Consider the following 139853-nt stretch of genomic DNA (forward strand, 5'->3'; position numbering starts at 1 on the left):
CCTCAATAAAACTACCAGAAGACACATGCATCTACCATGTAACATCATGTCTTGACCGTAGGCTTCCCAATCCCCAAGTCCCAGAGGGGGATCCCCCCATTTTACAGGCTTCCCCCCTCCCCCAGCCAGCTGGCCGGTGGGGGAAGCCCCGCCCCCAGAGCCATCATGCACCTCCATGAACAATTCCCATAGGGAATGATGGGGAATTGATCTGCGGGTATCGGGGGCTCTGGGGGGGCTGTTTTTTTGAGATAGAGGCACCAAATTTTCAGTATAGCATCTAGTGCCTCTCCCCGAAATACCTCCCAAGTTTCAAAAAGATTGGACCAGGGGGTCCAATTCTATGAGCCCCAAAAGAAGGTGCCCCTATCCTTCATTATTTCCTATGGAAGGAAGGCATTTAAACATTTGTGCAGTCCCCTTAAATGTGATGGCCAGAACTCCCTTGAAGTTCAATTATGCTTGTCACACCCTTGCTCTTGGCTCCGCCCCCAATGTCTCCTGGCTCCACCCCCCAAAGTCTCCTGGCTCCACCCCCAAAGTCCCCAGATATTTCTTAATTTGGACTTGGCAACCCTACTTGACTGCATGGTGGTGATTAATGACGAAATTAGTCTCAATATGGCTGCATCTTCAAATTAATTTCTTTCTCAGTGCTCCCATTCTTTGGTGGTGACCCGCTTTTCATTTTACACAATTTCTATTTTCAACGCAAGCAGCAGTTTGCGCTGTAGTAGCTGTTTATGAACCCGACAAGTTGACCGCAACCTCTCGGAAGCCTACTATCTGTAGTGTTCACTGTGCAGAGAAGCAAATTTCATCCTGCAGTTTGCGTGCATTTTGACGTGGCAAAACTCACCAAATGTAATTGATCACCAGCCCTCTGAGAGCATGCACATGCCCCATTGGGGAGTTTACACTGATTTAAGTCGCTCCACAGAGCATTTAGGAGGGGGCACACAACAAAGGTCAAGTAGTTCACCCCACATCTACTCACAATAAGCCAGTTCTTTGCTGGAATCTTGCAGCAGAACAAACAGTCCAAAATGCCGGTGTTTATCTCATAACTCCCTGCACCAGAAGGGTAGATCGTCCTTTTAGCACTCGATTTAACCGCTACAGCGTATTTCGTTAGATTATTGTTGTTTGCGTCACTTAGCTAAATAATGGCATTGAACTTTTATTTTTATTTATTTATTTTATTTTACAGGCAGGGGCTTTGCTGGAATTATACCTTTGGCTTGGTATACCAGTGCTTTCTGATGGAAGAACAAGCTACTCCGTGAGAACCAAAGTTCTTTTCTTTGAGCTGAAGAGCAGAGAAAAGCATGTGCCCTGCCCATGAATCCGTTTTTCTATTTTTGGGAAGGGTCCTATATCCCCTCTGGAAAATATAGAGAGCAGCCTTAAACAGGTCTACTCACAGGTCTATTAAACGGGGCTTATTTCCAGGAAAATGTTATTAGCACTGCACTGTTGGCCATCTGAAGGATAAAGATTCCGTAGACTTTTTGTTCTAGCTATCTTACTGTTAATTTAGAGCATCTCTCAGCAACATTTCACACTAGTAAAACAGAACAGGCTATCAAAAGACTAATCAGCTTTACTGATCACTGTAACTCATAGCTTCCTCGTTGCTCTTTCGCCTCCAGAGTTTAAATAAGGCCTCTGAATCTGTCTAGAGGTGGCCAAACTGTCGTTTAGGAGCCTGCGTGTAGCTCTTTCACACATATTATGGGGCTCTCAAAGGCCTCACCTCCCTGTCAGCCAACTTGGAGAAGGCATTTCTCTCTTTAAACTACTTCAAGCCAGACAGAAGCTTAGAGAATGCATTTAAACTGGCTTTCTTTCCACCTCTCCCTCCCCCATTTCTTTTCCTTCCTTCCTCTCTCTCTTAAACATCTGATGTAAGGTGTTTTCAGTCTACATGACTCATCATTGACTACTATTTTTAATTTGGCTTTTGGTTGGGTGGGGAGGGGGAGTAGCTGTAACATTTGCTGGGTTTCCCTACAGTGCCCACGGGATAGCGGAAATCTTCCCAAAGTGACACCTTTCTTTTTTAAATCCTACAAACGGCAGATTCAGCCTGGAGGATTAAAATTCAGTCTCATTGGCACATGCTGGACTTCTGAGTCATTTCAAGACGGCCCTTGACTTCTTACCATTTCAAGAGAACGGAAAACGGCTGCGATAGCAACTGAAGAGTGTTTGGTGAGAGCTAGGCCAATCTACTGCAGCATCACCCAACCAACAACAGCACAATGGCATAATGACATTACGGCAGGGTTCCATTATGAAGGCATCACAGATAAATAGGGCCCCTCACTAACATTTACATAGGGCACTTCCCCCCCCCCCTCCATGTGCTCCCTGCATTAGGAATACCCATGCACAGCCTATCTGATCCATATTTACTCAGAATTAATTTCTGCTGACTTCAGTAGGACTTACCCCCAAGAAACATATACAAGCAGCTGTTTAACTCTGTCCTATATCTCCTGATTTGGGAAGTCATCCCCCAGAGATTCAAGAAGACTTTCTTCCAAGTAACTGTACAGAGGATTGCAGTATGTGGTGGCAGCGGAATAGGAATTCCTAATCCCTACGGTCTGTTTTGTATTAACAAAAATCTGGTATCATACAAATTCCATACTCTTACAGAGTCGGTAAAGTTTATCATCATCCCCCCCCCCCCCGCCACGCTTATTGTTTGTTAATGAGTGTCGTGAAGACAGAAACTAAAGATCTGTCAAGTAACCTTGCTTTAGTTTCACAACAACCCTGCGAGGTAGATTAGGAACATAACCCGTAACTTGTTTTCAGGGCCATGAGAGTGGCGCGGAGTTCGTCGGCTTAGGATGCAAAGGGGGGGGGGGAGAAAGTAGGGTTGCCAATCCCCAGGTGGGGGCAGGGGCTCCCCCGGTTTGGAGGCCCTCCCCCTGCTTCAGGGTAATTAGAAAGTGGGGGGGTGGGGGGAGAAATGTCTGCTGGGAACTCATGATTCCCTATGGCGGCTTATTCCCATAGAAAATAATGGAGAAGTGATCCGCAGGTATCTGGGGGCCCTATTTTTTGAGATAGAGGCACCAGATTTTCAGCATAGCATCCAGTGGCTCTCCCCAATATACTCCCTAAGTTTCAAAAAGGTTGGACCAGGGAGTCCAATTCTATGAGCCCCAAAAAGAAGCTGCCCCTATCCTTCATTATTTCCTACGGAAGTAAGGCATTGAAAAGGTGCGCCGTCCCTTTAAATGTGCTGGCCAGCCCTCCCTTTGGCGTTCAATGATGCCTGTCACAGCCTTGACCTTGGCTCCAGCCCTAATGTCTCCTGGCTCCACCCCCCAAAGTCTCCTGGCTCCACCCCCAAAGTCCCCAGCTCTTTCTCGAATTGGGCTTGGCAACCCTCCTCCCCGCTGCTGAGCCTTTCCTCCCCCGCCGCTGCTGCTGCTGCTCGGAGGGCTGCTTCCAGCCCCGGGGCTCGGGAGGGCGCGAGTAAGCCAAGGCCGAGAGGTGGGCCGAGGTGGGCCCTCCCGCGGGACCGCCTGCCTGCCTGCCTGCCTGGCCGCCTGCCTCTAGGACCCAGCGGAGCCGGGGCGCTCCCCAGCCGCTCGCCCAGCAGCACCTGCCCGGCCGGCGGGCGCGCGGTTGGTCACTCGGTCAAGCGGCGCTGCCAGGATGGTGCGGCTGCAGCAGCTCGTCGCCAGCGGCTACTTGTGGCTCGGGCTGAGCTTGTGGGCGCCGCCGGCGCTGGGGCTGCCCGAGGTGCTGTTCCGTTGCCCGCCGTGCACCGCCGAGCGCCTGGCCGCTTGCTCGCCGCCGCCTCCCCCTTCGGCGGGACCGGGCTCCGCCGTGTGCCCGGAGCTGGTTCGGGAGCCGGGCTGCGGCTGCTGCCGGGTGTGCGCCCGCCTCGAGGCGGAGCCCTGCGGGGTCTACACGCCGCGCTGCGCCTCCGGGCTCCGCTGCTACCCGAGTCCCGGCGCCGAGCTGCCGCTCCAAGCGCTCGTGCAAGGGCAGGGCACCTGCGCCCGGCGGAGGGACGCCTCCGAGTACGGCGCCGCCGGCGTGGAGCACCCAGGGGCCGGTGAGTGGAGGGGGCAGCGCGGGGGGCCGTGGGCAGGTCTCTGGGCATGTGCAGAGAGCGGCTTGTCGTGCAACGTGCCGAACACGGCGGACTTCATTGGACCCGGGACTTTCCCGGGCTTTTGGAATCGCTTGCAGTAAAGGAAATAAACAGAATGCCTCGAAGCATGTGCAGAGTGCTTGGGAGGGCGGGTGGCCGTGGGCAGGTCTCTGGGCATGTGCAGAGAGGGGCTTCTTATGCTTTTGGAATCGCTTGCAGTAAAGGAAATAAACAGAATGCCTCGAAGCATGTGCAGAGTGCTTGGGAGGGCGGGTGGCCGTGGGCAGGTCTCTGGGCATGTGCAGAGAGGGGCTTCTTATGCTTTTGGAATCGCTTGCAGTAAAGGAAATAAACAGAATGCCTCGAAGCATGTGCAGAGTGCTTGGGAGGGCGGGTGGCCGTGGGCAGGTCTCTGGGCATGTGCGGAGAGGGGCTTCTTATGCTTTTGGAATCGCTTTCAGCAAAGGACTTTGGAAATAAACAGAATGCCTTGAAGCATGTGCAGAGTGCTTGGGAGGGCGGGTGGCCATGGGCAGGTCTCTGGGCATGTGCAGAGAGCGGCTTGTCCTGCAACGTACCGAACACGGCGGACTTCATTGGACCCGGGACTTTCCCGGGCTTCTTGTACTTTTGGAATCGCTTGCAGTAAAGGAAATAAACAGAATGCCTCGAAGCATGTGCAGAGTGCTTGGGAGTGCAAGTGGCCGTGGGCAGGTCTCTGGGCATGTGCGGAGAGGGGCTTCTTATGCTTTTGGAATCGCTTTCAGCAAAGGACTTTGGAAATAAACAGAATGCCTCGAAGCATGTGCAGAGTGCTTGGGAGGGCGGGTGGCCATGGGCAGGTCTCTGGGCATGTGCGGAGAGCGGCTTGTCCTGCAACGTGCCGAACACGGCGGACTTCATTGGACCCGGGACTTTGCCGGGCTTCTTGTACGTTTGGAATCGCTTGCAGTAAAGGAAATAAACAGAATGCCTCGAAGCATGTGCAGAGTGCTTGGGAGGGCGGGCGGCCGTGGGCAGGTCTCTGGGCATGTGCAGAGAGGGGCTTCTTATGCTTTTGGAATCGCTTTCAGCAAAGGACTTTGGAAATAAACAGAATGCCTTGAAGCATGTGCAGAGTGCTTGGGAGGGCGGGTGGCCGTGGGCAGGTCTCTGGGCATGTGCAGAGAGCGGCTTGTCCTGCAACGTGCCGAACACGGCGGACTTCATTGGACCCGGGACTTTCCCGGGCTTCTTGTACTTTTGGAATCGCTTGCAGTAAAGGAAATAAACAGAATGCCTCGAAGCATGTGCAGAGTGCTTGGGAGGGCGGGTGGCCGTGGGCAGGTCTCTGGGCATGTGCGGAGAGGGGCTTCTTATGCTTTTGGAATCGCTTTCAGCAAAGGACTTTGGAAATAAACAGAATGCCTTGAAGCATGTGCAGAGTGCTTGGGAGGGCGGGTGGCCGTGGGCAGGTCTCTGGGCATGTGCGGAGAGGGGCTTATGCTTTTGGAATCGCTTTCAGCAAAGGACTTTGGAAATAAACAGAATGCCTTGAAGCATGTGCAGAGTGCTTGGGAGGGCGGGTGGCCATGGGCAGGTCTCTGGGCATGTGCAGAGAGCGGCTTGTCCTGCAACGTACCGAACACGGCGGACTTCATTGGACCCGGGACTTTCCCGGGCTTCTTGTACTTTGGGAATCGCTTGCAGTAAAGGAAATAAACAGAATGCCTCGAAGCATGTGCAGAGTGCTTGGGAGGGCGGGTGGCCGTGGGCAGGTCTCTGGGCATGTGCGGAGAGGGGCTTCTTATGCTTTTGGAATCGCTTTCAGCAAAGGACTTTGGAAATAAACAGAATGCCTTGAAGCATGTGCAGAGTGCTTGGGAGGGCGGGTGGCCATGGGCAGGTCTCTGGGCATGTGCGGAGAGCGGCTTGTCGTGCAACGTACCGAACACGGCGGACTTCATTGGACCCGGGACTTTCCCGGGCTTCTTGTACTTTGGGAATCGCTTGCAGTAAAGGAAATAAACAGAATGCCTCGAAGCATGTGCAGAGTGCTTGGGAGGGCGGGTGGCCGTGGGCAGGTCTCTGGGCATGTGCAGAGAGCGGCTTGTCCTGCAACGTACCGAACACGGCGGATTTCATTGGACCCGGGACTTTCCCGGGCTTCTTGTACTTTTGGAATCGCTTGCAGTAAAGGAAATAAACAGAATGCCTCGAAGCATGTGCAGAGTGCTTGGGAGGGCGGGTGGCCGTGGGCAGGTCTCTGGGCATGTGCAGAGAGCGGCTTGTCCTGCAACGTGCCGAACACGGCGGACTTCATTGGACCCGGGACTTTCCCGGGCTTCTTGTACTTTTGGAATCGCTTGCAGTAAAGGAAATAAACAGAATGCCTTGAAGCATGTGCAGAGTGCTTGGGAGTGCGGGTGGCCGTGGGCAGGTCTCTGGGCATGTGCGGAGAGGGGCTTCTTATGCTTTTGGAATCGCTTTCAGCAAAGGACTTTGGAAATAAACAGAATGCCTTGAAGCATGTGCAGAGTGCTTGGGAGTGCGGGTGGCCATGGGCTGGTCTCTGGGCATGTGCGGAGAGGGGCTTCTTATGCTTTTGGAATCGCTTTCAGCAAAGGACTTTGGAAATAAACAGAATGCCTTGAAGCATGTGCAGAGTGCTTGGGAGGGCGGGTGGCCATGGGCAGGTCTCTGGGCATGTGCGGAGAGGGGCTTCTTATGCTTTTGGAATCGCTTTCAGCAAAGGACTTTGGAAATAAACAGAATGCCTTGAAGCATGTGCAGAGTGTTTGAGAGTGCGGGTGGCCATGGGCAGGTCTCTGGGCATGTGCGGAGAGTGTCTTTTTCGTGAAACGTACCGAACACGGCGGACTTCATTGGACCCGGGACTTTCCCGGGCTTCTTATGCTTTTGGAATCGCTTGCAGTAAAGGACTTGGAAATAAACAGAATGCCTTGAAGCATGTGCAGAGTGTTTGAGAGCGCGGGTGGCCATGGGGAGGTCTCTGGGCATGTGCGGAGAATTTCGCACTAAATCTTTAATCCTGGTTTAACTCTGTCCCCAAACTGACATTCTACATTAGAATCAGAGAAACCAACTCTGTGACTCTATGATTCTATGATTTTAGTGTAGAATGTCAGCTTGGGGACAGGGATAAACCAGGGTTAAAGGTCTAGTGCGAAATTGGCCACAGGCTTCTTATGCTTTTGGAATCGCTTTCAGTAAAGGATTTGGAAATAATCAGAATGCCTTGAAGCATGTGCAGAGTGTTTGGGAGAGCGGGTGGCCATGGGCAGGTCTCTGGGCATGTGCGGAGAGTGTCTTTTCGTGAAACGTACCGAACACGGCGGACTTCGTTGGACCCGGGACTTTCCCGGGCTTCTTATGCTTTTGGAATCGCTTGCAGTAAAGGACTTGGAAATAAACAGAATGCCTTGAAGCATGTGCAGAGTGTTTGAGAGCGCGGGTGGCCATGGGGAGGTCTCTGGGCATGTGTGGAGAATTTCGCACTAAATCTTTAATCCTGGTTTAACTCTGTCCCCAAACTGACATTCTACATTAGAATCAGAGAAACCAACTCTGTGACTTTATGATTCTATGATTTTAGTGTAGAATGTCAGCTTGGGGACAGGGATAAACCAGGGTTAAAGGTCTAGTGCGAAATTGGCCACGGGCTTCTTATGCTTTTGGAATCGCTTTCAGTAAAGGATTTGGAAATAATCAGAATGCCTTGAAGCATGTGCAGAGTGTTTGGGAGTGCGGGTGGCCATGGGCAGGTCTCTGGGCATGTGCGGAGAGTGTCTTTTCGTGAAACGTACCGAACACGGCGGACTTCGTTGGACCCGGGACTTTCCCGGGCTTCTTATGCTTTTGGAATCGCTTGCAGTAAAGGACTTGGAAATAAACAGAATGCCTTGAAGCATGTGCAGAGTGTTTGAGAGCGCGGGTGGCCATGGGGAGGTCTCTGGGCATGTGCGGAGAATTTCGCACTAAATCTTTAATCCTGGTTTAACTCTGTCCCCAAACTGACATTCTACATTAGAATCAGAGAAACCAACTCTGTGACTTTATGATTCTATGATTTTAGTGTAGAATGTCAGCTTGGGGACAGGGATAAACCAGGGTTAAAGGTCTAGTGCGAAATTGGCCACGGGCTTCTTATGCTTTTGGAATCGCTTTCAGTAAAGGATTTGGAAATAATCAGAATGCCTTGAAGCATGTGCAGAGTGTTTGGGAGTGTGGGTGGCCATGGGCAGGTCTCTGGGCATGTGCAGTCTTTTCCTGAAACGTACCAAACACGGCGGACTTCATTTGACCCGGGACTTTCCCGGGCTTCTTATGCTTTTTGGAATCGCTTTTAGTAAAGGATTTGGAAATAAACAGAATGCCTTTAAGCATGCGCAGAGTGTTTGGGTTACCGCACGGTCGCCCCCATGCACAAGGCTTTCAGGAAAGAGGCCATCATTTCCAAGTTAGTACTGAGTATGTGGGGGGGCTTCTTAGGAAAAGGATAGATGATTGTGAGGGCTTTGCTATTAAGTCCTTAAATCTGCCTCAGTTTTCTGGGTAGGTGAGATGATTCTCTGCATGTGTTCAGAGGCATTTTCTAGATTATATTGTAGCTGTTCAGATTCAGCTCTGGGATGGAAAGTGTGTTCTAGCACTCCCATTTGAACATGTGGAATTGAGGGGAGCCACCCAGATGTGTGGGGTTTATAGGAGGCACAGGAAGTATTTAAGAGGGATGAGTGTGTGTGTGTGGGGGGGGCACTGGTGTGTTAATGCTGAAAAACCAGCAGGGAGTTACCGGTAGTTGAACGGCTAAAATACCTGATATTTTTGAAAAGAGCAAGAATCCAGTAGCGCCTTAAAGACTAACAGCAGGTTCTGAGCATTTGTGAGTCCCTGCTCACTTTTCCAGCAATGACTGATGAAAGCTCTACCCTGTCACAAATGTTGGTAGTCTTTAAGGTGCCACTGGTCTCTTACTCGGTTCTGCCTCTACAGACAAACATCTTGATATTTTTGAAAAATGATGCATGTGGGGAATTCAGGGAAGCCATGGGCTGGAGATCTGGCCTCATCTCAAGTGCAGGTTTGAACCTGGCATAGGGGAGAAGGACATTCAAGAAAGGTTTGGAACAAAGTTGGCCCAGCAGTAATGGAACCAATGATATATTGTGGTGGTGGTGGATAGGAATAGATGTATGGGTTTACTAGGTTTCAGGTAGACACAACGCATAGATAGTCCCATTGGTCCAAAACCAAAGCCATATAATACTTTGCATTAAGAACACCTAAAACAGCGCAGCAAAATGTCCAAGTTCTTCAGAGCTCTTCATCAGGCTGGATGCCCCCCTGCCCCCGCAAAAAAAACTATGGAAGAAAAAAGAGGCCAGGATCTTAATGTCTAAGACATCCCCCCCCCCCGTCTTCATTTTTGGGGTGGCTTTTTAAATTTTTTATTTATTTATTTATTAAAGTGTTGTTTGTTAGTTTTTAACATCCAACCTGACAAAGAGATCTCTGGAATTCAAAAGTTTGCATGTTGTCTTGTGTCATTTTGATTGGTCTTCATAAAAAGTATTCCAAGGCTTTTGCTTCTTAAAGCATAAGTAGAAAGGGACGTGGGAGGTGAAGGATTTGGGCCCTAGGGGAACAGGAGGTGGGAAATGGATGAGGCAAGGGAGGGGCACAGATGTGAGAGGTAAAAAGAGATGCTGAGAAGGAGCAGGAGTTGGAAGATCTTGGTGTAGGAAGGGGAGGGTGAGTGGCACTATCTGGCAAGAGTATGGAGTTTCTGAGGGGGGTGAGTGAATGGCACTGGGTGAATGAGAACAATGGGTAATTGATGAACAATAGTATAGCAAAATGGTTCTCAAACTGTTTTGAAATGGGACTCCTTACTAATTTTACTACACTTTCGGGACCGCTTGCAAAAGAACTCTGTATTGCCCCCCCCCCCCAAAAAAACCATAAAATGTAAAAAAACTCTCCGTCACTTAAGACTAAATCAGTTTTTATATTTTATTTTTCATGTCTCAATATTGATGGATAGCATTACCAAACAACAGGTTGCATTTCATGGCTGTTTTAACCACTTTACAAAAGCAAACTCAGATTTGCCATTGAACTTTCCATGGCTTCCTCTTTCAACTCACCCCATTCCTTTCTCCTAGCCTTAGAACCCATTGGTGAGAGCACCATGACCCAGTCTGGATCCTCACCCACAGGTTGATTGGCATGGGAGAAAGACTTCTGCTGGGGATGGGAAGGGATCAGGGAGAGTTTGGTTATCAGCTATGGATATGTGGGGCTTGGGTTCTGAAATATAGCTCTGTAGTGGAAAAGACCAAGAACTGCTCTACAGATTATACAAAATTCAGGGTGGTACCACTTCGGATTGCAGTGCTCCTTGTACATGTGTAAAGGGAGCACAGTGGGAAATCGTTCACATAAATGCTACTGTCTCATTCTGAATAGAGTGCAGAATATGTGATAAAGAGCCATTCTCCCTCAGAGGTTGCCGGACATCTCTGTGGGTTATTCCTACTGTTCCTTCAGGGAGGCAGGAAACACTTTTTTCACCTTCCTGTTGGCACCTTCGGAATAACCCCGCCCTCAGTTTTGTTCCTGCCTCTACAGGGAGCAGCAGCACAAGTCTAGGCTAAGCCTTTTTTCTTCTCTTATTTTACCTTCCATTTCTCTTCCTCCTTTTTCTTTTCTCCCTCACTGGGCAAAAGCAGCAGGGAGGATCAACTTGGGCCGTTTCTAAATGGCCTGCAACAGAGACGGCTTCCTCTCTGACGAGGAGGGAGAGACGCACGGCGCGCCCCTCGCGGTGGCGAATTTCGTCGACTCGCCTTCGTGGCTTGTTTGCACCTTTTCCAATGCAGCCGCAGATGAATCGACTGCCGGCGCCAAGAAACGGCGCGTAATGGAAGCCCCTGCTACGTGCCTCGGGGCGGCAGAGAACAGTGGCGGCCATTTTGAAAGTGCGGGGCTCAGCTCTCAGACCTTCCGACCCCTAAGGGCAGGCACTCCGGAGGCTTGGGCTAACCTGCAGCCACAATTGGAAGGCTTCCAAGATGGGGGTGACATACCAACGAGCAACCCTCTGAATCCAGAGGCTATGCTCTTTATTAGGCGAACGATGCAGGAGGAGATGGGATCCTTTTGTGCCCGAATGGGGCTTCTCCCACAGGGATCGTCCTTTCCCTTAGATCCTCCCCGCTCCTTCCCCACTTTCACCTGGCCTACCAAGGCAGCACGAAAGGCCCCCTTACACCCTTCTCAGCCTCTGCCTGCTGAGCCGGAATCTATAGCGTCTGCCTCTAATCAGGAGGATAGGGAAGAGGAGGAATGTTTCTCAGAGGAGGAACAGGAAGAGGTTAAAATACCTGAGCAAGCTAGTCATTTCTTCCGTCAGGAAGATTACCAGTTTTTGCTAACCAAAACTCTTTCAGCATTAGAAATTGAGGAGGGGCCCATTGATGAGGAAGCCAAGGTGGCTAACTCAAAGAAGATTAAGTCCAGAACCAGTGGAAATACTGAGTTCTTGCCCCGGGGGGGGAAACTTCTGAGCAAGTATTCCCATTCCCAGAATATTTTGAAAAACAGGTTAGAGTTGAATGGGAAAAGCCAGCTTCTCTTAAGCAGTTCCCTCACTTAGTCAAAAAGTTGTACGCACTCCCTGCTTACACTAATGAGTTATTACAGGCCCCAACAGTGGACGGTCCAGTAGCGGCTCTACAATCCTCGGGCCTGGTATCTGAGGATGGCCAGGGTTCTCTTAGAGATCCCCTGGACAAAAAAGCTGAGGCAACCTTGAAAAGACTATATGAATCTGTTGCCATGATGGTGAAGGCATCCTCTACGGCCTCCCTGGTTTCCAGGGCGTCCATTGTTTGGGTACGTAAATTAATCCAGATGTTACCAGAGGACAGTAGGGGTCTGTTAGAGGGCACCTCATGCATCCTCAAGGCGGCATCTTTTACTGCTGACACGACCTTAGACATTCTGACGTTTGCTTCTAAGGCTATGGCATCTACTACGGTGGCTAAACGCCTTTTATGGCTTCGGGCTTTGCACGCTGACTTTTTCTCTAAGTCTACAGTGGCAGCATATCCTTTCCAATGGGATCGTCTCTTCGGGGATGCTTTGGATAAGATCCTCATAGAGACTCGCGACAAAAAGAAGGCCATGCCCAAATCCATTTGGAGAAATAATAGAAGGGGTCCTCAGTACTTTCAGACTCAGCATTCCCTGGCCAGATATCACACCCTTTCCAAAAAGTTCAATTGAGAGACATCAAAGAACTCCTTCAAGAGAAGTTCATTCAGCTCCAAATTCAATCGAACAATTTCTCCAAAATTGACAAGTCCGATTGAGAGTCCAAGCCTAAGCAGGCACGACTACGATCAGATACCGGTGGGAGCTCGACTACTCCACTTTGCAACAACCTGGGATGCTTCTCAGGCGGATCAATGTCTTTAGAAATTGTACAAGAGGGACATTCAATAGAGTTCCACCGCATTCCACCAGACAGATTTGTCAGATCACCTACCCCCCAAGCAAGGTCACAAACGTCTCATTACTACAAGAGCAATTCAGCATCTCCTTGACATTCGAGCAGTTGAACCGGTCCCGGGGTCGGAGAGGGGGAAAGGAGTGCACTCCATCCTCTTCACCGTCCCCAAGAAGAATGGCGACTGGAGGGCCATCTTGGACCTCAAGTTTTTGAACCACTACATCAAATTACGTCATTTCAGAATGGAAACATTGAGATTAATTATGGACTCGCTTTTGACAAGGGAGCATCTCACCTCCATAGATTTGACCAAAGCTTATCTTCATATACCTATCCATTCTTCCCATTGTCGTTTCCTGAAGTTTGTGGTACTGAATCAACATTACCAGTTCAGGGCATTGCCCTTTGGTCTATCAACAGCTCCCAGAGTCTTCTCCAAGAGCTTAATAAATCCAGTAGTCCAGCTGAGAAAGAAGGGGATCCATGTCCATCCCTATCTGGATGACCTTTTAGATCCAACAGCAAAGAGATGTCTCTTCGGGACACAGATCTGACCATTCAATGCCTTCAGTTGCGCGGCTTCATTGTGAACATAGCAAAGAGTTCACTGCAGCCGAGCCAGAGGTTGGAGCATCTAGGAGTGGTGATCGACTCCACTTGCAACTTGCTGTTTCCATCTCTGTCCAAAGCCAGGACCATCAGGGATCTGGCTGTCAGGGTCATCCAGAGCCAATCATCACAACTGATGTTGCTTGCCAAACTAATGGGACTATTGATTTCAACCGCAGACATGATACAATGGGCCAGATTCCACTCCAGACCTCTTCAAATGTTCCTACGGCCATTTCAGCGCCAAATCATGGCGAGAAAGGACATGAACTTGATAATTCCATTACCAATCAAGAAGAGTTTACCGTGGTGGACCGACTTGACTTATCTTTGCCAGGGCAAGATGTTTCATCCTCCCTCACCCCTAGAGCTGTTCACAGATGCCAACCTTGGGGGGTTGGGGGGCCATACTTCAGGACAAACCTGTCCAGGGCAGGTGGTTGCTATCCGAAGGACAGCTTCCCATCAATCTCCTAGAAATCAGACCCATACGTCTAGCTCTGGTTGCCTTCAGGACGCAATTGTTTCAGAAACACGTTCTTGTCAGAACGGACAACATAACGGCCAACCACCCCACCACCACCACCAGCGTACTCATATAATGGCAATCATAGATATTTTTGAACCTTGCCACTGTGTCATGCTACTTAAAATTTCATCTGTATGAAGGAAAACCTTTCAACATGAGCATCTAATTACACTAGCATCAGAATGGACTCTGCCTAAGAAGAAGAAGAAGAAGAAGATATTGGATTTATATCCCGCCCTCCACTCCGAAGAGTCTCAGAGCGGCTCACAATCTCCTTTACCTTCCTCCCCCACAACAGACACCCTGTGAGGTGGGTGGGGCTGGAGAGGGCTCTCACAGCAGCTGCCCTTTCAAGGACAACCTCTGCCAGAGCTATGGCTGACCCAAGGCCATTCCAGCAGGTCCAAGTGGAGGAGTGGGGAATCAAACCCGGTTCTCCTAGATAAGAGTCCGCACACTTAGCCACTACACCAAACTGGCTCTAGAAGGGAAACTAGAAGGGAAAGAGGATGTATGTTGCATTAGTACAGGGGTCCTCAAACTTTTTAAATAGGGGGCCAGTTCACTGTCCCTCAGACTGTTGGAGGGCCGGACTGCCGTTACTGTACAAGGCCGCGGGCCGTCAGTTCTCTGTCTTCTGCATCTCTCTCCCTTCCCCACACCACACACCCCGGCCTGGGAACTCACCTCACCTCGGTATCACCTCACACTCTGTCTCCGCCACCTCAGCCCAGTGCCGGAAGTGTGCGTTGCTAACGCGAGTTTAGGTCGAACGTCACTTCCGGTCTGATTTTGCCATAACCCGGCGGGCCGCATAAACGTCCTCAGCGGGCCGCATCTGGCCCGCGGGCCGTAGTTTGAGGACCCCTGCATTAGTATGTGTCACTGTGATGTTTGGAAAGGGGAAGGAACAGGCCTAAAAACGGGACAAAACGGTCCTGAAAATGCATGTGAAAGCCATTTTCACCAGACAGGCCATACATTTCCTTTAACTGAGCCCTTGCTCCATTCTTTCTCGATCTTAAGGCGGTGCCTTTATAATAGATCTTGATAGAAAGCCACAATTTAAAAAAAAATGTATTGATGCAAACTTGCTTAACCATACACACATTCAGACACTCAAACGCACACGAACCCCATAATATTTGGGTACGATATTCAGGAAATCAAGGACATTGTGGGATATAAGATGGTCCAGAAGATGTCAAATGAACCCAGATGTGCATTAAATTGTTTGTATACTGTGGTTGAATTTATTTTGGAAGTTCATTGAATCAAATATTATTTGATTTGAGTTTTGAAATCCTTTTATATAGCATATGCACCTGACTGAACAATCTCCCTGACAGCGCATTAACCCCTCCCCCCCACCTTCCTGCACATTTATCCGATTCGTCATATAACTCTGTAACATGCCAAAAAGCATCTGATAGAAATGTCGAACCTAATCAAATAGTGTACAATATGAAATGGTGGCTATTTAAAACCAAGTATGTTGGAAGAGAAAGCTGCTGAAGTGGGACACAACTAGGTTAGGCACATTGGTTGTAGTGATCGTTGGAAACAATTTGCTTAAATGGAACTCTGCAATAGCAAAAGGAAGACTCTCACCTCCACCTGATTCCCTTTGTTCAGTATTGTGTTCCAGCTGGATGCCTGCCCAATAGTTGAACAAAAGATGGAACTTTTTTCTGTTACCGGCAGAGATGGAGAATTCAGCCTTGCTGAATTTAAGCAGGACTAGAGGGAGGAGGTTTCATGTCATTTTCAAAACTGATGTGAAATCAGTTCGATATGTACTTTGGCAAGAACCGTTCTTCTCTGTGAGGAAGAGGCGGGTGCTGATTCGTTGTTCTGTGTGCAAATTCCATGAACTGCACTGACTTTTGCATAGGCCAGGTCTGGGGAAAAAAAAATCTTTTGATTGGAGATTGGAATGCAAAACTTGTATGCGGTTCCTAAATTAAGGGGTTGGCAAGCTTATTTTTGTCCTCGAAGGGAGTCAGGAAGGTTGCCCAAGTGAAACAAGGAATAAGACTGAGAATGCTCCTGCTGTGGGCTTTCGGCATTGTTTAATCTTTCGCTGAGGTCTGCGCTGCCAATCCAGAAAGGGCTGTAGGCAGAATGAAATACAAATAATCCACAGCGAGAAACGGATGCCGTTGCTGATTGCAAAAAAGGCTGTGTGAGTATTCTGGGGAACGCTGGAACAAAAGTATCACGTCTGTGGAAATCATACTGACTGGCCAAGTATAATTGTACCCTTTGGGGTCCAGTGTTAGAAAGTTTTGAATGTTCACTTCCCTCTTGAAGATAAAAGAAGAGTTTGCTCAGTGCAGATTATGTTTACTAAAGCCAACTCTTGATGCCGTTTGAGTGGATTTCCGTCTATTAATTCACGCTGCCTTCCATCTGTTCCACCTCTCCATGCTTGCAACCAAAGGTTGCTGCCTGCTGCTCACACCAAGTCCTTCTCAAGCCTATATATCTAACGAGTCTATGCATCTCATTCCAGACTTCTAAGCGATAAATGTCCACTCGGTAGTTGATCTCAGAGATCGGTACATTCCTGTAATGTGGAGCTTGCGGTGGGAGGATTGGTGCTGCAATCTGCAAACTAATTTTATACTAAAGACTGCTTATTCCTTTATGTATTGGCATAGAAGTGCTCTTAGAGGTGTATCCTGAAAACCCAAGAATGTGCGCCTCATTGAAAGAGGAGACTTGGGAATTGTAGGCTACGTTAGGCCTTCTTTTTAGTAAGCAGGTGTAATAGACCTTTACTGTGCACTGTGTGGGAATGAAAAGAAATAGAGGAAAAACTTGGTTACCTTGCCCTTGATTTCCTTGTTAGTCACCACACTGCTGCATTTTCAGACGTCTATACTCTCCAGCCGGCCAACTTGATGCCTCTGGACTTCTGTCAGCTGTCCTCTGGTGTCTCCTTCTCCTCAGTCTGCACTGAGCTGTTGGGAGCCGGCTGTGCCAGAGAGATCCAGGCAGCTGGTCTGCTTGTCTGCATGTTATGCGGGATGGCTTGGTGGAAAAGGGTCCTGGCTGAGTGTGGAGCTGGCGCTCTGGGGTTTCCCATGGTCTCTGCAGATTTCTCTGGGTAGGGGGCATGGCGGAGAAAGAAGCTTTTTATTTTATTAACTGACAACCCCACTTCCCCCATGAGTGCCAGGTAAAACTGTACTTTTGCTGTCATTCAGAGCTTGAATAGCGGATTAGCGATAAACCTTGAGAGAATTCATGTGCATACTGGAGCCAAATATGCATTCTTTTTTTTCTGGATCAGGTGTCCCATTTTCTAAAATGCACCTCCTTTTTTTGATGTCTTTACACTACTTTGTCTAAAATGACAACTTGAAAAAGAGTATCTGTGATAGTCTGCAGTAGTACAAAGACTGTTTTCTTCCTAGTAGGCCTAGGTGCCTACTTGTGGGTTTTCTGAAGGCATCTGATTGGCTCCTGTTGCCAGGCTCCAAAGAGCAGCCATATTGGCTCAGACTATGCCAAGTAGTCCTACATCCTTTCTCACATGATGTTCACTAGATGCCTCTGGAAGGGCTATAAGCAAGGGAGTGAGGCCAGATCCAACCCTTGTTGTTGCCTCTTTGTATCCAGAAGGCTACTGAGTATTGTTAACAAATAGCCATTGATGGATACACTTCAGTGAAATTGTCTAATCACCCTTTAAAGATAGCCTTCTAAACTAACTGCATTCACGACATCCTATATTCATGAATTTCACACGCAGATTACGCGCTGAATTCCACTCAAAAATTTTCCACGTTGACAGGCACTCATCCACTTCTGGAGTTCTTCACACCATCCGGAATAATTTGGTGTCATTTGCAAACTTGTCCACTTGACTGCTCACTCCCTCTTCCAGATCAGTTATGAATACATTGATCCCAGTATTGACCCCACTGCTTAGCTCCTTCTGCTGCGAAATCTGTTCGTCTGATGCTAAAATATTCTTGCTTGAGTTTTCCCATTCCATCCATGCTATCTTTAGCTGTAATCCCGTTAATTTACTTTATGGTTCGCAGCGTTTGTCCTTTCGGATGTGTTTCATGCATCTGATGCAATCCTTACCAAAGCTTGTATGCGATCAATCAGCTAGCCTCCAATACTCAGCATATTCACTTCGTAATCCAGAGCCTTTCCGTTGATTGGGTTTGCAGTAGCTTTTCGTTGGTAGGGTGTTTGGGGATTGCCATTCTGTTCCTTTCGTAAACCTCACAAACTGTGTAGCACTTGTCAGTCAGTTAAGACCGAGGTGGCCTTTTAGCATTGACTTACTGATGGAAGTGTCACTAAATTGCCCCTACACACCTTGGCTTTCACTTTTACTGGAGGTTATTCTGGTTTGATTAGCAATTAGTTAGACGTTCTAGCAATCTGTCTGATCTTCCCAAGGATTGGACATATGTGGACATATGAAGCTGCCTTATACTGAATCGGACCCTTGGCCCATCAAAGTCAGTATTGTCTACTCAGACTGGCAGCGGCTCTCCAGGGTCTCAAGCTGAGGTTTTTCACACCTATTTGCCTGGACCCTTTTAGTTGGAGATGCCGGGGATTGAACCTGGGACCTTCTGCTTCCCAAGCAGATGCTCTACCACTGAGCCACCGTCCCTCCCAAAGGATTTCAAAGGATCAAAGAGTAACTGGCTATTATGAAACTGCTAGCGTAAGTAATGGATATTGCACAAGCGACTAACTGAAATGCAAGGCTTTTTTTTTACTCCACGCGCTTGTCTTTGTGGGTGGTATTTATTTGTGGACCGCAGGGAGGCTTTTCAGAACATGTTTAACTTGATCGTTCTGGTTCCATCTTGTCTGTTAACAAGGTATTCTGTGTTGCCTTGCCTAGAGATGCTAGACTCTCGGTTTCAGAGTGAAGGGAATTAAGTTTGGTGTTTGCTAAAGGGCATTGTTGGGACTTCTGACTGTGAGAGACCACAAACAGTTTGTCTTATCCAAAGCCAGAGATTGAGTACAAATAAACAAGTTTGGGGGTATGGAGAGAGGGAAGGGAATGAATGAATGGTGCACATGGTTCATATAAGGGTGAAACCTACAGCCCGATCCTCACCCTTCCTAGGTTAGAACAGAGTCTGAAAAACATAACACTGCTTGCCAGTCCTGTCATGTGACATAACTGGCTATGCTGGATCAGACCAAAGCTCAGGGGACAAACGAATGTCCTTGGAGAACTCACAAAGGAAGGCACAATGGAAACCGTCTCCAGCAGCTGTTAAACAGAGAGTAACTCAGTGAATACGGCAGCTGCATTAAGTTGTTAATAGAGGCTGATAACCCAGCCTCTGGGAAGTGGTCTGCCCTTAAGTGATGTTCCAGTAGAACAGCTTAGAATTCTGTGGTGTTTATTTTATTGGTCGCGGTGATACTCCGATTTGCTTTTCCTATCAAGTACTTAATGGGGCAGTTTACTTGAAATAATTTATAGATGATCTTCTGCTTAAATCTGGCAATCGATGTTACGTACTTGTTTGATAAACTATTATGCCCCATCTTAATTCATCCGGATAGGTTGCCTAGATGTTATTAAAAACAATAAGCTTGCGGTAAATCCAAACAATTTTTAAAAAGCAGGGCCTCTTCCAGGTTTCAGAGGGTGGCAAAATGCCTTGAGAGCCAGTGTGGTATAGTGGTAAAGAGCAATATTCCCTCTAAGGTGTGGAGTCTTGTGAGCAAAAATTCTCCTTCATGAGCTAATGACATTAAAGTTGTGAGCTACTGCATAAATTAGTCTTATTTTTCCTGAACTAAGACAAAAATGGGTGAGCTGGCTCACACTAACTCAGTGTAGAGGGAACACTAGTGAAGAGTGGTGGGTTCTGATCTGGAGAATTGGGTTTAATTCTCCTCTCCTCTCCTCCACATGTAGCCTCCACATGGACCGGTCATAGTTCTCTCAGAATTCTCTCAGCCCTACCCATCTCAAAAGGTGCCTGTTGTGGGGAGAGGAAAGGAAGGGAGATTGTAAGCTGCTCCGAGACTCCTTGGTAGAGAAAAACAGGGTCTAAGGAACAAGTGTTCCTCTTCTTCTAGCAGGCCTCCCCACTAAGTGCCCCCTGTGCAATTCCCGCATTTGTCTTTGTCGCTCACATGCTCCCTTTCAACTCCCCCGGTGATGCCAATGACGGTGCTCAACACAAGCAACTGAGTGAGTGGCCTTCACACTCCCCTAAACAAGAGAGCCTTGGTACTGTCAGATGCTGTCGCCTTTCCTCCATCCCCAGAGTGCGGCTACTGCTGCCACCTACCCTAGGTGATATCCGGGGAGAAGGAGCCATGCAGGGGCTGAAGAAGGCAAGCCGACAGATAGGAACAGCAGCCAGTGCCACCCATCATCCCTTCACTGGTGATCCAAGAGGTAGGTAGTAGTGGCCTGGAGGGAGGTAGTAGTGGCAGCTTTTAGGGAATCAGCAGTGAGCCCTACCAGGGAGAGTGCAGTGGGAGACACCACTGAAAAGTCTCCCTTGTGTGTTCCCTATCACCCAGCCACACCTCTGATGGTGGGAGTCATAAGACCTCTGAAGATGACCTGACTGTATTCTAGGGGAAGTTCTAGGGTTGTCAATCCCTAAGTGAGGGCAGGGGATCTCCCGATTTGGAAGCCCTCCCCCTGCTTCAGGGTCATCAGAAAGCAAGGGGGGGGGGAATGTCTGCTGGCCACTCCTTTATTTCCTATGGAGACTGATTGCCATAGAGCAGGGGTGGCCAATGGTTGCTCGCCGGATGTTTTTTTTTTGCCTACAACTCCCATCAGCCCCAGCCATTGGCCATGCTGGCTGGGGCTGATGGGAGTTGTAGGCAAAAAACATCTGGAGAGCTACTGTTGGCTACCCCTGCCATAGAGTATAATGGAAAATTGATTCTCTGGGGTTCTGGGGAAGGGGGGCTGTTTTTTGGGGTAGAGGTGCCAGATTTGCAACATAGCATTTTATTTATTTATTTATTTTATTTGCCTCTCCTCAATGCCTTTGCCAATGCCTCTCCTCAAAACACCATCCAAGTTTCAAAAGGTCCAATTCTATGATGCCCAAAAGAAGGTGCCCCTGTCTTTTGTTATTTCCAGTGGAGGGAAGGCATTTGAAAGGTGTGCAGTCCCTTTAAATGTGACGGCCACAACTCCCTTTGGAGTTCAATTGTGCTTGTCACAACCTGGCTCCACCCCAAAGACTCCAGACTCCACCCCCAATGTCTCCTGGCTCCACCCCCAAAGTCCCCAGATATTTCTTGAAATGGACTTGGCAACCCTAGGAAGTTCTGATGCCTAAATGGTGCCAGATTTGGACAGCCCGTTGATTGTCAGGAATATTGTCTTACGTGCTGCAGTTGTGGGTGATCACTGCCCCACTGTTCCCTATCCTAAACGGCTAACTAAGGCAAGGATGAAAATGTAGTGTCAGAAGAGAAGTTGTTGTGGGCTGTGTGTGTAGAAGAGACTCACAACCAATGGGAGAAAACTGTCAAAAGCCCCTGACATGAAAGGAGAAAACAGCTTCAGAATGAAGTCTTATCCAAGGTGACCGTATGGGGTTTTAGACCCCCCAAGATCTTGGTGTTGTTGGAATATCTTAACTGGAGTGCTTTCCTTGAGGCGAGGCACCTTTTATAGAAAGCTCGTGAAACTGAGTTTATTTACAACCTTCCAGACCTCCAGTGGTATGAAGAGCAGCGAGAGACTTTGTGACCTCGCCTGGAATTTAGCCTTTGGCCTGATGCTACATTAGCTTTCAGCACAGAGGGTTTTACAACTTCTGCTATTGGAGGTTTCAGTAATTGCAGTAACCTTTTCTGTTGGATTCATGTTACACAAGCATGCTTGGGCTAGGAAAAAGATCGTCCTGTTTGAAACGAAGGTGATTTCTGAACCATTCCCAAAGTGAAGTCCCTTTTTTTTATTATTTTAAGTATAATATAATCATTGATGTTGAAATGTGTTTCTTTTTAATATATTGTCAATACCACTTCATCTGTGCAGTATGCTGGAAGGTTTCCATGTAGAAGAAGAAGAAGATGATATTGGATTTATATCCCGCCCTCCACTCCGAAGAGTCTCAGAGCGGCTCACAATCTCCTTTACCTTCCTCCCCCTGTGAGGTGGGTGGGGCTAAGAGAGCTCTTACAGCAGCTGCCCTTTCAAGGACAACCTCTGCCAGGGCTATGGCTGACCCAAGGCCATTCCAGCAGGTGCAAGTGGAGGAGTGGGGAATCAAACCCGGTTCTCCCAGATAAGGGCAGAAGAGCTGAGCACTTCCCAGAGATCAGTGCCTCTATAACGTATAGTACATTTGCAAAGCCTTTACAGCAAAAAGCATCAGTACTTTCCTTGCGCTGCAAAGCTGCGCAAGACATTTTGTGGCTGTCGCTTATACTGATTCTGTATTGTTTTTGGTTTTTTTGTAAATGTTTGAAATATTTTTTGCCATCATTTGTAGTTAATAAAACGATGACTTTACCAGGGGATTTTTTTTTTTTTAAAGAAAGAATGAATAACTTTCTGTCTCTTTCTGAGATTGCTGCATCGTCTGCGTATTTATTTCTGAGTTTAATTGAAGGTGGTGGTTCTTATTTGGGAAGCCCTTTGCAGCCTGGGGCCTTCACAGTCAAAGAACTCTCTCCCTGTGGGAACCAGTACAGGCAGCAATGCTTTGCTCAAGGTCTTTTTTCTAGGTTCTTTTCATTTGCCTCTCCTCCACTGTACTGTGTGCAGTTCTGGTCGCCGCACCTCAAAAAGGATATTATAGCATTGGAGAAAGTCCAGAAAAGGGCAACTAGAATGATTAATGGGCTGGAACACTTTCCCTAGGAAGAAAGGTTGAAACGCTTGGGGCTCTTTAGCTTGGAGAAACGTCGACTGCGGGGTGACATGATAGAGGTTCACAAGATTATGCATGGGATGGAGAAAGCAGAGAAAGAGGTACTTTTCTCCCTTTCTCACAATACAAGAACTCGTGGGTATTCGATGAAATTGCTGAGCAGACAGGTTAAAACGGATAAAAGGAAGTACTTCTTCACCCAAAGGGTGATTAACATGTGGAATTCACTGCCACAGGAGGTAGTGGCGGCCACAACCATGGCCACCTTCAAGAGGGGTTTAGATAAAAATATGGAGCAGAGGTCCATCAGTGGCTATTAGCCACAGTGTGTGTGTGTGTGTGTGTGTGTATATATAAAAATTTTTGCCACTGTGTGACACAGAGTGTTGGACTGGATGGGCTATTGGCCTGATCCAACATGGCTTCTCTTATGTTCTTATGTTCCATCTTGAGTCTTATCTGCAGGGGGCTCTGTCCTATGAAATGGTCTCCTTGAATATGAAATGGTCTCCTTGAGTATGTCAGGAAAGCGCCAACTCTTAAATTTTAGGTACAGTGTAAACATGAGCTAAAAATTACTCAAAAGAATTCTGTGTGTGAGCAAGCTGAGGACCGGTCCCAGATTGCACTTGCTTGGCCTTTTAAGTTTCATCCCATGCAAAATTTCCAGATGTTTGCAGGACTTTAGTGGCATTGTGGTTCTCCCCCCCCCCCCCTGCAATTTAACAGACTCTCTGCTCTAAACTTTCATTTTTTAAATACCAACTTTTAAAATGAATTGTTTTGCTTTTTATATAGCTGGTTAACACTGCACAACTTTGTATTTATTGTAGATCTGTTAACTACCTCCTTGCAAGTAGGGTTGCCAATCCCCAGATGGGGGCAGGGGATCCCTCGGTTTGGAGCCCCCCCCCCCGCTTTAGGGTCGTCAGAAAGCGGGGGGAGGGGAGGGAAATGTCTGCTGGGAACTCTATTATTCCCTATGGAGATTTATTCCCATAGAAAATAATGGAGAATTGATCCGCGGTTATCTGGGGCTCTGGGGGGACTGTTTTTTGAGGTAGAGGCACCATATTTTCAGTATAGCATCTAGTGCCTCTGCCCAAAATACCTCCCGAGTTTCAAGACGATTGGACCAGGGAATCCAATTCTATGAGTTCCAAAAGAAGGTGCCCCTATCCTTCATTATTTCCTACGGAAGGAAGGCATTGAAAAGGTGTGCCGTCCCTTTAAATGTGATGGCCAGAACTCCCTTTGGAGTTCAATTATGCTTGTCACAGCCTTGCTCCTGGCTCCACCCCCAAAGTCTCCTGGCTCCACCCCCAAAGTCCCCAGATATTTCTTAAATTGGACTTGGCAACCCTGCTTGCAAGTATGCTGCATATTTTAATCCATCAAGGTGTTAGTGGCAGGACAACACAATCCTGAATTATCTCAGATGAACATTGCAGCCCCTGGTTGGAAAATGTACTGTGCTAATGCTTCGTGTGTAAAAAAGAAATACTTGCAGCATCTAACCTATGATGTGACATAGCTGAGCAGCTCTAATTATATCCTTGCGTTTGAAGCAGCCCTTTGCAAACTCATACAAGTTTGTTCCTGCACCTTTGCATTGCTAAACTGATCTATAGTTCAGCTAGGCTTCTTCTGTAAAGTTACTGTTACAAACAATCTTATATTAGGAGATTGAAGGCCAGAGGTGACTTCCCAAGATTTTATCAAAATCTTGCACACCGCTCTTCTGTTTAAACTGAACGGTAATATCTGTAGATAGTTCTGTCCTTTGACTGACGCATTGAGGTACTTGGTTTTAATGTGCATAGGATTCATTTGTAGTCTGTATGCCGTACTATTCAGCACACGTCTACGCAGGGAGCGCAAGTTAGGACGGCGTTCTGTCTTGCAGTGTTGTAATTCAGTATACATAACTGGTTCTGTTAGCGCAACAGAGAAAGATTTAGTCACATATGCATGCTCACGTTACTTCCAAATGACCTTTTATGCAAAGTAAGAAAGCTGTTGATTCCCAGGCCATGTAGCTGTAAAGTTGAGTCGGCACACCTTAGTCGGAGCATATCTCGTTTAAGAGCACAGCCTGCATGTCTTTTTTAAAAAGGGGAAGAAGTGACTTTGCATTTATGAAACACATAGCAGACCTCCCACAGACCCCCTCCTCCCCAAAGGATGTATTCACACCTTACTCTGTTTAGTTGGCATTCCACAGTTCCTCTCCATCTGGTGCCTTTCTATTTCAGGTTTGGCACACAGCCATTTAAAAACCAAAAAAGGCAACCCATAGCAACAAAAAGAGAATGTGTAAAAAGGCAGCCTTAGCACCCAAAAGTGTCTTGGTGAAATCAAACTCTCCAGGCTGCTTTCATATCATCCCTTTTTTCACTTCCTCCTTGCTTTTCTGTCTTCAGTTAACTAGTCTTTGGGCTTTCATTCCTTGTTTCTAGTCTAGTTAATGAATTGTGTTCTACTTTACTTTTAGGGGACACAGATGTCCACACCAATGTGCTGAAATGTCATCCGGGAAGAGCAACGAGTGTCTAAGTGAGGACCACTTGTGCAGAACTTAATTCTGAGGACCCATGAACATATGAAGCTGCCTTATACTGAATCAGACCCTGGGTCCATCAAAGTCAGTATTGTCTTCTCAGACTGGCAGCGGCTCTCCAGGGTCTCAAGCTGAGGATTTTCACACCTATTTGCCGGGACCCTTTTTTGGAGATGCCAGGGATTGAACCTGGGATGGGACCTTCTGCTTCCCAAGCAGATGCTCTACCGCTGAGCCACCGTCCCTCCCATCAGGAAGTTAGATGTTTTACGTTAGAAATTCTCCTGGGTTCGCTTCTCCATTCTTGTTTTTCACTACTGTCTTTCATATGTATACTCCCAGTAATAGTATGTGGGAGTGTAAATGGCCAGTCGCCATTGCATTTACAGCTTTGGATGTAAGATGTAAGAGTGGGCATTCCATGGCATGTCCAAGTGTTTTTTTAAAAAAATGGATATGCTGTAACACCTTGCAAGCAGGGGCTACTGCAACTAACAGCTGCATCCTAAATTCCCCCCCTCCTCCAGCTCTGCTGGAGCTAGTTGTTGTGCTATGGCTATTCTGCAGAGGAGAAGTGAACATAACTCCCTGGCAAGGCTCTCTGGCCGCATAACGATCAGAATGAAGTGCCGTCCTGCTGACATTCAGCAGTCATGTGCTGTCAACACTCTTATGTGTGGAACCTGCTGATGTGGCCAGCCGCTGCACGCTGAAGTGGCCACAGCTCCTGATGCCATGTAGCTGCTGCTTACACATGGAGTACTGGAAGGGAGAGACAGAAGAGTAGCCAGCCCTCCCAAGGAATAAGTGCCAAAGATACTCAGATACAGTTTTCCGTCACCATCCTAAGCGCCTTCGGGCCAGGGCTTAGGATAAAGCTCCAAATGGGCCATTGAGGTTCTGCCTTGGAGAACTTTTCTGCAGATGAGTTCTTTATTAATTCTAAAAAGCCCAGTGCTACGTAGGGGCTACAGTGATAGGCTTCATCAAGGAAGGTCCTGATTCAGCTTTCTCCTCAGCCATGAAACTTACTTGGTGGCTTTGGGCCACTCACTGTCTCTCAGCCTAACCTCCTTCACAGGGTTTTTGGTTTTGTTAGGGTAAACTGGAGTGGGGAGAACTATATATGCCAACGCAATTACCTTGGATAGGGCTGGGAAGTGCCTGGTGGTAGGGCCAGAGAAGGGCAGAGTCGTGGCACTCTGGGGAAGGAAATATCTCTCCCGGCCTTTGACGGTGCGCCGCTGAAGACGGCGCAGCGGGTAAAGAGCCTGGGTGTTTTACTGGAGCCTTCATTATCAATGGAGGCCCAGATAACAGCCACTGCCAAGTCAGCATTTTTCCATCTGAGGCGGGCGAGGCAGTTGGCTCCTTTCCTAGAGCGTCAGGACCTAGCAATGGTGATCCATGCGATGGTCACCTCAAGACTGGACTACTGTAACGCTCTCTACATGGGGCTGCCTCTGTGCCGGACCCGGAAGTTACAGCTAGTGCAGAATGCGGCGGCCAGGCTGCTACTTGGTCTCCCAAGATGGGAGCATATACGGCCGGGGCTGCACGGACTGCACTGGCTGCCGATTGTATACCGGATCCAGTACAAAGTGCTGGTCATTACCTTTAAAGCCCTATATGGCCAAGGACCGACTTACCTGAGGGACCGTCTCTCCCCATATGAGCCCCAGAGAGCACTGAGGTCAGTAGGAAAAAACAGATTGACTATCCCTGGGCCAAAAGAAGTTAAACTTCAAAACATCCGCACTCGGGGCTTTTCCGCCGCGGCCCCACACCTCTGGAATCAGCTCCCAGAGGAAGTGCGGGCCCTGCGGAACTTAGACCAGTTCCGCAGGGCCTGCAAGACCACCCTCTTTAAACAGGCGTTTATCAATGACTGAATTACAGGTGCACAACAAAGGAAACGCCAAAATGGTCTGGTCTAGGGATCCACCACCACTACACCATCTGACAGACATAGCGTCAAACAATAATGTTTACTGCCAGACTTAATAGTGTTAGATTTAGAAATGTTTTAATTAATTATAGATTGGTTTTAATGTGGTTTTAATGTCTTATTATTGTATTGTTCACTTTTAAATGTTGTTAGCCACCCTGAGCCTGCTTCGGCGGGGGAGGGCGGGATACAAATAAAATTTTACTTACTTACTTACTTACAGAGTTTGGGGAAGGGAGGGACTTCGGGGGGTATAATGCCACAGTGCCATAATGCCACCTTCCAAAGTGGCCATTTTCTTCAGGTGAACTGATCTCTGACACCTGGAGATCAATTGTGATCACAGTAGATCCCCAGCCACCACCTTGATCTTAAGCAAGCATTCGAACTGCGGCACTTGAGTTTTGTGAGGTGCCTTGAAGTGTTCTTGCCTTCTTCTGAAATGCGAAGCACTAAGCTGGAAAAAGCATTTGTGAAACGGAGAATTGGAGTACTGCCCTGTTGCGCAAGGATCAATCATGCATAACCGTGCGTCTGAAAATTGGACATTTTCTACACATCTAAAGAATATGCACTTTATGAAGACTTTCTAAGACTGTGTTGCATTTCTTCCGTCGGATGTGCTCCAACGGGGAATCCTTCTTTTGGCTTTCTTTCTTTCTCCCCCCCCCCCACAAAAAGGATTTTATTTACAACATCAAAAGACAAAAAACAAATAAACAGTTAAACAACAAATCAACAACAACAACAACAACAACAAAAAGAAAAAGCATTATTGGTAAACCTATATACATTTGTCTAATGGAGCGAAATTACTAAGACTAATACAAATAATGTTATTCTATCCAATCAAATCCCAATTGTTTTGACTTTCTTTAAAATGTTTTGCGACTTTCCTTAAAACGTTTCGTGACTTTCTTTAGAATATTTTTTGGATCGCTATTGCATATTGTTACAGTGCATTGGTACTGTTCAAATAGCCCTGCTTGGATAAATTCTAACTGAAGCGTTATCTATATATGAAAATTTTTTGAGGCTTGTTACCGCGGAGCTTCAGTTCTCCGCTGCTTCACCACCTGGAGATTGGCAGTCCTAACGGATGGGCAGGAAACAAATGAGGAAGCATGATGAATTAGAGCAAGGTAAAACAAATACCGAAAGACTGCAATTGCACATCTGTTTGATGGAAATAAAAGGGAGTGTATGCGTGCACGCATGTGTGTTTTTGCATGTATGTACTACAAGTCCAGCATGCCACTACTGATTTAGGGTTGGCAATCCCCAGTTGGGCGGAGGGGATCCCCTGGTTTGGAGGCCCTCCCCCCGGCTTCGGGGGTGGGGAATGTCCGCTTGGCACTCCATTATATCCTCTGAAGATCAGGCCCTGTAGGGTATAATGGAGAATCAATAGGTATCCGGAGCTTGGAGAGGGGGGGTTGGTGAAGGCACCAAGTTTTCAGCATAGTAATGCGGTGCCTCTTATCAACACCCCTCCCCCCACCTAAGCTTTCAAAAAGATTGGACAAGTTCTTTTAAATGTGATGACCAAAATTCCCTTTGGAGTTCAGTCATGCTTGCCACAACCTTTCTCCACCCCCAAACTCCCCAGATATTTCCTGAGTCTGACCTGGTAACCCTATATTGATTTAAGAGGTAAGCTTGCTTTTGCTTGTATGTGTGTGTGCATGGATTCAGGATATGGGTAGGATCTGGTGCAGAGTTTCCATAAGTGCAAGGACTTTGCTGTTCCCGTGAAATCCTGTTCACGGAGCTCTCAAAAAGAAGACCATGGATTTATGTAGGAGGGGGGGTGGTAAAAGTCAAGTTCTTTGAACATAAGTCCTTACACCCATTGAAACACTGCACTAGGAGAGCCAGTTTGGTGTAGTGGTTAACTGTGTGGACTCTTACCTGGGAGAACCGGGTTTGATTCCCCACTCCTCCACTTGCACCTGCTGGAATGGCCTTGGGTCAGCCATAGCCCTGGCAGAGGTTGTCCTTCAAAGGGCAGCTGCTGTGAGAGCCCTCTCCAGCCCCACCCACCTCACAGGGTGTCTGTTGTGGGGGAGGAAGGTAAAGGAGATTGTGAGCCGCTCTGAGACTCTTCGGAGTGGAGGGCGGGATATAAATCCAATATCATCATCATCATCACTAGATCCAATCCTCTGTGTACGTTTACTCTTGCTGGGTTTCAGAAGCACAGGAACCATGACTCTTGTGTGAAACATTAGTCCAGTTTTAGGAATACTTAGGTGTTCCTCACTGGGTTTTAACCTTAAAAAAATGTGCAGTGGGTTACACCTTCAGTCACTTAATAATCTCTGGCTCTGCTGGTCATAGCATTTCCATTCTTCAAAGCAATTCTCAATGACTGGATTTTTAATACAGCCGGAGGTGATTCTCCTTGCACCTCTCAAGATTGCAGTACTAGAAAAAGTAAGGAGAATTAAGATGTTTGAATAAAATCTTCTACTTCGTAATATACCTGATAAAGCCTAAAACAGAACAAGAGAACACCCCCCCCCCCGCACGCGCGGGGTAAAATGTGGATTATTGCTAACAAATGCTCCACATATATTCCGGTTTTATTTACTTTATTTGTAGCTTACCTTCCTCATTGAGTCTGAAGGCAGATTACAGAGTGGAAGGCATTGCCAAAAAAAGGCATGAGATAACCCAACAAAATGCAACGGCGCTAGGAAAAGAAGAAGAAGAAGAAGAAGAAGAAGAAGAAGAAGAAGAAGAAGAAGAAGAAGAAGAAGAAGAAGAAGATATTGGATTTATATCCCGCCCTCCACTCCGAAGAGTCTCAGAGCGGCTCAGAATCTCCTTTACCTTCCTCCCCCACAACAGACACCCTGTGAGGTGGGTGGGGCTGGAGAGAGCTCTCACAGCAGCTGCCCTTTCAAGGACAACCTTTGCCAGAGCTATGGCTGACCCAAGGCCATGCTAGCAGGTGCAAGTGGAGGAGTGGGGAATCAAACCCGGTTCTCCCAGATAAGAGTCCGCACACTTAACCACTACACCAAACTGAGAAACAATACAAAAGTATCAGATACGAATTTAGGGTTGCTAACTTTGGGTTGGGAAATTTGGGATTGGAGTGTTTGATGAGGGAGGGCCTTCAGTGGAGAATAATGCCATAGAGTCCACCCTCCAAAGCAGCTGTTTCCTCCAGGGGAACTGTAGTCTGGAGATAAGTTGTGATTCCAGGGGATCTCCAGGCCCCACTTGGAGATTGGCAACCACACAGCACAGAAAGTGGAATTACAGAAGTTGAAGAGAAGTAAGAGCAAAGTACATATATTGTGTTCCCTTTCTAAAAGCACTAGCCTTCCATATTGCTGAAGTCTTATTGTAGGAATGTCATTATGAGACAGCCTTATTCTTTTATTGAAATGCCCTCCTGGATAATTCTGTTTTCTACAGTTTGCAGGCCATTCAATAAAGCGGGGGGCCACAGTGGAGAACGCATGTTTACGGGCAGCTGTTGATCCTTCCCATTTGCAAGGGTGGCACTGTCAGAAGGGTTTGCTCACGTGAGTGTAGCCGTTGTACTGGAAGAGAGTGGGAGAGGCAATTGATTGTTTTTGCCTTTTAGCATTTGGTATTCTGATGCTAAATGTTTCCATGAGAATTCCACTGAGATTTTTACTGCTAGTTATTCAGTAGTTCAGTGCTAGTTATTTACATGCTGGGATGTAAAGCAGATCACATAGGACTTTTATATGCAGCGGTTTTATCCCAGTGCCCTGACCACTGTCCCAATCTTCCATCATCCTCTGGTGAGACCAAAGAACCCCGGATGTGACTTTTATAGGGGCACTGGTAGATGGAAGATAACGATTCTGCATTCCTCTGCCGATTATTTATTTCGCCCTGCAAGTTTAAAGCTAGTTCAGCAAGGAGGGAGATGGACTAGTACTGTTCTCCCTGATATGCTAGTATCCAGCAGCTGCAAGTGGAGGAGTGGGGAATCAAACCCAGTTCTCCCAGATAAGAGTCTGCACGCTTAACTACTACTACCAAACTGGCTCAAACTGGAAGACCTCTGCCTCTGTGCCCTGTTGTTGGCCCTCCAGAGAAACCAGCGGCGTCACTAGGGCGGGGCCAAGGGGGCCATCGGCCCTCCCCCAGAGCATTCTCATTGGCCCCAGGCACTGACCCATGACCCCCCCCCCAACAGGAAGGGGCTGGCCCTGGGACTAGAACGCTGCTGCTGTGTGTGGGCTGGCCGGGATTCTGAAACCGGGGCCGTGCTGCCGCCGGCTCAGCTAAAAGCGTGTGGGTGAGTGGGGGAAACTGAAATGCTGCAAAACTGGTATCTTGGATTACGGGGGCTGGTCATGTGACCAGAGGGTGGATGAGGGAGGGGCCATGTGAAGTGGGCGGGGTTGTGTGCGGAGGGGGTGACGCAGCCCTCCAAAAGGGGCGATGCCCAATGGGGGGGGTGACTTGAATCAGTTACACCCCAGGGTGCAACCCACCCTAGTGACGCCTCTGAAAGAAACGGTTGGTTCCTGTGTGATATAGAATGCTGGACTAAAAGACCACATTGATCTGATCCAGCATGATGTTCTCTTCCAGAAGTAGGGTTGCTGGCTCTGGGTTGGGAGATTCCTAGAGATTTGAGAGGTTGGAGCATGAGGACTGCGGAGTTGGGGGAGGAAGGTCTTCAGTGGAGTATAATCCCATAGAATCCACCTTCAAAAGTGGCCATTTGAGCTGTTGCCTGGATACCAGTTGTAATAACAGGAAATCTCCAATGACCACCTAGAAGCTGGCAATCCTATCAGAGAGCAGCTTAGCAAATCACAGACAAGGCCCCCAATTCTTTTTCTAGCAATTTGTGCGGACTCCTCAGTCTTCTCCATCTTGCCCTCTACTATCTTGAGAGCCAGTTTGGTGTAGTGGTGAAGTGTGCAGACTCTTATCTGGAAGAACCGGGTTTGATTTCCCACTCCTCCATTTGCAGCTGCTGGAATGGCCTTGGGTCAGCCATAGTTCTTGCAGGCGTTGTCCTTGAAAGGGCAGCTGCTGTAAGAGATCTTTCAGCCCCATCTATCTCACAGGGTGTCTGCTGTGTGTGTGTGTGTGGTGGTGGTGGGGAGAAGGTAAAGGAGATTGTGACTTCTCTGAGATTCAGATATAGGGCGGGATATAAATCCAATAACCTCCTCCTCCTTCTTCGGCAGCTGCTTTAGGGCCTCTATTGTGGCAAACTACAATTCCCAGGATTCTTTTGTTCCTCTTTGCCTGTATTAGTTTTGTCCTTTTTTTTAACCTCTCCTGAAGAACCACCTTTAAACAAGACTCCTCTCCCATGACCAGACTTCTGGAAGGCTCAGTTCAAGCCTGCATCTTCACATTCAGATAAGGCCTTATTTTAGGCTTGCCATTTCCCAGGACCTGTTGAGAGATTCCCTGGTTTTTCAGACTCCTCCCCACCACCAGTCAGCTGGCTGGAGGGGGAAACTCCTTCCCCAGAAGCCAGGATGTGTCTTTAAATCTGCACAGGCTTAAAAGAAGCTTGCAAACTGCTTGTGTTTTTGACTGTATGCATGCAGACAGAAACATGTGGCTCTTCCCAGTGAGTAAGTAAAGCATGTAAAAAAAGGAAGAGAAGTGAACACAGTCCCTCTGTTTTGCATTCATTTCAGAAGTAGTGTGTATAGTAAAATAGATAGCAAAAAGTTAACTAGAACTTAATTATGGGATGGAGAAAAACTCCACCCCTCTCTTTTCATTTTCCTGTTAGTCTGAAGAAATTGGTGGAAATATAGCAGATAGTTACATTTAGCAACTCCTGTGAATAAATTGCCAGTGAGATCACAAAAGTGTGTGCTTGCAAACTGTTTATTTTGGTTGGTGTGTTTGTGTGTATGTATGGGTGTTTGTGTGTTTATTTTCATTTAGAGGAAATGTAGTTGCTAGGGAACCCTTTGAAGGCAGAAAAAGAGGATGGGAAAATGAAGACTATATTCAGGTGAACTGCACTGCTGTATTTTAATTTTTTATTTTATTTTAGGGAATGGGAAAATCTCCTGGCTTCAGCCCCAAAGTCTCCTGGCTCCACCCCCAAAGTCCCTAGATATTTTCTGAGTTGTATCTGGCAATCCGACAGACTGCAAGGTTTGACAGCCTAAATTATTTAGGCAAAGAGGGACAAGGCCTCCAGACAAATAGCCAGACATATTGATATTAAGTTTGTGTCATGATGAACTTCAATCCAGATGTTGTTAGTAATACATAAATTCCTTACTATAAGCCATTTTGTGAATAACCCCAACTAGCCTCGTACGTCATAAAAAGAAACAGAGATTTTGACACATTTTACAAGGGCAATAAACCGTTTTGTCACAAAAAACAGATCTGGTCACTTGAATTGTAATAGGGAGGGTGAACCCCTCAGTTTTTTTTGAGGGAAGGAAGTCTCAGTACTAAATATAGGAAAGAGAATATGGTGAGGGAAGCAACTGTCTCCTCATTCCCCATTCATTTCAAGGCATCTCCGTTTTCCCTTGATCCTTTTTTTTTCCTTCTCATTTTCCCAACCTTCCTGTCTATTCTTTCCTTTATTTTCCCTTCCTGCTTGCCTGCCTGCTTCTCTGTTCATTCTCATTTTCCCTTCCTTCTTTATTTTCTTTCAGTTTCAAAAAGTTGGGAGGGGGCAGGCACCTTGCCATCTTACTGCTTGTGCTATAGGGGTGTGGGGAATAACTTAGAACAAGCTATGCCTGGGGCAAATGGGGGCATGCCTAGGAAGTGGGCAAAACTTGGCTATCTGAATTGTATAGCAGCTCTGCCTCCTGACATTTTTCTTTTGGTAAAAAGAGACACTGTTGTATACTTTGAGAACTGCTAATTCTATGCATATTTGTTCAGAAGCGAGTGCTGCTTTAATCAGTGGGACTTGCTCTCTCAAGTAATTGTGCATGCAGCAGCGGACTTCAGCAAGTCCAGCAGGAGGAATTGCTTTTACCTGTTATGCATTATGCCAAAAGTGAATGAAGTGCTTAGTCTGGCTATCTGCCGACAGTCTGCAGCTCATTTTTGAGCAGCTACAAGAAGCTGGGTTGGGAAGTGGGGGGCTCTTACAATCAATAGCATACCTTTATTGGCATAACCAAAGAGTTATACAGAGACTTGTCAACCAAACAACAATCCAAAAACAATTTTTAACAATTTCAGCCAAGAATTTGGCAACAGCTCTTGTGACATCGGTTATATTGTCATTTAGTAGGAAATGGCAATCAATCCTATTTTCTTCTTTTCAGACAATTTTATTAGTAACATATGGCAATATATTCAGTTTCTTATATCATTAATAACTTTTTTCCCCTCTATCCCATATATTACTTTCTACCTACCCCTCCCCCCATTACTTGACCCCCGCCAGTTACTATATTCAAAACATTATTATAAAAGGTACCCCTAATTAATAAGAACCAACGTTCATATCCTCTTCTCACTTATACTTAATCATTATCAAAAATTGTCCAATGTCCTTTTATTTTCTATTCTTTTTCTACATATCTTCTGAACTTCTTCCACTCTATCTTAAATACTTCTAAATCATAGTCTCTTAAAATTCTTGTTAACTTATCCATTTCACTCCATGTCATAACTTTAACAACCCAATCCCATTTCTCTGGTATTTTTTGCTTCCACAACTGTGCATACAGTGTCCTAGCAGCTGAAAGCAAGTACCAGATTAAAGTTCTATCTTCTTTTGGAAATTTTTCCATTTGTAATCCCAAAAGAAAAGTCTCTGCAACTTTATTAAATTCATATCCCAAGATCTTAGAAATCTCTTGTTGAATCATCTGCCAAAACATTTTAGCTTTTACAAGTCCACCACATATGGTAGAAAGAACCTTCATGCTTTTTACATTTCCAGCATCTGTCTGGCATCTTATTATTCATCTTTGCCAATTTTTAGGAGTCATGTACCATCTATACATCATCTTAAAACAGTTTTCTTTAATACTCTGACATGTTGAGAGTTTCATAGAGTTCTTCCACAAATATTCCCAAGTTTCCATCTGTATTTCTTTATTTACATTAATTGCCCATTTAATCATTTGAGAGTTCACTACTTCATCTTCTATAGAAGTAATTTATATACTTTTGAAATTATCATTGTCTCCAAGCAGAACTTTTTCTATTTCTGTTTGTTCTTTTCTTATTCCTTCAGTTTTGATGTCATTCTCCACCAAGCTCTTTATTTGTTGCATTTGAAGCCAATCATATTTATTATTCAACTCTTCAGCAGTTTTCAGTTCTATTTTGCCACTTTGTATTTTTAATAGTTGATTATATGACAGCCGCAGGCGATCAATCCTATTTTCTTGATTATAAGATGATAAGGTAAGACTATCTAACAGAACCTTCCAGAGATAAGTATACAGTTGGCAGTTCAATAAAATATGCTGGATGGAATCAGATGAGCTTGACCCGCATAGACAATGTCTCTCGCTATAAGGGACTTGAAGAAATCTCTGATAGAAAAAACTGAAGGGAAATGCATTCATCCTAGCCAGCATAAAAACTCTCCGATGTTGTGGGTTATCAAGTTCAGATAAATATTTGGCCATTTTCCTTGGCGTCTGATCAAATCCAAGTGAGGCAGGAGAGCAAGTAGAAAACTGGACAGGACGCAATATATAAGAGTCTCTGTTTAATAAATCTAAAATTATAAGATTCATCAGATGTATTTTAACTGTTATCAGAAACTTCCTCAAGCGGGACCAGTATGCCCTCACTTTTTGGGTAAGCGCTTTCACATAATGTCATGATCTTTCTGAGAATTATTCATAGGTCTCCTGGGGCTTTCTCCTTTCAGCTGGAGCAAAGAAAACAGTGCAGAAGCTGCGAGCACAGCCGCCGCACAGCCGCCGCATGCTCATAGTCAATCCATGGAGGGGGTTAAACTTAGCACCACCTTTAAAATGGCGGCCCTTAGCCGTTCAACTGGGCTTTTTGCCACTTTAACAACTGAGCTGTAGCTTAGCTGTGTGTCATAGCTCAGCTGCTGCGGGCAGGGGTAGTTGTGGGGTCAGGGGATGAATAGGAGGAAGGGGGTGCAAAGGAGTGGTGCCAGCAGCAAGTGGTGCAGGAATTGGACGTGTGGATGCCATTCCTGGGCACCTTCATCCTGCTTGCCGTTGCTTGCACAGAAGGGGCTGGAAAAGCCAGTGGAACTGACCAATGCTGGAATCCATTTGTTAGCTTTATCATTTTAATTACTTTGAGTACAGGGAGAAGGGGAACATAGATAATTTAAGTGCAATTCTGTTGATGTACTGTGTTTGTTAGAGATGTTCAGCCCTTGATTATTACCCTTCATTTATTGGATGGGTGACCAAGAAAGTGGATTTAGATGAAACTTCTCTCATTACAGCCTTGCCTCCAGCCTCTATTACCTGTGTTTGTTGGTTTGGCTTTTTTTTTTAAATCACACATACCCCTTTCCAGACAATTTAAAATTAGACTCCCCTTAAAGTCATTTACTTCTGCTGTTACATTTTAGGGAGTCTTTCCAGATGTTTCTGACCCTGGCTGTGGACCAGTTAAGAAAAAATCTGCCCTCCACCAAGCCTTTTCTCTTTTAATATTCTCTGAACATGGTGGAACAGGATTCAGAATTTTGTCAGTGCTGTGTGACTGCCCAAGCAATTCAAAAATATGATCAGTAAACTCTTAGATATCTGTGCTTGATTTATAGCAGGGAAGAACAGCTTTTCCTACTAAGAACATAAGAGAAGCCATGTTGGATCAGGCCAATGGCCCATCCAGTCCAACACTCTGTGTCACATAAAAACATCAGAGAAGCCATGTTGGATCAGGCCAATGGCCCATCCAGTCCAACACTCTGTGTCACATAGAAACATCAGAGAAGACATGTTGGATCAGGCCAATGGCCCATCCAGTCCAACACTCTGTGTCACACAGTGGCCACAAAAAACCCCCACCAAGTGCCATCAGGAGGTCCACAAGTGAGGCTAGAAGCCTTCCACTGTGCCCCCCCCCAGCACCAACAATACAGAGCCTCACTGCCCCAGACAGAGAGTTCCAACAATACGCCGTGCCTAATAGCTATAAGCCAAAATGCCTTCAAAACGAGGATGGGGAATTGTCAGGTGGGCATCTGGCTTAATAAGGATCTTTTACCTGTGTATACAGGATTCCACGTCCAGAAATTAATGCTTAAAAATATTAGGAACTCTAGTTAAGTGAAACAATTAAAATTTATTCCAGAAAAATATAGGCTTACATACAAGATAAAATACTCATAAAATCATTCATACAGTCCTAAGAAAAATAGAGAGAGATATCGAGACAACACATGGGTAGACAAACAGGGCGATAATTACCAACCGTAGTCTTCAAGGAAGGCTCCAATGGCGATGAAAGAAGGCGGGGGAAATAGGACCCTCAACTGGCCAAGAATCGGGGATGGATCTAGACAGCGGAGATAGGGTACTGCTGGATTCACGCCTGAGTGGAGCTGGGTCAGAAGTTAAATAGACTCCCTTGGACCCTCAGGGGGTGGGAGATGCAGGGGAGGAAAAAGGGGAGGCTCTGCAGTGACCATAAGGGCTGGACTTCTGCAGTAGCCAATAGCAGGTTAATTGGTGGCACCTAATTGGGTACCAATAACTGACCAATGAACAAGCTTGGGCCCAGGTTACCTGATTGGCTGTACAGGTAACCATGGGTCAAGGGGGAGGCTCCAGACTGATAGTTGGGGAGAAGAATGGGAGAAATTACTGGGTGGAGGGGTGTTTAAGATTATTAAACTTATCTAAAAAGGTGACGATAGATGGCCAGATTATTGCCTAGGTGACACCCGGTTTACACAAAGGAACTTGGCTCTGGCTGAAGATGGTCTTCCTCTTCTTCTGTGTTCTTCTTGCCACCAGTCTTTGTCTTGAGTTCCGTTAGACAAAGGCTTAGGCGGTCTGGCAGTGTCCACGCCTGGATAAGCTTGATGGCTCCATGGGTGGATAACATCTGTTGCGTACATGTGCTTCCCGCTGCGCTGAAACGGAGTCTTGGCATTGCTGGAAGACAGCAGGTATTAGCCTCCCAAAGTGGATTCTACGGTCAAGGCTGAAAAACTCATGGCCTGGATAGCTCCTAACGGCGCACTTTCTTCCGCTCCAAAACCGAGATGGCGTTCGCCCGAAGCGACTGGAAACCATCTGTCCTCCTTGCTGGCGCTCTTCCAGAGACATGGAGCGCTGCTTTAGCGTTGTGGCTGTTAGTACTCATAAGTCCTTTCCAGTCTGGTAGGCGAACCCACGTCCTTCTGGCAGATGTGTGAGAGCTGTGTCTCCAGGCGCTCTGGCAACCAGACGGGCGACTACGATGTTCTGGAAATTAGGGGCATTTCCTTACATAGCCACTGATGGGCCTCTGCTCCATATGTTTATCCAAACCCCTTTTGAAGCTGGCTATGCTTGTAGCCGCCGCCACCTCTTGTGGCAGTGAATTCCACACGTTAATCACCCTTTGGGTGAAGAAGTGCCTCCTTTTATCCGTTCTACTGTTTGGGCCTTGTCTCACCTTGACATACAATAGCAAGATGAATCCATTGTGAACCTGGATTCCACATCATGATTCATTATATAATTATGCCTCTCATAACATGATTGTCTCTCATATGTGATGCCATTGTAGATGACAGAATGTGCATTGGTCACCACAAGCAGGCTGTTTCTGGCAGCATCCTTTTGGCAACACTCAAAGATGCATTAATACAAAGTATGGTGTTCCCACATAAATGTTTACACAGTGCTTCTGATCCAGGGGGTTTTTTTATGAGTTTTCATAGAGTTAACTGCAATACTTTGCAAAGCTTGTTAACCTTGGATATAACCTTGATGCGTTGGTATTGTTCATGCTGGCGTAATGGTCCTTCTGCTGTGGTTATGCTGTGATGAGATTGCCAAGTGAACTGGAACTGGAACGCCCTCACTTTGTTGTATGAAATGTCAGGCTAGCGCAAATGCATACTGGACCGTCCGTATGAAAGCAAACGCCCCGTGGTGTTCTCCACTTAGCTCTGTTTTTACAGAAAATAGAGTATTGAATTTTAAGAATTGTAGGTGCCATTTCAAATGCCTACTGTTCTCTTCCGTCGTCTCGTGTGCACTCACGGCTGCGGCAAGCATTGATAGGATTAGCTTTAGCCCTGTCTGGTGGACCTGGTTTCTCTATTGTTGATATTTTGAATGGTCCATTTGAAGAGGGGGTGTGTGTTTAGTATTTAAACGGAGGGGTTCCTTCCCCCTGCCCCTTGGACAGCAACAGCTTATCTTTGTATAGCAAAAAAATGTTCCCGCTGACTTCAAAACAGCTCAGAACTAGAAAGAAAGAGTAAATGTTTAACTTATATTTTCGGAATAACTTGTGCTTTATGGGCAGGACTGTGACTGAGAGAAGTGATGTTGACCCATAGTACAGACAGCTGTTATCTCAAACAGCAACTTACAATGCTGCTTTATAGTGAGACTTTAAAAAAAAAAAACCACAGGGATGCCAGAAGTATCTTTAAGAGTGTCCTGTTCAGAGACTGGTGTCTCTAGAAAGCACATCATAGCCTTTGAAGTCCATTAAAGCAGGCTAAATAATAATAAGAACATAAGAGAAGCCATGTTGGATCAGGCCAACGGCCCATCCAGTCCAACACTCTGTATCACACAGTGGCCAATAATTTATATATATATATATATATATATATATATATATATATATACACACACACACACTATGGCTAATAGCCACTGATGGACCTCTGCTACATATTTTTTATCTAACCCCCTCTTGAAGCTGGCTATGCCTGTAGCCGCCACCACCTCCTGTGGCAGTGAATTCCACATATTAATCACCCTTTGGGTGAAGAAGTACCTCCTTTTATCCGTTCTAACCCGACTGCTCAGCAATTTCATTGAATGCCCGCGAGTTCTTGAATTGTGAGAAAGGGAGAAAAGTACTTCTTTCTCTACCTTCTCCATCCCATGCATAATCTTGTATGCCTCTATCATGTCACCCCGCAGTCGACGTTTCTCCAAGCTAAAGAGCCCCAAGCGTTTTAACCTTTCTTCATAGGGAAAGTGTTCCAAGCCTGTAATCATTCTAGTTGCCCTTTTCTGCACTTTTTCCAATGCTATAATATCCTTTTTGAGGTGCGGTGACCAGAATTGCACACAGTATTCCAAATGAGACCGCACCATCGATTTATACAGGGGCATTATGATACTGGCTGATTTGTTTTCAATTCCCTTCCTAATACTACCTAGCGTGGCATTGGCCTTTTTTATTGCAATCGCACACTGTCTTGACATTTCCAGTGAGTTATCTACCACGACCCCAAGATCTCTCTCTTGGTCAGTCTCTGCCAGTTCACACCCCATCAACTTGTATTTGTAGCTGGGATTCTTGGCCCCAATGTGCATTACTTTGCACTTGGCCACATTGAACCTCATCTGCCACATTGACGCCCACTCACGCAGCCTAATAAATACCTAAATACTAATAGTTCCTCTTGTTAGTTATGGCTGTGGATCTGGCTACAGTCTATGGATGATGGCATCACAGGTACACATTGCTCTTAAGTGTGATGGCTATAATACAGAACTGTCAAAAGTTAATTGCCAAGGAGTGGTGGAGAAAATGGCAGGAACAGGAGGTATATTCTTGGCTAGAAGCTACAGATACTGTTGCAATTCAAAGCATTACTTATTGTTTCCCTAACTGCGCTAAGTGAAATAGTACGTAGATGTTAAGAACCGTAGGTGTGCTTAATTGGAAGCACACTCTGTTGAGATCATTTGGACTTCAGGCCATGTCAGAAAGGTCTTAGGAGGCTAATTTGGTACTTGCTCTCAGCTGCTAGGACACTGTATGCGCAGTTGTGGAAGCAAGAAAAAATACCCGAGAAATGGGATTGGATCGTGAAAGTTTTATCGTGGAGTGAGATGGACAAATTAACAAGAATTTTAAGAGACTATGATTTGGAAGTGTTTAAAAGGGAGTGGAAGAAATTTAGAGGATATATAGAGAAAGGGTGGAATGTAAAAGGACACTGGACAATTTTTTAATAATGAGTATGAGAAAAGGGAGAAATTGAACTTTGATTGGTTAAGGGTACCTTTATAAGTGAACTCAAGTATATAACTTCGGCGGGAGTCTAGTAACGGAGGGAGGGGGGATTGGAAAATATCATATGGGTTAGGGATAGTAATGATATGAACAGACATTGTTACCATATGTTATTAATAAAATTGTTTAAACAACAAAAAAAAAGGTCTTTTTGGCTAGTATGTGATATTCCCCTGATTTAAACCTGTGTAGGTTATAGAAATTGCACTATCATCCGTCTGTCTGTCTGTCTCTCTATCTATCATCTGTCTGTCCATCCCTTTTAAAGTCCCATACTCTGACCAATTGAATAAAAAAGACTGGGAAAATAAAAGGATTTTTTATTACTATCATTGCATTGAAATTATTACTATTAATTATTGCATTAAATCAATGGCCTTAGACTGGTATAGCTTTTCTTAAGATTGCACTGCAAGATATGTAGAAATAGTTTGATCTTCGTAACCACGGCATCGAGTATGTGCTACAGCTTCACACATTACTGATTGTGTTGGGTTGGATGGACCTCGCATACTCATTCCACTAACTGTAGCACCTTGCTGTAATGCACAAGGGTCTTCCACTCAGATTCAGCCTATTCTTGTCTCTCAAACGAGTTCAGAGGGCGGCAGCATAAAGGCGGAAGCATAGGCTTCAAGCAACTTGGGTCTGCTGTCTCTCCTTTCTCTTCCCAGTAACATGTAGTTCAACTTGTCCTGATGTCACTTATGTGTGCAGTTCCTTGTCTCTCATGCTTAGGGTTGCCAAGTCCAATTCAAGAAATATCTGGGGACTTTGGGGGTGGAGCCAAGATCAAGGCTGTGACAAGCATCATTGAACTCCAAAGGGAGTGCTGGCCGTCACATTTAAAGGGACAGCACACCTTTTCAATTCCTTCCTTCCATAGGAAACAATGAAAGATGGGGCACCTTCTTTTGGGGCTCATAGATTTGGACCCCCTGGTCCAGTCTTTCTGAAACTTGGGGGGTATTTTGGGGAGAGGCACTAGATGCTATACTGAAAATTTGGTGCCTCTACCCCAAAAAACAGCCCCCCCAGAGCCCCAGATACCCGCAGATCAATTCTCCATGATTTTCTATGGGAATAAATCTCCATAGGGAATAATAGAGTTCCCAGCAGATATTTCCCTCCCCTCCCCTCGCTTTCTGATGACCCTGAAACGGAGGAGGGTCTCCAAACCGGGGGATCCCCTGCCCCCACCTGGGGATTGGCAACCCTACTCATGCTATGTATCATGGACTAACCCTGGCAGAGAAGAGGAAGGCGCAGAACAATAATGCAAGAACACGGAGTTATCTGTGTGCTATGGAGGGGAAGAATGCAGAATGGAACAGTGACCCTTAGAATATATAGTCCCACCCTAAGGTATTCATATTCATTAAATTTATTTATTTATTTAATGCAATTTTTAGCCCGCCCTTCCCATAGAACAGTCTCAGGGCAGGTTACATCATAAAAACGATCAACAGTCAAAAACCAATTTAAAATATATAACATCTAAAATGACATAGTAACAGCAGAGACTAAAATGGCCAATTCTGCCTCACAAACATGGCCTATAGTCCAGGTCCTACAGCACTGGGATGGAATGAAGGGGGGTTGGTAGTAACAAGTGACGTCCACTGCCTCTGCTGAAAGCCTGGCAAAAGAGCTCTGTTTTACAGGCCCTGTGGAATTGAAGCAGATTCTGCAGGGTCTGGATCTCCAGGGGGAGCTCATTCTATCAGGAAGGGGCCAGGGCCGAAAAGGCCCTGGCCTTCATCAAGGCCAGATGGACGTCTCTGGGGCCAGGTATCACCAAAGGTGTTGGGTAGCTGATCGTAAAGACCTACGGGTATCATATAGGGGAAGGCGGTCCCAAAAGTATGCTGGTCCCTGGCCGTATAGGGCTTTAAAAGTAAGTACCAGCCCCTTGAACCAGATCTGGTACTCAATGGGTAGCCAGTACGTGACTTGGGAGTGGGATGAAACCAGAAATATGGTACACCTGCACATACTGGGACATCATAGTAGGCTGAAGCAGCTGGCAAAGGAAAAATGTTTCTGATTCTCTGCAAGAAGCCCTGTCTCTCAAGGGAGGAGGCTAATGGGGCTAGGAACAGCAGCCATAAAATGTACCAGCAGTTTTCCAGATTAAATAGACACAGGATACATCCCGAGTCTCCTGACTCATTTCTGTCTCTTTTCCCCTTGAAATTCAATGGGTTTTCGTGTTTCTCATATCTCTATCCAGTAATTTCCCTTTAAGGCGTATAAACTTAATCTTGTGTTCTCGGATTTAGCAGAAGAGTTTGACGGGCTCCCATACCTACCAGGTAAAAATCTGGTACACAGAGGAGATTTATGGAAGGTCCTGCTGCATCGACACTGAAAAGGATCATGCTCTCAGTTGCTACTGGTAATTTTTGAAGTAACCATCCTTGTTTAAACTGGTGTGAGTCTGTAGAAATTATCATTTTACTTGCCAGAGTACCATTGTTGGAATAGACAGTATGTTCAGTACCAAGAACAACACTGGAAATGTATCTTGAGCTGGAAATCCTGAACCTACACTTACACGATTTCAGTAAATGCTGTGATATAGTTTAGCCACACCCGAAAACTTTCTGCAGGTTTACTTTGAGTTCTGTCAAATACCAGATCTCATCCAGAGTGAATCTGTAAATCATAAACTCTTGAAGTTGCTACTAGGATCTTGATATTCCTGGAGAGGAGAGGAAGCCCAAGTAAGCTGAGCTTCCGGTTTCCATGTTGAGTTTAGCATATGGGTTAAACTTCTTGTAGAAGTACTCCATTGACAAAAATGGGCTCGTTATCATAGCTCTGAATACAGTGATTCCCCTTATTTGTAACAGACATCAATGTGGGAGGGGACAGTGGCTCAGTGGTAGAGCATCTGCTTGGGAAGCAGAAGGTCCCAGGTTCAATCCCTGGCATCTCCAAAAAAGGGTCCAGGCAAATAGGTGTGAAAAAAACCTCCGCTTGAGACCCTGGAGAGCCGCTGCCAGTCTGAGAAGACAATACTGACTTTGGACCAAGGGTCTGATTCAGTATAAGGCAGCTTCATATGCTCAATGGTATCCTAAGTTTGGCAGAATTTTGTTGTGGGATGGGATTTTTAATTGGAGTGTTACTTGAATGGGAAGGATGAATATGTACAGATCGAAAGGGAGGGTAGAGTGAAGGGGGTCAGGACTGTGTAAGGATTACCAGCGGCTGCCTGTATTCTGTAGGACACATTGAAGACTTTTATTTGTGGAGGGAAATTATGATCTGTCCCTTCTGAATGAAATGCCATCAGGGCTTCTCCTCCTGCCCATTGATAGGGTTATTTGTTTAGTGTTGACATATGCTGCTTTTCAGCCTTGGGAGGTCATCTGGGTGGCTAACGGTTTAGAAAAACAAAGTAGACAGCTCACCTCGCAGTCACAATCCTGTTCCCTCCGCAGCGTCCGGTCGGATTTCCCACCATCTGCGCCGACGTTACAGTTCTGCGTAGCAAACGTAAACCGCTAAAACCCGGTTGACGTTTGCGACGCAAAAGCCGCAGCACTTCCTGTAACTCCGGCGCAGATGGTGGGAAATCCGACAGACGCTGCGGAGGGAACGGGATTGTGACTGCGAGGTGAGCTGTGTGCGAGAACGGTAATAAAATCAAATTAAAATCCAGTATCAGTTAACGCCGGTACACAAAATGGGAGGTCCGACACAGCCTACAGGAACTCAGACCTCTTGGCTGATGTGTTTATTTACAAAAAACCCCCTGTTTTGGTTCAAGGGCAAAAACATTACTATAGAGATGCACAACAGTTCCTGGGATTGTGTGGTTTCCAGAGGACAGCTGTCTTACACAATCTTGCTAGTTGCTGTGTGAGTGACCTGTGGAGCGCTAATATTATTTTGCTGTTGCCCTTGGACCCAGTTAATATTTATTCATTCACTAATATGCCTTTCTTCGCAGGCTGCTGTACTCTGAAAAATATTGCGTGAAACAAGCAGACTGCTGCAAATGGACTACGCTTCTCTCCTCATTTGCGCATCGTAGGCCCAATCTAGTCTAGCCCTGTGTGTTTCTGGGAATTAAAGTCCCAGTGGGGAACTCCTGGTGCATGTCTGATTGAAATCCCTCATGTGTCTTAAGCGGCAGTCTTGAGGACTTTGTGATGCACAAATAGGTGTTTAGTTTGTGTATTCGTTGTATCCACGGTTTTCTCAGACTATGGGCTGGGAACCCCTGGGTGGTCATGGAGTTATTGCTCGGGGTCTGTGTACCCATGCGGCCTGTGGAGGTTTCAGCCTTCCCCCACCTGTGCTTTTCCCACAGGCTTGCCCCCCATGACAGCCGCTCCTGAACTCTGTGTAGGGCCACCTGCTAACTGTACTTAGGGACCCTAGAGGTCCCTTCCAACTCTGTGATTCTATGAACTTCCTTACCGTTAGAGCGGTTCCTCAGTGGAACAGGCTTCCTCGGGAGGTGGTGGGCTCTCCTTCTTTGGAGGTTTTCAAACAGAGGCTAGATGGCCATCTGACAGCAATGAGGATCCTGTGAATTTAGGGGGAGGTGTTTGTGAGTTTCCTGCATTGTGCAGGGGGTTGGACTCGATGACCCTAGAGGTCCCTTCCAACTCTAGGATTCTATGATTCTACTACTACTTCATCCACCAGCCAGCCAGCTTGCTGTTGTGCAGCCATGCCTGCTCCAAATCGCCATGCGAGCAGGAGGCATCGGACAGACCAGCCTGAGCCAGAGGCCCTCACGTGGGCACCAGCCTCGTTAGGACTGCTTGCCTACTCACAAGGAGAGCCGCTCCTCATTAAAGGTTTGGGTGGGGACATATTGCCTCCCACCGCCCACCCCTCCCATCTCTGGTGACAGCTGGGAATGTCTTCTCCTTGAATAGAGGTACGGGCTGTGTGACCCTTTAAGGAACTGTGATTTGGCCAGCAATTTCTTTGCGGGCCTGTCAGTAGGTTTCCCCAGATTGTCCTATATTTGGGAAGGCCCGGCAGCCATCAGGGACCAGGAACTTCACTGGGATGTGGGATCTGCCTCTCAAACTCCTCAGGGCAGCCTGGTAAGTGTGAGGGGGCACACCTCAGATGGGGGTGTATCCCATTTTTACAAAGAGCAGCCTCCTCATCCATTTCTCAAATGCCGGTTTAATGAAGGAAAATTAGTAATCAGTACATTATCCAGTTTGGTGTAGTGGTTAAGTGTGCGGACTCTTATCTGGGAGAACCGGATTTGATTCCCCACTCCTCCACTTGCACCTGCTAGCATGGCCTTGGGTCAGCCATAGCCCTGGCAGAGGTTGTCCTTGAAAGGGCAGCTGCTGTGAGAGCCCTCTCAGCCCCACCCACCTCACAGGGTGTCTGTTGTGGGGGAGAAAGGGAAAGGAGATTGTGAGCCGCTCTGAGACTCTTCGGAGTGGAGGGCGGGATATAAATCCAATATCTTCATCTTCCTCACAGGGGGTCTGTTGTGGGGGGGGGAAGGGAAAGGAGATTGTGAGCCGCTCTGAGACTCTTCGGAGTGGAGGGCAGGATATAAATCCAATATCTTCATCTACCTCACAGGGTGTCTGTTGTGGGGGAGGAAGGTAAAGGAGATTGTGAGCCGCTCTGAGACTCTTCGGAGTGTAGGGTGGGATATAAATCCAATATCTTCATCTACCTCACAGGGTGTCTGTTGTGGGGGAGGAAGATAAAGGAGATTGTGAGCCGCTCTGAGACTCTTCGGAGTGGAGGGCGGGATACAAATCCAATATCATCATCATCATCATCATCACATATGATATTTCACTTTATTATTTGTGTCAGATTCTGTTACAGTCTCACAATTGTGACCCAGGCACCTTATTTTGTAGGGGGTTTTTTTGTAGTTCTGTAGCTACTTCTTTCTATATCCGCAGCACTAAGTACAGTTTGTGTTCAGTCATCACCATCCAAGCTAACTGCAAGCAAGACAAATAAATAAATTAAATAAACCTTCAGTGGCCGAGGAAAGAAATGCTGACCTATTTTGCACACTTATTTATATTCAAGGTGCTTCTTTCCCTCTGTTTAAGAAGCTGTTGTGACACCAGATATTTTGTGAGTTCTCTTCATTCTTTCAATTTGTTGGTTGGGGATGGGGGGTTCTTTTTATCAGAATGCATGCCTGAAAGCCAAAAAGATAAAATGATTTTTTTTTTGTAGAGTTACTATGAATATTGCTTGATTGAAATAATCATTTTAGGGAGCCTTATTCGGTCCATAGAAATCGACTTTTCTTCGAGTAATTTGTTAATGCTGTAAGAACCACCTTCATATATGTCTTATTAAAGAACTGCATGGAAAGTTAGCCTGGAAGTTGAAATTTATTATTGACTGACACGTTTGCTTCTAATGTGAGACGGTGAGCAAAAAACGTTGAGTGTTTCATGCAAAAGTGTCCCGCAAAGTCAGCTGTGTGGTACAATGGGATTGTCCTTTTCCCACATCTTGTCTAGTTTTTCAAGCAGGTAGAGGTTCCTTGGGGGACAACTATTGACAAGTGTGCAGTCTTACAAGAAAGTCTGGTAAAAGAAGTAGGCTTAGCACTTATTCAGTATTTCAAGGGGGTTGTTCTTATTTCGGAAGCACTCATGGAAAACAAGAGATTTATCATAACTTAAAAAAAAATACCTGTGTAATTTAATGTATTCCATTGAATCACTGATAATGTTCTGACAAATACAATATGTCTTTTTGGTCTCACTAGGGTTGCCAGGACTTTCCAAGCCACCAGTAGATGGGGGTAGGGTTGCCAAGTCCAATTAAAGAAAAATCTGGGGACTTTGGGGGCGGAGCCAGTAGACTTTGGGGGTGGAGCCAGGAACAAGGATGTGACAAGCATAATTGAACTCCAAGGGAGTTCTGGCCATCACATTTAAAGGAACAGCATGCCTTTTTAAATGCCTTTCTTCCATAGGAAATAATTAAGGATAGGGGCACCATCTTTTGGGGCTCATAGAATTGGACCCTCTGGTCCAATATTTTTGAAACTTGGGGGGTATTTTGGAGAGAGGCACTAGCTGCTATACAAAAAATCTGGTGCCTCTACCTCAAATAATAGCCCCCCCAGAGCCCCCAATACCCATGGATCAATTCCCTATTATTCTCTATGGGAATCGTTCTCCATAGGGAATAATAGAGTGCCTAGTAGACATTTCCCTCCCCCCCCCATGCTTTCTAAAGGTGGGGGGAGGGCCTCCATACCAGGGAATCCCCCCTCCCTGCCCCCTCCCTCTCTCTCTCACACACACACACACACACATTCTTACCGTACTTGGTCTTCTTCCAGCAGAATTTGCTCGCTGTGAAAACGAAAGTAAGGCTGCACAGGAAAAGAAAGGGAGCCTGTTGCCTGTTTCCTGTGCAGCCTTAAAGGGACACATTTTAAAAACGGATCCCAAGCTGTAAAACAACATGATGCCTACAGGTATGTTCTCTCTCCCCCCGCCCTCAGATTTTTTAAGAGCGGGGAATGCGGCTGAAAATTTGGGGGTCCCCCGCCAGGGCGGGAGGGTTGGGAAGCCTAGATGGAGGGAAGAGGATTGCCAAATCCAGGTTGGGAAACTCCTGGAGATTTGGGGATGGATCCTGGGGAAGACAAGGACCTCAGTGGACTACAATGCCAGACAGTCCATCCTCCAGAACCTCCCATTTTCTCCAGAGGAACTGATTTCTGTAGTCTGGAGATGAGCTTTCATTCCAGGGATTCCCAGTTCCCACTTTAAAGGCTGGAATCTTTAGGTCTCCAAAGAAGGAGATTCCAAAGTAATCATGGGGTAAAATTGTTGGTTTGAACATTTTATCCACACGATAACATATTTTGCCCTGAATAGTCTTTTGTTTTGCCCTCGTTGGTGATTGTGGGATTGTAGTCAAGGGAACACATTTCAGGATAAGATCACTGTTACTGTTCATTGGCATAATCATTGGGTAGGAGAGGGACGCAGAGAATGGATTTCTGAAAGTCAAGTCTGCTAGCTAAGTAATAGGAGTCCAGTGGTTCTTCAGAGGCTTACAAAATGTATTCCAGCATAAATTTTAGTGAATCAGTTTCCTTCATCAGATGCATGGAGTGTATATCTATAAGGCCAAAGACTTTATGTTAAAAAGAGAGGGAGCCAGTTTGGTGTAGTGGTTAAGTGTGCGGACTTTTATATGGGAGAACCAGGTTTTATTCCCCACTCCTCCACTTGCACCTGCTAGCATGGCCTTGGGTCAGCCATAGCTCTGGCAGAGGTTGTCCTTGAAAGGGCAGCTGCTGTGAGAGTCCTCTCAGCCCCACCCACCTCACAGGGTTTCTGTTGTGGGGAATGGAGATAAAGGAGATTGTGAGCCGCTCTGAGACTCTTGAGTGGAAGGCGGAATATAAATCCAATGTCGTCGTCTTGTCTTCTTCTTAAAGGCTGCAGCTAGACAGGTTTGTATTATGTGTGACTGACTGAGAGGTGCCACACACCCACAGTATCATGTATCAGTAATGCCCTTTACTTTCTATATTGGACAAACAGGTCAATCCCTACACAACTGCACTCTATTTCATTGTTATCATCTTTCTAAAAGGACAAGGTAAAGAGAAGATATTGGATTTATATCCCACCCTATACTCTCAAGAGTGTTAGAGCAGTCACAATCTCCTTTACCTTCCCCACCCACCCACCCACCACCACAACCAACACCCTGTGAGGTAGGTAGGGCTAAGAGAGCTCTTACAGCAGCTGCCTTTTCAAGGACAACTCCTACAAAAGCTATGGCTGACCCAAGGCCATTCCAGCAGCTGCAAGTAGAGGAGTGGGGAATCAAAACCCAGTTCTCCCAGATAAGAGTCCGTGCACTTCCCCACACCAGACTGGCTCTCTTCCTCCCCCACAACAGACACCCTGTGAGGTGGGTGGGGCTGGAGAGGGCTCTCACAGCAGCTGCCCTTTCAAGGACAACCTCTGCCAGAGCTATGGCTGACCCAAGGCCATGCTAGCAGGTGCAAGTGGAGGAGTGGGGAATCAAACCCAGTTCTCCCAGATAAGAGTCCGCGCACTTCCCCACACCAGACTGGCTCTCTTCCTCCCCCACAACAGACACCCTGTGAGGTGGGTGGGGCTGGAGAGGGCTCTCACAGCAGCTGCCCTTTCAAGGACAACCTCTGCCAGAGCTATGGCTGACCCAAGGCCATGCCAGCAGGTGCAAGTGGAGGAGTGGGGAATCAAAACCCGGTTCTCCCAGATAAGAGTCTGCACACTTCACCACTACACCAAACTGGCTCACCAAAAAAGCCCCGGTCACAGCCAGCTGCTTTCACCAGTTCCATATTCCACGAATAGTAAAATGTCTACTTGGGTGATGATTGTTCTGATACATGCCCTCTGTAAATAGCAAATGTTACATAATGATTACTGTTAGGGTGTGCTCCCTGGAAACATCTTGCTTGAGATTCTTTAATGATGTAATGCCAGAGAAATGGGAATGGACCATGAAAGTTTTATCGTGGTGTGAAATGGACAAATTAACCAGAACACTAAGAGACTATGATTTAGAGATATTCAAAAGGGAGTGGAGAAAATTTAAAGGATATATGGAGAAAACTTGGAAAGTAAAGAAATATTGGACAATTTTTTAGTTGTAAGAATATATATATGGAACTTTGAGCAGTCAGAAGTGCCTTTAGTATGGATTTGAACTTATAACCTCGGGGAAGTCAACATTGGAGGGAGGGGGGATGGAAATGTCATATGGGTTAATGTGAAAAAAGAGAAAAAATTAAGAAATAGATAAGCTTTGCAACCATATGCTACCAATAAATTGTTTAAAGACATGATGTAATTTCTTTGTCAAGGCAATAATATTGTGGGTCTTGGACCGCTTCATTTATTAGAGGGCAGGTGCCTACAAGCAAACTGTTCCTTTGTGAAATGCCTTGTATTAGAAATACCAAGTGTTATACTGTGATAGCCGCTTGCTGTGATATACAAGAGAAGGAAAGATCCACTTACTTCCGATGTGATTGCTGCTACCATTTTAGGAAACGTGAACATATGAAACTGCCCTACTATTGGCTTGTGTAGGTCTGTCTTGCTTCTCTGATTGGCAGCAGCCCTCCAATCTTTCTTAACCACCCTGCCAATGATGCCTTTACTTGCAGATGCCAGGGACTGAACTATATAAAGAGGATGGCCAAATTGATGAACTTCTAATAAGTCAATCTAGATTCCCTACATCATTTAAAAAAAATATCATTTTAGAGTGTGCTGCCTAACCAAAGTCGCAACCCACAATTTCAGAGTACATATGAACATATGAAGCTGCCTTCTACTGAATCAGACCCTGGGTCCATCAAAGTCAGTATTGTCTTCTCAGACTGGCAGCGGCTCTCCAGGGTCTCAAGCTGAGGTTTTTCACACCTATTTGCCTGGGCCCTTTTTTGGAGATGTCAGGGATTGAACCTGGGACCTTCTGCTTCCCAAGCAGATGCTCTACCACTGAGCCACCGTCCCTCCCCAACTTACATCATTAGAACTTACATCATTATGATTCCAGTCAATGCTAACTGAATTGCTACTTTGGAGATTAAAAGACAAACAAACCTTGGATCAGTGTATATGTATTTGTGGAAGTTTGATTGAGGACTTACCACACTATGTCTAAATTGCCCTTTATGCTTGGAACCAAGGGGGAAATTTCTTGCCACTATATTATCCAGTCTCCACCTTCTGTCCAATCCTGATAAATTAAGTTTCATGCTATCAGACATGGATGACACTCTACACCCTTGCTGCCAGGAAAATAAGAGCAAATAACGGTAACTAGGAAAATAAACAGCTGATATATATCATTGCCTGAGAGCTGGTTTGGTGTAGTGGTGAAGTGCGTGGACTCTTATCTGGGAGAACCGGGTTTGATTCCCCACTCCTCCACTTGCACCTGCTAGCATGGCCTTGGGTCAGCCATAGCCCTGGCAGAGGTTGTCCTTGAAAGGGCAGCTGCTGTGAGAGCCCTCTCCAGCCCCACCCACCTCACAGGGTGTCTGTCGTGGGGGAGGAAGGGAAAGGAGATTGTGAGCCGCTCTGAGACTCTTCAGAGTGGAGGGTGGGATATAAATCCAATATCTTCATCTACCTCACAGGGTGTCTGTTGTGGGGGAGGAAGGGAAAGGAGATTGTGAGCCGCTCTGAGACTCTTTGGAGTGGAGGACGGGATATAAATCCAATATCATCATCTTCTTCTTCTTTTTAGACATTGTCTTGTTTTAATGCTGATTAAATTTTAAACAAACGTGTTAAATATCCGTATTTGTATTGTGTGTGGGTTTTTTAAATCTTTTGAAAGGTTTATGACCAGATACAATATGACCATATAGAATAAATTCTATCTGTCTTAAGCCAGTTTGGTGTAGTGGTTAAGTGTGCGGACTCTTATCTGGGGGAACCAGGTTTGATTCCCCACTCCTCCACTTGCACCTGCTGGAATGGCCTTGGGTCAGCCGTAGCTCTGGCAGAGGTTGTCCTTGAAGGGGCAGTTGCTGTGAGAGCTCTCTCCAGCCCCACCCACCTCACAGGGTGTCTGTTGTGGGGGAGGAAGGGAAAGGAGATTGTGAGCCGCTCTGAGACTCTTCGGAGTGGAGGGCGGGATATAAATCCAATATCTTCTTCATCTTCTTCTTAACACTGTCTGACAATAGGAGTCACGAGGTGAGATGCGGATTCGCATTATAGAGGCAAAAGCCAGTGCTAAGACACCAGTGCATATGCATTTTGAAGTATATATATGTTATAGTAAATTCCCAAAACTTGGTGATTGTTTACATTCAGCTGGGAATACTGACCTAACTGTGATTGCCAGCATTCAGTGGCGTATGAGGAAATAAATACATATTTTGGGGGATACTGAAAAACAGAAGTTTCAGCAGTTGTTCACACAGATGGAGTTGTGATTATGCATTAATTTGTGACTCCCGTTTTGCACCGTTCATGAGAGTAGACCGCTTGTTTTGCCGTTTTGACTTTTTTAAATGTGTAAATTGGACGTGGCCTATTGTTGGTTGTATCGCAGAGAGAGAATGGTCGCATTGCGAAGAGAAGTAATAAGAAACAGAAAGAATGTGTTAAAGTACACTAAAGTCATATCCTCCAGTTAACAGATTGCATTTTAACTATAGATGAAACATTAATGCGACTAGAATTTCTGTGAACAACTCAAGTGGCTTTGCATGTTGTTTTGCCCTTTATCTCCTCAGTGTCATCGTGCTTTACGCCTACTCTGTTACCCTGAGGGAACCCTTCGTTGAATGGATTTGTTTTGACTCTTTTCAGCTATCAGATCTGCAGTGGGGCTCTTCTGTACACAGGACACTGTTATGATCCCATTAGAAATCACTGCAGCATTCCAGAATAGAGAAGTAGCAATTTTAGCAAGGTGACTTTGAAAATTAACCTTTTGTTTGCCATCAGAAAATAGTGTTTTGAGGCTTGATTCACTAAGGTGAATGTTCACTAAGGTGAACAAACGTATACCTTGAATAAAACTTTGTTGGTTATAAAGTTTGTGACAGAGAGCAGACATATATGCATGCTGAGAGGCAGTGCATATGAGTGACAGCTAATGGAACTCACTCTGATTGGTGAACTGCTTCTAACTGCCAAGAGAGGATGGTAGTTGGACAGTTGGAGAGAGCAGTTACTGAGTTGAAGGAGTTGAAGAGTGGCTGGAAAAGAGAGTGGTGGTCTTTGTGATGCTCTCTAGTGTGTGACAAGAAACACAAAGCAGAGTCTGATTCAGAGCCCATGTGAAGTGGCTTTGAATAGTGGAAACTCTGGTGGGAGGCTGTTCCTAGAAGATAAGAACAGTCTCTGTAAACACAGAATCACATATTAAGAAGGAAAACAGTTTCCTGTATTAAACTTACTGTCCAAGGAGGGAAAAGACTGTCTAGTAGATCAGGTTTTGGCAATAGATTTTGAGGTGGCAGTTAAAGGCCCTCAAAAGGTGCCAAAGCTGCAGATTGTTTATCTTAAAGGAAAGATAGTAACAATAGTGCCAGAGAAAGAGGTCTAGTGGAGAGACCTTAGTTTTATAACCCGAAGGACAAAGCAGGGTACACTCAAGATTGTGTGATTAGAAAGTGGGAAAGTGGGAAATCTAGAACAGCTGTAAAAAGATAGACTTTTAACATCAAGGATACCTTTGGTGAAAGTTAAACCAACTGAAGGGTCATACTGTATCTTGTGAAGTCAGTTACCTCAGTCATAGTTCTGTGTTCAGTTTTAACTGTCTGCCTACATCTTCTAAATCTCAAAAACCTATGTAAATATCCCATCCTCTCCCCTCCCTGCCAGTCTGTTTAAACCAAATTTAAATCGCTACCTGTGCCTACTGTGCCATTTTCTGGAAGGTAAATTTTGACACCTAAAGCAACAACAGGGTGATCATTCCAGTGGAGTGCTTAGTAGAACAGTCCCCTCTTCACAGGGTGCCACTGGACTCAAATTTTGTGTTGTTGCTTCTGATCAACATTGCTATCCACCTTAATTGAGCTTAAACAAATTAAGCCTACACATTGAAAAGTTGACTACAACTCTAATTAGGATCTGTCTCAGTAATCCTCCCCCTTCTTTGGTGACTGATGGGTCAGGTAAAAACCTGTACGATCTATTTCATCATTCATTCTGGCACATTATGTTCTCATCTAAGACAGAAAGCGCTGTGTAGAGTTCTGACTTGGGGTTTACAAGCGGACAGTACAGTCTTTAAGTTGGAGATGATCTGAGATGTCTACTCTAAACCACTGGCATGAAGGCAGAATTTTGTACATTTGCAGCACTTTCTGCTAGCCATTTGCCTTTCAGTGGAATCAAAATAGTTGATCTTTATGTTATGTCATTTTTTCCTTCAAAATGTTTAAAGCTTATACCTTCTAAAACTACTTAATTCCTTTCACCTTCAGTTACCACAGTAGCATCCTTCCTCAATGCTGAGGGCAACGTTCACTGAGCAACTCCATTACAACCTCAGAAGTTAGGTGAGATGTAGGGATTAACTAAGGAGGCTGCTTGTCTCTCCAACACTCCATCCCCTATACCAGAGGCTTATAGTTTTCTAAAAATGGCCAGCAGTACAACCAAACTGCTGTATCATTAAGAAGATAAAGGAAAACTGGATCTGACTGAAGCATGTCTAGTCTTATCATCCAGATTCCCATAGTGGCCAGCCATATGCTCCAGAGAAGCAAGGCTGGTCTTCCTAGGGACAAAAAGTAAGATATTTTTTCCTGTATGCTTCATTTCAAGAAAGATGTGGAAGTATATGAGAGATGTTGTGTCAATGTTTTGTCCTTTCCTGTGTGTCCTCAAAACATTTACAGTTTGTAAGTTGACTGTGTACCGTGTATGAAGAATTTAGATAAAAATATGGAGCAGAGGTCCATCAGTGGCTATTAACCACAGTGTGTGTGTGTGTGTGTGTGTGTGTATTTGCCACTGTGTGACACAGAGTGTTGGACTGGATGGGCCATTGGCCTCATCTAACATGGCTTCTCTTAGGTTCTTACGTTCCTGTCTGCAGGGATTCCTGGTATATGCTGATTACAGGGTACTACTGGTTGTACAAAGATAGGTTATGGGGCTGGGAGCATTTAGAGAAGAGAATGAGTGGTCTAAAGGGAAGTACTTAGCTCCTAGGCCATTTTGTCCTGTTTTTCCCAACCCCCCCCCCCCCATGGAGGGTTTGCAGTAATATCCCCATGTGACCTGCAGACTGTTCTTTTTCAATAGAAGGTGGCACTAGCTACAATCTAAACTGTTTCTGATAGTTCGCACAATGCGGGTACCTTCGTTCATCATCCTTGAAGGCTAAGTGCTGCTTCTAGTGATTGCCAAATATTGATTTGTATATAAACCACCCACTTTTTGGTGGTGCTTTGCTGCATGCATGTCTTTGAACAAACACTTTAGTCATTAAATGTATGAAAATAATCTCAGAAGATAGTTTGGCATGGGACAGTATAGGGTTCAACCTCAGACTAATTAGATTTGTAAATTAATTGCATGAGACAACCATTGATAAAAGAAAATACTTATACGGCCTTTTATTTGCCCCAAGGTACTCCTCTGTACCTATTTATTCCCAGTTTTGAACTTGGTATTTTTATGGTTTTGTCCTGAGATGTAATGTGTGTGCTGAATTTCATAGTTTCCAGGTCAGGGTACAGAGCGCTTACAGTATTCAGTCATTCACATGCCTCTGAATTAAAATGACTTTCCACTATTGCATCCTCCTTAAGTGGGGAAAAGGATAAAGTTTGAGAACGAGGTAGACAGAAGTAAAAGAAAAAAAATGCATAAAAATTGCTGCATGGAATTTGAAAGGTAAAAAAGTGAGGGTGTTTTTGTTTGGGTGTAGGAGAAACATGGCAGGGAGGTTCTAGAATTGTTGCTAAGATGTCTGCTGGGATGGAGGTGAGAAGAATATGGCTTATGAAAGATTGACCTGTAAGTAATGTTAATGTCTTCTTTTGGGATGAAGAAGATTGAACTATGAATTGTGCCAGCACTTTTTCCAGAATTTGTTCCTTCTTTCATTTGAAATGTTTTCTACAGTCTTAAGATTGAAAGAGATTGGATTTTTTTTCTTTTCAACACTTATTTGGCTAAATCTGTTACCTTTCACCCTTCTTGTTTCCTAAACTTGCCTTTGTGAATTTGCCATCTAAAGATGGTATGTTTTTTAACGGTTGGGTGTGACAGAAACAGCAGTGGCAGACTTCTAATGATAGTCTAAATCAGGGGTGTCAAACTCATTTGTTATGAGGGCCAGATCTGACATAAATGAGACCTTGTTGGGCCAGGCTATGTCGGGCTGGGCCATTTGTATACCTATTTAAGATTAGGTAGCAGAGATATAAACTTTAAAGGTCTTAAAGATGCTTTCTTTGTATTTCTCATAGGATCCAGGGGCAAAGGAAGCTGTGGTTCTTTCCTTCCTTCTGCAGGGCATTGGGGGGGAGCCTCAGCCAATAGAAGGAAGAGAGACTTGGCTCAGTAGCTCTGATATGTAATTGAGAAAGCCTGGGAAAACAAGCTCTGCCTTCCTCCCCAAGGGAGGAGCCCCAACCAATGGAGAAAATAAGAGGTTTTGCTCTGTAGCTCCTGTTTGATTGAGCAAGCCTTGCAAAGCAAACTGTTATGCAGAAGGAAGCAAGAGATACGGAGGAAGCAGATGACAGCCAGTTGCTGAGCGGCCTGATAGGAGCCCTCCAGGGGCCTGATTTGGCCCCTGGGCCACATGTTGGACACCCCTGGTCTAAATGCTGAAGGATATATTAGCTTCTGCAGCTAGATTGATAATGATGCAAGGTAAACTGCCCCATGTTACAGTTGGGTCTATTTAAGGAGAGGCAGTGAGCTCAAGGGTGGACTGGCCATTTGAACATATGAAGCTGCCTTCTACTGAATCAGACCCTTGGTCCATCAAAGTCAGTATTGTCTTCTCAGACTGGCAGCGGCTCTCCAGGGTCTCAAGCTGAGGTTTTTCACACCTATTTGCCTGGACCCTTTTTTGGAGATGCCGGGGATTGAACCTGGGACCTTCTGCTTCCCAAGCAGATGCTCTACCACTGAGCCACCGTCCCTCCCCATTTAACTTACAGGGAACTGTTCTAGTGCAAGGGTGGCCAATAGTAGCTCTCCAGATGTTTTTTTTTGCCTACAACTCCCATCAGCCCCAGCCAGCATGGCCAATGGCTGAGGCTGATGGGAGTTGTAGGCAAAAAAAAAATCTGGAGAGCTATCGTTGGCCACCCCTGTTCTAGTGGATCACTGCCCTAGAGGGGCCACTTGTGGCCAGAAGCAAGAATAACCAAGCTCTAGCAACTCTGTCAGAACTTCAGGGGCCACTTGGCTCAAGATCTTTCATCAGCAGTGGTAACTGCTGCTAGTTTTGGGGAGGAAGCAATGAGTAGACGGATATCCACTGTTTGCACCACTGAGCTGAGTGACCCCTGCAGCATTGGCTTGTAGCATCACAGGAACTTGCTCCAGGGTTATTTTCACTTCCCAGTGCACTCCTGAAAGAATTTCCCCATGCCCTGGCACTTAGCTTGTGCCCAGACAAGTGCAGATGCTCCATCTGTCATGGCACCAGTCACTGTGTCTGTCTTTGGCGCAGAGCACACAGGACGTTTCACATTTACACAGGACCTTTACATATCTGATGTGAAAGCCCCTCCGCTATATCTGCAGGCACAACTTAATTTCAACCTAATGGTGACCTGCTCTCACAGGATGGTGCAAATCTAAAGGAGTCAGTCTTGAGATAATTGAAGAACAGCACGTGTGCCTGTCTCAGGGTTTTACATAGTTGCAAGTTTTCAGTTTCTATAAACAGGTGGTTTGGTTGATACTCATGTGGAGGGCTTTTCTTTTTTTTTGAGTTGGAATGCACCAGAACTCTGTTCCAGCTGGCTTGGCCAGGGTTCCAGCTTGGAAAAAGCCTGACTTCTGGAGTGGTTCAGTCCACCATTAAACTGTTCTCCTGCAGCCTGCCTGGGAAGCTGGATAGTCAAGTCAAGTCAAGTCAAATTTATTTTTATATCCCGCCCTCCCCCACCAAAGGCGGGCTGAGGGCGGCTCACAGACATGGAAACCATGATTTAAATAAAATACAATACAATATAAACACAAATTTTAAAATACAGTTCAAATACACAAATTAGTTAATTTATTTATTTATTTATTTATTTATTTCATTTATATCCCGCCCTCCCCCACCTTGGCAGGCTCAGGGCGGCTAACAACATTCCATAAAAACATACAGTAATAAATAAAGCCTTAGATTTACAATATAGAACAATAAGACATTAAAACATTAAATTAAAACCAATCCAGTAAATACAGTTATACTGCGGTATAGATCTTTAGACCGCATTGGCGGATCCTTGATTACCGTTTTTCTTAGCAGTCCGAATATGTTAATTTAAAAAGGGTGGTCTTGCAGGCCCTGCGGAACTGTTCGAGGTTCCGCAGGGCCCGCACCTCCTCGGGGAGTCTGTTCCATAGGGTAGGGGCCGCGATCGAAAAGGCCCGTGCTCTGGTACTCTGATATTTAATTTCCTTCGGCCCAGGGATAGTCATTAGGTTTTTCCCCGTTGACCTCAGTGCTCTCTGGGGTTCATATGGGGAAAGACGGTCCCTCAGGTAGACAGGTCCTCGGCCATATAAGGCTTAAAATAAATAAAAACAGATGTTATAAGGTGCTATAAAATTACAATCAAACATAAGATGGCTAGATGGTTACAGGTCAATTCTAATTTCGATTTAGCCAGGTTCTATCTCAAAAGCCAGCTGGAAAAGATAGGTTTTGCAAGCCCCGCGGAATTGATTCAGGTCCCGCAGGGCTCGCATCGTTTCTGGAAGTTGATTCCACCATCGAGGGGCCATTGCTGAAAAAGCTTGCTCCCTGGTTGTCTTCAATCTAGCTTCTCTTGGCCCAGAGATTTGTAGAAGGTTTTGAGAACTAGATCTCAGTGCTCTCTGGGGGACATATGGGGAGAGGCGGTCCCTAAGGTAGGCAGGTCCTCGGCCATATAGGGCTTTAAAGGTAATAACCAGCACCTTATAGCGAACACGGTAGATAATCGGCAGCCAGTGCAGGTCCCGCAGCCCAGGCCGCACGTGGGCCATAAAGTGGACCCATGGGGCTGCCTGGGACCCTGTTGAATGAGAGCAAAAGGTTTGCAGTGGGAGGAGGGCCAGACTCTGCCTTAGCCAAATTCCGAGGCCGGGGCTGTGGGGTGAGCAAGATGGTGGCGAGGCAGGCTGCAGCCAAAGTGGAGCCTGAGGGGCATCAGGTGAGTGCCATGGAGGAGGCGGTGCTGGGGGAAGTGGCATCTTCTCTGGCCTGGTGCTGCCCTGCTCATGGCTGTCGAGCAGGCTGCCGTTGGGGCTGGAGCACTGGTTCCTGCGGCTGGAGGTGCTGGACGTGAGCGGGACAGGGCTGAGGATGCTGGGTACAGAGCTGCTCTCACTCAGCTGCCTCCATACGCTGCTGGCCAAGAACAACCAGCTGGGCACGGAGGGCTCTGTGCTGGGCCGCTTGCTGCACATCCTCAACCTCAGCGGCGATGGCTTTGCCCACCTGCCTGCCACCCTCCTCACTTGCAGAACCTCAGCCTGGGCGGCAACCACCTCCACAGCATCCCTGCTGCCACCCAGGAGCAGGTGAGGAGACACCCCCCACATCCCTTGCAGCAGGGCAAAAGGCCCCTGTTCCCTCAAGAGTCTAAAACCAGTTTGTTTCTGTAGCTTATATTGAGAATTCATTGTTGTAACATACCTAAAGTGTTTTGTACACCACAGTTTTGTCCCTAAGGCTATTTTTGTGCACAGAACTGAGGCTGATAGCGATTTGCTAGCCACTAGCCAGTGGACAAGAAGTGTGGCTTCCTTCCTCTCCATTAGAGGTGGTATTTCCTGGCTTTTGATTTAAAATTACACCTACTGCATGACTAAATGGTACTACTTCATTTTATTTTTTGTAAAGCTACCAGAGCTTTACATGAAATGCATCTCCTCTTAGAGACCTAGGGTGTTTTCGCACTGACCTTAATCGGCAGCGACGCCCCTCTTCACCGCGCAGGATCTGCGTGGATTTTGCACTAATTGCCGCGGAGCACCCGGAAGAGCCGGAAAGTCCCGCGGCTTTCGCGGCGCAAATGGAAACTGGGTTTTGGCGGTTTCCATTTGCGCCGCAGAAGCCGCGGGACTTTCTGGCTCTTCCGGGTGCTCCGCGGCAATTAGTGCGAAATCCTCACAGATCCTGCGCGCTGAAGAGGGGCTTCGCTGCCGATTAAGGTCAGTGCGAAAACGCCCCTAGTGTCTGTTCGGTGGTTTATGTAACTTATGCTCTTGTGTTGGTAAAGTGAGTTTCCTTTTTCTTTTTATTGGAGAGTTGATACACAGCAAAGAAGCCTTTGAAAATTGGAAGCCTGTTCATTGTAGGTCTGAGATTGCTGATATGCCACTGAACAGTCCATTGTCCTCAGTGGATGTGGACTTTTCCCCCATAGTGCTACTTCTCTTATTATGTGCATACTATGTGCAGAATTTGTTTGTTTATGCAGCCTACTGTACTGATCTACATGTCGGGCTGAGCTTGGCTAAATATTTCAAAAACTTTTTTTCCAATATGTAGTGACTTTAAACTATGTTAAACCCTGCTAACAGTGAGCCAATAGCCAGAGTTCATCAGGAGGGACGGTGGCTCAGTGGTAGAGCATCTGCTTGGGAAGCAGAAGGTCCCAGGTTCAATCCCTGGCATCTCCAAAAAAGAGTCCAGGCAAATAGTTGTGAAAAACCTCAGCTTGAGACCCTGGAGAGCCGCTGCCAGTCTGAGAAGACAATACTGACTTTGATGGACCAAGGGTCTGATTCAGTATAAGGCAGCTTCATATGTTCAAGATTTTCTTGTATCTTCAGTGCCATACTGCAAATACTGGTTAAACTGCCACAGTTTAAGTTTGGAGTATTGGAATATTAATAGTGTAAGCCTAAATAGCTATTCCAGTTTAAGGCCATCGAAATCAATTGGTTTAGTCTATTGGAATTCTCTGGAGGAGGACTGTACAGTACGAAACTGTCTGTGCGATATGGATGCTGATGTCCTGTGGTTAGACTTTCCTGTCTTTTTCAGGCATGATGAAATGGTACCTTCTGGCGTGATGACTGCAATTCTGGTGATGTCAGGGTGTGTGGCCTAATATGCTAATGAGTTCCTGCTGGGTTTTTTTCTACAATCCTTGCTAAGGATTGGAGTACCGTTATTCCATTAGTGCACAACAAAAAGGCTTTTTTCTACCCCCCCACCCCCCCCTAAAAAAAACCCCCTGCTCATTGTAGTATGTTTAGTGAGGAGAAAAGCAAATTTGGAGAGGGAGGTGCAAGCAGTAGCAGGAGAAATAATTAAGCAGCTGCTTTTCCTCTTCCCTCCCCCCCCATCCGGTTGCTCTTTCACTTAAATTGCAAACTTTCAAGGTTTTTTAAATTTCAGAATAAAACCAACGGAACGTAGTGTTTTTCATTTAAGAACAAAACATGTTGCCAGTGTCCAGCCGGGGCCTAGAGCTCTCCAGGATTTACAACTGATCCCTAGACTACAGAGATGAGTTCCTCTGAAGACAGTGACAGGTTTGGAAGGTGGATTCTGTGCATTTATACCTCACTGAGGTCCTTCCCAAAACTCCGCCATCTCCAGTCTCTAACTGCAAATCTTCTGGAATCCCGAGCTGGCAACCATACTAGAACTCCACATACAATCTCGCTCTAGAAAAAGAAAACCTGGAAGCTGATAATATTATACATTTCCACCTTCCTATTAGTTTAACTTTCCAGCCTTAAGGTCCCTGATCAGGTGCCTGAGTAACACAGCTTTAAGAGACCAATTTCAGTTTGGAAGAAAATTTATAGGGTAAGTAGGGGAGGAGCAGGACAGCGAAGGGGACAAAATTTGCCTGTGGCTCTAAGGTATCCTATTTATTAGGACTCTCCTCTCTACTACACTTTATGTTCTAGAATAATTTATATTAAGGGGGGGAAATTGTGCCATTTCCTCAGGGAGCTTACTTTTCTTCTCAGAAGGTTGGCTCGTTAAAGATAAGTAGGCGGTTTATCCTTTTGCAATGCGTTCCTCCACTGTGAGATCTTAACAGAGAGTTTGGAAGTACTGTATTTAAAACGTGTCTTAGGGCTCCTCTCTCCTAGTCGAGGTCTTCAGGATTTCAGCAAGCTGCAGCTCTTTTGCGGAAATCTCTTTAATGTGAAAAGAATTATTCATGCCATTATGCAATCCATGTTGAATGTTTAATTTGTCACAGTTTCCCCTTCCCTTTTGTTTGTCAGCTCCACTAGACTTCTACTGAGACACTTGCCCTGTTGACAGACTTTAGAAACCAGTGATGCTTGGACATGGTTCTTGTGTGTGAGTTTGATTGGGGCTTCTCCACGTGAGCAACAAATACAGTTGCAAAGCTGAGGTCTCCCAGAAAGCAAATGTTCGCCAAACTGAAATTGCTTTCCATCGTGAATTCTTGGCCTAGTTCATGTGGTCGCTTGGCGTCACAGCCTCCCTCTTTCTCTTTCTCCCAAGTCTCTGTGCAGACTCCACGAGCAGCATTGATGAGAAGTGGGTTTTGTTTCCTGCTTTGAAAAATGGGATTGAAAAGTGCCACATTTTTTGGGGTGGGGGGTGGGGATCTCAGCAGTCATTTCTTCTCATTGTAATTTGATTCCGCCTTCCCTCCCCTCCCCATTTTATACCTGCAATAGGGTTGCCAAATCCAATTCAAGAAATATCTGGGGACTCCGGGGGTGGAGCCAGGAGACATTAGGGGTGGAGCCAAGATCAAGGCTGTGACAAGCATCATTGAACTCCAAAGGGAGTTCTGGCCGTCACATTTAAAGGGACGGCACACCTTTTCAATTCCTTCCTTCCATAGGAAATCATGAAGGATAGGGGCACCTTCTTTCGAGGCTCATAGAATTGGACCCCCCTGGTCCAATCTTTTTGAAACTTGGGCGGGTATCTTGGGGAGAGGCACTAGATGCTATACTGAAAATTTGGTGCCTCTACCCTGAAAAACAGCCCCCCCCCCGAGCCCCAGATACCCGCAGATCAATTCTCCATGATTTTCTATGGGAATAAATCTCCATAGGGAATAACAGAGTTCCCAACAGACATTTCCCTCCCCTCCCCCCGCCTTCTGACGACCCTGAAGCGGGGGGAGGGCCTCCAAACCCGGGGATCCCCTGCCCCCACCTGGGGATTGGCAACCCTAACTTGCAACAACCTTGAGAGGTAGGCTAGGCTAGCTGGCAAGGGAGTGACTGGCCTGAGATCACCCAGGAAGCTTCAGGAGAAGAATGCAAACATGAGCTTTGCTCTCCCTAATCTCTAGCATTCTAGCTACTGCATCATACAAGCTGGACTGACATTGACTAAAACTGGAAAATAGAAATGCTGTAATCGATGTAAATATTCCTGTGACCAAAAAGCTTCAAGTGTTGGTTGATTTATTTATGTTATATGTAGACTCTTTCTGACTGAGATTCAAGGCAAATTGCACCGTGTAAATCAATGCAATAAATAGGATGACTCTGCTAACGAGCAATGTAACATAATAGGACTAGGAATCGCAGAAGTTTGAAATGGAGCTCTACTCTGAATAGAGCATTCAGGGGCGTAGACTTTTCAGTTTCCCAGCCAGAGACATTTGATCCAGTGACATCATAGGGAGAAGCCAGGCCTCCATTATTACTACCTATGAATTTATGGAGACGCTCCCTCCCCATAAATTTAGGGAGCACCCCCCCACCAAACAAAGCCCATGGACCAGGCCACACCCAGAAAAAGGTGGGAGTTGGCCAGTGGTTATGGTGGTATCTCAGAGGTCTCTTGCCGCGTCCTGTTTTTGAAATTCACTTTTAGAATAGTCACTTTAAGAGCTGCAAATATACATATCATGCGCAGAGGACAAACTAATGGTCACAAATTTGACAGTAAAAGGCAATACAAAAAAGCTTTAGGGGAACACTTCCCTCCCCCCCCGCTGTTTTCTGATGACCCGGAAGCACAATCTCCTTCCCCTCCCCTCCCCCAACAGACACCCTGTGAGGTAGGTTGGGCTAAGAGAGCTCTTACAGCAGCTGCCCTTTCAAGGACAACTCCTACAAAAGTGATAATTGGCCCAAGGCCATTCCAGCAGCTGCAAGTAGAGGAGTGGGGAATCAAACCCAGTTCTCCCAGATAAGAGTCTGCGAACTTAACTACTGCACCAAACTGGCTGTCACCAACTATATGTTGGGTTCAGTTAGGGTTGCCAAGTCCAATTCAAGAAATATCTGGGGACTTTGGGGGTGGAGCCAGGAGACATCGGGGTGGAGCCAGGAACAAGGGTGTGACAAGCATAATTGAACTCCAAGGGAGTTCTGGCCATCACATTTAAAGGGACCGCACACCTTTTTAAATGTCTTCCTTCCATAGGAAATAATGAAGGATAGGGGCACCTTCTTTTGGGGCTCATAGAATTGGACCCCATGGTCCAATCGTTTTGAAACTTGGGGAATACTTTAGAGAGAGTCACTAGATACTATACTGAAAATTTGGTGCCTCTACCTCAAAAAACAGCGCCCCCAGAGCCCCCGAAACCTCCAGATCAATTGCCCATTATACTCTATGAGAATCGATCTCCACATAGAGAATAATGAAGTACTCAGCAGACTCCCCCCCTTCCCCCCATTTCTGGCAACACTGAAGGGGGACTCACGAGTTGCTGCCAACTTCTTCAAAGTAACACAGACACCCCATCCCAAGAGGAAGCCTTTCAATCAGCGACTGAAGCCTCCGAAGGTAGAAACGTACATGGTCCTCTGGGGGCGGAGCTCCCCCCCCCCTCCGCCAGCCAGACTCCCCGAGGAGACACCTGTGGCAGCCGGAGAGGACACAAGGACTACGAGTCCCAGCATGCACCTCGCGAAGGGAGGCCGGACTGGAGCGAATAGCAGGCCGGCGGTGGGCAGGTCTTTGTTTCCCGGAGGAAGGGAGAAGGGAGGAAGGCAGGCAAGGAAAGAGACACCGTGCCGTTTCCCCACCCCCCCACCCTCCCCCTGCTTCCACATTTTTGGCTAGCGGGGGATTAGGCTGCTATTCCAGGGGTCCCCCGGCAGGGCGGGGTGGGGTTGGGAAGCCTAGGTTCAGTATATGCTACAGTTTACAGCTGCTGCTGATACTGGGGCTTGACACCTAAATCATTCAGTTTTCACATACTCAGAAATCAAACTTTCATTTCATTTCATGTATTCAGCATATCCTGCCCTACCCACAAAATGGGCTCAGGATGGCTCACATCATAAAACCAACAGCAGCAAAACAGTAAATAAGATCAATGATTAATAGCAAAATAAAGGCTCATGTCAGATAAAACAACTGTGTGTACAATCTAAATGAAACGGTGTACATGCGCACAAAAGCTGATGCCCAGAATAAAACTTGGTTGGTTCTTAAAGGTGCCGCTGGCCTCAGTTTTGTTCTGAAAGGCCTCTGATCTTCATGGCCACACTCAATCTCACTTTCCTCCAAAATGTATATTGGAACCAAGCAAGTATTTTGAATCCACCACGAAAAAGAGCCTGCGGTCTGACTGTTGGTGCATTAAAAGTGGAGGGGGAAGGAGTGTCACTATTATCGTGACAACTGCTGCCCTATCCAAGGCTGATCCAAAGCTGAACTAACCTATGTTAGTTCTTATGTGTTGTAAGCCGCCCTGAGCCACTTTGGTGGGAAGGGCAGGATATAAATTGAAATAAACTGAAACTGAAACTGATTGGTTCATCGTCTTTTCCACCTCATGAGACTTGCAAGGCGAGAGACAAGCAAAAGTGGTTTGCCACCGTCTTGCTCTGCACAGCAGCCTCAGCTTTCCTCCAAGCGCTAACCATGGCCATTCCTGTGTAGTTTCCAGACTCTGATGAGATCTGGCTAGTTTGGGATATGAGGGCTGTGACTTCTTTTTGTATTGAAGGACCTCTGGCGTGGGGGAAGCTCAATTAACCTTTCTAAGGAGCCGAGCTTGGGTTGTAAAGTCATTAAATCGTTCATAAAGTCATTCACTGGCTTTGAAGCTCAGAGGGAAAATCACACACAGCCTTTATCACACCATTCATGCCTTTGAAGCCCCTTTGAAACCCCAAGTCCTGTGTTGATTGCCCCGCGGGGGTTTAGCCCCGGGTGGGAAAATCCAGGGGGGGGGGGTGCTGCAGCCCCCCAGCCCGCCCCCCCCGTACTTTACGCCTATGAGAGTATTAGTATTAAACACAACATGTTGAACAGCAAAGAACATGTAGTACCTCAGTAGAAGTGCAGCACATTTTCCTGGCCCAGTCTATTATGATGTAGCCATATTTCCTTTCTAAAAGAAGCCCCCCTGAGCAGTTTTGTTTTATGGAGTTTGCAAAATGCCAGGAGCTTTGGAGACTTTCTGACCTCAGGCAGGCCATTCCACAGGGAGCCACTCTGGAGAAGGTACATGTATAGTTGTTGATCTTGCCCACCTACACGGTAGCACCTGCAGAAGGCCCTGCTCAAAGGAGTCAAGTTTTTGCAGTGGGACATGTGGAAAGGAGGTCTTTCAGATATGAGGGTCCACGGTAGGGTTGCCAATCCCCAGGTGGGGGCAGGGGATCCCCCGGTTTGAAGGCCCCCCCCCCGCTTCAGGGTCCTCAGAAAGTGAGGGGGGGAGGGGAGGGAAATGTCTGCTGGGAACTCTATTATTCCCTATGGAGATTTATTCCCATCGAAAATCATGGAGAATTGATCCGCGGGTATCTGGGGCTCTGGGGGGGGGGGTTGTTTTTTGGGGTAGAGGCACCAAATTTCAGGATACACACGCACACAAACGCTTTGAAAAGAGCAATGGCCAAGGATAATATGGTTGTATAGAGCTGTCATCTTTGATGGGTGTGCAGGCCTGATTGACATCAATACTTTATTATTTGGAGCTACACTATTTAATGGATTCACATATAACCTGCCTGGTCTGGAACAGATATTTGTTGCCATTACTTAGACTACTGAAGAAGGGCCTCTGGGCCAAAACACATTTGGTCTGGTGGTTATTTTGTGTAACTAATTTTTAGTCTTTCTTACTGTACATGCGCTTTACATGCGTTACTGTGCGCTATGCCAATATAATGTTATACCTGTTACCTTGTGGTTTTTATCTGTGTTTTAAATCTATACATACTGTGTGCTTTGTAAATATATAGATGTATCTTATTCTTTTGTTTAGCTGCTCAACCGTCTAGGTCCTGGGCTTTGTATGATAGGCAATACCTTGAACGGAGCTCAGCAACTGATGGGCAGCCAATGGCGTGAATGCAGAATGGGTGGGATATGCATATTCTGCCTAGCACCCAGTGATAAGCGAGCCGCAGCATTCTGCAGCAACTGTGGTCGCCAAATTGATTTTGAACAGAGACCTCTATGGAGCACCCCCACAACAGACACCCTGTGAGGTGGGGAGAGGGCTCTCCCAGCAGCTGCCCTTTCAAGGACAACCTCTGCCAGAGCTATGGCTGACCCAAGGCAGTTCCAGCAGCTGCAAGTGGAGGAGTGGGGAATCAAACCCGGTTCTCCCAGATAAGAGTCCGCACACTTCACCACTACACCAAACTGGCTGGAGGATCATCTTCTAGAATAAGCTATGTTGGAGGAAAGTGTTTTTTTTGCGCCTGCATTAACTTTCTTCTCTAGCAGCAAGGCTGGAGTCCAATATGACCTCTAGGCTGAGTCAGCAAGTGTCATCAAAAGTGGGAAACAAGACCATAGGCTTCCCACTTAGCACCACTTCCACATTATCTGGGTTCAGTTTCAGTTTGTTCACTTTCAGCCGTTTAATCGCAGCTGTCAGACAGTGGCTCAAGACCTCTGTCTCATTGCCAGGTGCTTGGATAGGCAGATACAGAACCGGATGTCATCTGCGTAGTGGTGACATCCAATTCCAAAATTACAAATGATTACTTCTAAAGACTTTACAGAAGGTCTTTTATAGAAAGGTTCAGTAGCAGAATAAGGTTACCCCCTATGGAGCGCCACAGAATATACCTCAGCTCAGAGGGAAAATTGATTTGTGCGGCTTGTATTTAGTCTCATCTGCTACTCCTGGGGAAAGGGCCGCAAGGGGATTTTGGAGGCTAAAGGATCTGGTTTATACTGCAGCTTGCATTGTTGCAAGCAGAGATTTCTCCACTTCCATATCTGTCAGGGTCCGCTGGAGCGGAGTCCAGAGCTGTTTCACTCTCCAGTGATGGTTTATGTTGGGTACGTGCCCTAGAATAGAGCCTCAGAATAGAGGAAGAGGAGGTTTCCTTTCACCCAATTCCCCCCGCTTTGCTCTGCCAAGTACCTACTCCCACCTGCCAGGGAATGGATCCAGGTCTTTTTTGGGCATACCTTTTACATGCTTCCCCAAGGGAGGGCCAAGCCCGGGCTCAGCCAGTCCAACTCAGTCCTGGGGAGTGACAGGCCTTGGATTAGTGAGCTCACTGGCTCTTCTCCCTGGACTTCTTTATAAAACTGGCTGCCCCATCCAACCCCCTAAGAAGGGCAGTGCTGCCTGCTGTCCCTGCCCCCTGTAGAGCTTCCCTGAGTCTCAGTGCCAAGGCCCCCTCTAGTAGAACCTTGGCTGGGTTGGCTTCTCTGCTGCTGAGCATGCTGTAGAGTGCTGGATGGGCTCCTTCAAGCCAGCCGACTCCCCAGTAGACTCATTCAAGGCGGTAGCCTGGCAGACAACTTCCCCAGCTTCAAGGCCTGCAGGTGTAGCATGCTTTCGGCGGGGTTTGCAGTCCCCTGGGCTAAGCGTGGGGACAGTGGTGCTGACCCCAGACCCTAACCAGCTGCCTTTAAAGATCTGCTAGGGCAGCCTGGGCCCATAAGGGGCTAGTCTCAGAATTCATTTGGTGTATGAATGAAAGTTTAATACAGTCAAAGACCAATCAATTAAATACAAATAACTTAATAAGATACAGTCAGGCAATACTATAAGGGGAATAAATCATACACAGTATAAAATATAATTAGGCAGTACTATAATGAGAATAAAACATAGACAGTATAAAATATAATTTCCTCCCCAAAAACACTGATTAAATTCCAGAACCAAGGCGTTCAGTTGGGTATTTCCCTTAGGAATTGCTTCCGGAGACTTATAGCTCGCGAAGCTATAAGATACAGTCAGGCAATACTATAAGGGGAATAAAACATACACAGTATAAAATATAATTAGGCAGTACTATAATGAGAATAAAACATAGACAGTATAAAATATAATTTCCTCCCCAAAACACTGATTAAATTCATTTAGTGTAATTCTTGTCTCTCGCAGTGAAAATAATCTACCTGCACAACCACTGACTAAAATTGATAGAATTGACACCAAACACATCATCATCTTACGTGTTTGGTTTAACTTTAGAGAGGGGAGTCACTGAGAATTTGTGAAAACTGGCTTTGATGGGGGAGAACCAAGCACCCACACCAGCCCTATGTTAAATTGTCAGTCACCTGAGAACTAGAAGGTAGAGCTCATTGCAGTACGTGATGTCTTCATACGGATTTAAACTATGTCCTTCTCAGTTCATTCTCTTTCTTTTTAAGAAAGAGAAGAGATTGGATTTATACCCCACTTTGAGTATCAATAGAGTGGCTTACAATTTCCTTTCTCTTCCTCTCCCCCACAGCAGACACCCTGCGAGGTAGGTGGGGCCGAGAGAGTGCTTTCGAGAACTGCTCTTGAGAAAACAGCTCTTTCAAGAACTGTGACTGACCCAAGGCCACCCAGCCACTGCATGTGGAGGAGTTGAGACTCAAACCCAGTTCTCCCAGATGAGAGTTTGGGCACTTAACCACTACACCAAACTGGCTCTCCAGTTTAAGTTTTAACTTTTCCCTCTCTTCAGAAGTGAACCTATATAATCTATACAGAGACCACATCATCAGGTAGGTGCTGTGGTTTCCAGATTCGTTTTCCCAATATAAATGTGACATATAGAACTTCTTTGACCCATCTAACTCGGTGTTCTCTGCTTAGACTGGCAGAAGGTTTCCAGGGCCTCCGGCCTAGGGTGAATGTTTCCCAGCATGCGCTTCCCGAGATCATTGAGCTAGAGATGTTGGGCACTGAGCCTTCGTCCTACAGGCAAGGCATGTGCTCTTCTTGCGCTTCATCCCCTCTGCCTTTCCATCAGTTAGTACTTCAAGTTAGTGTGAATTCTACAAATACACAAAGAAACAGGACAGGTGAAAAATTAGAAAATGAGAATGGAAGAAGAAATCATGAAAGAACCTATGGCTAAATGGGCCCAAAACTTGGACCGTAATATTGCGTTAGAACATTGGTTGCAATTGTGGAAAACAAATGTTAAAATTACAAAAAAAACCCTGTATCTTTTAAAGAAAACTCGTACGAAATGTTTTATCGATGGTGTATGTCTCCAGAAAAATTGGCAAAAGTATATACCGAGGTTTCCGATGAATGTCGGAAATGTGAAAAGCATGTGGGTAGTTTTTATCATATGTGGTGATTATCTAAAACAGTGCAGACGCTGGGCAAAAGTACATGAACTTTTACAGAAAGTTTTAAAGATGACTATACCCTTTAAAGCTGAATTATTTTTGTTAAATATGATGCCACAAATGACCAATAAGAATTGTGGACATTTGATAATACATATTGTAACTGAAACTAGAATAATTTTTGCCAAACACTGGAAAAAGAGAGAAATACCAACAATAGAAGAATAGACACAGAAAATATTAGAAACGGACATATTGAAATGGACATATTGACAGACATTTGAAATGATAAACCTAAGCAAGAAGTGTTAGAGAGATGGACTCCTTTCTATGAATGGATAAAGAAGTAATGAAAATGGGACTTTTAAAACAGAATTTAAAGGTGTTGAAATGTTATCCTTATACCTAGTTTAGAGGTTTACCACCTGTGGGTTGAAAGAGAGTGAAGACATTTACTGTTTCAAGAAGTATATCTTCTCATCCTCCTTCCCTTTCCCCCCTTTTTCCCTTCCCCCCACTGTATTCCTCCCTGATTACCGTATATCCACAATAACAATAAAATTCTCTGAAAGCTGAAAAATTAGAAAATGAGTTAATGTAGTGAGACCCAAAGTTGTAGACGGGTAGCCTACAAGTTCTCCTCAGCTGTGTCAAGTTGATCTTGGAGCTTTCGTTATCCAAATTTGGTTGCTGCTGCACACATACATAATGGAGAACACAAATGTGAAAAACTGGCCTGGGACGTGTAAAAAGCAGGCATGTGGAAATGGCTCTTGTGGAAGAACGTTTTAGAGGCTCATCATGATGTACACCTGTGGAATATTTGCAAAAACAGCCAGGGCACTCTTGATTTCTATATTCTTTAAGAATCCAAGGTTAATGTCATACTCAGATAAGTACGCTTTAAAATATTGTGAGTTAGTGGTTTGCTATGCAGGTAAGAGTTGGCATGGTTTGAATTTGAGCATTCTGGTGTGGGAAGAGGATGAGCAGCTGAGAAGGACAAACTCTTGACTTGCGAGACAAGCCCTGATTTAGAACCCGAATTATTGTCTGAATTGTGCCATTAGAGTTCGTTGTGCCTTGTCCTCCATGCTATGAGATTGGGCTGTCAAATATATCTGCCCCATAGAATGCTTTTTTTAATTCATAATTTTCTTAACCAACTTCCTCAGTGTCCTCTTCTTCAAAGAAAGTTTCCAAGGGTTTGAAGTCTTTGCCGCAAAGCATCCGTCAGGCGGTGTTGCAACCCCGTCTCCTCTCTGCATAAGAGCAGCTGACGTGCCTCGGCTTGCGTCTTTTGTGCTTTGTTCTCATCCTGATGCAGCCCTTTCTTCTCTTTCTAAGGGTTCAGGCTGGAGGCGTGACAGATTATAGGCCTGTCAACCTTGACAGTGTCTCTTGGAAATTTCCCCAGAAATAGAGTGGAAAACTTGTTGGAGTATTTGATTTGCCGACTGATTTGACAGCCTCCTGGGTATGTGACAAGGGCAAATATCGCTCCATCCAGAAACAGCCTGATTGGAGACGGCAGCTCCTTGCATGTGGAGATAGTCCCTGGATTACGTCATTCTGTCCAGGGCACCAAGCTGGGCCTCGTCAGCGCTCCCCTTTGAATTAGTTTTGTTTTTGTTTTTTAATGAAATCACATAGGTTATTCATGAGAAAACAGGATTGTTTCATTTCACATTACCTCTCCCAAGCCAACAGGACTTCTGGCCCCCCACTCCAGTCTGGGTAAAAGTAGAATTGGGAGGGGGGGGGAAGGAAAAGCTTTTTGAAAGAACTGTGCGTTGAGGAAAGCTGCAGCTTGGAGAACAATCCCAAGGGAACACATCTGTACACTTCCATTCTGTTACAGAATTTTTTTTTAGATAACTGAAAAACCTGAGGGAGCGGCGAATGATGAGCAGTTAATTCAGTCATCCCCAAAGGGTTTTGTCACAGCAGTATCAGGACCCACGGAGGAAGAAAAAGCTAGGGGAAATGCACAAACTCTCCCATGTTTCAAAATTCAATGAAAATGTATTTGAGTTCCTCTGAATGTTCTAATGAATACCATAAATCACCATATGTCACCATGAGACATAAGAACATAAGAACATAAGAGAAGCCATGTTGGATCAGGCCAACGGCCCATCAAGTCCAACACTCTGTGTCACACAGTGGCAAAAAATTTTACATACACACATACACTGTGGCTAATAGCCACTGATGGACCTGTGCTCCATATTTTTATCTAAACCCTTCTTGAAGGTGGCCATACTTGTGGCCGCCACCACCTCCTGTGGCAGTGAATTCCACATGTTAATCACCCTTTGGGTGAAGAAGTACTTCCTTTTATCCGTTTTAACCTGTCTGCTCAGCAATTTCATCGAATGCCCACGAGTTCTTGTATTGTGAGAAAGGGAGAAAAGTACATCATAATAAGAAATATACAAAAGGAAAGCCATGTCAGTTTAACGACGCATCTACTGTCCATATAAGGCAAAAATGCCAAAGTTACATTTGTATCCTTGCAGGCAGTCCAACGGCAGGCTGGTGCAATTATGGAAACCGTTTCGGATGGGAAATCCTTCTTCTTGGGACCATTTAAATTATTCGCAGAATTCCAAGTGGTCCAGTAGTGCCAAAATTCCATATAACGATCCTTTTCATTGCTCTAGGCTTCCTCCAATCTATACACAATGTACAAGATGCTGCTGTTAATTACCTTCCCTAATGTAGAAAGCTGCTGATTCAGTGGGCAGAGGCTTTCTACGTTGATATGGAAGATAATTGACAGCAGCATCTTGTAGATTGCGTATAGACTGGAGGAAGCCTAGAGCAATGAAAAGGATCATTATAATAAATTTTGGCACTACTGGACCACTTGGAATTCTGTGAATAATTTAAACGGTCCAGAGAAGAAGGATTTCCCATCCGAAACGGTTTCCACAATTGGACTGACCAGCCATTGGACTACCTGCAGGGATACAAATGTGACTTTGGCATTTTTGCCTTATATGAACAGTAGCTGTGACATTAAACTGACATGTCTTTCCTTTTGTATTTTTCCTATTGTTATGTTTCATGGTGATTTATGGTATTTATTAAGATATCCCCCCAAAAGAGTTGCCAGATCTTGGTTGGAATTTTTTGTTTTCGTTTTTTGCTGTCAAGTCACAGCTGGTTTATGGTGACCCTGTGAGGTTTTCAAGGCAAGACGTGTTTAGAGGTGGTTCATCATTGCCTGCTTCTGAATTACAACCCAGGTATTCCTTGATGGTCTCCCTTTGGGGAGGGACGGTGGCTCAGTGGTAGAGCATCTGCTTGGGAAGCAGAAGGTCCCAGGTTCAATCCCCGGCATCTCCAAAAAAGGGTCCAGGCAAATAGGTGTGAAAAACCTCCGCTTGAGACCCTGGAGAGCCATGAATGGGGCTGTGGCTCAGTGGTAGAGCATCTGCTTGGGAAGCAGAAGGTCCCAGGTTCAATCCCCGGCATCTCCAAAAAAGGGTCCAGGCAAATAGGTGTGAAAAACCTCCGCTTGAGACCCTGGAGAGCCATGAATGGGGCTGTGGCTCAGTGGTAGAGCATCTGCTTGGGAAGCAGAAGGTGCCAGGTTCAATCCCCGGCATCTCCAAAAAAGGGTCCAGGCAAATAGGTGTGAAAAACCTCCGCTTGAGACCCTGGAGAGCCATGAATGGGGCTGTGGCTCAGTAGCAGAGCATCTGCTTGGGAAGCAGAAGGTCCCAGGTTCAATCCCCGACATCTCCAAAAAAGGGTCCAGGCAAGTAGGCGTGAAAAACTTCAGCTTGAGACCCTGGAGAGCCGCTGCCAGTCTGAGTAGACAAGACTGACTTTGATGGACCCAGGGTCTGATTCAGTATAAGGCAGCTTCATATGTTCATGGGAAGGGATGGTGGCTCAGTAGCAGAGCATCTGCTTGGTAAGCAGAAGGTCCCAGGTTCAATCCTTGGCATCTCCAAAAAAGGGTCCAGGCAAGTAGGCGTGAAAAACTTCAGCTTGAGACCCTGGAGAGCCGCTGCCAGTCTGAGGAGACAAGACTGACTTTGATGGACCCAGGGTCTGATTCGGTACAAGGCAGCTTCATACGTTCCGAATACTGACCAGGGCTGGCCCTACTTGGCTTCCAAGATCAGATAAGATCAGGCTAGCCTGACCTATCCAGATTAGGGCAGATTGGGAAATACCAGGAGATTTTTGGTGAAGGACCTCAGCAGGGCATCATGTCATATAGCTCCTTCCAAAGCATCTATTTTCTCCGGAAGAACTGATCCCCGCTTGGAGACCAGTTGTAATTCTGATAGATGTCTAGCCACTGCTGGAGGTTTACAACCCTGGCTACATAATGCCTTGCCTTTCTTCACCATGCCCCTTAGAGGTAATAAATGATCTCTGGGTTCAATATGGCCTAGGTTTCCAGATTCTGCTTCTATGGCTTCTTCATGGATACCATCTCCTTTTATAGACCGCAGCAGCTGGGGTCATAGTTGCAGGAAGAGTCCCCACTGTGATTTTCACAAGAATGAACCACCAGCATCAATTGCTAACATGCTGCTTTAGGGTGCCCTAAGCCTCTAGGTTGTCCATTAATTCCCCATGAAGCATGTGGTGGTGATACATTCCTTTACCACCTTTTTCCTGATGTGACTTAGTAACTGTAAAAAGGGGGTTCTTTGTCTGTTTGGCATCACTCCTCTTCTCGCTTCTTCAAAGGCCCCGCTGGAAATTAATCTAGGCCTTGCCCCCTTTCCCACTGTCCTCTGCCATGCACAGAGGATATGTGCAAAGGACAAGGTGATTTATCGACTCTGGCAAAGGCCAGAAGCCGCGAGCGTCTCTCTTGCTGCTTCCTCGTTTTCTCCAAGTGCTTTTGGGAAACAGCAGAGACCTTCCCCCTCCAAGCACCTCCAGAACGCATAGAGTATTTCAGGCAAGCAACGTCCGCTATTAATGGCTTCTGTGAGGTTGAAACAAAACATATCATCAATAGATATCTCTTTCAGTTCCTAGTTACGAAGCATACAAGTGCAGCATGGGTGACAGATGCTGAACACTTCTGCTTCCTAATCTCCCTGAAAACATTTTGCAGATAGTTTTGTACTAGTTGAATGTCCGCTATTGAAACACAATGGAGAGAAAAGCATCGGGTGGTGGACTGAAGTAGGTAGCTCTGTTTATAATCAATTTTTGTAAGTCGTTTATTAAACATTTGATTCATTACAGAATTTGTATCTCTTCTCCCACTCCCAGGGTGACTGGGTGACAAAAAATTCAGTGCCCCTCATCTGCTGTCTTGTGATCTTATAATCAGGCATTGGGGCACTCTTTAGCCCTTGTTTGAGAGAGCCAGTTTGGTGTAGTGGCTAAGTGTGCGGACTCTTACCTGGGAGAACCGGGTTTGATTCCCCACTCCTCCACTTGCACCTGCTGGAATGGCCTTGGGTCAGCCATAGCTCTGGCAGAGGTTGTCCTTGAAAGGGCAGCTGCTGTGAGAGCCCTCTCCAGCCCCACCCACCTCACAGGGTGTCTGTTGTGGGGGAGGAAGGGAAAGGAGATTGTAGGCCGCTCGGAGCCTCTGTCCTTGAAAGGGCAGCTGCTGTGAGAGCCCTCTCCAGCCCCACCCACCTCACAGGGTGTCTGTTGTGGGGGAGGAAGGGAAAGGAGATTGTAGGCCGCTCTGAGCCTCTGTTCTTGAAAGGGCAGCTGCTGTGAGAGCCCTCTCCAGCCCCACCCACCTCACAGGGTGTCTGTTGTGGGGGAGGGAGGGAAAGGAGATTGTAGGCCGCTCTGAGCCTCTGTCCTTGAAAGGGCAGCTGCTGTGAGAGCCCTCTCCAGCCCCACCCTCCTCACAGGGTGTCTGTTGTGGGGGAGGAAGGGAAAGGAGATTGTGAGCCTCTCTGAGACTCTTCGGAGTGGAGGGCGGGATATCAATCCAATATCTTCTTCTTCTTCTTGTTGAGGAAGGCCTGCATGTGAAAGGTTTGCCTTCCTCCTAGTTGGGCTCTGAATATCTCCCTGACCACCCCCAAAGGGGAGCATGCAGCTGATGTGAACAGGGCTTTCTTTCATAAGCCCCAAGTCGTACTGGTTTGTGTGTAGCAGGAGAAGTTACAGCAGCCTGGGGCTTGTTCCATGTGTAACCTGTGCATGAACTCAGTTGTAGGCTTACCGCCTTCCTCTCTTGCCTTGTTCTTATAGGCCTTCGTTCATCATACGCAAAATTTTCAGTGTGGACAACAAGCAGGAAAAGCTTCTAAGGGCACAGTAAAGGGTCCGGAATGCAAGTCTTATGGCAGATAGCGAAAAGAAATGGGATTTAGCCTATGGAAAAGAAAGCAAAAAGTTTGGGAACCGTGATTATTCATTTATTCGTTCAATTTATATCCTGCCTTGCTCACCAAAGCAATCTCAAAGCGAGGCGTTTGATAATTTTTTCTTTTCTTTCTTAGCCCTTTTTAACATAGTCCCGTGTTGGAACTATTCAGATGTTTTGTTTACAAGGCGCCATTACTTGAGAAAATAAATGGGTCAAGAACACCTTCCATCTCTAATTTGAAATGTGTGCGCAGGTCCCCCTTAATTTTCCTTGCCTCAGCCACTGGCTGCTGGTGTTTCCTTCCCATGTCATCAAGGAGTTTTGTCAACAGCCTTAGGAACCCAGTATGGCTCTGTGGACACATCGCCTCCTCCCTGGCAGATGTGCTTCTTCCACTTCTTCCACCTCCTCAGACAGCACATGGCAGAAGCAAAGCGCGGAGCAATCCCAGACTCTTGCAAGCGCTCCAGACATAGCACGGCAATGCGAGGAAGCGATGGAAGCCACTTCTGGTATGTCCCCTTGTTGCGTCCTCACCCTGCTTGCGACTTCTAAGACAGCAGCTGCCTGTGAGCAATCCAGTGGGCTAGTGAGTCCACAGATCTAAGCTCCATGAGCTAGGAATGGGAGGAAGAAGTGGGGACGAAGGCCTGCAAGGCGACGAAAGGGAGGCATAGAAGAAGGAGAAAGAGGGCTGAGGAGGGGATTCTTATTGGCAATCGGGGTTTTCTGAGGAGAGCCTGCATGAGTATACAAAGTTGAATTTAACCAGTAAGCTTCAAAGAAACGATCGCAACGAAGGCCGGATGTTCCAACCCTAATTGCATTTTTGCGGAAATCCTTGCTGTGCTGCATGATGAAAATGTGGATTGCAGTTTGCAGCCCAAAGCGACAGAGTTACATTCACATGCACAACCAGTTCCACTTTGTTCAATAATGACTGCTGGCCCCATATTGCATCATCACCACAAACATTTGCTCTTCCTCATGCACCACCTCCCCCCCCCCCACACACACACAAGTGTTCAGAGCAGCTGAAACTTTGTATTGGGAGGTTAGCATTTTCCTTGCTTTACTGGTTATGATTTCTAAGGAAAAGAAAAGGAGAAGAAGATTGGATTTATACCTCGCCCTTCACTACCTGAAGGAGTCTCAGAGCGGTTTACAATCCCCTTTCCCTTCCCACAATAGACACCCTGTGAGGTAGGTGGAGCTGTGACAGAAACTGCTCTTGAGAGGAACAGCTCTGCAAAAACTTGTGACTGACTCAAGGTCACCAGGTGCATGTGGAGGAGTGGGAATCAAACCCGGTTCTCCCAGATAAGAGTCTGCGCATTTAACCACAACACCAAACCACTACATTCAAACTGAGACCGTAGACACTGTGCAGGTTTGCAGCCAAATGCACTGGACAGAAAAGGATGCAACTTAAACTGCCCAGCTGGTCAGTGACTCCAACTCAGAAAAGAAAGACGACAGAGGCAACTAGTGAAATCATAGGGAGAATGACCATTTATAGTGCTTGGTTGCATTTTTGTAGCCATTAAAATTGCCCCAGTATTAGGTATTGCCCCCCAAGGACGAAATAACGAGACAGACACCAAGTGTTGGAATAAAATTGGGCCACTTTATTAATTAACTTCATAAACAGCAAGGGTACCCCACCAGAGGCGGCCTGGCCAGGACTAGGGGTCACCGCGACCGCTCCCCTGCCATATCGGGCGAGAGACCCAGCCCCCCGGCCAGAGCTGAGGGCCTCAGCTCCCTCCGGGCAGGCCCAGCAGGGAGGCCCGCACCAGAGGGCCCAAACCCAGACGCACGTCTCGCCAGAAAGCACCCTCTAGCCGAGTCTCCCGGCAGTCTGCATTCTCCACCCGGGTCTTCAAACCCCAGGGTTGATCATGCCAGACCCCAAAGTCCCCAAAAGGGGGATGCTTCACAGTCCTCCCCGGGCCGCATAGTGCCCTAAACCCCAAAAACCTGCCACTAAAGTGACCGCCTATTTAACAGCACCTCCCAATAGCCAAATCCACAATCCACTGCAATGCTATGTAGGGTAGGCGAAAAACACAACCTGAGCAGTGCCAATCAGCCAGGGTGCGAAAAAATTCCTACCCGGCTTGATTGCATTTTTGTAGCCATTAAAATTGCCCCAGTATTAGGTAATCTGTTGAACCTCCCAATAATTATTCTAATTATTCTGCATCATACATTAGATTTTGTGAAAGCCAAACATGTTAGAAGGTGCTTGGTTTGGGTTACAGCCAATACCGCTTAGCGGGGTGTTTTTCTCTAATAGTGGTAGTGACAGAGAGATCCACTGGGCTGTGGCTGGTTGAGTAATAAAATCTGGGTTTGGATACTAGATTCAAGTTACATGCAGAGCATTTTGTACGGGGTTATTGAACACTTCCCATCTCTCACACCACCTTTTGTCTCAGACTGGTTTAACATCCAAGCCACTTTACCAGGCAAGCCGCAGATAGCTTCTGCTCTTCTCCCTGCGGTCTGGCACCCTTTCTGTGCCTGTCACCTCTGCCAGAGTCCTTCTGATGCTGAGTAAAGGGCAGAACACTTGGAAGAGTTCTTTGGATTCCCCCCCACACACACCCTTTAAAATGGAAGGAGTCTAGGCCCGGAGCCCAGGATTGAGTGTGTGGCTGTTTTCAGCAGCATGATGGAAAGGTGTGCGAAATCTGAAGATAAATAAATGAAGTCCAGCACTAAATCAAGTGGAACCATCTATTGCAAATTAGCACAGAAGGTTATTGATATATAGAGTGGGATTCACTGACCAGCTGGGCAGTTTAAGCGGCATCCTTTTCTGTGCAGTGCATTTGGCTGCAAATCTGCACACGGTGTTTGCTGTTTCGGTTTGTGTGAAACTGAATGCTGTACACGGTCAGTGATACAACGTGCAGACTTTTCCCATGGCTGTCCATGTATAACTGCCTAACTAGGCCCTGCAAATTGATGTGTTGATGGTGGATACATACAGCAGCTTCACCCTTTCCGGATGCAGTTCAGGCTAGCCAAAGTGAAAGTTGTCACAGGCTAGCATTTATCACACCACTCTGATCAACATTTGAAGGTTTTTTCCCAACTTTTGTAGCCCTTCTTCCAGTGGGTGCCAGGAGATTTGGGGATGGAGCCTGGGGAGGACAGAGATCTCAATGGGTTACAATGCCGTAGAGTTCACCCTTCAAAAGCATCCATTTTCTCCGGTAGAACTGATATCTGTAGTCTGGAGTTGAGCTGCAATTCTGAGGGATCTTCAGGTCCCACCTGGAGGCTGGCATCCCTAACTGGAGGATTGTGATATCTTTCTGCACCGCCTATCTGGACTGGGATTGGGAGGTACCATTCTGCAGTGGTTCAGGTCCTACATGGAGGGTAGCTTTCAGAAGGTGGTGCTGGGGGGGGGGCGGTCTACTATTTGGTCTCTTGGCCTTTGGCCTGGGGTCCTGCATGGTTTCATCTTGTCCCTTATGCTCTTTAACTTCTACATGAAAACACTGGGTAAGGTCATCTGGAGCGTTGAGCTGAGTTGTTTCCAATATCTGAATGACACTCAGCTGTATCTCACACTACCAGCTGATCCCAGGGAGGTTGTAGAAACTGAACCAGTACCTGGGGGCAGTTTTGGCATGTGGATTCAGGCTAATAAACTGAAGCTTAATTCTGACAAGATGGAAGTGCTACTGGTGGGTGAAAACTCTGATGCAGGGTTTAAGGCAGGGGTCCTCAAACTTTTTAAATAGGGGGCCAGTTCACTGTCCCTCAGACTGTTGGAGGGCCGGACTGCCGTAACTGTACAAGGCCGCGGGCCGTCAGTTCTCCGTCTTCGGCATCTCTCTCCCTTCCCCACACCACACACCCCGGCCTGGGAACTCACCTCACCTCGGTATCGCCTAACACTCTGTCTCTGCCGCCTCAGCCCAGTGCCGGAAGTGTGCGTTGCTAACGCGAGTTTAGGTCGAAAGTCACTTCCGGTCTGATTTTGCCATAACCCGGCGGGCCGCATAAACGTCCTCAGTGGGCCGCATCTGGCCCGCGGGCCGTAGTTTGAGGACCCCTGGTTTAAGGTGTCTGTAGTCGGGGGGGTACTCTTGGACCCAGGTCTTCTGCTGAATAAGCAGCTGTAGCCAAGTGTGCCTTTAATCAGTTTTGACTAGTTAGTCAGCTGCCATCTGATCAACCATTTCCTGGGCAGAAAAGATCTGGGCACTGAGGTACATGCTCTGGTTATATTTAGGTTAGATTACTGCAGTGTGTTGTACATGGAGCTGCCCTTGAAAAGCGTTCATAAACTTCTTTTGGGATAGGATGCTTCGGCTGGGATGTAGTCTGGAATGGGTCAGAGAGACCATATAACTCCAGTCTTGGCCCACCTACCCTGGCTTCCAGTTTGTTTCAGGCTGAATGCAAGGTTCTGGTCTTGACCTTTAGAACCCTATATGGTTTGGGAACACTATATCTTTTTTTTTTTTTGCAGGGAATAATACAGTTTATTTATTTTGCACAAAATAATTACAAAGTGTCAACAATTTTAGCAGACATCAAATCTGACATGAAAATCACAGTAAACAAGGACAAAACAGATGAAAAACAGACCAGCTTTTTGTAGAATGAATTGTTAGGTACAATGTCATATTCAGTTAAATACTTTACCAGGGGAAACCAGACAGCTGCCACACGATGTTCATATTGCTCAATCGAAAAATCAAAGAAAATGGCGTGCAATTTTATTCAGAACAAACAATTCCCACAGCCTATGAAACCACTGATCTAAGAAAGGCGGAGAAGAGTTTACCCAATTTGCAGCTATCGTCATTCTAGCTGCTGCAATCAAAATATTAATTAGGAAGAACGTATCTGAAAGATTCAGCTAATCCTTTATGAATCTGATCAACCATTACGGTCATCTTTAGAGACCCTTATTCGAGTGCCCCCACCTTCTGAAATTAGATGTGGCGATCTTTGGTCATCACACCAAAGCTGTGGAACTCTCTCCCCAGGGAGATTCATCTTCCCCCTTTTGTTGTCATATTCCAGCAGCAACATTGTTTGTCATTCCCTCAATGATCCCTCCTTCCTAAGCAATGTTTTATGTTTTGCATGTATTTTAATGTTTTATATGTATTTTAAACTCTTCTTAAAGTTGTCTTAATGAGATGTTGGGAGAAGGGTTTATTTTAATGGCTGTTATAGGGCCTGTTCAGACACACAGTTTAATCAGTTGTTGCTGCTGCTTCTCATCGAATTAGAAGTGGATGATCAGACAGCCATATCTGCCTCTTGGCAGTCAATCGGGTTAGGGTTAGGGTGGGCCCCCCTCAATCCTTCTCCAAACCGGATTATTTTGTTACTTGTTCCTTTGCGTTTTTTTCTTAGTTGTCTGGTTTCACCTCATAGTTTTCTCTGTCTGAATGGTTCTGGCACAATATAAACCAACTTCCGGATGTCTGAAGACTGTCCCGGAGCAAATGGAGACTCAGACATCCGGTTTATGGTCGCCATTTTTTTTTCTATTTAGTGATATGCACAAGCGCAAAACTGCATAAGCGCCATAGCATAGCAAGAAAGGCAAAGGGAGAGATTTTTCTGACCTGTGTGCAAGCGTGGAGGTAGCGTTTATGCACTTATGCGCATAATAGCAGGGAAAACAAACAAAAAACCTGCTTGGTATTGTGGAAGGTAGAGAACGATTTCACCCCGGAGTGATATGAATTGCAGTATGGCAGTCTGACAGTGTGCGTGGGAAGTTCTTCGGTTTGAGTACCCTGATAAGTGCAGCTGCAGCTGCTGTGCTAAAAAGACAAACTCCAGACAGCCGTTTAAACAGATATATTTGGGTAAAGGCGGTAGAGGCAGTTATAGGCAGTCCAAAGGTTCATACACAAATAGTCAGTCCAGTCAAGGCAACAGCACAGAATCAGTATCCAGTAGAGTAGTCAACATACCAGTCCATACATCAAATCCTTATCCAGTCTTATCCAATCCTTCAGAGTAACAGTCTGATATTGCTCCTCTCTCACACACCGTCCTCCTCTCCTCGTATCACCCACCGTGGCTGAGAGTTAGACCTCTGCTATTATAGTACAGCTAGCCAATCACAATCATTGATTAGTAAACTAGCTGCACATGCTACTCTCGTGACATGCATTATCCTGTATAGCTGGAGTTACATAACTATTACTCAGCATTTTTCTCTCTTAAAGAACCCAATGCTGACACAGTCTTATCGCTAATATCTAGAACAAAGATATTCAAGAAAGAACCGGGTCAGTTTAACATGGACTCAAAACACTGTGTGAACAAACCCATAATGTATTTTATCATGTATGCTTTAAATTGTTAGCCACCTTGGCAACCCTTGTAAGACGAGAAAGGTATAAGATAAAAGTATAAAGTTATAAATGTTGTAAGTATAAAAAAGAGTTATATATAAATGTGGATTAACCCTGTGCAAAACAGATGGATGCCGTGAAGAGGTGGAAATGGCTGGAATTCTCCCTCCTTTCTCTTGCATCATCGGAGCCTCTTCTGCTGGTGGAAGACTTCTTGCACTGGTGTAAACAGCATAAGACTCAAGTCTTTTACTTATACTTAACTTCAAGTCTTTACTTTACTGTAAGATTGTTTACTGCGCTGCTCCTGTTTTTGTAATGTTTGGTTTTATGATATTATTTTAACTCTGTTGTTTTACTGTTGTAAGCCACCCTGGGCCTGCTTGTGGGATACGGCAGGATATGAATCCCCAAAAATAAATTAAAATTAAATTATAACGGCATCACTCGTGGAAAGGGGAAAGCTGTTAATCCTCTTGACAACTGAGATGCTAGTTACAATTGTTTATGTATTTATCGCTGTTTATCTTTCCATGCTTCTGATGCTCTAAGGCACTTCATCTCATGTACATTTATTTGAAAGTGGATACGGATTAATTTGTGTCCATATTTTGCATTCAACATAGGGGATTCATTTGCAGTGTTTCTGAGGAAAATAGCCATGAAGCTATTATGCTGCCTCTCTAGAGAGCTGTTCCAGGTAGTGCTTGTAGGTAAAGAATACAATAAAAATTATTTCATACAGCATAAAAATAATGTTACGCCATAAAAACAACCCATATATAAATAGCATTAAAACAACATTCACCAGCCTAAAATGATATTCATAAAACAGCTTTCTGTCTGGAAACAGACCATGAAAATAAATGAAAAAGAGGAGATCACCTCAGTTAAAAGCATAGGTAAAAAACGGTGCCTAAAGAAGAGTAAGGAAGGCATCAGGTAAGCTTTAAGGGGTGCAGAGGACATTCCAGAGGTGAGCAGTGTTCCCTGTACTCTGAGTCAGTGTGAGCTAGCTCACAGTTCTTTAGCCTCCGGCTCACACAGTTTTGTCTTCGCTCAGGAAAAAATCGCCCCAAAGCAAACTGATTTATGCAGGAGCTCACAACTTTAATGCAAGTAGCTCACAAAATAGAATTTTTGCTTGCAAGACTCCACAGCTTACAGGGAGTATTGGAGGTGAGGTGCCAGTACTGGACAGCCCTGTCACCAGTTGCCCTCGGCCTCATCTTTGGAGCAACCAGTGTAGCACCTTCCAGTGACACTCACACACATTTAAAAAGGGACTCGTTGAATAGCGAATATATGCTAAGCTCTCTTGTTCTTATGCCTGTGACTGTAGCGTAACTCTTTTGAGTAGCTGTGCAGATCGGTGGAGAAAGGAGGATGGGGGAGGTATAACCTTTCAGGAATGGGAGCGGGAGCTGAGATGTGAAGGAAAACTCATTTTTTGCTATTGGTCAAAAGTCACTTTAAACCTTGTCATTTGTTTCCTCCATGGAGCTTGAGTCAGTTACCGTTTTCGCACACACCTTACCTCGCAGTCACAGTCCTGTTCTCTCCACAGCGTCTGTCGGATTTCCCACCATCTGCGCCGGAGTTACAGGAAGTGCCGCGGCTTTTGCGTCGCAAACGTAAACTGGGTTTTAGCGGTTTACGTTTGCTACGCAAAAGCCGCGGCACTTCCTGTAACTTCGGCGCAGATGGTGGGAAATCCGATCAGACGCTGCGGAGGGAACAGGATCGCGACTGCGAGGTGAGCTGTGTGCGAAAACGGTAAAAGTGTTTCTAATGCACTATAGATCTAGAATGTACACTGCCAGGTTATTTAGGATCTATTTCAGAGCTTAGACAGGCCATCGAGGCTCATGTCTTTCAAGCCTGGCTCTGGGTATACAATCAATCATGGTTGGTGTTTTTCATTCTTGCTTTGGGTGGAGTTTCTGCAAGAAAAGATATCCTGTCCAGAAATAGAGCACCTATAAACCCAAGAGTACAATTGAATCAGACGTGTCTGTTTATGAAGGACCGGCGTTACGACAGCTGTAACGCAATGCAGACCTTTTATTAACTGAGGGTGGCGGAAGTTTGAGTTTTAGAGCATGGATTTATTCTTAGGAGCGATGAAATTTTATATAGTAGCTGCAGGTGCTTGTGCTTCTTCAACTTTGCTTCCACTGCCTGGAGCGGAGTGTACGGTTTTATTTGATGGCTGTGCTTTTAAGAGGTCTACTGTCACTGATCTGATGTACTTTGGAACAATTTGTCCTGCAAGGGTTTTCCCCAAGAAACAAAAGGAAATGGCCTAAAATTCTGAGAACAGAACCTTAGAGACACGTCACTTCACGGAGCAAAATGGGGCATAGCTCTTACTTAAAAAAAAAAAAAATCAATAAAGACCTTCCAGATATTTTAAATCTCGCAGTAAATACAACCTGAAAAGTGGTGGTAGCAGTTTTACAGTGCAAGTACTGCATGATAACCCCCCCCCCTCCCGTCCTTCTTTCTGGAATTTTATGAGGAAGGCCAGTATTGTTATTAGTTTAATACAAAAACTGGGAATCAAGCATTCTAGAAGGCAGTGGAAAAACACAGAGACAGGAATGCATAGTGGTCAGTATCCGCCTATTTATATTAGGTAGGATGTTATTAGGTAGGCTGTTCATCCAGAGCAGAATTCAGAGTGACTAGGGTGGGGGGAAACAGCAAGCACTTTTTGGGAGCATCTTGTTTTCTCCTCCCCTACTGTTTCCTCTTCCCTTTTCCTGGGTCTTTATTTCTTTCACATCCAACACCTCCCTGCCTTTATTCATCTTTAATTTTTTTTTCAGGTTTTCTGGAAACCTGGGGCTTTTCTCAGGTTTGTAGAAAGAGCTGTCCTGTCTGTCTGTGGCCCTGTAAGGTTTGCCAAGTAACACTCAGATATACTTCCACTTAGGGCAGCCAAGCCCCCGGTCTGGACAGGGATTTCCCCGCCCAGGAGGTTCCCAATCCACCAGTCCACATTGGGTCTACGGGAGGAACCTCCCCTGACATCGCCGGTGTGATGACATCACCCGGAAGTGACGTCATTGTGCCAGCAACGTAGGTACCATAGAGTTTCCCCCTCCCAAATGGCTAGAGCTTCTGGGAAAACCATGGAATTTCCCCGGAATCGCCTAGAGCATCGCCACACAATGTTGTCGGCACAGTGATGTCACTTTCGGGTGACGTCATTGTGCTGTGTGCGCTGGTGCGTGCGCATGAGAAAAGTCCCCCACTGGGGGCTTAAAGGTACTTGCCAACCCTACTTCCACTATATGAATATAGGTGAAACTTTCTTCTTAGAGAGGGACTGCTAGAAGTAAAGACATACAATACCCTAAAAATAGCCCCCAAAAGCCCGGGCTTTCTCCCCTCCTAGACCCTCTAACATAACACTCTAAAAGACAGTTTCCCCTCTAACATAAATATTCTAGGAGACAGGTCAGGAAGATCACAGAATCTTATCTTGAAGGCGGCTCTCCTCCTTCAGGCCCAGATGGTGCAAGGAGAGAGAGGAGATTAGTTCGCAGGCCTCTCACCAATGTCCCAAGGATATTACATACAACACCATCTACCACCTTCAATAGCCCACAAAAGTTACCTACTGGGAAACATGACAGGAGACATGACATGGATCCTGACAGGCCCCAGTCTCCAAATTTAAGTTTCCACAGATGAGGTCATGTTGAGAATTAGCTATATTGATTATTTATGCATTAAAAGCATTCTCGTTGGTGTAAAAAATCCCCAAACAGTAGCCGTATCTTTTATTAAGACCAAACCAGTTATCACAAATAAGTGGGTTGGGTCTTAAGCTTGTTTCTAAAGTGGTCCTGAGGTGAGCCAGTCTGAAACTCTGGGAAAAGCTCTTCCCTATAAGCAGGCAGGGTTACCACTTTTTACGATTCCTGCAGGGGAGAGATTTTTTTAAGCTTCTTTTTCCACTCACAGAAGAGTGGGAGGGTGACTGATTTCCCTTTCTCACTAAGGTGCCTCAACTCAATCCTGTAGCAGAAGGTGGAAAAGTTATCATTTTATGCCGTGTAAATCCACTCATACTTCTTAGATTCCAAGCCAGTGTGCAAACTTTCAAGTTACCTAGAAAGCTCTTATCTGGATGGATGCTAGGGGGAAAATTGGGGGGAGGTCATGGGACTTAAAATGAAAAACTGCTCTGGGGATTTGGGGTAGGGGTTGTGATGTCATGAAGAGTTGTCAGTGTTGAACGGAGTCAAATTTTGCTTCACAATTGCAGAACTGGTTTAAAAGTAGGGTTGCCTAGTCCAATTCAAGAAATATCTGAGGACTTTGGGGGACGGAGCCCGGAGCAAGGCTGTGACAAGCATAACTGAACTCCAAAGGAAGTTCTGGCCATCACATTTAAAGGGATCTCACACCTTTTAAATGCCTTCCCTCCACTGGAAATAATGAATGATAGGGGCACCTTCTTTTGGGCATCATAGAATTGGACCCCATGGCCCAATCTTTTCAAAACGTGGAGGGTATTTTGAGGAGAGGCATCAGATGCCATGCTGCAAATTTGTTGCCTCTATCTCAGAGCCATCTGAGATTTGAGATAGATCTCAGATGGCTGTTGCCTCTATCTCACAACCATCTCAGAGCCCCAGATACCCACGGATCAATTCTCCATTATACCCTATGGGAATCTGTCTCCTTAGGGAATAATGGAGTGCTCAGCAGACATTTCCCTCCCTTGCTTTCTGATGACCCTGAAGCGGGGGGAGGGCCTCCAAACTGGGGGATCCCCTGCCCCCACCTGGGGGTCGGCAACCCTATTTAAAAGGAAGAGTGGGGGGCTCCTGCCCCTAAAGAGGAAAAAAACATGTTTGGATTGAATGCTGTGAAAGCACTTTCAGAGCTGCCCCGGTTTTCTAAAATGTTACACCTGCCTTTATCCCCCAGGTTTCAAAACCACTCAACCAGTTTGCCTTAGCATGCATTGGCAAAAATAGAATCGTTGTAACAGAAGTCGCTCATGGTCCTTGGGATTAATGACATAGGATCCAAAACCCTGTTTAACTGTCTAATTTAAAGGCTGCCAGGCCGTTTCTTAATGCAGGAGCAGCGAAGCCAAATGGTAAGCAATGGGGTCCCAACAGCAAAGCCCCTCGGTGATGTCAGAACAGATCAGCCAATGACACAGAGAGGTGGAGCAAGTAACAAGGACAGCGAGGTACTCTTTGCACAATTAAACCTTGTTCTGCATGTTTTAATTGAGCCACAGGTGGAGAGACTGTGTGCTCCTCAGCGGTGTTATGTCTGATAAACACTGATCTAAAATGTTATTCAATGTCGTGTGTCATGTATATACATAAAGCATTCTCTGGGTCTTTATAGCCTTTTTTTCTACTTTTGTTGTGAAGTCAGCAGCTTCTCTCATCTGTTCTTTCTCTTTCACCTTGGGAACATCTGAACAGCCTTCTCTTGACTTAGGAAGGCTTTGAAAGATAAAACTTTCAGGATCTGTGTGACAGATGGGCCAATGAAGATGTGTTGAGACTGTTGCTCATTCTTTACCCAGTACCTGAGGAATGCTCTTCAGGTCATGTTCTGAATTGCTGGAATCAAGATACGAGTCTGGAATAACCTTAACTGTGGAATTCTCTGATTTAACAAGTTTGTACATGATTGATTGACTGAATGAGGCCTCACGGTTACAAACCATCTGAGAATTCCAGAGTTTAAAGGAGGCATTGCTTCTAGCTCTCGTGTTTACTTGCCACCTAAGGCTGGTCTAAAGATATATAAAGTACCTTCTTTGTTGTAGTTTAATAATTAACTGCTGGAAATGGCCATTTTAGGTGGTAGTGTAATAGTGCATTTTGATGCTAATGTGTTTATTGTTTTTAAGAGAATTGCAAATGGCAATGCATTGAAAAGCCACCAGAATGAAGAGCTGTGAATTAAGCTTAACAGTAATGACGCTCTGATGGGTCAGGCCTGTGGGGAACAACTTGTAGCCGGTGATTCATGTATGGCGCAACAGTGCTATTTATTGCCCACATCTCTTCTGAGCTTCACAAGTCTGTTATCAGAATAGACAAGTGGGGACCTGTGAGATTCCCATATCCCACTCACTGAACCTGAAGTGGCTGCAGGCCTTACCACCTACCATTGAGCCTGGCTACTGGTGTCGAGCAAGTGTGTTGTCTGTGAGTGTGCAGACAATGCAGTTGTATCGGGGGGTGTTTAAACCTCCCAATGTATTTTATTTTTGATTTCAGATTTTTCTGCAAACCTGGGGAGTCCCCCATATTTGCAGAAAGATCTCTTTTAAGGTTGGTGTCACCCTGATCCACAAATTTAGGTATCTACAGATGGGGGCAACATCACTATTAGATACCTAAATAGTGGCAACCATTTTTACATAGCAAGTCACAGTGAATCAATGCTGTAGGCATGGTGATTGGTGAATGTTTCAGCATGGATCATGGACTGCCAAACACTAGAAGCTTTCCAGAATTTCAGTTGAGCAAGCAGGTAGTGGATCCGAGTCCTCTTCTCCACGTCTCCTGAAGTTTAGTGGGACTTTCCCCTGTTCCTTTCTATGTTGAACGATCTCAACAGACGTGGTCCAGATGTTACCAAAGCTTTCTCCAAATGCATAAGCCACAAAAACTGTTGCTTTAAACAAACGAGAACCGACGTTATCAAGATGACAGATTCCGCACCAGGGTCCAGAGCTCAGTTTACTGTGAAAGCATGAAATATGGGAGTGCAGAACACGTTTGATTTAAGAAGAAGAGATGGAATGGAAAGGAAGCAAAATATTGCACTACCCTTCACTCGGAGTCTCAGAACAGCTTACAGTCTCCTTTCCCTTCCTCTCCCCACATCATCCTGTGAGGTAGGTGGGGCTGAGAGAGCACTTTCCAGAACAGCTCTCCAGAACTGTGACCCACGGTCACCATATGAACATATGAAGCTGCCTTATACTGAATCAGACCCTCGGTCCATCAAAGTCAGTATTGTCTTCTCAGACTGGCAGCAGCTCTCCAGGGTCTCAAGCTGAGGTTTTTCATGCCTATTTTCCTGGACCTTTTTTAGTTGGAGATGCCAGGGATTGAACCTGGGACCTTCTGCTTCCCAAGCAGATGCTCTACCACTGAGCCACCGTCCCTCCCCACGCACCTGCATGTGGAGTGGGGAATCAAACCCGGTTCTCCCAGATTACAGTCTGCTGCTCTTAACCAATGCACAAAACTTAGCTGTGGGAAAAGTTACTTGAAGGGCTTTGAGGGATTTTATCTCGCATACGGAAGTATCTCTTAGTCCTGCAAATACGTGGCGTAAAAGGAGTGGATGGAGATCTGAACTATGCAACCCATTGGAGTAAAAGCAGTTCACAATAGCAATTTATGACTTAAAGGCAGACTGAGAAAATGCAAAATAACAAGGGGTGGAACTGCTGTCTGGAAAATAGTGCAATGAGGCTTTAAAACTTGTGTGCCGTTGAAGCCAGTTTGTCTAGAAGCAAGAATGGACAAAATCATGGACAGGCAGAAAGCTCTAAAAGACAGGGCGGAGCTCTTCTCTGACCTTTATCTTGCGTTGTCTATTTTGCTCTTCTTAGGGAAAGAATGGACTGCGTGTGGTATTTTTTTCCCTTTCTGGTTTTAATTTTTGCAAGTGGAAAGTCAGACGTATGGCTGTCGTGCATATTGTCTTTCTCAAAAGCTATTCTGAAATATTCAGTCGTGGGCTTCCAAGATCAAATTTATTTCAAGGCATGGTGATCTCTGTTTCTAATTTACAAAGCCTCTCTTAATACCTGTGTCCAAAGATTTGGCTATTCCTCAACATGAGACAGCGTTAGTGCATAAGAGCCACTGAAGTATAGTAGTTAGTATGATACAAAGACAAGGGAGATCTGAGTTTGGTTTACCTTCTGTCTTGAAGCTGATAACTTTGCACAAATCTCTCTCCTCTCTCTCTCTGCTAACTGACCTCACAAGGTTTTAAAATGGGGAAGGGTCTGTGTACTTGTTAGAAGAATTCTGTGGGATGGAAATCTTGATACTGACTGGTATCAAGCATTACAAAAAGGGCAGATTTTGCTGACCTCTCCCCAAGGCTGCTGAGAGCCTCTGTGGGCCAAAGATCCACCTGCTTCCTGCCGCCACACGCCTCACTCAAACATCATATGAAAGAAGATTACATTGGGAGAAGAGAGCCAGTTTGGTGTAGTGGTTAAGTGTGCGGACTCTTATCTGGGAGAACCGGGTTTGATTCCCCACTCCTCCACATGCAGCTGCTGGAATGGCCTTGGCTCTGCCATAGCTCTGGCAGAGGTTGTCCTTGAAAGGGCAGCTACTGGGAGAGCCCTCTCGGCCCCACCCACCTCACAGGGTGTCTGTTGTGGGGGAGGAAGAGAGCCAGTTTGGTGTAGTGATTAAGTGCGTGGACTCTTACCTGGGAGAACCAGGTTTGATTCCCCACTCCTCCACTTGCACCTGCTGGCATGGCCTTGGGTCAGCCATAGCTCTGGCAGAGGTTGTCCTTGAAAGGGCAGCTGCTGTGAGAGCCCTCTCCAGCCCCACCCACCTCACAGGGTGTCTGTTGTGGGGGAGGAAGGGAAAGGAGATTGTGAGCCGCTCTGAGACTCTTCGGAGTGGAGGGCGGGATATAAATCCAATACCTTCATCTACCTCACAGGGTGTCTGTTGTGGGGGAGGAAGGGAAAGGAGATTGTGAGCCACTCTGAGACTCTTTGGAGTGAAGGGCGGGATATAAATCCAGTACCTTCATCTACCTCACAGGGTGTCTGTTGTGGGGGAGGAAGGTAAAAGAGGTTGTGAGCCACTCTGAGACTTTTCGGAGTGGAGGGCAGGATATAAATCCAATACCTTCATCTACCTCACAGGGTGTCTGTTGTGGGGGAGGAAGGTAAAGGAGATTGTGAGCCGCTCTGAGACTTTTCGGAGTGGAGGGCAGGATATAAAACCAATACCTTCATCTACCTCACAGGGTGTCTGTTGTGGGGGAGGAAGGTAAAAGAGATTGTGAGCCGCTCTGAGACTCTTCGGAGTGGAGGGCGGGATATAAATCCAATACCTTCATCTACCTCACAGGGTGTCTGTTGTGGGGGAGGAAGGTAAAGGAGATTGTGAGCCGCTCTGAGACTTTTCGGAGTGGAGGGCAGGATATAAATCCAATACCTTCATCTACCTCACAGGGTGTCTGTTGTGGGGGAGGAAGGTAAAAGAGATTGTGAGCCGCTCTGAGACTCTTCGGAGTGGAGGGCGGGATATAAATCCAATACCTTCATCTACCTCACAGGGTGTCTGTTGTGGGGGAGGAAGGTAAAGGAGATTGTGAGCTGCTCTGAGACTCTTTGGAGTGAAGGGCGGGATATAAATCCAATACCTTCATCTACCTCACAGGGTGTCTGTTGTGGGGGAGGAAGGTAAAGGAGATTGTGAGCCGCTCTGAGACTTCGGAGTGGAGGGCGGGATATAAATCCAATATCTTCTTCTTCACTTGGCTGGCTCCATGACTGCCGAAGTTAGAATGCCCCCCATTATATTATTAGTTGCCTAACTAGTATCTTTAGCCTTCCCCCTCCACCTTCCAATTGCTCTGCCTCTCTCGTTTCAAAGGCTTTTGCTGTCCCTGGATTGCAGCAGCAGTCAGAAGATGTCGGTGCAGAAATGCGGCCACTGCAAGGCCGTATTGCATTGGGCCATGGCACATATCCTAGTCTAAATGAATGGGAGATTGCATCACACCAATGCCTAGGGGGAGGATGGGAAAGAATGTTGCCATTGTTCAATAACCAATACGTACCTCCAGTGATGGGAAGGAAGCAAAATGGACAAATAGGCCATGTTGCTAACACTGGACTTTCTCGTGCTGAAGAGCGATTGTCAAGCGGCCGTTTCCGTGTCCTTTTGAAGGGCTTGAAAGCACTTCCTGGGGACGGCTACAGTCAAAGGAGGCCACTGGATGCCCATTTGGATCACCCCCGTGCCAGCAGCCAACCGGGACAATGAGAGGGACTTGCTAAGCAACCACCCAATAGAACATACTGTTCATTCTCCTGATTAACAATCCCTTCGCTACTTGCACATTTATGCTGAAAAGGCCAGACAACTAGGGACGGTAATGGATAGGAAGGAGGGGGTGGAGAATGGGAACTAATATTGCACTACTCATCTGGAAGCCTCACCAGACTCTTTGATAAGCTTTGAGATCTAGCTTTCCAGTTTTTCATAAGGTTGTTAAAGCATTAGGAATGCAGCACGAAGCCAACTGTGCAATAGCAGTTGGATTTTGAAATGCCCAGTATTGAGCACCAGTGAGAGACTAGGGTGGCCAGACCGTCCCGGGAGCCCGGGAATGTCCCGGTTCTGGCCACCCAATCCCGCCTCCCGGGCTGCCTATACCGGGACCATTAAAGGTCCCGGTTTAGCCAGCCCCGGAGGCGGTGGGCCGCGGGCGCCGGTGGGGAAGGCGGCGAGTGAGGGAGGGAGCGTCCCTGCGCCTGCCTGTGGGGCCCAGGGGGGCGGCGCAGCGGCACGCTGAAGCAGCCTGTCGGTCACTTCCGGGTTCCTGTCCTGCATCTCGACCTGTGTTATTAGTGACAGGCTGCTTCGGCGTGCCGCTGCGCCGGCCCCCTGGGCCCCACAACGATGGGACCGATGCCACAGGGACGGGCTCGAAACACTCTATAACCCCTCAAAAGAACAGCAGTCTAGCTCGCTTCCCCCGAGCCCTGCCGCCATAAGCCTCAAGGGGGCTCATTTTGCGGCATCTCCCGGCGGGAGGGTGGCACCCGCACGGGACACATATCAAATGAAAGAGGGGGCGCAGGGCTATCAGAAACAGCCGGCGGAGGGAGTCGGGAGACCACCCCACTGGGGGATCCACACCCCGAAAGTGATGAAGGTGGCGCAGATAGAGCCAACAGAGCAAACAGGACAAAATAAATAGGCTGCATTATGCAGCACAGTTGAGAAAGTGCCTTATCCCATATACTGATGAAGTATATACAGGATTTCAGAACAAAATTGTTTCCGGCGGTGATACTTGTAAGCAGACTCCTGTTGGTCCTTTTTAGATGTGACAGCCACATGTCTCAGGAGTCCATTATCAGAAATACCTGCAGTGCTCCTGATCTCTCTCTCTCTTGGCTTGACTTCGCGAACAAAGATTTAAGAAGGGTGCAGTAGTCCACGTCTGCTGCAGGCTCGCTGGTGGCTGACAAGACCAATGCGGGACAGGCAGATCCAGCCACAGTGGCTGCAGGGAAAAGTCTGATTTGGGGTTGGTGCTGTAGCAGTGCGATTCTTCCTCAGTCTCCTTTTGTCCTCAAGACCAGCTATGAGACAGCCTGGTGGATGGTGTGCCTCCATCCTTGAGCACTCCTGATACATGCAATCACTATTACAGGTGAATAGGGCAAAGCATGGAATTCAGGTGAATGGCCATATCAGGAGATACCAGTAGCTCATTTCCCCCTTAGTAGCCTCCCAATATGTGTGGTTGTAGTATCTGAAAAGGGCTATGGTCTGACGTGCCCAAGACCCAAAGCCCTTTCAGGCACATGGAGGGGGGGGGGGAATGTAGTGCGACATCAGCCCCTGTGACTGGAGAGCTGCGTGAGAGCCCAGATTTGTCCCCTGTTGGCCTAGGATCCTGGCTTTCTGCTGCGACCTGGTCAACAGAGCAGACTCTGCTGTGTGTCAAACTCAGGACCAGACTTCAAGCTCTGGCAACAGATCGCAGGAACAGATTGAAGAATATGCTCTCTAGCCCTGAGCAAATTGTGACACAGCGATCGTATTACGATGCAGTTTCTGAAAACTGAGGAGGATTAGTTAGCTCTGCTTCCCTTCCAGTATTGCCATATGTGAAGTTTGCTGTAAGCTGTGGCCACATTTGTAAGTTTGGATAGTGATTCTCTCTGAATAAACTGTTGCCATATAGGAATGTACTGAAGCTGCCTCTAGTTCTCTTCTGTTGAAATTCTCACAAATATCCTTCCTTGAAGTCACAAGACCTGATGAAAGCTTAAGAAACGGGACCTTGGACTAGCCCCGATTGTCTTGTTTACTCCTCTAATGAGAGCTATGTTTAGTTTATTTCTTTATTGAAAGCAATGAATATTACGTATGCCTCATAAGGTGTGTTTCCTTAGAGCATCCTTAAATATTGTTGTATGAAGAATCTGTTGCAATACCATCATAGTGTTCATTGTTTCAGATATATATATAAGTTGGAAATACATAGTTCTAACAGAATTAATACAATATAAAACTATTGTGATAGCAGAAAAATATGTCTTAGTATCTTTATATTTATGATGCTTAAGCTGTTGTTATCCATTCCAATTTGGCCTGTACCCACTGCTGAAAACAGTGAGTCGTTTCTGACTGAAAGTCATGCGTGGCCTTCCTCAATTCCCCTGCGTTCCGTATGATCTAGCAAATGAGACTGTATGCAGCTTCAGCTTATTCTTTAGGTGCATGATCTTGGAGCTGAAAGAGCTCTTGTAGTGGAGGGTGGTTTTGTTTCTTTCTTTTTTTGTGGGGGGGGGGGGGGTTTGCTAGCTAAACCTGATTTTCCCTTCTGAACATGTATATTTGGCTGCAGTTACCAGATAACTGAGATAGCATACATTCCTTGCTTATGTATCTGCAGAATTAGTATCTTCCTATCTGCTGCAGCAGACTAAGATGATTTATAAACAATACAGAGCCTGCTGTGTTGGTAGGGTTGTCATCTCCAGGTAGGGTTGCCAAGTCCAATTCAAGAAATATCTGGGGACTTTGGGGCTGGAGCCTGGAGACTTTGGGGGTGGATCCAGGAGACATTGGGGGCGGAGCCAAGAGCAAGGCTGTGACAAGCATAACTGAAGTCCAAAGGGAGTTCTGGCCATCACATGTAAAGGGACGGCGCACCTTTTCAATGCCTTCCTTCCATAGGAAATAATGAAGGATAGGGGCACCTTCTTTTGGGGCTCATAGAATTGGACTCCCTGGTCCAATCGTTTTGAAACTTGGGGGGTATTTTGGGGAGAGGCACTGGATGTTATGCGGAATATTTGGTGCCTCTACCCCAAACAACAGCCCCCCCCCAGAGCCCCAGATACCCGCAGATCAATTCTCTATGATTTTCGATGGGAATAAATCTCCATAGGGAATAACAGAGTTCCCAGCAGACATTTCCCTCCCCTCCCCCCGCTTTCTGACGACCCTGAAGCGGGGAGAAGGTCTCCAAACCGGGGGATCCCCTGCCCCCACCTGGGGATTGGCAACCCTATCTCCAGCCTGGGAAATATCTGGAGATTGTGGGGGTGGAGCCTGAAGGAGGTGGGGTTTGGGGAAGGGAGGGGCTTCAGTGGGGGTATAATGCCACTGAATTCACCTTCTCAAGTGGCCATTTTCTCCAGGGGAGCTCATCTCTTGGAAGTTATCAAGCTTATATGTTGCATAGCATTGGGAGGGGTGCTCATGGATTTGATCTTGTCAGACTGCTTTCTCTCTCTGTTTTTTTTTTCCCCCAGTGTTGTTTTAATTTCTCTGCTAAACAGGGACTCTTTGGATCGTCGAGCCCTTTGGAACAGCTTATTTGCTTCCCTCTCCTCCCTTTTGCTGCGGTTGGCCTTGTAGTCAGGCCCAGTTTTTGCCTCATTAAAACCTAGCAAGAGATCAGGAATAAGCTTGGCCCACTCTATCTGAACTGCTGGTAAAACAAGAAAATGGATAAACAGAGAGTGGTGTGCCGTTGAAAGGCCAGACGCTTTTGCCTTTTTAAAGGATAATTTTGTTTCTCTTCATGGTACCAGTGGAACATGCTGCTCTGTGTATTGGGCCAAAATGTCTCCTGTGGTTCAGACATGTATAAGTTTTGATTTAAAATAATGAATTAAATAATGTCACCATTTGTAACCAAACGTTCAAAAATTACAACTTATTTGGGAGTAGGGAATTATCAAGTATCCCGCTCTGAGTTTCCCTCAAATAGCCCTTTCTCTTGGCTGCTCTGTGGAATTTCTTTTTCAAATCCTTTCAGAGCTATTATTAGGGTTGCCAATCCCCAGGTGGGGGCAGGGGATCCCCCGGTTTGGAGACCCTCCCCCCGCTTCAGGGTCGTCAGAAAGCGGGGGGAGGGGAGGGAAATGTCTGCTGGGAACTCTGTTATTCCCTAGGGAGATTTATTCCCTTAGAAAATCATGGAAAATTGATCTGCGGGTATCTGGGGCTCTGGGGGGGGGGCGCTGTTTTTTGGGGTAGAGGCACCACATTTTCCGTATAGCATCTAGTGCCTCTCCCCAAAATACCCCCCAAGTTTCAAAAGGATTGGACCAGGGGGTCCAATTCTACGAGCCCCAAAAGAAGGTGCCCCTATCCTTCATTATTTCCTAAGGAAGGAAGGAATTTAAAAGGTGTGCTGTCCCTTTAAACGTGATGGCCAGAACTCCCTTTGGAGTTCAATTATGCTTGTCACAGCCTTGATCTTGGCTCCACCCCTAATGTCTCCTGGCTCCACCCCCCAAAGTCCCCAGATATTTCTTGAATTGGACTTGGCAACCCTATTATGTATATTGTTTGACTGGAGCCACAGTTCTTATAGTGGGATTTCCGCCCTTCATTCCTTCTCAAGTGTCTAGGCAAAGCATTCTCTGATCAACATACCTAATCATTGTTTCCTTTCTTTACCCACCCCTGGTCCATGTAGATGTTGACCATACCGAAGCATCCCTTGCAGAGAACCATGTGGATAATGCTGCCATTGCGGTCCCCGGAAGTGGTGGGCGAAAAGTGAAACATGACAAGGAGGTGGCCTTAGCACGCGAGCGGGTGAATGAGCAGCAAAAACAGATGGGCAAGCCTACCAAGCACCACCACCACCCTGAGCTACGGCCACCCACTCTCAGGGTGAGTTGGCAAGAGATTTGACCGAGGGACACTTGCTTATTGCCCTATACAGGCAGCTGCCAATCTGCGGTGGAGAGAGAGAGAAACCTTCAAGTACTTGTGCTGGTTCTTTGTGATACGTCCTTCACAAGACGTTGTATGCAGCTGAACTCATGGTTCTCTTTCATCTGTTGGGACCTTTGATGCTCAAATTCTTGTCTCCTGGAGAATTCCCTGAGGAAACCGATTAAATGAAAAGAACAGAAATAAAAGGGAGAGGTGCCAATGTGAGGCGAGCTAGATCTATTACCAGAGGGCTTCACAAGACTCTTGTGCACGTGGCCTGTTGGCTTTGAAAATTCTGGTTCTGGTTATGCACACACATGCTCTAAACTTGTCAAAGAGCTTCTCATTGTGCTCAGCATTTCTTGATCTCCAGCTTATGCTAGTCCTGTCCCCTCACGCCTGCACACACACACACATATATATATGTAGATATATATATCTACACACACATATATAAAATGTGTGTGTGTGTATCTATATCTGTCTGTCTGTCTATCTATTTACCCAAAAAGAAATAGGGGTGCAGAAAGGAAAAAGGGGAAAGGGGAAACAAAAATTCAAGAAAAAAGGTTTTAGATACCTTAGATATTTACACACAAGAACAATTAAATATACGTATTTCAAGTATGAGAAGATACAGTGTGGAAATATAATCTCAGTATTCAAAAATATTTTCTCTCACACATACAGTCTTAATTAGACTACATCAACCAGTGTTTAGTAGACTATATTAATAGATTTATATTGGCTGATTAACTCAAAATCATCTATTATTATTTTATTGCTATAATTATACTATAGCTAAAAGAAATAGGCAAGGTATTTCAAGGATATTTTTAACAAATACAATAAAGACCAATGGTGGGCTGCTTGTGAAGAACAGTAGTAAGAGATAAGAAACTTTGTTACTATTAACTTGGCCTCTAATGGTCATAAAGTGTATTTGCTAATAAAGCTACGAAACGAACTTTGGTTGGCAGCGCCACATAGTGGTAGTGATAATGAAGGAAAAATATTAGATGGAGTTGGTAGATGATAATACAACTACTTGAGATTACCAAATCCAACGCATAAAGTGAAGAATTGCAGAAGTAAGTCACAAAGTGATGGTTGAAAACTTATTGGATTCAGGGCAAATTGGTTCACCGTAAAAATACTCCTACACTTCATGTTCTAAAGTAGGTTGCTGGTGCAAAAAAAAAATGTTGGCGACTTTATGGAAGGCATGCAGAAGCACAAGTCCAGCGTGTTTTAAAAGGCAAGCCAAATAACAAAGGTTTTTTGCATCATGTCCACCTCAAGATCCCCATATAAATTAAGACTTGCCTTGATATGCACAGTTCTGGGAGTTTTCAAAAAAAAAAAAGTTGAATAAATAAGGTAGCATAGAGAAGGTACAAGATAAAAAGATTTGCTGCCTTTTAGAAGCTAAAAGAGACTATGGGCAAAAGGAATATGATCAAATCTATAAAAGAAGATGCGCTTTCAAAAAGTGACTAGCAGCCGATGACATTAACATACTGGCTTAGGCCTCTTGAGTTTTTCAATTGGGTGGAGAACTTCTACTTAACAGCTTGGAACTTTCTTGCCTTCTACCTCCTATGGCATCCTGAAATGCTCCCCAAATCCTGTTCCTGGTGGACAGGGAATCTCCAGGGGGTATTTCAGGTGCATTGCAGGTAGGGGGAAGAGAATTGCATGTTGTGAGTGGAATTCTACGTATGGAAGTCCTCTGGGTAATCTAAGGCAGTGGCCCCCAACCTTTTTGGCACCAGGGCAGGCAGGGTGGGGGCACCAAATTTGGCCTCCCCCCCTGCAGCGCCTCCTCCTCCCTCCGTTTTCACGATTTTAAAGCCTTGGAAGGGGCAGTGAAGTGCCTTCCGAGCTCTTTAAAGGCTGACCCTCCCCTGCCGATCATCCTGGGCATGGGAAGGCAGTCGGGAGGAGGCGAGGGCACTGCTGCTTTTTCAGCAGGTCGCTCACCACTGCTGCTGGGGTGTCGGCCTTTAAAGAGCTCAGGAGGCGCTTCACCACCCTTCCCCAGGCCTTAAAACTGTTGAAACAGGGAGGGGGAGGAGGCGGCGTTGGGGGGGGGGTGGCGAGGCTACACGGTGCCATGGAGGGGGGCAGAGAGGCTGCGTGGCCCGGTTGCTAACAGGCCCGGGGACTGGTCCACAGCCCGGGGATTGGGGACCGCTGATCTGAGGCATCACTTTTTGAAACAATAAACAAAAAAAGGAGTCCTTGGCTGACCTGATAAACTCATTGCCATGGGATGTTCCATTTGTAGCTGACAGACAAATTCACTAGAATTGTTAGGGTTCTGTGTTGTTTCTAACACTTCTATGAACATATGAAGCTGCCTTATACTGAATCAGACCCTCGGTCCATCAAAGTCAGTCTTGTCTACTCAGACTGGCAGCAGCTCTCCAGGGTCTCAAGATGAGGTTTTTCACGCCTATTTGCCTGGACCCTTTTTAGTTGGAGATGCCGGGGATTGAACCTGGGGCCTTCTGCTTACCAAGCAGATGCTCTACCACTGAGCCACCGTCCCTCCATCCAAACTCCTCATGCTTGCCCTTGCTTGCCTCGTCTCTCTCCCCACCCTTGCTCCTCCCTCCCGGCCACTGCTTCTGCATTCTCCCCTTTTGTGATTCCTTTTTAAAATCCTCCCTTGGGATTCTGACCCCGCCAATCCTTCTCAGAACCAGATTATTTTGTTACCTGCTCCATTGTGGTGTTTTTTGAGTTCTCGTAGTTTTCTCCGTCTGGATAGTTCTGCTGCGATATTAACCAACTTCCGGATGTCTGAAGGCTGTCCCAGAGCAAAAGCAGCCTCAGACATCCGGTTTACGGTTGCCATTTTTTTTTTACTACTTAGCGATATGCGCATCACCACATAATGTTTTAACCTATGCACATGTACATAGTGCACACATGTGCACATGCGCATAATGGTGGAGGGGGGGGAAGAACGGCGTGGTGCTGTCGTGTGGACGGCAGAAGACGGTTTCGCTGCGGAGTGATTCGAATTGCAGTAGGGCAGCCCGATCGATAATATCCGGAACAAAGATATTCGGAACAGAATCGGGTCCGTTTAACACGGACTCGACACGCTGCGTGAACAGGGCCACAGTTGTCCTCGCCATTCCTTTGACTGAAATCCTCATGTCTGATTTCACATTCTGCTTTCTTGGCCTTTTGCAGACTCCCTGCCAGCAGGAATTGGATCAGGTTTTGGAACGCATCTCAACCATGCGACTACCGGATGAGCGTGGCCCTTTGGAGCACCTCTATTCCTTGAATATCCCAAACTGCGACAAACAAGGCCTTTACAATCTCAAACAGGCAAGTGAAGAGAGTACTTAAGGGCTACTGTTTAGGGGTCAGGAGCTCTGGGCTTGGTATACAGAGGGGTTCATCTAGTTACTCCACCAGGATCAACACAAGAATTTGTAGCAGGGCTTGGGAAATCTAGGAAATTCTTTAGAGTGTCAGGCTAAAGACAGATCCATTAGATTACATCTAGCCAGATAATTCTTAAAGAAATCATTCTTAAAGAGTAGGCTTCTCTCCACCAGCCCACTGCTTGTTTCCTTAGGGAACATTTACTGCTTTACTCCAAAACCCTTCTTAGACTCCTAGCAGTGCACTACAGGGCTCCACCTGAAGCATGGAATGAATGTCTGTACAAGTTCTAGCTCTGTCCTATCGCTCTACCTTTTTTAAAAAATCAGTCACAGTTTCTTGCATGTTCAGGTGGATGGATCATGCTGAATTTATGCAAGCATTTAGCAAGGCACAGGGAAGGATTTACTCCCTTTCTCACAATACAAGAACTCGTGGGCATTCGATGAAATTGCTGAGCAGCCAGGTTAAAACGGATAAAAGGAAGTACTTCTTCACCCAAAGGGTGATTAACATGTGGAATTCGCTGCCACAGGAGGTGGTGGCGGCCACAAGCATGGCCACCTTCAAGAGGGGTTTAGATAAAAATATGGAGCAGAGGTCCATCAGTGGCTATTAGCCACAGTGTGTATATATATGTATGTGTATATATATATATATAAATTATTGGCCACTGTGTGACACAGAGTGTTGGACTGGATGGGCCATTGGCCTGATCCAACATGGCTTCTTTTATGTTCTTATGTGACACAGAGTGTTGGACTGGATGGGCCACTTGCCTGATCCAACATGGCTTCTCTTATGTGACACAGAGTGTTGGACTGGATGGGCCATTGGCCTGATCCAACATGGCTTCTCTTATGTTCTTCTGTGACACAGAGTGTTGGACTGGATGGGCCATTGGCCTGATCCAACATGGCTTCTCTTATGTGACACAGAGTGTTGGACTGGATGGGCCATTGGCCTGATCCAACATGGCTTCTCTTATGTTCTTCTGTGACACAGAGTGTTGGACTGGATGGGCCATTGGCCTGATCCAACATGGCTTCTCTTATGTTCTTCTTTTTTCACAGAGTGTTGGACTGGATGGGCCATTGGCCTGATCCAACATGGCTTCTCTTATGTTCTTCTGTGACACAGAGTGTTGGACTGGATGGGCCATTGGCCTGATCCAACATGGCTTCTCTTATGTTCTTAAGGATAGTAGTTTTCCTTTTAGGTGACAGATGTTGAATTTTCTGAGGGGTAGTTGTTAGTCTGTTGTAGCAAAACAACACAGAAGTCCAGCGGCGCTTGAAAGACTAACAACATTTATTTCAGCACAAGGTTTCGCGTATTGGAGCTCACCTCTGGAGAAGGTCGCTCTGATTCACGCAAGCTCATGTCGAAATAATCGCTTTTAGTCTTTAAGGTACTATTGTACGTCCGCTTTATTGCACTTTCAGGACTTTGTGTCAGGTAGACCTTGACACATTGGTGGCTTCTCCAGTGAGCCATGAAAACTGGTCCATGAAAATTTGAAGAAATTATATTGAATATTTACTAAAAAGATATGCTTCTCTTATTACTCTTTCCTTCAGAAGAGAGCTGTCAAACTCCTTTGGCGTTAATTGAAGTACAGAGGAATTTTAGAGCCAGGGTCTTGTTGCCCTCTAAAGAAATTTGCTGAAATCATATGTGATGTGGGGAGTCCATGTCTTGGTTGGGAATTGGTTTTTTTCTTCTTTAAAAACAGCCTGATTCTTTAGATCAGCTTCAATCAAAATCCTTCCAACATGACTTGCACCATCTCCATTAACTTGGATGCTGTGCCTTGGAAGTTGAGCCTAGCCAATTATTTGTATCCTTATTGCCAGGCAATCCCCAGTCCTTCAGTATTTATTTATTTATTTATTTATTTTTATTTATATTAAGATTTATACCCCGCCCTTCTCACCTAAGTGTCTCAGGGCGGCTTACAACATAATAATTAAAACAACTTCAGTTTAAAACATTTAAAAATACAATTAAACCATGAATTAGTAAGAAACAAGATAGAATAAAATAAAGCCGGCGGCCTATAGATACATTTTGTTCCATCCAAGATGTTTTACATTGTCAGCTAATATCATAGGCCTGCCGGAAGAGGACTGTCTTATAGAGATAACTGAAGTTCTCCCTAGGAGGCGGAGGACATCTTGGGTGTTTTCCCACCGTCCAATCAGGGAGGCAGGATTCAAAAAACTTCTTCCTCTTCCTGTTGGCTGTGGGAACCACCCCTCAGTTCTTTTCCTGCCTCGACAGGGAGAGCATGTGCTAGGATAGGTTCCTATCCTTTCCTGCTTACCTTTTTACCTTTTCTCTCTCTAGCCTAGTAGATTTCTTCCTCACCTTGTCCTTTGCCTTACCTGATTGTTTTCTTAACCAACTTGCTGCCTCTGATCCCTCCTCTAAGCCTCCCTCCCTCTTCCACCTTCTTCCCCTCAACGAAGAGGAGCGGCGCGCCGGCGGCCCGAGCTGTGTACTTTCAAGCCGCGGCGCGAAGAGAGAGAGGTCAGCTGATGGTGCGCAGAGCGAGGGACGCCTTCTTGATAGACGACTCGGCCCCCAGCGCTCTGCGCGGGGCCGAAAGGCCGCCTTCCGGAGCCGGCATGACCGCGGGGCTTGCCACGGCTGCCGGCAACGTGCCCTGTAGGGGCAGAAGAGGAGCGGGAGAACGAGCGCAGGCGGCGCTGGTCGTCGTCGGCAGCGGAGGAGGCCTCCTCCTCAGAATGCCGATCTGGCCCCGATGGCCATTCCGAGAAGCGCAGGAAGGCGCATAAGGACGGCGACCAGCAGCTGGGCAGTCTGCAGAGACGGGGACCGGTGGATGCCACCCTCCAGGCGGGAGACTTCGATCTCCACGAGGCCCAGGCACACCAGGAAGCTGCACAGACCAGCCAGCCCCGGGCGGGCTTGGGTAACGTACCCACTATGGGACCCTCTTTATTTGCTGATTTTTTAGAGTCGATAAGACAGACAGTGGGTGCTGCAGTGGAAGCAGCCACCCATAGGAGACGAAGGCCCTCTAGCCCACGTCCCCCCTCCAGATCTCCATCGCCTAAGAGGCCCAGGGTCCAAGACCACTACCCTAGGGCCACCAGGGGTTATTTAGTCAATGATCCTCTGGAAGGTGAGAGATCCCAGTATGGGGATCAGTCGGAGGAGTCAGAAGAGGGAGAACGGGAGGAGGGCGAATTTCTTTCTGATGAGGAGATAGAAGGTGCGTCTGTGCCAGAACCCTCCTCACGTTTCTTCAGGGCGGAAGAATTCCAGCCTCTTCTGGCCAAGGTGTTAGCTGCCCTGGACCTCCAGGCGGCCCCTGAGGAACAGGAGGCTCCCAGTTCTCTGACCAACCCCAAGAACAAGTCCGAGGGGAACTCAGAGTTTTTTCCAAAGTATCGTTCTCCTGACAGGGCCTTCCCCTTCCCAGTATTTTTCGAGCGCCAACTGAAAGCAGAGTGGGCCAAGCCAAGTGCCAGCAGGCAGGTTCCCAACTCTGTCAGGAAGTTGTATGAGCTGCCCACCTTTGCCAATGATATGCTACAGGTACCCCTGGTAGATGCGCCGGTGGCAGCTTTACAGTCCCATGGGTTGCTAGCAGAGGACGGCCAGGGGTCCGTTCGGGACAGCTGGGACAGAAAAATTGACCTGGCCGTGAAGAAGACACACGAGGCTACGGCCTTTGCCATTAAGGCTGCTGCTGCTAACTCCATAGTATCTAGAGCAGCCATAGTGTGGATAAGGCGTCTTTCACAGCTTCTACCAGACGCAGATAAAAAGATCCTTGAGGGCACCAGCAGACTCCTGCGGGCAGCTGAATTCTCAGCAGATGCTTCCCTGGACGCCCTTACCTTCTCTGCCAGAGCTATGGCGTCCAACGCCGTGACAAGAAGGGGCCTGTGGCTTAGGGCCTGGCCGGCCGACATACACTCAAAATCAATCGTGTCAGCCTACCCTTTCCAAGGAGAGAAGCTATTCGGAGACGCCCTGGAAAAGATCCTCGTGGAGACACGGGACAAAAAGAAAGCTATGCCCAAGTTCCTCAGACGTCCAGACAGACGAGGTTTTGGACCTAGTTCCTTTCGGACCTCCTCCAGCGCCCCAAAGCCCAAGCAAGAGTTTAGAAAAGCAGCCTGGGGTCAACCCAAGCAGAATTTCCGTAAGGGCTTCTCCAACCCCAGATTCCACAGAAACCAGCCCGAGAGATCGGACAAGTTTGAGAGGGGCTCCAAGCCCAATAAAGCATGACTGGGAGCGCATCCCAGTAGGGGGCCGCCTGCTACACTTCCATCAGGCCTGGGCGGAGTCGCAGGCGGACTCTTGGACTCTAGAAATTGTATCTCGGGGCTACCCGATAGAGTTCAGGCGCACCCCCCCAGATCGCTTCATCATCTCCCCCCTTCGCTCGAACCCAGAGCGGAGGGAGGTCACCCCATCCAGGCGGGAGAGTGGTCTCTCAACAAGTCTCTGTTCCTGAAGATAGCGGAGCATTTTGGATCTCCAGCACTGGACCTATTCGCATCTCATCAAAACCACCAACTTCCCCGATTCTTCACAAGGTACTTCCACAGTCAGGCGGAGGCCACAGACGCGCTAACATCCCCGTGGCCTCAAGATCTGCTGTATGCCTTCCCTCCAATTCCAGTCATTCCGAGGTTACTCAGAAAGATCAGGACACTGGGGGCCGAGGTCATCTTGGTTGCACCCTGGTGGCCTCGGCGTCCATGGTTTTCTTCAATCCAACAGATGTCCATGGAGGAACCACTCCATTTACCGACCTGGCCAGACATGCTGCTGCAGGGGCCTGTGTGGCACCCTCATCCAGAATGGCTGAGATTGACCGCGTGGAGGTTGAGAGGAGATCGCTATTAGATCTAGGGTATACTAGTGAGGTGACTAGCACCATACTAGCTTCTAGAAAAGAATCCACCACGCGGATCTATAACATGTCTTGGAAGGCCTTCCACAGGTGGTGCCGGAGGAAGAAGGTGGACCCCTTACGTCCTTCTGTCCCTAAGGTTCTCCAATTCCTTCAGGACGGTTTGCAGTCAGGCCTGAGGCCAGCCACCCTCAGGCGACAGATCGCAGCTCTGTCCTCAGTGCTGCAACAGGTGGAGGGCACGAGCCTGCCGTCCCACCCTCACATCCGACGGTTCCTTAGAGGGGCCTCCTTGAGCTCGCCGCCTCAATCTCACCGTTTTCCGACCTGGAGACTGAACCCGGTGCTGTCAGCCCTAACAGGTCCGCCCTTCGAGCCACTCATGTCTGTGCCCCTTAGGATGATGCGCATGAAGACGATCTTCCTGGTGGCAATAACTTCAGCCAGAAGGGTTTCCGAAATCGGAGCCCTGTCGGCAAAAAAGGAGCTATGCGTATTCCACAAGGACAAAGTGGTCCTCTACCCGGACCCTACCTTCCAACCTAAGGTCTCATCTAAATTCCACCAAAGTCAAGAAATCAACTTACCTTCCTTCTGCCCGGATCCCAAGCACCCGAAGGAACGCACGTGGCACACGCTGGACGTACGCAGGGCAATCAAGATCTACCTGATCAGAACAGAACCTCTACGTAAGACGGACTCCTTGTTCATCAACGTGACGGCACCCAGATTGGGCCTGAAGATGTCCAAGTCTGCCATTAGTTACGCCATCAAACAGTGTATAACAGAGGCATACAAGACATTACGTCTCGAGATTCCACCAGGAATCACGGCACACTCGACCAGAAGCGCAGCCACCAACGCAGCCTTCAACAGGAACGCCTCAGTTGAGGAGGTGTGTAAGGCGGCTACGTGGTCCTCTATCTCCACTTTCGTGCGACACTACAAACTGAATACCTACGCATCGGCGGACGCGGCCTTTGGTAGACGAATCCTGCAACATGTCCTACCTGAGTAGGGCGACCCCACCCTAATTGACCTACTGCTCTAGGAGCACCCAAGATGTCCTCCGCCTCCTAGGGAGAAAGACCCTTGGCACTTACCGTGAGGGGTCCTTCTCCTAGGAGGTCAGGAGGACATCTTGCCCTCCCGTCTATCGCCCTACCTCGGGCAACCTATACTCTATGTCTTCTGTCTTCGTCAACCTAAGCCTCTCACTCCACTGTCTGTTGCCCGTTTGGCCTGTTTCTTGTTTCTCATTTCTCTGTCTGCTTAGGACCTGCCTCTTCTAGCCAGTCTATTAGACCTGAGGCTGAGGCCGTCGGCAGACGGTTAGTTATGTATGTTAGAAGTTTCTTGTTTTTCTAGATCAATTATATACATACTGCTGCTCGGAGTCACCCGAACTGAGGGGTGGTTCCCACAGCCAACAGGAAGAGGAAGAAGTTTTTTGAATCCTGCCTCCCTGATTGGACGGTGGGAAAACACCCAAGATGTCCTCCTGACCTCCTAGGAGAAGGACCCCTCACGGTAAGTGCCAAGGGTCGTTCTCCCCAAGACCCTATAATGCAAGACCTATTATTGCTGTATTTCCTGCTGTTGGGAGGGAAGGCAACATGGTATAGCTTGATCTTGTCAGATCTCAGAAGCTGAGCAAAGGTGATACTTGGATGGGCAACCACTAAGCAAGGCTCTGCAGAGGAAGGCAATGGCAAGCCACCTCTGCTTTTCACATGCCTTGAAAGCTTTGTGCTGGAGCCACTATAAGTGGATTGCAACTTGACTGCACTTGCGTATGTATCTGCCGCTTCTTCTAGAGAGGCTCAATATGGTACATATGATTCTCTTATCTTCCGTTCGATCCGTGTGACTCTGTAAGGTCGAGCGAACGTCTGGTCCAAAATCACTTTCATGATTGAGTAGGTCTCCCCCTCCCCTTCAAAGGAAACCTACTCCTCACCAGTATGGGTCTGGATTGTAATCAGCCTCTGAAGGATAACGGAGTTTAGCTGGTCATCCGCGCCTCTGTCCTGCAAGCAAGAAGGCCTGAGCACCTTTTAGGAAGTTGGGATGCTGATCATGGAATTGGGAGTTTATTTTCCCTTCAGCTCCACACCAGGAGGAGTATTTACCATTCTCTTTAAGATTTTTCTTGGGAGCAGAGCTGTACATCTCCCCTTTCTAAAGGCAAGCGAACATAATTCACAGGTAGCCTGCTTGTCAGGCTGGTTATGATCGTACAGGTAAGGTGAGACTGCTTTGATTTTACCCCTCTTGGGGATGAAAGAGACCATCCCAATTTCTCCTCCCTCCACACCAGGTTGTAATTATCTTGACATGCTCACACCCTACAGCTGTGGCTAATCCTACTTGGCATGAGTTGATTCCCTAAAGGGAGCTAGCTGGGTCTGTTAAAGTCTGATCCGTTCACTGCCTTGTCTTGCTCTTCTAGCGGCTGAGAACCGCAGGCAGGCGCTTACACAGTTTGGGCCTGTATAACCCTAACCCTTCAGGGCCAGTCTCGGCTGCAAAGGGGGAAGCAGCACCCGTGGTTTAGGTTGCTTGCACTAACGTTAGGGACTGGCTGCATTGGAGGACAGCCATAATCACACAACTGAACGGTTGTGCACATCTCAGCACGTTGCTGATTGCCTTTTTTTCGTTTCATTGCCTTTGGACGCCAGTTTACTGGCTGAAATGCCAGGATGGCTGACCAGATCAGGACGTTGGACTTAAGTTCTGTGTCCAGCAACTCCTGTTCACTAGTGATGTCTCTGGAGGCCTTGGGCAAGTCACGGTCACTCTCAGATTCAGTCCCTGCATTTTGCAAAACGGGGATTGTCGGTAGCCTATCCGACAGTGCGGTTGTGCTGCCTTACGTGTTAACGCTACAGCTGTCTGTTGCTGAATTTGTTTTTAAACTTAATGATACAAGTACACATCCGGTCATGCCTTGGGAGTTTATTTTCCCTTCAGCTCCACACCAGATCCATGGCAGTGAGTGGGAAGAATGATCATGCATTGGAGCGTACTACAGCTAGATTTTGAGTCCAGTCGCGCCTTAGCGCGGTAGTGGAAAGTGCTGCAAAGTCACAGCTGACTTGTGAGAACCTTGTAGGGTTTTCGAGAGCTGTTCGGAGGTGGCTTGCCATTGCTTGCCTCCACATTGTGACCTTCGTACTCCTTGGAAGTCTCCCATTCCAAATACTGACCAGGGCCAACCCCAGATTAGCTTCCAAGACCGGGCAGCATCTTAGAGACCGACAAGATTTTGGGGGGTATGAGCTCCTTTTGTCAGATGTGAGCATACTTAAATGCGTGTGGAGGGTCAGCCCTTTTAGTTTCTTTCCATACCCACTTTTTTTTAAAAAAAAAAAAATCCCTTTGCCTCTCTGTACGCCAGCAGGAAACTCTGTTCCGATTACTATTTAGGAGATCCAGCTTGGTGTAGCAGTTAAAGTTTGGACTAGAGACCCAGGTTCAGAACCCTGCTTTGCCATGGAAACTTGCTGAGTGACCCTAAGCCGCTCCCGTGCTGTCAACCTAACCTACCTCATAGGGTTGTTGTGAGGATAAAATGGGAAAGGAGGATTGAGGAGTGCTACCTTGAACTCCTCAGAGTAATGGCAGGATGAAAACGTATTAAGTAAATAAGAACTGGTTTAAATGTGACTTCTGCTGAGCCCTGCCTGAACTTGGGAGAGAGCAGCTTCTGCCCCAGGTGAGCTCTGTTGTTCGTTGCAGAAGCAGCAAAGGGGAAAGAAGCAGGGCTCATGTGTGGGCCTGTTGCTATGCAGTGGTTGTTGCATGTCTCTTGAACTCCTTTTGCATTCTTCCCCCAGGGCTGGCTGAAAGCCTCTACCCTATAGAACGAGTTCCCTAGCTAAGTACGGTGCAGGTTCCTAGGTGGCGAGTAGTATACTTTCATGTGAAGTGATGTTGCAGTGACAATCCACAACATAAGAACATAAGAGAAGCCATGTTGGATCAGGCCAACGGCCCATCAAGTCCAACACTCTGTGTCACACAGTGGCAAAAAATGTTATATACACACATACACTGTGGCTAATAGCCACTGATGGACCTGTGCTCCATATTTTTATCTAAACCCCTCTTGAAGGTGGCTATACTTGTGGCCGCCACCACTTCCTGTGGCAGTGAATTCCACATGTTAATCACCCTTTGGGTGAAGAAGTACTTCCTTTTATCCATTTTAACCTGTCTGCTCAGCAATTTCATCGAATGCCCACGAGTTCTTGTATTGTGAGAAAGGGAGAAAAGTACTTCTTTCTCTACTTTCTCCATCCCATGCATTATCTTGTAAACCTCTATCATGTCACCCCGCAGTCGACGTTTCTCCAAGCTAAAGAGTCCCAAGCGTTTCAACCTTTCTTCATAGGGAAAGTGCTCCAGCCCTTTAATCATTCTAGTTGCCCTTCTCTGCACCTTCTCTAAAGCTATAATATCCTTTTTGAGGTGCGGCGACCAGAACTGCACACAGTACTCCAAATGAGACCGCACCATCGATTTATACAAGTGTAACGTTCTGTATCAGTCACCTTTGTCATTCCTCAAAGGAGCTTGGGGGGGGGGGGGGGCTATAGAATAGTCCTCAGAACAGCTCTGCAAAGCAGGTTAGGGTAAAAGTGACTGATCCGAGGTCCTCAGGTGAGCCTCTTGGGGCGGATTTAAAGCTGGGATTGCTTACCTGCCAAAGCGCAGCATTTGAGCCCTGAGCTTTATATACGACAGCATGCTTTGCAGGCAGAGCATCTGATAACTCTTGTCCTTGTGTTAAAATTGACATACGCTATGCTTCTCAAGAGGCGCAATAAACCGTTTCCCCCCTATGCAGGGATGACTGCTGTGTAGGGCGGGAGACTATGAGCGTTTTCTCACTGACCTTACTCGGGAGCGACGTCCCTCTTCACTGCGCAGCGTCTGCGCGGATTTCGCACCAATTGCTCCACAGAACCCGGAAGAGCCGCAAAGTCCTGCGGCTTTTGCGTCGCAAATGTAAACTGGGTTTTTGGCCAGTTTACATTTGCGACGCAAAAGCCGCGGGACTTTGCGGCTCTTCCGGGTTCTGCGGAGCAATTAGCGCGAAATCGCGCGGCGAAGGGGGACGTCGCTTCCGAGTAAGGTCAGTGCGAAAACGCCCTATATGAAACAGTGCAGAGGGGGAAATTTCACTTCCTCTGTAAGCAGCGTGCTGGTATTAAAAAAAATACTGGAAATATGGGAGAAATGGTCGTACTCCCCTTGGACTACTTTGCGGTTTCTCTGCCGAGTCTGTGCCCCGTTGGCTTCGCGAAGTAAGGAGCAGCCTAAACGGAGCTCGCTGCCTAGTGGTGTATAAAGTTTGCTCTTAGCTAACGAGCATTTTCTTCTTCATTCTCTCCTTCCCCTGTTTAGTGCAAGATGTCGGTGAATGGCCAGCGAGGAGAATGCTGGTGTGTTAACCCCAACACTGGGAAAAAAATCCAGGGGGCCCCCACCATCCGAGGAGATCCTGAATGCCACCTCTTCTACACTGGGCATGAGCAAGAGGACCGAGGAGCACATGTGAACTAGATGGACATGTCGCCACTCAACGGCAGGCACCTTGGCCTAGCCCTAGCGCTGGATTTTACATGAATTTTCAATGCATTTGTTTTGTTTTGTTTAATTCCAAGAGATCTTAGGTTTTTTTTTTGTTGACTTCACGTGCCTCTCAGTTGCTTGCATGATTGGTTGGCTAGGGAGGGATTGGCTTCTCATCTTTGCAGCTGAAGAGCTGAGAATTAGCACCTTTCCTGTTTACTAGCAATCTTGCCACAAGCAAGCAGTGCAAAGAGCTTAATGGGGCGGGAGGGGGGGGGGCGGACCAGTTTGGTGTAGTGGTGAAGTGTGCGGACTCTTATCTGGGAGAACTGGGTTTGATTCCCCACTCCTCCACTTGCACCTGCTGGCATGGCCTTGGGTCAGCCATAGCTCTGGCAGAGGTCGTCCTTGAAAGGGCAGCTGCTGTGAGAGCCCTCTCAGCCCCACCCACCTCACTGGGTGTCTGTTGTGGGGGAGGAAGAGAGCCAGTTTGGTGTAGTGGTGAAGTGTGCGGACTCTTATCGGGGAGAACCGGGTTTGATTCCCCACTCCTCCACTTGCACCTGCTGGAATGGCCTTGGGTCAGCCATAGCTCTGGCAGAGGTTGTCCTTGAAAGGGCAGCTGCTGGGAGAGCCCTCACCAGCCCCACCCACCTCACAGGGTGTCTGTTGTGGGGGAGGAAGGGAAAGGAGATTGTGAGCTGCTCTGAGACTCTTCGGAGTGGAGGGCGGGATACAAATCCAATATCTTCTTCTTCTTCTTCTTCTTCTCTTGGCTGTTCAATCCTTCATTCACTATCACCACCCACCCCTCTAAATAACCAAGGGTGATCACGCTGCTGCCAAGCTGAATGAGAGAATCTGTGTCTCCGCCACCTCCCAGTCCAGACGTACACCAAAGATTGTAAATACAGCTCACTGCCTGCTAGATGGAACCCTGACAGCTTGTCCCTCTTGGTCCCTCTATATCGCAATAGTGGACTGCAGCACATACGAAGGATAAAGAAACTGCCTTGTCAATCAGGTACCCCTTCCATTGCAATGCCACTTGCTTTTCTTCTTGGGAGGCATAGGCTGGAAGGCAGCTATACCAGGCCACCATATTCCCCCAAAAGCCACTGCCCTTAACATGGATTACAATCTCCTCCTCCTCCTACATTCATTCGTTAAGAATCGAATCCCATGAACTGCAGGGCAACAGCCTTGCTCCCATGCCGTCCGTTGCCTCTGCGGCCTCAGTCCTGAGAAGCACTGAAACTTTAGCACAAATGAGTCATCCGTTCCCCCATATTAGTCATAAGCAGGGGTCCTCAACCTACGGCCCGCGGGCCAGATGCGGCCCGCTGAGGACGTTTATGCAGCCCGCCGGGTTATGGCAAAATCAGACCGGAAGTGACGTTCGACCTAAACTCGCGTTAGCAACGTGCACTTCGGGCACTGGGCTGAGGCGGCTGAGACAGAGTGTGAGGTGATACCGAGGTGAGGTGAGTTCCCAGGCCGGGGTGTGTGGTGTGGGGAAGGGAGAGAGATGCAGAAGACGGAGAACTGACGGCCCGCGGCCTTGCACAGTAACGGCAGTCCGGCCTTCCAACAGTCTGAGGGACAGTGAACTGGCCCCTTATTTAAGAAGTTTGAGGACCCCTGGTCATAAGAATCAAAGTGGGATGAAGTGGGGGGGGCATTATTCTGGTTCCCCTACGAATAAGCAAACACTTATTTTAATGCACTGCCACTGTCCCTCCCTATTGTTATGTAAAACCTCGGAGGTGAGAGGGATGTGGTATTGAATATGCAGCTCCCCAGACTGGATTATTGCCGTGGTTTCACCGCTCTTGGTTTATTTCTGCTATGGATCATGCAGATACTGGCAAGGACTTAGCAACTGCAGGGGCAATGAGGTTTTCTTGTATTACATACACCGATTTGAATTTACAAGGCAATCGATGGGTTCATACACAATGGAGATGTTGGGAGGCTGGGTGTTTTGTTTCGTTGAAACCCTGCCATATATTTGAGAGGCGGAGAAGCATACGTTTGGTCCCTTTTCTGTTGAGAGCCGTGAGAAACGAAGAGCCAGCTGGGACTTGAGTGGTGTTTTTAAACAAATATTTTTAGCGGTATAGTCTTGCTCAGGAGAAAGGCTTATGATCCATGAGCAGAGTGGTAACTCCCAGACCTGGGCTTTCCTGCCTCTTGCAGCAGAACCCTGACATTTTGTTCATGGGCATCAGCATGCCCTCACGATTGGCACAGGGATTTGCGGTGGGAAGGGGAAGAACAGGAGAACTCACCACCCTTTAGGGCAGGCAGGGTACGAGCCACTGACTACCCCTCAGTTTCACATGCTGGTGTTGATGTGAAACAACTAGGGATGCCAATCCCCAGGTGGGGGCAGGGGATCCCCCGGTTTGGAGGCTCTCCCCCCACTTCAGGGTCGTCAGAAAGCGGGGGGAGGGGAGGGAAATGTCTGCTGGGAACTCTGTTATTCCCTATGGAGATTTATTCCCATAGAAAATCATGGAGAATTGATCCGCGGGTATCTGGGGCTCCGGGGGGGCTGTTTTTTGAGGTAGAGGCACCAGATTTTCAGTATAGCATCTAGTGCCTCTCCCCAAAATATCCCCCAAGTTTCAAAAAGATTGGACCAGGGGGTCCAATTCTATGAGCCCCAAAAGAAGGTGCCCCTATCCTTCATTATTTCCTATGGAAGGAAGGAATTGAAAAGGTGTGCCGTCCCTTTAAATGTGATGGCCAGAACTCCCTTTGGAGTTCAATTATGCTTGTCACAGCCTTGATCTTGGCTCCACCCCTAATGTCTCCTGGCTCCACCCCCAAAGTCCCCAGATATTTCTTGAATTGGACTTGGCAACCCTAGAAACAATCCCCTGTAAAAATTGTCAACTCTGAGGAAAAACCCCTTTTTTAAAACTGCATGGAAACTCAGTACTGGTAAGCTACCACTTCAGATACCAATATGTGAAGCCATGCACGAAGAGAATTCATTTTTAATTAGATATGCAAGGCAGGGATTATCTGAAAGAAAAGGAGTTAAGGTTTAAACATGATGGTAAAACATACAGCCAGCAACTTACGGGCTAATTCACATGTTACATGGTGGTCGCTATGAGGACTTAGCATCTCACGTTCCTTGAGTTCCATACTTTTTCAGGTGCACATGAGCCTGACTGGGACTGCAGTGTGCATGGAGACGGGTGAAGTCTTTCTCTACCCACATGGTGATTTAAACAAGACGTGACAAAAGAAAAAAAAAGAAAACAATGACTATGTGTTGATTTCCCCAATGGACTTCCCAGGGCTGCATCAGGTCAAGAGAATAGCATGGTGAGGGGAGGGGAGGGGGGAGGCGGAAGCTCCATTTCCATGTGTGCTCTGGTCCCAATCTGGATTAGGCCCACACCTGCCTGGGAAACATATAATTTGCAGCCAAAAGTCCCAGTGGTGGTCACAAGGATTTTGTAACATGTGGATTGGTTCTGAGAATCTTCCAGCCTTAACCACTTTACTCAGTGGAAAAGCAGAGCTGGGTGAAGCTGCTGGATTATCTCCATGAGACTGAGCATGTAAGCATATGGGAACACATCCAAAAGCACAGGAGAAGCTGTAAACTCTCCCCAGATTTACATCACTTGAGTAGAACCTGTTGTGATAGAAGATGGCTGATGAAGGTCATCTCACACCCAACTGGTGATGCAATACCCCATATACCCTTTGTCATTCATGGCAAAAAAAAAAATTTTTTTTTGCTTGCCCTATCTCATACACATCCCGAAGCTCATGAACAAGAACCAGCATTAAAAATTTGGATTTCCATGCTCACCCGTGATCAAATCATTTTTTTGTCTACTACTTTGATTTACCCTACTGTAGTCTCTTTAGGATCCAATGAAAACAGTATTAGTGGTTTGACGGGGAACCTCACCTGCCCCTCAAATGTAGTGACATCAAGACCTCTGTGAGTGCTGGAAGCGCACATCTGTGTTGCTGGGATGTTCCATCCCCCTGAGAAACGCTCAGATTTCACTTTGCAAAGCCTCGTCAAAAAGAAAAATTGGTGCTGTTTCTGCATTGGACTGTTTTGCCATGTAAACCTTTGCAAGCATCAGCTCCCAATTGCAAGTTGTATCTGTTTAGAAATCACAGTGCTTTCCTTTTCTTTTTTTTTGATTGCTAAACTGTGAGAAAGTTGGAATAAATTAAATGGGATACCAAACAAAATTTTGTCTCGCCTTTTCCCAATTAAATGAAACACACCTATCTGGTGCAAGAGCAGCATCATTCTTCAGGTTTGTCCCATGAATGCAGGTCTCCAGATCTTTACATTGTTAACTCTTGTTGATGTCTGCTCACAACACTAGCCTCTTGTTACCCAATACAGCTGGTTGATGGCTAAATTGATGACCCTTGCAGCTTAGTCTAGTCATGGAAGATGGTAGTCTTACCAAAAGTTTCAAAGCCTCTTGCTAACTTTGCTCAAAAGGGTGTGGCGGGGGGAGAGCATATTTCACTGAATCCCAAATCTGAGAAGAAAGTTATAGGGCGTGGCCAGTCCATACAGGAACTATTACATAGGCCAACACATGACTTGATTAAAAGTTCTGATTCGTGCCCTCTTAGAAAAAAAGTAAAGGTAGTCCCCTATGCAAGCTCGTCGTTTCTGACTGGGGTGACGTCACATCGTGACGTTTTCAAGGCAGACGTTTTATGGAATGGTTTGCCATTGCCTTCCCCAGTCATCTACACTTTCCCCCCAGCAAACTGGGTACTCCTTTTACCGACCTTGGAAGGATGGAAGTCAATCTTGACCTGGCTACCTGAACCCAGCTTCCGCCAGGATCGAACTCAGGTAGTGAGCAGAGAGCTTGAACTGCAGTACTGCAGCTTACCACTCTGAACCATGGGGCTCTAAAAGCATGGTGTAAAAAACACTTTTGAGCTTCCTAAACAAATTGTTCTGCTTGTTCTGCAATTCATTCTGGGTATAAAGCCATTTATTCATGTTACCTTTCAAGTCTGAAAGCTCTTAGGTTAGCTGAAGCAGTGAAAAATCCATGTTTACAGATCTGTACAAGAACCAAAACACAAATTCTCAGGCCTAAACTGGACTTGAATCTAGCTCTTCTACCGCAAATCAATGCAGCTACCCTCTGAAACAGGCTCAGACCTATTGTGTCAAAACATCCTAAACAAGGGTTTAAAGTTGAAATCTACAAAGTTTCCTCTGACCTGTGCCGATTCTAACAGAGTACTACTATTTGGGTGGAGGCAATCCCTGGCAATTTCATCCCCATTGAGTAGCAAACAAAGTTCTTGTAGGAAGTATATTTCCCACTGGAACCAATCAAAATGAAGAAACCTTGTACCAAGTCTTTAACATCCTACTTTGATGGCCAGATTCCCTTGGATCTTCCTTTGCTGCTTTCCTAGTCCTAGCAGAAAGAAAATAATTATTTATTCAGAAAGATGCCACAGCTGATATGTGGAGTGGAAAGAATTGTCCGTTTGCATTTCTCTCGAGCAGTTTCCATGCAAATTCAACACTTATTGGTGATACATTACAAAACTGTTAATGGAACACTTACCAATATATCTTAAGAAAGTAAATGTCAGCACTCTACACAGAAATACGGGCAACGCTGTGCCAAAATTGCCAACATCTGCATAGGCATGTTGGGGGGCAGACTATAGTTCTATGGAAAACTGAAAGAGAGGAAGGAGGACTGGAACCAATCAAAATGAAGAAACCTTGTACCAAGTCTTTAACATCCTACTTTGATGGCCAGATTCCCTTGGATCTTCCTTTGCTGCTTTCCTAGTCCTAGCAGAAAGAAAATAATTATTTATTCAGAAAGATGCCACAGCTGATATGTGGAGTGGAAAGAATTGTCCGTTTGCATTTCTCTCGAGCAGTTTCCATGCAAATTCAACACTTATTGGTGATACATTACAAAACTGTTAATGGAACACTTACCAATATATCTTAAGAAAGTAAATGTCAGCACTCTACACAGAAATACGGGCAACGCTGTGCCAAAATTGCCAACATCTGCATAGGCATGTTGGGGGGCAGACTATAGTTCTATGGAAAACTGTGAAAGAGAGGAAGGAGGACTATGTTTGGTGTAGTGGTTAAAAGCATGGACTCTAACCTGGGAGAACTAGGTTTGATTCCCCACTCCACAACATGCACCTTGGGTCCCAGCAGCAATATAACACCTGTGTCTAACCCCGCGCTTTGAAATAAAGTTCTCTAAACACTGTCTATTTAATATACAATATGAAAAATTCTAAAATATTATCGTATCAAGGAATCGCCATGTATCTTCACAACAATTTTGAAAACGGAGGAAACATTCGAGGGCTTCATCAAAATACTTCCATATATGACTTAAGTAATTAAACCCTATGAATATTATTACCAAGTTCAAAAGTGCAGCCCAAAAATGAGTCCAAGACAACCTAAATTCTTCTTCAGGTTGAGTACTGTTATTGATGATTATGCAATGCCAAATGAGTAGTATTTCTGTGGATCTTAAATCATTATTATATTACTTGAAACATTCTTCTATGGAGTCACAAAACTATTTATGAGGTGCTTCCACTCTGTTATTCCCTATGGACTCATCTTGGACTCATTTTCAGACTGTACTTTTGGACTTTGTAATAACATATATATGGGTTTGATTAAAGTCATAATCTTTTATTGAAACCCTTGAATGTGTCTTATATTTTTGGAATTATGAAGATATGTGATTTCTTGTTACAATAATACTTTAGGATTTTTCATATTGTATATTAAAGACAGTGTTTATTTATTTCAAAGTGCCAGTTAGACACAGATGTTGTGTTGCTGCTGTGAGCTTATTCCTGTGTCTCCTGTGTACTAGTGACCCTGGGTCAGCCAGTTCTTGCAGAGCTGTTTTCTCAAGAGCAATTTCTGTCAGCTCCACCTACCTCACAGAGGGTCTGTTGTGAGGAAGGGAATGGAAAAGAGGTTGTAAGCTGCTCCAAGACTCCAAGTGAAGGGCGGGGTATAAACCCAATCTCTTCTTGGCATGCAGAAGGTTCAGTTCTCTGGCATCTCCAATTAAAGATCGGGTTGTAGGTGATGTGAAATACCGCCATCTGCCAGTCTGCCTAGACACTACTAACCCTTGATGGACCACTAATGGTATAATTCAGTATAAAGCAGCTTCATCTCTGCATGAGGGACGGTGGCTCAGTGGTAGAGCATCTGCTTGGGCAGCAGAAGGTCCCAGGTTCAATCCCTGGGATCTCCAACTAAAAAGGATCCAGGCAAAGAGGTGTGAAAAACAGCTTGAGACCCTGGAGAGCTGCTGCCAGTCTAGCTAGAGGCTGTGGCTCAGTGGTAGAGCATCTGCTTGGTAAGCATAAGGTCCCAGGTTCAATCCCTGGCATCTCCAAAAAGGGTCCAGGCAAATAGGTGTGAAAATCCTCAGCTTGAGATCCTGGAGAGCAGGGAAGGGATGGTGGCTCAGTGGTAGAGCATCTGCTTGGTAAACAGAAGGTCCCAGGTTCAATCCCTGGCATCTCCAAAGAGTCCACGCAAATAGGTGTGAAAATCCTCAGCTTGAGACCCTGGAGAGCTGCTGCCAGTCTGAGAAGACAATACTGACTTTGATGGACCAAGGGTCTGAGCTTCATGTGTTCATATATATGTTCATGAGGTTGTATTTAAGGGTTGCAGAAAGATCACATTTTCTGAGAACTCATATGTTACATGCTGAACCTAAGCAGCCATGATGTTTTTCACAACGAATACCAACGACATTTCCTTTGCTACCAAAATCACAGTATGGCACAACGCTGGAGGCATTTACAGGAGTAAATCTGTTGGATATTCCCTGTAGGGTAATTTGTAGTAAACAACTTGTCACTCCCACTACATTATAAGAGTACTGCTGGATCACACCAACAGTACCATCTAGTTGAGCATCCTGTCTCACATAGTGGCCAACCACTTCCTCTGCAGGATCAGCAGTAGGGCCCTCCAGAGGAACTGATTGGCCACTGCGTAAGGCCAAACCCTTTTTCTGATGTTGCCTTCTGGCTCTGGGATTCAGCAGTTTAGTACCTCTGAATAACTAGTAGCCATTGCCTGAACTATCGTCCACAAATCTAATCGCCTTTTAGAAGCTGTTTATGTGTAAGAGGCAACTCCTACAGAGCACTGTTTAATTTTTCGATATTCCCACCCTATCCCGCAAGTGGGCTCTGGGCAGCTTACATTAGAAACCTTACAGAACTTTATTCTGCCATCTGCCAGTCTGCGTAGACACTACTAACCCTTGAAAGGACCACCAATGGTCCATCGTCCACAAATGTTCATGAGGTTGTATTTAAGGGTTGCAGAAAGATCACATATTCTGAGAGCTCAGAGGTTACATGCTGAACCTAAGCAGGCATGATGTTTTTCACAACAAATACCATATGTGAATAATGAACACTTTATTCACCATTGGATCATACGTGCTCATTTGTGCTTGAATGTGATTTGGATCCTGTCACCATTAGGTGAATCTGTAACTGGTTGACAGATTGCACCCAGAGTGCTTGTGAATGGTTCCTCATCCTCTTGGAGGAGTGACAAGTGGAGTGCCTCAAGGATCTGTCCTGGGACCTGTTTTGTTCAACATCTTTATCACTGATTTGGATGAAGGAATAGAGGGAATGCTTATTAAATCTGCAGGTGATACTAAATTGGGAGGGGTTGCAAACACAGAAGACGACAGAAACAGGATACAGGATGACCTTGACAGGATGGAAAACTGGGCTAAAATCAATGAAATGAATTTTAACAGGGATAAATGTAAAGTTCTCCATTTAGGTAGGAAAAATCCAATGCATGGTTATAGGATGGGGGAGACTTGTCTTAGCAGTAGTATGTGTGAAAAGGATCTAGGGGTCTTAGTGGATCATACGCTGAACATGAGTCAACAGTGTGATGCGGTGGCTAAAAAGGCAAATCCAATTTTGGGCTGTATCAACAGTAGTGTCCAGATCACTTGATGTGATGGTATCGCTTTACTCTGCTCTGGTAAGACCTCACCTGGAGTATTGTGTTCAGTTTTGGGCACCACATTTTAAAAAGGATATAGACAAGCTGGAACGGGTCCAGAGGAGGATGACGAAGATGGTAAGGGGTCTGGAGATCAAGTCCTGTGAGGAAAGCTTGAAGGAGCTGGGGATGTTTAGCCTGGAGAAGAGGCAGCTGAGGGGTGATATGATCACCATCTTCAAATACTTGAAGGGCTGTCATATAGATGGTGTGGAATTTTCTGTGCGTAGGACCAGAACCAAGGGGTTGAAATTAAATCGAAAGTTTCCGGCTCAACATTAGGAAGAACTTCCTGTAAGAGCAATTCCTCAGTGGAACAGGCTTCCTCAGGAGGTGGTGGGCTCTCCTTCCTTGGAGGATTTTAAACAGAGGCTAGATTGCAGTAATGAAGATCCTGGGAATTTAAACAGATCTGACAGCAATGAAGATCCTGTGAATTTAGGGTGAAGTGTTTGTGAGTTTCCTGCAGGGGGTTGGACTAGATGACCCTAGAGGTCCCTTCCAACTCTATGATTCCATGACCATGTATCTTAGCAAGGTTTTAAAAGGGAAGGCAAATGATTTGTTTTTGGGGGTGGGGAGCTGAGGCACTACATCTAGGGAAAATAAAAGAACCGCTATTTCTTAGCTCCTATTGGCTTACATGGCAAGGAGAAATTCAACAAAGGCTTATCAAATTGAATATCTATCCCAGGCTGAGCTTTGTGCACTTGCTTTGGTATGCAAATACTTATTGGAAGTGTTGAAGAGTAACAAAGGTGTGGAATCCATAGCTACCTGCTGACAATTCAGAAACCATTTTTAAAGCTCAAGGAGGAATTAAATATTATTAAATTTTGAGATGGTCATCCATACTCATGCTACTCCATTACTATGTTAGGGGAACTTTGCAAGTTCTAGTGCAACCCTCTTCCTCCTTCCGGGTCTATCTGACCGAATAAAGCCACGAGGAGGGCTTTGGGCTGGCAACGCCTGCCCCTCCACACTAACAATGGTTATTTTGCTGTACATCAAACCATAATGTGAAACCACGGCCTGAAGATTATTAGCCAGTTAATCTTAACTTCTTCCCTGCACTCCTCTTAGTGCAGTACGAGCCCAAGAAAACAATTCTGTCCCTGTGGGGGAAAGAGCAATGCCATTTTTTTTTTAAAGGTGCGGAATCCATAGCTACCTGCTGACAATTTAGAAACCATTTTTAAAGCTCAAGGAGGAATTAAATATTATTAAATTTTGAGATGGTCATCCATACTCATGCTACTCCATTACAATGTTAGGAGAACTTTTGCAAGTTCTAGTACAACCCTCTTCCTCCTTCCGGGTCTTCCGGATATTTTTTTTTAAAAAAATATCATCTAAATTTTATTAAACCAGAAATACTCCGAAAATCTGACGGAGTTGAAGAATAGAATAGGTTGGAGGTACCTAGTTGTACAAGCATTTGAGCATTGCAAAAATACTGTAAGGGCCAAGCCATCTTGTACCTCACCCCAGTGCCTTTTCACATTCCAAGATGGCTGTTTCAGCTCTTGTAAAGATGGGGGGGGGCCAAGAGTGCACCCCTCCAAGCCGCAGGACTGATCAGGATTGGGCCCTCGTGGCATTTTTAAAAAATGGGACAAATTTTCTATAAAATGTCAGCGATGGGTGCAGCATATAGCTGCCATAACCAACTGCACCCATGGCTGACTATGGCTAATTATCTTCCGAAGACGATTTCAGATTCTGGTTTGATGTACTACAAAATATCCACTAATCACAGTTTGAATTAAGTCAGTGGTTACTGTTAAAATGCTTCACTTCTCACGTTCATACTTATACTGGGTTTTTATTACCGCATTTTGCTATTTAGTAAAGGTGCCTGAACAGACCTGGTGACTGATTCACATATTACAAAACCTGCACGTCCCCCACGTGGCCTTTCAGCAGATGTATTCAAGGAGTTCTCACTGGGAACTTAATTCTCAGGTATGACAAGGGACTGAAATTCCCCCCCCCCCCCCCGCCCTTTCTCTACCTGAAACAAACCAGGGGATCTCTTGGTACACTGAGGAAACTCACATGCACTGATCGCTACGCACATTTCCCTAATGGGGACAGCCTCATGGAGCAATTTCTTGTCAAGAAAACAAGTGTGTGGGAAAGGGGTTCCTATCTGAATCGGCTCCATGCATGCCTGGGAATCATGATCCCAGTGGAATACACCCTGAATGTGTCTAATCCAAAGCTTGTGGCAGCTCAATATCTTCCACATGGATTATATACAAAACCTTTTATGTTCTAATAGTCAAGCATGGGCTGCAGATACTTAAATCCATGGTCCACGCCCACACTGACAGAAAACCAACGTGTCTGCAAAACTGGGGGGACATCCCCACCCCAGGTTTGCAGAAAAATCTGAAAACATAAAAACATACAATGGAGAGGTCTAAATTTCCCTCCTCAAAACCAAATGTTGCCTGCGCACACAGCAATTACTTCATATATAATGCTAACTTACATGCAGCTGTTTGGATTTCCTCTGCAGTTGCAAATCCCAATAATCAGGCAGCCACTACTGGTGCTGCTCCTAGGGGACCTACTGTGGTGGGGAGAGAAAGGGGGGGGGGGATATTGGCGGAGAAAAGTAGATTGACTGATAAGGGATGGGGCAGAAAGGGCAGGGGAACTGACACAGAAGGGGAGAGGGAAGGAAGCAAAGGCAGGGGGGTGGGATGTCCCATTCCCCGAAAGCTTCTTGTGCGTCCCAGCTAGCTAGTTATGATTTGGAATTACACATATATACGAAGTCACCTGACTGTGATTTACGGATGTGGGGGGGGGGGGACTCACAGAAGAAATTCTCTAAATGATGAAAGATTGCTGGTAATTGCTATATTCTATAAATGCCATAAAATCCAACCCAGATTCTGTTTTGGAACTCTTTGGCAACTAATGCACAAACGAAATGCTGTACAATTAAACACTTGTACATAAAACAGAAACAGAAGCCAGATTCACAACCACCTTTAATTGACAAAATGAACTGAGAAACTGGAGGAAGAATGTAATACATTAGGAGATAAAGAGTTTTCTACTGGTCTTTTAACTCCTTCAGTCTACGGATAGCAGATTTCACCGTCACCGCTGAAGTCGTGCTGGAAGAAACAGAAGTATCGTTGTTACACCAAAGAGACACACTTAGCAATCTGTGCATATTTGAAGTAATTTTTGAATGAGTTGGTCAAGTTTTTTTTGAAAGTTCTATCTAGCACACATGCTATTACCTCAAAACGTTGGTGGAACTGCCCAGAACGTGCAAAGATTTTTGTTTTAGTTTTACCCTGCCTTTAGCCAAAAACTCAGTCCAACAGTTAAACAATGCTCTCTGATGATGCAGCTAGTTAGTGGTAGGTGTGGGATTCAGCTGGGAAACAGTGGACAGTGCCTGACTGTCCCCCACCTCAGGCTTCAAGGATGACTTCTGCAAGCTGCTGGAGGTGGATACTCAACTAGAAGAAATACCATGACATGCCTGGCATTAGCCTCCCCTGCCTCTTACAGCCTTCAATGACCTCTGAACAGTACTAAGGCATAAGCAACCCCCTGCAAAATGTCTGCAGCATTTTTAGAGGTCTATGAAGAAGATGATGATGATGACATTGGATTTCTATCCCGCCCTCCACTCTGAAGACTCTCAGAGCGGCCTACAATCTCCTTTCCCTTCCTCCCCCACAACAGACACCCCGTGAGATGGGTGGGGTTGAGAGGGCTCTCACAGCAGCTGCCCTTTCAAGGACAGAGGCTCAGAGTGGCCTACAATCTCCTTTATCTCCCTCCCCCACAACAGACACCCTGTGAGGAGGGTGGGGCTGAGAGGGCTCTCACAGCAGCTGCCCTTTCAAGGACAGAGGCTCAGAGCGGCCTACAATCTCCTTTATCTCCCTTCCCCACAACAGACACCTGTGAGGTGGGTGGGGCTGGAGAGCGCTCTCACAGCAGCTGCCCTTTCAAGGACAACCTCTGCCACAGCTATGGCTGACCCAAGGCCATGCCAGCAGGTGCAAGTGGAGGAGTGGGGAATCGAACCCGGTTCTCCCAGATAAGAGTCCGCACACTTCACCACTACACCAGACTGGCTCTGTTTGGCAGAAGGCAGGGATGCTCTGTTTCCTCCCTCTCCCCCTCCCTTTCAAAAGCAACAGTTAGACTGATATTCAGATCTTTCTTTGTACCCACATGGTTGGAAATTTGGGAAGAAAACATTCATCACAAGATCATCAAGATTCCAGATTACACCTCAAAACCACCCCATCTTCAGACAATAAGGTGTCCCCATCACAATGCAACACTGGTCATGCTTACTTGTATGTCCAGGCACCACCAGCCACCGTCTTCATACAAGAGCCACAGTGCCAGATACCCACAGCTTTCCTCTTCATTTTTGTCTATAAGAAGGATATATCACTTAAATCACCTAACAACATCAACTACACATCACTTTTTCAGCCTTTTACATGTGACCCACCAAGGTGGAATAAAATCACATAGCCCACGCTCACAACTTTTATTTCAAACATGTATTAGCCCCTTTCCTTCCTCACAGCACTCAAGGTGACATACAATGTAAAATAAAGCAAGTTATAAAACACATGAAATGGACAGTCTAGAATCTCAATGAGGATTGCCAATAAGTAAAAGCTAAATTAATCAAATGGCAGTCCTAAATAAAACTGTTTTCAGCTGCCTCCTGAGGATCAAAAGTGAAGGGGGCCAGGCACACTTCCTGAGCAAGTCGTTCCATAATCATGAGGCTGCCACTAAAAAGGCCCTCTCTTGTATGCCTACCAGATGAGCTTCTCTGATTGGTGGGATAGTCAGGAGGGCCTCTCCCATCTTAATTCCCAGGCAGGAACATATCGGAGAACAGACACCTAAGTCCCTCCACATATATAACATTAATATAAACCTGCACAAAGTGTAAATCAATGTATGTCCAGCACCACATACAAAGCAGTTTTTGATGTTAAGCACATGCCCAAAACTACTCTAAGTCCAGCCTATTAAGCTATACAAGACAAAGGAGGGAACCAGCTACAGACTAGTTATGGCAATGGCTTAGCAGGATTGTATGCCCATTTCCATAGTAATAGTTTATGAGGCTGTTTGAGATCTATAAGGTGACCCAATAAGAAACATCACCCTTCAGATGAGGTTCCTTCTATTCTCTAAGGTAAAGATGGCCACAGTCTTCCTGAATATTTATTTTTACTGCATTTAAATCTCTACCTTCCTTACTTAGACTCAAAACGGATTACACAGTATAAACTGATAATGCGTTGTTTTATAGTGTATATTAGACATCTCTCTGTACAGACTTTTTATAATCTTTACCGCACTTTTTCATTTTACTACTTTTACTCCCTCCACTGAAAAAATAGGGCATAGAGGTGCCTAAGTAAATAAATAAAATATTCTAAAGTCCACCAAAAACTGGGCAGCAACAACTCCGTTAAACTTTTAGGAAAAGCAGATATGCTGAAATACTACCAGCTGCTCGAGCAGAGAATTTAGCAACAACAAAAGTAGACTGGTGAAGGTTAACTGGAATTTTGACAACAAATGAAAACCGCTTTAGGTCATCCATACCAACTGCCTCTCTGCATATCACAACGAATCCAACCACGCCTGCTACTGTCATTCGGCATCTAAAACCACTCCTTTCCCATACACAGGGCAGATGGACTCATATTTTAGCTGTATCTGAAGAAGGAAGCAGTGACTCATGAAAGCTCATGCCCAGCCACAAATTTTGTTACTGTCTTTAAGGTTCTACTGAACTGTTGCTCAATTTCCTACAAGGATGCTGGGCCAATTTAAGATCATCATTATCTTTCCTTTGGCACTTAAATGGCATTTGCTGGTTTTTTGTTCACACGTTATAGGAGTATGACGCTTTGATTTTGAGGGTGCTCCACAATACCATAATGAAGCACAGGTCTTCATGTTTAAGTCTTATGGTAGTGCAATTATTAGCTTAAGTGCTCCTGGTGACTGCAATACCTAACGCACCAATTTTAATATACAATCCCCTGGATTTTGTGTCAGTAAACTAACAGATTTCAAAACTAATGTATTTGTGGTCAGATTTCTTTTTGATAACACGAAAATGTCATTAAAAATGAAGGTAAATTTTCAATCCTGTGCAAACATACAGGTATCCTAGGGGAAGATTAAAACACAGAGAATTAAAACAGTCACTCTGATCCCGTAACATTGCCTGTTTGCGGGGAGGGTGGGATATATAACTCTTAAGAATCAAAATGTACAGCAGAACTATCAAGAGCTAAAGGAGATGTGCGGAAGACTTCTAGAAGCAAAAGAGGTACTTACCTTGCCACAAAAGGAGCAGGTATACTTGGCGTGCTGGCTAATTTCAATCTTCTTCACCATCTTCCTCAGGGAAGCTCCATATCGAGTACCATATTTACCCACAATGCCAACTTTCTTGGTGCGCTTGGCCTATTACGATAAGACAACAAAGAACTTTTAATTTTAACTTATTTATCATTAGATTTACGAATCACCCAACTCTGCTATAACAGGGTTCTGGGCAACGAAGATAAAAACATCAGCCATAAATAAACTATTTAAAAACCCCCTATTATTTTACAGTCTAAAATCATATGGTGAAATCCTATTATTACAATTGCAGACTGCCAGCCATTTTGCAGACAGGGGGGGAAGAGGGCAAGAAGAATGTGGAGAGCAGGGTTCTTCCGGGCTACTCTCAGCGGGGTCCGCAGGTTCCCCTGAATCAGGCAGGGGAGGGGTGCCATGGATGTGACACCCCCCAAAGAGGCCCTGAAGGGGTCTCTTTTCGGCATAGGGCTTTTACAGCAAGACAGGGGCGCAACGGCAGTTGTTCCTTTTCTCTCTGTATGCCCCGAAGCTCTCCCTGAGGTGATTGCCATTACAGCAGCAAGAGGTGAACGCCAGATCGCTTGCTTCTCTTCTCTTCAATAAGCTTTTGATCTATCACTTTTCTACCTCAAGCATGACAATTCTGCATTGCAAGTAAGTGGGCTTTCAATTGCCAATGGCTAATGGGTCATTTTGCATTTTCAAAAAGCTAAAGAACATCTCTAAGTACTGGAAACAATTTGACTTAACCTGAATATGGATACTTACATCAACCCGGATTATAATTGGATATTTGTTAAAGAGATTATTTAAGGATAAAGATATGAATGTTTTGTGTTTATGTTAATGAGGATATGTTAAACTAACAAACTAGTCTGTGTTTTCAACATGGTTAAGCCAAATCAGTCAGTTCCATGTTAAGATTGCTGACTTGTTTATACTTATTTGTGTTGAAGAAGAATTGTTTAGACTTACATTGCAAATAATAGTTCAGTTAAAATGTTTTATAATGAAAGATAAAGATGGTAAAATGTATGGAGAACTCTATACTTGCAGGTAGAACGAACTGGATATTTTATTTGGAGGTAGAATTATAACTGATATATCTGTACTTTTCTTTTTTTTCTGCTTTTCCCATTCTGTATATGCCCTTCCCCCCTTTTATGTTTCTATGCTTATGCTTCCTCTTTTTGTAGTTAAAAACAATAAAAATGATAAAAACTGAATGTGGAGAGCGCACGAGTTTAGGAAGTTATTAGCATTTACCTATGAACACATACTTCAGCCGTTAAAAAACTTAACACATCTGAATGTTGTGAAGAAAAGAGTTTAAAACAGCTTGGATATTTGCAAATCCCACTGAATTCAATATTACTTGTACTCAAGTATACATATAACACAACTCCAGGCTAAAGCCAGGAAACAAGACAAACCTCATGCCTGATAAAAACACTTTAAAACCAATATATTTAAAAGCGATGAATGCATGACAGGTACTGCTATGACCGATTTGGGTAAGCTAGCTTTTAACCGTGATACCCAGAGCACAACAGCTATGGAGTTCACAGGGAGTGGCCTCTTTCGAAATTCTGCCACATTTTCTCCATTTGGTGACTGCAAAGAATTTTTTAAATACTGGAGAAAAATATGCTGAAAATCAACTTTCAATTTCTGAGTTAGTGCATTATGATACTTTATCACATTTTTATTCTGCATTCTTCCTAAGTTTCAGGACATTTTGCATGTAGCATCTCATGTTATATTCACAATAGACCTGTGAGGTCAGTTAAGACAACAGAAGGCCACAGTCATTCAGTTTCACAGCTTCACTTCTCTCTAGCTTGAGTCCAGAAAACTGCCCACTACACCAACTAGCATTTTTATGTAATTCTTCTTAGCCCTAGATGACACTATTATCCACTATTCTGTAACCCCCTCCAACCCCCACAGAGGCGTCACTGAGTAACCCCAATATCCGCAAAGTGAAGCAACCCCTTATATAAGTGTAGCCAACCTCCAGGTGAGGCCTGGAGATTTCCCAAAATTACAGTATATCTCCAGATTACAGAGATCAGTTCTCCTGGGGGGTGGGGAGCTGATTTGGAAGGTGGACTGTGGAATTATACTTCACTGAGGTCCCTTCCCAGGCTGCATTCCCAAATTTTGGCCTCTGGTGGGTTTCAGAGGGCAAAATTTTCACTGGTCAGATGACACCAAAACAGAACTCCCAACTATTCAAATATGATCACAGAGGTTATTAAGCAATACTGATAACACCAGATGACACCCATTTTATCCCAAATAATCTTGATACAGATTGCTAGCTGGAGAACCCCGCAAATTCACAGCACGCTGCTGAAAATTCCGCCTGAAGCATATTTAGAGACATTTCCCAAGTTCTAAATTAAGGAAAGGTACTCTAATAACTTATTGTGATTACTCAAAGGAACCATACAATTTCCCACATTATAAAACTTAGACAAAATCTTTGCCCACTCCCTTAAAGACAATGCAAGTGACATTTACCAGCGAAAAGGTTTTAAAATGTTCCTCGCGTTTATTCCTGCACCCTTTGCTACAGATGTTTACAGTACAGACAACAATCAAACCAAAAATGCTCCATCACTAAAAATTTAGTGGTGTACACCACTTTGGAAAAATACATAATAAAAATATTTTAAAATATGATTACAAGCATGGCCACCTTCAAGAGGGGCTTAGATAAAAATATGGAGCAGAGGTGCATCAGTGGCAATAAGCTACAGTGTGTGTGTGTGTGTGTGTGTGTGTATATATATATATATATATAAAAATTTTGGCCACTGTGCGTCACAGAGTGTTGGACTGGATGGGCCATTGGCCTGATCCAACACAGCTTCTCTTATGTTCTTATGACCTAACATTTGTATAGCACTTCCAGTATTCGAAATACTCCATGCATTACTTTGTAATATTTACCACATCACTGTTCTCATATTGCAGTTATCTGTGCAATTCTACAGGGCCTTCCACAAAAAAAAAAAGCATGCAGGACACTCGGAGCAGCTTTCAATCTCCTTCCCTTCCTTTCCCCACAACAGGCACCTTGTGAGGTAGGTAGGGCTGAGAGATCTCTGTAAGTACTGTGACTGACCCAAGGCCATCCAGCAGCCTTCATGTGAAGGAGTGGGGAATCAAACCTAGTTTTTCATGATTAGAGTCCATCGCTCATAAGCACTACAGCACACTGGCTCTCTAAAGAGTTCTGAAAAATTCAAACACTTGCACCCGATTGTGTTATTTTGGTTGACTCTCATAAAAAGATGTCAAGGCTTGGGGGAGGGGCGCAAATGCAACTACCAGCCATGCCCGACTTAAAGCATCACGACTGCCTATGACTATCGAATGAATCCGTGGAAGGGAAAGATTTAAATCTCCAGGACCACTAGGGTTGCCAAGTCCAATTCAAGAAATATCTGGGGACTTTGGGGGTGGAGCCAGGAGACACTAGGGGTGGAGCCAAGATCAAAGCTGCGACAAGCATAATTGAACTCCAAAGGGAGTTCTGGCCAGCACATTTAAAGGGACGGCACACCATTTCAATGCCCTCCTTCCATAGGAAATAATGGATAAGGGCACCTTCTTTTGGGGCTCATAGAATTGGACCCCCTGGTCCAATCTTTCTGAAACTTGGGGGATATTTTGGGGAGAGGCACTAGATGCTATACTGAAAATTTGGTGCCTCTACCGCAAATAACAGCCCCCCCCCCGAGCCCCACGGATCAATTCTCCATTATTTTCTATGGAAATAAATATCCATAGGGAATAACATAGTTCCCAGCAGACATTCCCCTCCCCCCCTTTCTGACCACCCTGAAGCGGGGGGAGGGCCTCCAAACCGGGGGATCCCCTGCCCCCACCTGGGGATTGGCAACCCTAAGGACCACCAATGGACGAGGCAGACAAGCACCCCGCACAGCCCAGAAGCGCCTCTCACGCCCGCGGGCCGATGCTCGTGGAGTCCCCTCGTAAAGCTCTCGATGCTACGCCCGCCCCAGCCTCTTGGATGCTCCCAATAGGCCACTCTCCAGATAGCTCCGGCCTCACTGTTGCAGCCTCGAACCACGCGGGTGCAGGGGAAATAAACACCGAGGAGGATTACGGCGGATACACCCGCGCAGCGGCGCTGAAAAGGAACGGGAGCCATACTCACCATCTTGCTACTACTGCAGGCCGCAGGAAGAAAAGGAAGTACTCGCTGCGCACGCGCGCCGTCAACCCGGTTTCCCCCTCGAGGCGACGGAAGAGAAAAGTCACGTGACGTAACCATAGAGGATGGGATTGCAGGATTTTCTGTAGGCCTAGAGTCGCTCTGCCGGATTTGTTGACTGCGGTAACTTTGCTGTGGTTGGTAGTCGCCGCCAAAGCCTATAGAGCGCAGCGCCCCTCGCGTTCTTCGGGCAAACTGCACCACATTCGCGGTACTTTTTTTGCGGCCAAACTATAATATGGGGTTGGAGCCGAATCCGCATTTCAGCCAAAGCTAACTTGTTTTTGAGACGTAAGGAGTGAAGTGGGAAATGTTTAAACACTCTCCAGTTCTCCTACGGGTATCAGTGGAATATGTAACCTGGTGCTATAAAATGTCACCTGCTTTATTCAAAAGAGTTTTAAGTATTAGGGCTGCATTATGATTCGGAAGATCCATTGAACTCTGTCATTGACAGACTATCAAACGAGTATGCGTGGGATTATGCTTTGTGTACATTTAGGATTGCGGCTTAATTTCCAAGCTCACATGTTTAAGCAAAGGTTATGTCGCAATTCAGTTGCTATAAATCATACTTTATCTAATGGGCAGATCTTGCACCGATCTGTGTCCAAATATTAAGTTCGAGAAGCTTGATCTGATCAGCTGGCATCCAGTAGTTCTCCAGAAGGTGGGTGCCTTGGGTAACCCAAGATCAGGGGTAACTGACAACAGTCTTACCAGCTGACTCTTTCCCAGCATCTGACAAAGGCATTTTGCCTCCAAACCCCAGGGGTCCCCTTTAAATATCACAGCTAATATGCCACAACAAGTGTATGCTCCAGTAATCTGTCCAATCCCCCTTTCCCCCCATTTTGTGAGTTGTACAAACAAGTCAACTTCCCTTTCTGCAAAGTATGACTTCCTTTTTCTGTCTTAACCTTTTAGCAAGCAGTTTCAGGATAATCAAATGAAGTAGCAAGTTTTTCCTTATCCACTCTCTTTATGCATAAATTATGTCGTCTCAGTTGCCAACCTCCAGATGGTGGGTGGAGATCTTCCAAAATTGAAACTGACAACTGGGCTCTGACAATCAGTTACCCAGGTGACTGGCTGATTTGGAAGGTGGACTCTAGTCTATGGCATTATACCCTGCTGAGGATCCTCCCCAGTCTTCATCCCCAAAATCTCCAGGAATTCTCAACCTAGAAATGGCAGTTGTACCTCATTCACATCACTCCCTCTGTAATTTTTGCTCTTACAACCACTGGTAGATGAGCCAAAGACCATACTCCCACAGTAGCCATTTTTCATCAATATTTTAATCCTCAGGAGTTGTAGATCCGTTGTAAAGGGTAAGCTACCTTAGAGATCGGCTGGTCAAATCTTTAAATAAGGCTGATAACGATAAAAACTGATTGGGAGCTAAATTATCTGGGTTATTTCTAAATCAACCAACCCCATTGCTAGAAGCTAAGATGATCAGCAGCAGACATACCGTCTGCTGAATCTAGAAAGCATAAAGAGAACAGGAGAGCCCGTGTATTGTAGTAGTTAGTGTTGGCCTACAGTCTAGGAGACCCAAGTTCACATTCCCAGTCTGCCAAGGAAGCTTCCTGGATGACCTTGGGCCCGTCACACACTCTCAGCCTATGCAACCTCACAGGGTTGTTGGAAAGATAAAATGGAGGAAAAGAGAACAAACTAAGTTGCTTTTGTTCCCCTGATGTTGAGATAGGAAGGTATAAATGAAGGAAATAAAATTCATGAGCTATTTGTTTAAGGAGCAACCTAAGGTCCCAAGCCTTTTTTCTGAGAAATCTCATTAATTACAGGGAATTCTGAGCCACATTCTCAGTTCATACAGGCTGCAGGGGTCAAAGTCAGAATGTACACTGCTTCTACCGACATGATTGTCCCTTTTAGTAGGCTCCACCCTTGGCTGGCTGGATTAAATTAGCCTTTCAAATGACAGATTAAGCCTGGTCAGGCAGCCCACTGACAGACCTCTATGGACCTTCCCAGGAGGTCCGTGTCCATCTGGGGGTGGGGCTTGCAAAAGCCACGCAGCATGCGAGTGAAGGCCAAACAGTAACTTGCCACTTGGCTTTCACTCACACACTCCCCAGCTTTGCAAAATGTGCAGTGCAAGTGAAGGGCAAGGAGTGACTTCACCCATTACTCAGTGGGTGAACTTGACACTTAGCCTTCACTCGTGTGCCGCTCCACTTTGCAAAACCCATTTGAAGTTTAAATGGCTTTTACAAAGAGGCTGAGCATCTTGCAAGTAAAAGCTGAGAAGCAATCCACCGCTTGGCCTTCACTCCCTTACTGCACGGCTTTGCAAAGGGCATTTAAAATTTAAATGGATTTTCAAAGAGTGTTATGTATTTGGACTGTTTGAGCCACTGTAGACTTGGGGGCGGAGCCACCTGCTAGAGAGTTAGGCAGCCAGTTCCAGCCTGTTCAGGGCCTGTTGTCAGTATGTGTGCAGTAGATGGATGAACTATAGCAGCTGTAGGGTTGCCCATCCCCAGGTGGGGGCAGGGGATCCCCCCCCCCCCTTGCACTTTCTCAATAAAGTATCAGGAATTTGATGGATTTTCATGCCTAGTGGTGGCTCAGGGGCACTGTGCCAGCCTATTGTTATTGGATTGTTTGAGAAGTTAGGTATCTACATAGCAAGGATACAAGAAATGCAAGTGACAGTTTTTGACCCAATCTGCGAAGAGTTCAAATCCATTTTTGATTGAGGCCTTGGCCTGTATAACCAGGCCCCAATTTTGCTGGCTCTGGACTAGGGTTGCCAAGTCCAATTCAAGAAATATCTGGGGACTTTGGGGGTGGAGCCAGAAGACATCGGGGCGGAGCCAGGAACAAGGATGTGTTCTGGCCATCACATTTAAAGGGACTGCACAGCTTTTAAATGTCTTCCTTCCATAGGAAATAATGAAGGATAGGGCCACCTTCTTTTGGGGCTCATAGAATTGGACCCCATGGTCCAATCGTTTTGAAACTTGGGGGATATTTTGGGGAGAGTCACTAGATATTATACTGAAAATTTGGTGCCTCTACCTCAAAAAACAGCGCCCCCAGAGCCCCTGAAACCTCCAGATCAATTCCCCATTATACCCTATGAGAATCGATCTCCACATAGGGAATAATGAAGTACTCAGCAGACTTCCCCCCCCCCCCATTTCTGGCAACACTGAAGGGGGATCGGCCTCTCTACTCATGAGTTGCTGCCAACTTCTTCAAAGTAACACAGACACCCCATCCCAAGAGGAAGCCTTTCAATCAGCGACTGAAGCCTCCAGAGGTAGAAACGCACATGGTCCTCTGGGGGCGGAGCTCCCCCCCCTCCGCCGGCCAGACTCCCCGAGGAGACGCCTGTGGCAGCCAGAGAGAATGCAAGGACTACGAGTCCCAGCATGCACCTCGCAAAGGGAGGCCAGACTGGAGCGAATAGCAGGCTGGCGGTGGGCGGGACTTTGTGACCGGAGGAAGGGAGAAGCATAAAGCCTGCGAGGGAGGCAGGCAAGGAAAGAGACACCGCACCGTTTCCCACCCCCCACCCCGCTTCCACATTTTTGGAGAGCGGGGGATGAGGCTGCTAATGTAGGGGTTCCCACAGTGGCTCTGATCTAGTTGAAATCCCGGCATGTCCGTTTTGCTCCGAAGCCTAAAATTGATGCTGAACTGGATTGTTTAATGGGCCAAGGGATTCTAGAGCCAGCCCCCTCTATTTTTGTGACCCTGATTAAAGCAAATGGAGATGTCCACATTTGCAGACTATAAGTGCACCATTAACAAGGGCCTGCAGCAGCACCTATTTCCAGCCCCTGTGGTCAGCCACCTCTTAGTGTCACTTGCTGGGGGGAAGATTTTTCCAAAGTTGGACTTGGCCCAGGCATATCGACAGCTACCATGGATGATGCAACATTTGATGCCCAGCCCATAGTGACATACTGGGGGGCGTTTAGAGTGAAACACCTACAGTTCAGAGACAGTGTAGCCCCTGGCATTTTGCAGAGTCTCATGGAAGAGACAAAGAACCTCACAGAAGTTCCATATTTCAATGATGGGCAAATCCGAGATAGAACTAATAGAGTGGCTTGCGTTAGGTTCTCCATTGGCTTGCTCTCACAGGGCTGAAAAGTCAAGGGTGAGAAATGTGTATTTGGGGTCCCTCAGATTGTGTCCCTGGGGTACTTGATTAATGCAAGTGGCCTCTACCCAACACCAGCTAAGGTTAAGGCCATCCATGACATACCACGACCACGGTCGAAGCAGGAACTACAGATGTTCCTAGGCCTTTTGAATTTTTACCATTCCTTCCTACATACAAAGCGGCCATGGTGGAACCCCTACCCCATTTACTGGACATGCAGGCTGTGTGGCACTGGGTTTGTCACCATGATCAGGTATTCCGCACTGTCAAATGACTGTCATCTGACAGTGTACTGGTGCATTTTCGATGAGTGGAAACCCTTAGTCCTGGCATGTGATGCATTGCCATATGGCATCAGTGCAGCCTTGAGTCATCATCTACACCAGGGGTGGCCAACGGTGGCTCTCCAGATGTTTTTTGCCTACAACTCCCATCAGCCCCAGCCAGCATGGCCAATGGCTGGGGCTGATGGGAGTTGTAGGCAAAAAAAATCTGGAGAGCTACCGTTGGCCATCCCTGGTCTACACTATCGCCAGGAGCCCCAATTGTATTCTACTCAAGAATGTTGTCTTCCACCAAACATAACTATGCAGAGATTGACAAGGAGGCCCTGGCTACTGTGGCAGGGGTTAAGAAATCACCACAGATCACAAATCTCTGCTGGGCCTATTTGCACTCAGCAGCAAATGCTGCAGATCATGTCTCCCCTGTGCTCTGTTGGGCAATTTTCCTCAACGCATATGATTTCACTTTAGCACATCAACCAGGCAAGGGCCTTGACCATGCAGATGCTTTGAGTCACTTCCCTCTTCCATCCACCAAACCAGACCCCTCCCCAGTGCATGGGGTCATGCTGTTAGAGTCCTTCCAGGAGCCACCCCTTCATGCATTGGACATTGCTGCAAAGTCTTCCTATGCTCACCAGTGTTCGACTGGGTGTGGAAGGGGTGGCCATCAGGACAGCTAGATGGGGACTTTGCACCTTTTGTGTCTAGGCAACACGAGATGTCAGTACACAAAGGAGGGGCAACAGGGTGGTGGTCTCAGCATTGAGAACCAGGGTGCTGGAAGAACTTCATGTTGCGCAGCCTGGCAGAGTAAGAATGAAGGCGTTGGCACAGTTACGTTTGGTGATCCAGGATGGACAGTGCTGTAGAAGAATGAGTCCAGAGATGTGAAGCATGCCTAATGTCGAGATTGCCATTGCTTCAGGCTCCGGTACAGCCATGAGAGATGATGAAGTCACCATGGTCAAGATTGCACATTCACTTCGCTGGCTCGTTCAAGGTCAGACCTTCCTGATCATCATAGACTCATACTCCAAGTGGTTAGAGGTTATCCCAGTCAGTTCCACAATCTTCTGCACTGTCATAAGGGCACTGAGGAGATTGTTTACAGCACATAGACTACCAGACACTGTTAAAAAGGTAAAATATTTGGGTGTGGAGATAACAATGAAGAATATTGATTTGTTCAAAAATAATTATGAGAAGCTATGGCGTAAAATGGATGAAGATATGTTAAAGTGGAATAAATTTAATTTGTCACTGTTGGGTAGAATAGCCGCAATCAAATGACTATTCTACCAAGAATAATGTATTTGTTTCAAACTTTTCCAATTGTGAAAGACAGTGAACAATTTTAATAGATGGCAAAGAAAAATTTCAGAGTTTGTGTGGACGGGGAAGAAACCAAGAATTAAAATGAAAATTTTAACAGATGCAAAAGAGAGAGGCGGATTTCAGTTACCAGACTTAAAATTATATCATGAAGCAGTTTGCTTAGTATGGATAAAAGAATGGATAATGTTGTTAAACAAAAAACTCTTAGCATTGGAAGGTCATGGAAATAAATTTGGCTGGCACGCTTCTATGTATTATGGGGAAAAAAAGATAGACAGCTTTTTCTCTCACCATCGTATAAGAAACAGCTTGCTAAATACATGAATGAAATATAAGAAATATGGAGATGAGAGAAAACTGTTATGGATAGTGCCAGCCGAAGTGATAAAAATAACAGCTGAGACGGGTGAAGAAAAGTGGTTGTCATATAATCAACTATTAAAAATATGAAGTGGCAAAATGAAAACTGCTGAAGAGCTGAATAATAAATATGATTGGTTTCAAATGCAACAAATAAAGAGCTTGGTGGAGAATGACATTAAAACTGAAGGAATAAGAAAAGAGCAGAAATAGAAAAAGTTCTGCTTGGAGACAACAAAAAATTAATTTCAAAATTATATAAATTACTTTTAAAATGGTCTGCGGAAGATGAAGTAGTGAAATCTCAAATGATTAAGTGGACAATTAATGTAAATAAAGAAATACAGATGGAAACTTGGGAATATTTGTGGAAGAACTCTATGAAGCTTTCGACATGCCATAGTATTAAAGAGAACTGTTTTAAAATGATGTATAGATGGTATATGACTCCTAAAAAACCGGCAAAGATGAATAATAAGATGCCAGACAGATGTTGGAAATGTAAAAAACATGAAGGTTCTTTCTACCATATGTGGTGGACTTGTGAAAGAGCAAAAAAATATTGGCGGATGATACAACAAGAAATTTCTAGGATCTTGGGATATGAATTTAAGAAGTTGCAAAGACTTTTCTGTTGGGATTACAAATGGGAAAATTTCCGAAAGAAGATAGAACTATAATTTGGTACTTGCTTTCAGCTGCTAGGACATTCTATGCGCAGTTGTGGAAGCAAGAAAAAATACCAAAGAAATGGGATTGGATTGTAAAAGTTATGACATGGAGTGAAATGGACAAATTAACAAGAATTTTAAGAGACTATGATTTAGAAGTTTTTAAGATGGAGTGGAAAAAGTTCAGAAGATATGTAGAAAAAGAGTGGAAAATAAAAGGACATTGGACAATTTTTGATGATGATTAAGTCTTAGAAAAAAGAAGAATATTATTTTTTGTTTTTATTAGTTAAGGGCACCTTTAAACATTAG

General features: G+C 46.1%; 2 protein-coding genes across 2 annotated transcripts; one reads left to right on the forward strand and one right to left on the reverse strand.

Moving 5' to 3' along the window:
• The first annotated feature begins 3599 nt into the window (after positions 1-3599).
• IGFBP2 (insulin like growth factor binding protein 2) lies at positions 3600-113056 on the forward strand. The gene is made up of 4 exons (XM_060262708.1): positions 3600-4084; positions 98855-99054; positions 102307-102447; positions 112823-113056. The coding sequence occupies exons 1-4, from the start codon at positions 3679-3681 to the stop codon at positions 112979-112981; spliced, it is 906 nt and encodes a 301-aa protein (XP_060118691.1). The 5' UTR covers positions 3600-3678; the 3' UTR covers positions 112982-113056.
• A 12021-nt stretch (positions 113057-125077) lies between these two features.
• On the reverse strand, positions 125078-131426 carry RPL37A (ribosomal protein L37a). The gene is made up of 4 exons (XM_060262445.1): positions 131391-131426; positions 128460-128588; positions 126432-126514; positions 125078-125224 (listed from the first exon to the last, which is right to left on the reverse strand). The coding sequence occupies exons 1-4, from the start codon at positions 131424-131426 to the stop codon at positions 125161-125163; spliced, it is 312 nt and encodes a 103-aa protein (XP_060118428.1). The 3' UTR covers positions 125078-125160.
• Positions 131427-139853: the final 8427 nt, after the last annotated feature.

The sequence above is a fragment of the Heteronotia binoei genome, chromosome 21 (assembly GCF_032191835.1).
Source record: "Heteronotia binoei isolate CCM8104 ecotype False Entrance Well chromosome 21, APGP_CSIRO_Hbin_v1, whole genome shotgun sequence".
NCBI lineage: Eukaryota > Metazoa > Chordata > Lepidosauria > Squamata > Gekkonidae > Heteronotia > Heteronotia binoei.

What these genes read in the sequence shown, in the direction of transcription:
- IGFBP2 (XM_060262708.1), top strand. Translation starts at nt 3,679, where the DNA reads ATGGTGCGGCTGCAGCAGCTCGTCGCCAGCGGCTACTTGTGGCTCGGG. An exon ending in TACGGCCACCCACTCTCAGG is followed by an intron (nt 99,055 to 102,306) that starts GTGAGTTGGCAA and finishes GGCCTTTTGCAG; the next exon opens with ACTCCCTGCCAGCAGGAATT. An exon ending in GCCTTTACAATCTCAAACAG is followed by an intron (nt 102,448 to 112,822) that starts GCAAGTGAAGAG and finishes TCCCCTGTTTAG; the next exon opens with TGCAAGATGTCGGTGAATGG.
- RPL37A (XM_060262445.1), bottom strand. Translation starts at nt 131,426, where the DNA reads ATGGAGTATTTCGAATACTGGAAGTGCTATACAAAT. An exon ending in ACTGGAAGTGCTATACAAAT is followed by an intron (nt 128,589 to 131,390) that starts GTTAGGTCATAA and finishes TTATCGTAATAG; the next exon opens with GCCAAGCGCACCAAGAAAGT. An exon ending in CCTGCTCCTTTTGTGGCAAG is followed by an intron (nt 126,515 to 128,459) that starts GTAAGTACCTCT and finishes TCCTTCTTATAG; the next exon opens with ACAAAAATGAAGAGGAAAGC.